At 45.6% G+C, this 115,267-nt stretch overlaps 7 protein-coding genes and 1 long non-coding RNA gene across 13 annotated transcripts; 6 read left to right on the forward strand and 2 right to left on the reverse strand.

The window, feature by feature from the left end:
- Window positions 1–346: 346 nt before the first annotated feature.
- LOC125727454 (heat shock 70 kDa protein 12A-like) lies at window positions 347–8,438 on the reverse strand. Its single transcript, XM_049004159.1, has 4 exons — window positions 7,850–8,438; window positions 7,510–7,734; window positions 4,870–5,041; window positions 347–4,344 (listed from the first exon to the last, which is right to left on the reverse strand). Exons 1-4 carry the CDS (start codon window positions 8,126–8,128, stop codon window positions 3,710–3,712), a joined length of 1,311 nt encoding a protein of 436 aa, XP_048860116.1. The 5' UTR covers window positions 8,129–8,438; the 3' UTR covers window positions 347–3,709.
- A 4,543-nt stretch (window positions 8,439–12,981) lies between these two features.
- Window positions 12,982–22,085, forward strand: si:dkey-61p9.7 (uncharacterized protein LOC559161 homolog). Its single transcript, XM_049004160.1, has 7 exons — window positions 12,982–13,238; window positions 13,510–13,557; window positions 14,972–15,040; window positions 16,022–16,223; window positions 18,136–18,228; window positions 19,943–20,023; window positions 20,507–22,085. The coding sequence occupies exons 2-7, from the start codon at window positions 13,511–13,513 to the stop codon at window positions 20,702–20,704; spliced, it is 690 nt and encodes a 229-aa protein (XP_048860117.1). The 5' UTR covers window positions 12,982–13,238; window position 13,510; the 3' UTR covers window positions 20,705–22,085.
- Window positions 22,086–23,663: 1,578 nt separating this feature from the next.
- Window positions 23,664–27,479, forward strand: LOC125727453 (heat shock 70 kDa protein 12A-like). Its single transcript, XM_049004157.1, has 4 exons — window positions 23,664–24,174; window positions 24,287–24,511; window positions 24,945–25,116; window positions 25,542–27,479. Exons 1-4 carry the CDS (start codon window positions 23,896–23,898, stop codon window positions 26,579–26,581), a joined length of 1,716 nt encoding a protein of 571 aa, XP_048860114.1. The 5' UTR covers window positions 23,664–23,895; the 3' UTR covers window positions 26,582–27,479.
- A 10,740-nt stretch (window positions 27,480–38,219) lies between these two features.
- Window positions 38,220–45,617, forward strand: LOC125727448 (heat shock 70 kDa protein 12A-like). The gene is made up of 5 exons (XM_049004152.1): window positions 38,220–38,598; window positions 38,746–38,970; window positions 40,704–40,875; window positions 42,601–43,372; window positions 45,518–45,617. Exons 1-5 carry the CDS (start codon window positions 38,320–38,322, stop codon window positions 45,615–45,617), a joined length of 1,548 nt encoding a protein of 515 aa, XP_048860109.1. The 5' UTR covers window positions 38,220–38,319.
- Window positions 45,618–47,937: 2,320 nt separating this feature from the next.
- Window positions 47,938–61,754, reverse strand: LOC125727452 (nitric oxide synthase, brain-like). The gene is made up of 23 exons (XM_049004156.1): window positions 61,623–61,754; window positions 61,029–61,120; window positions 60,799–60,940; window positions 59,455–59,594; window positions 58,013–58,187; window positions 57,611–57,712; window positions 56,988–57,182; window positions 56,816–56,892; window positions 56,167–56,311; window positions 55,623–55,727; window positions 55,282–55,343; window positions 54,999–55,115; window positions 54,576–54,750; window positions 53,229–53,358; window positions 52,905–52,983; window positions 52,462–52,646; window positions 51,990–52,156; window positions 51,575–51,785; window positions 51,341–51,428; window positions 51,058–51,179; window positions 49,841–49,977; window positions 49,085–49,315; window positions 47,938–48,427 (listed from the first exon to the last, which is right to left on the reverse strand). Exons 2-23 carry the CDS (start codon window positions 61,082–61,084, stop codon window positions 48,305–48,307), a joined length of 2,964 nt encoding a protein of 987 aa, XP_048860113.1. The 5' UTR covers window positions 61,085–61,120; window positions 61,623–61,754; the 3' UTR covers window positions 47,938–48,304.
- A 7,977-nt stretch (window positions 61,755–69,731) lies between these two features.
- On the forward strand, window positions 69,732–80,969 carry LOC125727468 (SWI/SNF complex subunit SMARCC1-like). 4 transcript variants are annotated; one of them, XM_049004192.1, is made up of 28 exons: window positions 69,732–70,055; window positions 70,823–70,942; window positions 71,031–71,116; window positions 71,224–71,305; window positions 71,456–71,548; window positions 71,688–71,757; window positions 71,998–72,067; window positions 72,211–72,286; window positions 72,731–72,856; window positions 73,256–73,338; window positions 73,584–73,711; window positions 73,942–74,001; window positions 74,086–74,123; window positions 74,292–74,413; window positions 74,543–74,614; window positions 74,735–74,848; window positions 75,001–75,154; window positions 75,247–75,357; window positions 75,821–75,880; window positions 76,169–76,427; window positions 76,534–76,695; window positions 77,233–77,288; window positions 77,368–77,509; window positions 77,613–77,776; window positions 78,007–78,141; window positions 78,615–78,852; window positions 79,153–79,284; window positions 79,798–80,969. In XM_049004192.1, exons 1-28 carry the CDS (start codon window positions 69,858–69,860, stop codon window positions 79,887–79,889), a joined length of 3,243 nt encoding a protein of 1,080 aa, XP_048860149.1. In that variant the 5' UTR covers window positions 69,732–69,857; the 3' UTR covers window positions 79,890–80,969. The 4 variants fall into 4 exon arrangements, with proteins under 4 accessions (XP_048860149.1, XP_048860152.1, XP_048860148.1 ...); XM_049004195.1 differs by having other exon boundaries at window positions 69,733–70,055; window positions 72,731–72,817; XM_049004191.1 differs by having other exon boundaries at window positions 69,734–70,055; window positions 73,232–73,338.
- Window positions 80,970–86,130: 5,161 nt separating this feature from the next.
- LOC125727474 (chondroitin sulfate proteoglycan 5-like) lies at window positions 86,131–105,395 on the forward strand. Of its 3 annotated transcripts, XM_049004219.1 has the most exons (7): window positions 86,131–86,926; window positions 92,324–93,269; window positions 96,972–97,160; window positions 100,025–100,103; window positions 102,247–102,303; window positions 103,639–103,758; window positions 105,205–105,395. In XM_049004219.1, the coding sequence occupies exons 1-7, from the start codon at window positions 86,818–86,820 to the stop codon at window positions 105,373–105,375; spliced, it is 1,671 nt and encodes a 556-aa protein (XP_048860176.1). In that variant the 5' UTR covers window positions 86,131–86,817; the 3' UTR covers window positions 105,376–105,395. The 3 variants fall into 3 exon arrangements, with proteins under 3 accessions (XP_048860176.1, XP_048860177.1, XP_048860178.1); XM_049004220.1 differs by lacking the exons at window positions 102,247–102,303; window positions 103,639–103,758 and having other exon boundaries at window positions 86,134–86,926; window positions 100,025–100,181; XM_049004221.1 differs by lacking the exons at window positions 102,247–102,303; window positions 103,639–103,758 and having other exon boundaries at window positions 86,135–86,926.
- Window positions 100,311–101,303, forward strand: LOC125727475 (uncharacterized). The gene is made up of 3 exons (XR_007388766.1): window positions 100,311–100,417; window positions 100,549–100,675; window positions 100,721–101,303. It is a non-coding gene; the product is annotated as an uncharacterized LOC125727475 (long non-coding RNA).
- Window positions 105,396–115,267: the final 9,872 nt, after the last annotated feature.

Raw genomic sequence — 115,267 nt, forward strand, 5'->3', positions numbered from 1 at the left:
GCATGCCTGTAAGAGGCACTGCCTGACAAATGGTACAATTGTTTTTGTGAATGGCTGGAAGTATAGTGTTTGTAGTATATGACCAGAAACTGAAAGATTGACCCTGTTGCCCTTCCAAAACAGACTTGAGTGGCGGCTCATGCAGAGCCATCAAAGTGGCCACTTTGTAACACTCAGCTGCAAGGTCAGCGTAGCCCTCTGGGTATGCAGTGTAGTGCAGTGCAGTGCAGCGCAGTGCCCCATACAGCCTCATCTGCACATACCTACTGAAAAAAGCATCTTTGCCATTTCCCATGAATATCCAGCAGCAAAAGCAAGCTGCAGAAATTGCAGTAAAAAATGACATTTTGCATGTGTGTGTCAGTTTCTGTAAATTAATTCAGTGAGAGAAACTGACAGGCCTGAGTGCATATTCCTGATGGTGGATAGCATGGATGTTCCTGGGAAAATGCAGTGCACGGTGGACATTCAAACAGCAACAACAATAAAGACAGTGAAATTAACTCTGGATACTGGCATCTCAGTGTCTGTTTTACCCTGATGCATCTGCGAGGAGCATATCGGGTAAGCTCCTCTCCATCAGTTTTCTGTCCAGCTGATGACAAATGTACGGACCCCAATTAAGCTGCTGGGCTGCATGCAAGCAACTGTTCACATGGATTGCATTAAAGGCCAATCCAACGTCTGTGTCATGGGCTTTGGGACTTCAGTTATGGAATGAGATTTAATATCTGCTCTCTATCTGAGCATCAAGGGTAACACTGTATACCTGCCACCTGCATCAGCTCCTTCCCCGTCTCTGCAGCACCAGTGGAGTATCTCACCACACAGCCGGGCTCACCTGCAACCGTCCCATAGGTTTCACGCATCAGGTGAAAGTTTTGCTGACAGCTGTTCCTGTGCATCAGAAGTTGAGATGCCTTCCCCTATCAAGGCAAACTGGTGGTACAGATTCCCCTAGAGCCTTGCATCAGCCCCTGCAGCATTCCAAAAGACGACGGCAACAGTATTGAGGGGTGTGTCTAATGTGCAGAACTACCTGGATGACATTATCTGTCTGTTACAGCAGCAACTCAAAGTGGCAGGTTTGCAGTTGGATGAGTGTCATTCAGCTAAGCCAGCTGAAGGTTCCCAGGACACCTGGTGACCGCAAACAGCATTACACCTGACACAGAACACTTGCATACCATTTCACAGGCCCCTTCTCTTAAAGGTGTTGCCAGCCTTTGCTTTTTTATAGGTATGCTATCATGGAACACACACCTAACCGTGGTACAGTACTAGAGTTTCTCTTTGCCTGCTTGCATCAAGAAGTCACATTTGAGTGGACTGATGAAGCTCAAAAGAACTTCCTTACTATGAAACAGCTACTTGATGAAAGAGGGGCCCAAAGGTTTCCCACAGAAATGAAGGGTTTTATTTTTCTGTTTTATTTTCCTTTTCTTAAAAACCATGCAGGCAACAACAGTGTAATGACAATAATCAAAAACCCCAAAGAAAAACTGAGCAAAACAAACAGGCACAAGTCTACCAAACTATGTCCTACTCGAACCCGGTTCAAACTAGCCAGTACACACCAGCAACCACACATTAACTCCATTACCAAAAATCCCCTCAAAAACTAGAGATGGCAATTTTGGCACCCAGGATCAATCCGTTCCGAAGACGTCCGAAACTTCCAGTCTCGATACGGAGTTTACGAAATGTTTCGAAACATCAAACTCCTATATAAATGATATAAAATCCAATTTAGGTTTTGATTGACTATTGACTGGGGGAAATTCTGGTGCATACAAACATGCAAATAATGCAGATAATGCCAACCCGACAAGGTACAAAGACTGTACACATGGTGCGAGCAAAGTAAACATACTGCAGCAGATTTAAAAAGTACATAGTACACAAATGGATGTAAAAACTCGAGGAGCAGAATGTGAGACCAAATGTGAATATTTAAAGATGAGAATAATCATCTGCAAATAAATTATGTACAGTTAGAACACAAGACACCGGATTGTATTATAACAAGACAGGATGTTTCCTGACGTATTATAGCTATGGATGGGGAGTGTAACGTCTGGAGAAAGTGTGATGTCGGTCACCAGTTGTCTGGCGGCTTCGGGGAGCGATAATCCCCAGTAGCATTTTTAGCACAGCACAGTGGAATGAGCCGGTGGCTAAATATGCTCCATTATAGAGGCCGCTGAAGTGGACGTGCAGACTTGTTCATAATATTGCTATTCTGTTTTCTCTGCTTCTGATATTAGTGCAAGAGAGGTTTCGCGACCATACACGAGACATTAATAATGTAACGTTTTTATGATTCGTACTAGTTATCACACGTTAATTGCAGATATAGGATATCTATGACAGAATATAAAAATACTCAAAAAGAGACTATATTGTATTATGGACATTTTTGACAGTTCGAGCTTCGTGACATTCGAAACTTGCAGCAATGTTTTTATTCTGTCGTATTTGCTATAGCTGCAGTTCCGGTTCTTGCCAGTAGGCTGTGCACAACTAGTGTTTCGAAACCTATCGAACCGTTTCGAAACATTGGTTTTCCTTTGAAAAATGACTTTCTGACACAGCTGTAAATTCTACACAAATTGTGTAATATGGTTATGCTATACAATACTGTTTATTTTGGCGATTAGTGTACAGTGATTAAACGTTAGATAAACGTATATTCCGGTTTATTGCACAAAAACACGACGAGCCATTGCAGTTATGTGGAGTCAACTGTACACACAAAACAGGGCAAATAATACAATATTAACAATATTTACTCATGTTGGTCTGTATTCCACTGGTGAAACACATATTATTAAAAATTGCATGTGATTATCATATTTTAATACTGAAAAAACATAACTAATTAAACATTAATTTCACAATTATCCAAAGAATATGGAAAGAATTTTCAATTTTTGTCAATAAGATGATTGATTCCCAAAAGTAAAGAGTCCTAAAACCAATATAATCTGGTTATATTCTTACGTACTAATTTCATCTAAAGCAAATGTCACCTCATTCTCCCAGAAAGCCAAGCCTGGTTGATTTTGTTTATTAGATGTAAGGTGAGTGGCTGTGGCCTCAATCTCTGAAATTTCTATTATTCTTTTCTGATGTCTGGCAATGGGACTGAGAAGGAGCCAATTTTTTTTTTCATACCCGGTTCATCTACAGTGTCATGACAAAGTATTTGCCCCCTTCCGGATTCCCTGATTTTGTTTCTTATTCATAACACAAATTTAGGATAAGAAAAAGATAACCTAAGTAAATGTGATATGCAGTTTCTTTAAATGACAATTTGATTCACTGAAAGAAAAAAAAATTCCAACACCCATATCACCCTTGTACCCAAGTAAATTTAATAGTTGGTTGTGCCACCTTTAGCAGCAACAACTGCAATCAAATGCTTGTAGTAAAAGGAGAACTGTCTTTGGCATTTGGTCTATTCTTCTCTGCTGAATTGTTTTAGTTCAGCCACATACATAGCTGAATTACACAGTACTGTACAAACATGAAATTTAGTTTCTCTGTGGTGTAGAAGTGGAATCTCATGTCAGAGCACCAGGGGCGCCGCTAGCAATTTTGGGCCCTATGACAAAATATGAGGTTGGGCCCCCCTACCACACCCATTCAGATCTCTGGGGGCCCCTAAAGGGCGTGGGCCCTTAGAATTGTCCCAACTTTCCCCCCCTTAGCGGCGCCCCTGCAGAGCACTGACTCGTGATGCCACGATCTTTGGGTTATGTCCAAACAGCACGGCCCCCTTGGCAACAGCCATATTGGCATCTATGGGGCACAGAACTTTACACCTTCGACCAAATTCCATTCTGATTTCTTTCTGCAGGTACTTGCAGGAAGCATAGCCTCCAACTAAGAGAATGTAGTCTATGCTAATCTCTGGAGTAGAAACAATGGCTCGAATTTCACTCACAATCCTACCTACACTTTCTGCAAAGAATGACTGTAGTTTGTTGTAAGTGATTTTGATGGATCCATCGAACCAGAGAATACCCTCAATATTTTCAAAGTAACTGGACAGTTGTTTTTCCCCAGGTAACCGTGACAAGTTATAGGGGCACGAAATATATATGTCTTTGTCCTCTCCAACAGATTTTTGCACATTAAAATCATACATCATCTTCTGCAGTTCAGCTGGGTGCTCTCTCACATACTTGTCCCATGTTTGAAAGTGAAAAATGTCTCTGAGGAAGGATTTAAATTTCTTATTGGCAGTTTCACCCCCCATGTCCCCTCCTGAAGCCTTGTGCAGCTCCTTCAAGTATCCACCGTCTAGAACTTCATGTACAGTGATGTCAATGGTACCGCCTGAAAACAAGATGATTTATTTGAGCTAATTTATTCACTCCACAGCTTGTATTAAGCCATATGTATCGTCCTTACTCAACAGCTAGTGAGGCTAATGTATTTGATTTGGAGCCATAAAACATGATTTACTGGCAAACAATTAAAATTAAAAGGAAAGGCACAGCTGGTATGAATACGGTTATCTTAGTTATCATGTATGTATCTAAGCTACTTAACTATAGAACCACAAAGGAGGAGTTGCTGTGGAATGGTACTGTATTTACTACATTCCTCCCTCTTATTCATCAGTCCCAGATGATGCTAATGAAAGAAAGTAAGAGATCAGAATAAAACTGGATCATTGTCATTAGAGTACAGCAGTGCACCAGAGATATTAATTAATGTGGGTTCCCTCTAAAATTCACAATGATACTTTAAACTTTAAAGCATACTGATAATTATAATACTATAGAAGAGGAATCTGTGATGGCTGTTAAAAAGCTGACTAAATCTATAAATGTTCAAAAACTTGTGACGCTCCCTTACCCCCACAGTCAACAACCATGTACTGAATTCCAGGCCTCTCTTCCAATTTGTCTTTGGAAATCCCCTCAGCCACGAAGCCCTCACTGGGCAGCTGCTTACACCACACTGATGCCGCCTCCGGCTCCAGGGCCAGGATCAGCTGGTCAGAGTTCAATTCTGACACCAGACCAGCCTGAGAAAGAAACCAAATGCAGAGACTTTTTTATTATTGGAATAAGTAGTCAGGGCACCGATTTCAGGTTTAAAATGATCAATGATCGGTGCTCAGTAACGGATACAGTTCCTTCCACAATTATTGGCATCCCTGGTAGAAATGAGTAATAAGGGTTATGAGAAATTAACCTTTTAACAAATGATCTAAATTTCATGCTGAAAAAATAATTTAAATAAATTTATTCAGAGAGAAAAATGGGTCAGTCTGTGCCAAATCAACCAATGTCCAGAAAAGTTCCATAGGCATCATTCCTGATTTTGATGAAAACTTGGTATTTTGATCCGTATAGAGAACACTGAAAATTCCCCAAGTTTTATTGAAAAATTCTGATGCAGTCCAAATTTGGGTGCCACGCCCCTTTTTTACACTCGTGAATCGCTCATATAATTTGTAAGGGTTTTCAGGAAACCATATCTTCATTTCTAAGTATACTAGAGAGCTGCTCTCCTGGTCTACTTTTCCCTGCTCTTTCAGAATCTGGCATTAAGATTAAGCTCAGCGGAAGCACTTCAAATTTATGGACCTGCAAAAGTCAGTTTTTGGTTCAACCTCAGACACTTTTTTCCGATTCTGACCCCAAGCTGTGGGGTCACCACCACTCCTACATCCAATATTCTTCTATATATTTGTTATTTGAGGAAGATACTGTAAGCAGATGCGAATTCATTCTAAATAACCATTTATTCTTTGATATATTGCCATCTGAAAATGGTCACAGGTGAGAAACCCCCACAGGACCCCCTACATCGGGGGCGTGGTTGACTGTGTAGATAGTTAGTGAAGGGAATGAAACTTATACAGATTCTGAAAGAGCAGGGAAAAGTAGGCCAGGAGAGCAATTTTCAACTCTCTAGCATGCTTAGAAATGAAGATATGGTCTCCTGAAAACCCTTACGAATGCGTGGTTTACGAGTGCAAAAAAGGGGCGTGGCACCCAAATTTGAAAGGGGTATAACTTTGGACTGCATCAGAATTTTTCAATAGAACTTGGGGAAATTTCAATGTTCTCTATAAGGATCAAAATACCAAGTTTTCATCAAAAACAGGAATGATGCCTATGGAGCCCCTGGTTGATTTGGCATGGACTGACCCAAAAACCCTTCATGAAATAATTATTTTTAATCAAACCAAATGTGCCACAATTATTGGCACCCCTGCATCTAATAATATGTACAACCTAACTTTGCCAGTAAAACAAGACACTGATCCTTGGCCTATTACATCTAATAAGGCTGAAGCAGGGAATCTGAGAACATTCATCCTAACAGATTCTCTCCAGATTATGCAGGGTCCTAAATATTTTCCTGTGGACTCTCCTCTTCAGTTCAACAACCCCTTAGATTTAGGTAACGGGACTAAATTAGCCATGGCAGAAGCTTGATTACATGTTAACCATTTTTGTGTTGACTTGGACATACATATTGGATCATTGTCCCACTGGAAAATCCAATGACAACCCAGTTTCAGTTTCTTGGCAGAGGCAGCCAGATTTTGATTTATTGGTATTTCATTGAGTCTATGATGTACCCTAAAAAGGTCCTAAGGCCTTTATTTGGAAGAAATACAGCCCCACAACATCACAGAACCCCTACCATTCTCAACAGTGGGGTCAGATTCTTTTCAGTATGGCCATTCCTTCTTTTAATGCCAAATACACCTTTAATGTTTGATCCCAAAAAGCTAATTTTTCGTTTCAACTGACCATTGAGTTTGGTTCCAGTCAAAGATCCAGTAGCATTTAGCAAACTACGGGGTGCTTACGTTTGTGGTTAAATGACAGGAAAGGCAATTTTTTCAGCATGCCTTCCAAACAACCTTTTAGCATGGAGGTGATTTTGGAGACTTGGTGACCCCAAGATGCTACTTTTCCCTGTAATTCTCTGACAGTGATCCTTGGGGATGGTCATGCCTCTCTCACCATACTCCTCAATGTGTGGGGGTAAAATAAATTTGGGTTTTCTTCCAAGTGAGTTTATAATAGTTCCAATTGATTTGAACTTTTTAAATATTGGCGTAACGAGACAGTCAGAAAATAAAGAACCCATTTGTACCTTTGATGGTATAATTACTTGTCACTGGGGCTGTACACTTAAGGGTCTGCCAACTGAAGCCTAGCTGTATGTAAATGTACCTTTTAAGGTACAGAAATAGATTGTGGAGAACATTTTGTACCATTGGAGGTATTGAAACTGAGTACATATTTCACTTGAGTTCAGGTGCAGAAACGACACTTTACTTACACATTTTCCCATTTCTCTATACTCCACCTGAGTAGATATGACACTTTACTACAAGTACAGAAACCTCACTTTACCCACACATTTTACTAATCTCTATACTCCACCTGAGTAAACATTACAATTTACTACATTACAGGTAGAGAAACCAAACTTTACTCACACATTTTACCCATCTCTATACTCCACCTGAGTTGCTGCCTCTCTCATGAACTGCTTGGCTGCAGCGTCCCAGATAGCAGGTACAGTGAGCACCCAGGTCACATCTGAGGAGATGAACTTCTTTCCAGAAGTGTGTTCCTTGATGGTGTTCAGGGCATGGTCCTTCAAGCACCGCAGGCTCTCAGAGAAAACCTTCAGGGCCCTTAAAGGTTTCCCATTTGCTGCAGTAATCATCAGATTCCTACTGATAGTCTAAGACATGCGATATTTCTTAAGTTAATTTCCCTCTCATTGATGATGTCTTTTTAAAATAAATTACACATTAAAATCTGTTCATTTCGAAAACAATATTTCAGTTTTTTTTTACCTTGCGGTAGAGCTTCATTTTGAAATTCTCAAAAAAAGAGTACTTTTTAGCTTCATCCTTTGATAACCTGATGTAAGTCATCATTGCTTCATATCCAAACTTCTGGAATTGTTCGTGCTCGTCAAATAAGATACAGGTCGGTGTTTTCGGAGACCCGAACCCCAACTCCTGTCCCCAGAACACAGATCTAACGTTATCGAGACTATTGCGGACACAGAAGCAGTAGCCGCTGTAAGACGTCCCGAAGTCTATAGCCACTATGAACATCGAGTCAGCCATCGGCCAAAGTGCTGTCTAACGCTACTCGGGACGATATTCTAGTAATTCCGGAAAACGAATAAACGTTTAAATAAACGAATAAAAACAGCAGTTTAAATAAGTAAACGGTAAAAATTGAACGGCTGAGTTTAAATCAAGTCCGGCGGCTAGTGTCTGACTAGCAACAAAAATTAAACAAGAAGCTTCTCGTTGTACTTAAGCTTCTGGCTGTTTTGGTTTCACATCAGGTTGTTTCCGAGAAAACACTTGACTTCATAAAAGCCTACCAGAACATGTACAGACGCAGACGCAGTAGCACGTTCTCACCCTGGATTCGATCATTTGTCTGCTGCTGTCATTTTCTATGTTAAATACAGATTTTTTTACATTAAAAAAACGCTTAACGTGAAAAAGCAAAATGTGGTTTAATGTATCAAAACAGCAACCAAAAAAAAAATTCTTACAGACATATCTGCTCTGGTGATTGTTTATATTTGTAAATCACCCTGAGTTTGTGAAGAAAGTCGTTGCATTTTTGAGAAAGTGTTAAAATAATCTTTTATTTCATAAAACCCATGAAGAACAGTTCCGTTACTGGCAAAACTATTCTTTATACTGCTACTGTGGACGATATTCTAGTAAATCGTGATTCTGCTATAAAAACAGGAGTTTAATAAGTAAACGTAAAGCACCAGACTGTATATCACATCTGTCAGCTAGGTCTATTGTCTGACTAGCAAGAAACATTGAACAAGGAAGTTATTGTGTAATTTCAGCATTTTGGTTTCGTTTTACAATAATTCATATCAGGTTTCCGAGAAAACGCCTGACTTTATAAAAGCCTACGGGAACACATAAATACAGGGGAGAGAACGACGCTTCCAGGTTTTAAAATCACCGCGGCAGTGGAAGGTGCTTAACTGTAGACAAATTCACAATGAGTCCTACGAAGAATGATATATATGAGCTTTGTCTTCAAATTCTGGAAAAGGTCACAGAGTCAAATACTCATAATTCTGAAACTCATAAAACTGTCGCCGCTTTAAAAGATCACCTTGAAAAGTGTATGCATCCCAGGTAAGAATGCTCCTTCCATTTGTCCTCATTCTTCCAAACCAGATAACATACGTACTATTCGAAGAAGTTAAAGGAAACATAGCTTATAGTAATTTATGGCTAACCTCACATTATTGGGTGAGACCGTGGATGTCTTATTTTAAGATGTTTTGCATTACAGTCGTGCAGTTTTGATATTTAAGTGCTACTTTGCGGTATTGACAGTCGGCTTCTTTTCCATTTTCGCTGTGAAGCGCTCTTACACTACGGAAGTCTGTGGAGGACATGCAATAAGTCGAGATCACGACTTCTTTTTTTCTTATTTTTTTAAGCCGACATCTTTCAAACATCACCCGGTAACCATGGAGACGTCCCGGACTCTCCAGTTAGTTGGTAATGAAACTGACTACTTGTTCATGCTCGCTATAATTTCTCCGACGGTTTAGCTGCAAATTTCTGAGCCTCCTTCTCAAATTACGAACACTAATATGACAATTTTCTAGCACCAATGGACACACTGTTATTTCCTTGTATCCATGATTTGGTGCAATATACCTCGACTTTTCCCCACAGTTTGAAGTCTAACTTGGTTTTACAAACAAGTGCAATATAACCACTTATGATACTGGTGCAATATACTTTTACTTTACTGTGCAATATACTCCTATACACTTTTACTTTTGCTGTAACCTTTGGACAAAGGTACTTTAGATTCCTGTGCAAAGATTTTCTATCTTATATTATTTTTTATTTTATTTATTAGAATGTTTAACAGCGCTGTAATTTGTTTTACACTTCATTCATATTGAAATACTTATGCTGAAGCCCCAAGGTTATCTTCGTGGTGCAGTAAAAAGTTAGTAGATCTAACACAAAAATTTTGATAAAAACGACCATTTTCAACTAATGGTTAGGCTTGCAGCAGTGTCAGGTGGTACAACCCATGGAAAAACACAACAACATTGTAATATGATAAATCTCTTATTCGTGAAAAAGTCATAAATTACCAAAGACATTTGCACGTAAAAGGCAATTTTACTAAAATCGTACCCCACATTGACAAACCATGAGTAAAACCTCAATTTTTTTTTTGCGATCTCCTGCGTAGATTCATAAATACCAATCAATCATAAATTGTCAGGCATGGGCACATTGACGGTTCATGACCATAATCCACATGCATCACTACCCCAAATATTACCATATGAGGTGCTGCCGCACATGCCCAGGATCTGTCAGAATGTCAAAAGCGAAAAAAGTAAGGAAAAAACTTCAAAGACGTGGAGATCGAGGTAATTTTAACAGAAATTAACAAAAGAAAAAAATATTATTTTCTAGTGTGAGTACTTGTGTCGGGGGCAGCATGGTGGTGCAGTGGTTAGCACTGTTGCCTCACACCTCTGGGACCCAGGTTCAAGTCTCCGCCTGGGTCACATGTGTGCAGAGTTTGCATGTTCTCCCCATGTCGTCGTGGGGTTTCCTCCGGGTACTCTGGTTTCCCCCCACAGTCCAAAGACATGCTGAGGCTAATTGGAGTTGCTAAATTGCCCATAGGTGTGCCTGAGTGAGTGAGTGAATGGTGTGTGAGTGTGCCCTGCGATGGGCTGGCCCCTCATCCTGGGTTTAAATTTAAATGTTCCCTGCCTCGTGCCCATTGCTTCTGGGATAGGCTCCGGACCCCCCGCGACCCAGTAGGATAAGCAGTTTGGAAAATGGATGAATGGAGTACTTTTGTCACTGGGTCAGGCAATGGAGTTGCTTGGAAAGAGGTGATGAATGTGGTTAATTCAGTGTCATTTGTAGAGCGAAGTGTTTAAGAAATAAAATGGAAATGGTTTGATTTGATGCAATGGATGCAAAGAAACGCATGGCTCCTCACCGAAAAAGTTCCTCCACAACGGCAGGGGGTCCTGTACTTCTCAACTCTCTGTTTCTGATGAGCACATTACATCCATTATTCATTACTGTACTTATTAAGATGAACAGGGAGATTCCGCTTGCTATGCGGAGACTTAATGTGAGCCGCCCAACACACCACATGCTCAGGAACCTGCATGCCAGAGAAGAGGCCCAGTTCTCAAAGGAGAATTTATCGCGATTCAAAAGCAACTTAACCAAGCGATTGAAGAAATATATTCCATTCCAGTATTCCCTGTATTTTCATTTTATAGGAAAATACACTCAGTTAGGTACAGACCTATGTGATTTTCCACAATGTCAATATTAATACTGCAGGATTATGCTGTTTTATTAAGCAAGGACATAGATTTACGTATGGATGGTGGGGACATGTCCCTACCGATATTATGTGAGATCTGATTTGGTCCCTACCAATGTTGAAACCAAACCTATGCAAAAAAAAACACACAAAGCAAACAAAGAAAAACAAAAAGAAATAATGATAATAATAGTATGAAAATAAAACAACAAGTGGCAACAACTACCACAGTAACAGCATTAACAACATTGATAACAACTGCAGCTGCAACCATGATACAACAGTAACAATAGCAACATCAACCACAACATAATACAAATTTACAACTTATTATCATTAAAACAAGCATGTGTGAATGCTTCTGCCTTTGTATGTGTGTAATATTGGTTATGTGTGTATGACGTGTAGAGATAAGTGTGGATGTATACATGTATGTATTTATGCATGTGTGTGAGTGTAATGATTTGTCCATGGATGTACTATTAGTTGATGTGGGGGGCAGCAGCGACAACCATGTGCCGAAACTGCTGAGGAGCATGTGAGGGAGCACTGGGTCAGCAGCCACCAACACAAGGGGCCCCACCAGAGGACTCCGGACAGGAAGCCACCGACCCAGAACACAACCTCTAGCCCTGGCGCGAGCCAGGTCCCCAACCAAAGAAGCCCAGAAGCCATACATCAATGCACATCCCTGGCAGGAGGCCTAGCAAGCTCTGGAGAGTCCTGAGTCCCCAAGGCGGGCGGGGCGGACCACAGCCTGCCACAGTCAGCAGGCATGCTGCCACTGGTAGTGCTGAGGGGAAGCGGGGATTGGAGGGGGGGGCGGGGGGGGGCGGAGGAAAGGACCCACTCCACCTGCCAGGAAGCTGACCTCAGCACCACAGAAGAAGGCAGGCCCTCCCACCCAGCCCGAGACCAAACCCCCAAGACCACCACGCTCCACCCCCCACACTGTGAGGGCCCAGAGAGAGGGGTTCAAAGGCCCCCCCTCAAGCCCCCATCGCTCCCCCGCTTTAATGTGTGTGTATAAGGTGTATACATGTGGGTGTGTGTCAATGAGTATGTGAACTGAAGTGTGTGCAACTAAAATATGTGGTGCATTAAAACTGGGGGGGGTGGTCAAGGCATAGGCTTTCCACTGCTGGCAAACAACGGAATCCTGCGTGCCCCCCCCCCCCCCCACGCTGGCAGATGGTAGATCCCCATATGCCCCGCCCACCCTCAAGACCCTAATGTTGTAGGATGACTATTGTGAAAATAAGACTGACGGGCAGCACACTGGCTAATGGTAGGACCTGTGGGCCAGGGCTCGTGGCGTAACCCAGCCCTTTGGCCTCCATGGCCCCGCACTGCCCCGCAGACCGTAGTGTATTGTGGTGTGTACAGGAGACAGGGGCGCAACCAGGGCATGTGAGGCATAGACCCCTTCTGAGGGGCCGGGTCTCCAACTGACCCCACATTAATTCCCGTTCCAGCCCCCCTCTCCCCAGCGAGCAGGAAGCTGACCCAGACTGCCCTGGTATGCTGAGAGATAGCCCAAGTGGCGGGGCCACCAACCCCCCCCAGCAGCAGGCCGAAGGGATGAAGACCGACCACGTACGACGGGGCGCTAATCAGACCCCCAGGACCAAGACATCCGACCAACCAGGAAGGCAGTCTGGTCGGGCAAGGAACCCGCTACCCCCCCGCCCCCCCGGGCATCCCACCCCCAGGCGAGAAAGCAGAGTTCCAGCCCCAGTCCCCCATCACAGTCCCCCCCAGCCAACACATTCCCAACTCCGGACCACCCCAACAGATACCAGCCTACCCCAACTGTGCCCAGGCCCTGGACCCACCCACATCAGTGTCAGGGCACAGGTACATTGTCTATTTATTTTGTACAATATCAGGATTGTTCCAGATGGATGTAAATCTACATGGATCAGTATAGATCTTTTTAATTTAAGAAATTCCCACCAGGCTGATGAGCTAATATTGATGTTCTTAAAGCAGCAATGAATTTTATTGGTGGGGCTGATAAAGGGCAGATCCTGGATTTGGACGTCATTACAGAATGTTTGTTCAATATCCAACCAGATGTCATTGTTTCTTTGATATTCATTTTATCTGCCCTTTTATATCTACAAAGAATGAATGATATGGAAAAGGAATTCATTAAAGAGCTTGAGCAGACAAGGTGGGTCATATTTCCATGTTTTTGCTTTTTTCATATTGTAGATACAGATAAGTTACAGAAGGCTTTATTAATGCTGCAGCATGGAAACAGGCACCTACTATCCTTAAAAACTTTCCCAGACACATTAATAGCTGTATCACTAACACTTTACCTGAGGAGCCACAAATGATGCAGCGGTACACTCATACTTAATGTTCATTCATCATCAATGTCATAACAGGCAGATACTATATTTGTTCACAATTTGTACTTGAGCGTTAACTAAGTAACTAACTTATTTGTGCGTTCCAATGTAAGTGTCTTCCAGCCCCCGTACCCCCTGCAAACAAAAAAGTAGCTTTTGGCATTATGATTTTTTGTAAGAAGTTTGGAAGTCACAGAAGCCTTTATTAACAGTGCAGTATGGAATCAGACTCATGCTACCCCCCCCCCCCCGTGCTTCACAGTTGGTATGAGGTTCTTTGTTCTTTTGCTCAAAATCTGTCTTTAGTTTACACCAAACATGTCCCCTATTGCTGTGTCCAAATAATTTAATTTTAGATTGATCTGTCCAAACCAAAAATTGTTCCAAAAGTCTCGGACTTTGTCTAGGTGGTCTGTGGCATACTCCAGTCTTCCCCTGATATTTTTTTTTGACAGCAACAGTTTCCTCCTTGCACAGCTCCCATGTAAATCAAACTTGTGTTGTCTCTTTCTGATAGTAGATGGTAGGCATGTACCTTGACATCAACTATGGCAACAGCTTCCTGTATGACCCGTGAAAACCTTTTAGGATTTTTGGAGATCTTTCAGCACCTTGTGGTCTGCCCTTGGGCTGTTCTTGCTAGGACAACCTGCCCTGGCCATGCTGGCAGTTGTTTTAAATGTTCTCCACTTGAAAATTATTTTCCAGACAGTGGGATGGCTGATTCCAAACTCTCTTGAGATCTTTTTATATCCTTCCCAGACTCATATGCATCTATAATATTCTTTCTCAAGGCCTCAGAGAACTCTTTGAATCTCACCATGTCGATACCGCTCACTTCAACAATCAAGAGCAAACCAAACTAAATGTCTGTGGTTTAAATAAGACAGGCTCCACTAAAAAGCTCTGTAGTGATATTCTAATCATTTTCACTTGATATGCTGCACCTTGATATTCTCGGAATTTTAAATAGTGATAAATGTGAGGGTGTCCTAACTTTTTTCTCAGTGGAAATTGACATTATAGTTAGTTTCTTCTGTTAAATAAGTTAATTTGTTTCTTGTTTTTGCATAGGTGATACAGTTACATCACCTTTACTGTATCTACAGATATGATTTGAAAGAAGATTTAATATTGATAAGTTGATTTTTCTTAAAGAACTAAATATTTAACGAGGTGTCCTAATTTTTTCACATGACTGTAAAATGTATTTATACTTTCTCCCCTCAGGAAAGAACGCGATCAAATGAAAGAAGATGCTGAAAACTGCAGGAAGACTCTTGCAGATTTCAAAAAAAGGTAACATCACACATTTACTAAGTCTGTGATCAGATTGAACCTGGTTAATGATCTCTTTTCTTCAAATTATGGAAAAATTTACTGATGGACTGCAAATTAACAATAGTAGACATGAGCTGCTTCAGTTTTGAGATTTTGTTACTCACGTGTTTTCCTCAGGACCATGACCGGAAGAGTACCCTGTTTTAGCAGTAATTACTACTTACTACACACCATGGATTAGGCTTTCATGTGATACAGGAGTCTGGGGGTGGTGCAGTGGTTAGCACTGTTGCCTCGCACCTTTGGTTCCATGTGTGAAGAGTTTGCATGTTATCCCTGTGTCATCATGGGGTTTCCTTTAGATACTCCAGTTCTCCCCCTCCTCACACACACACAGTCCAAAAACATGCTGAGGCTAATTGGACTTGCTAAATTGTCGATAGGAGTGCATGTGTGAGTGAATGGTGTGTGAGTGGATGATGTGTGAGTGTGCCCTGCGATGGGTTGGCCCCCCATCCTGAGTTGTTCCCTGCCTTGTGCCCATAGGCCCTGGATCTCCCACGATCCTGAATAGGATAAGCGGTTATGGAAAATGGATGGACAGGAGTCTGGTATCAGTTATGTTAATGGGGAGTTTCATGCTTATGCTTTGCTATGGACTGGTATCCCTTCAAGGTTGTTCCCTGGTTTTGTGCCCTGTGCTGCCTGAATTAGGCTCCAAGTTCCCCTTGACCTTATACTGGATAAATGGCTGGACTACATACATTACAAAGAATTTAAAGATATCAATTAGTGTAACAGTATGATTGTAGACTGTGTGTGGAAGCCAGAGTATCTAGAGGAAACCTCGACATAACAAGAAGTACATGCAAAATCCATACACACAGAGAGGGGGTGGGATTTGTACCACCAACCCCCAACTCATAGAAATGACAGATACTAGTATAATGCCCATCACCGTTGATTGTTTAAATATTATTCTTTGAAATTTTTGTTTAGGATGCAGAATCAGTTGTCAAATGAACTGGATTACAGTGGAGCTTGTTCTGAAAATATTATGGACCCCTGCAGAGAATCAGAAGTCGTACGTATGTATGACAACATGAAAACTCAATCCTGGGGAGAAACTAAGGAAAAACTTTGGAAAAGTTATAGTTTACAAAGCACAGATTTGCGTGAACATGCTGCAATGCTGATAAAGGTAAATTCTTTAGTTTTCTATGTGTACTGCTGTTTTTACAAATTAATTTTCTTCATTTTGAATTGGATGCTATAGAATAAGATCGCTAAGTGTGTTGGTGTTCATAACTTCTCTCCCTTAGTTGATTGGCTGATGCTTAGATGGAATTTGTCAAAGAATCTTTCAGAATCAAAATTTTTATTGCTACACAACCGAGGCCATTGGAAATTTGTGGTGGTTGCTACAAGTTTGCTACAATTGGAGACACCATGACAATAGACAATTAACGATTAGGGCATAAACGGTCAGAGAATACAGTCATGGCCGAAATTATCGGCACCCTTGGAATTTTTCCAGAAAATGCACCATTTCTCCAAGAAAATTGTTGCAATTAGAAATGTTTTGGTATACACACGTTTATTTCCTTTATGTGCATTGGATAAACACAAAAAACAGAGGGAAAAAAAGCTAAATCATTTTCACATATAACATATTTACACCTTTTCAAAATTGTGGGTAAATTGTTTTATCTCAAGCATATGATGCTCGTTTGAACTCACCTGTGGCAAGAAGCAGGTGCTGGCAATATAGCAATCACACCTGAAGACAGTTAAAATGGAGAACAGTTTACTCAACTTTCTGTTGTGTGTCTGTGTGCCACACTAAGCATGGAGAACAGAAAGAAGAGCAGAGAATTGTCTGAGGACTTGAGAACAAAAACTGTGGAAAAATATCAACAATCTCAAGACTACATTCCATCTCTAGAGTTCTTCATGTTCCTTTGTCCACTGTGCGCAACATAATCAAGAAGTTCACAACACATGGCACTGTAGTTAATCCCCCTGGACGTGGACGGAAGAGAAAAATTGATAAAAGACTGCAACGAAGGACAGTCCTAATGGTGGATGAACAGCCTCAATCAACTTCTAAACAAATTCAAACTCAGGGTGCAACAGTGAATGAAATGAAATGCTATGGCAGGAGACCCAGGGGGACCCCACTGCTGACACAGAAACATAAAAAGCCAGACTGGAGTTTGCCAAAATGTACTTGAGGAAGCCAAAATCCTTCTGGGAGAACGTCTTGTGGACAGATGAGACCAAGGTAGAGCTGTTTGGTAAAGCTCATCATTCTACTGTTTACTGAAAACTGAATGAGGCCTATGAAGAAAAAGACACAGTATCTACAGTCAAACATGGTGGAGGTCCTAAGATGTTTTGGGGATGTTTTGCTGCCTCTGACACTGGGTGCCTTGACTGTGTGCAAGGCATCATGAAATCTGAAGACTACCAAAAGATTTTGGGACGCAATGTAGGGCCCAGCGTCAGAAAGCTGGGTCTGCGTCAGAGGTCATGGGTGTTCCAGCAGGACAATGACCCTAAGCATACCTCTAAAAGGACCCAGAAATGATTGAAGGATGAGGCAGGTAGGTGGAATACGGGCAAACAAGGGTTTAATTGGGAAGACTGGAGAACAGCGACGCACATTACAAGAATGACCTACATGAGACAGGGCAAGACGTGGACTGACATACAAGAGACAAGTCGAAATAACAGGGACAATCGGGGCACAATCGATGGGAAGCAGATGTGGATGATGAGGGTGCGAGGCACACATGAGGACTGGATGGGCTGGGCGTGACACCAAAACATTTGTAATTGTAACAATTCTGTGGGAGAAATGGTGCATTTTCTGGAAAAATTCCGTTGTGTAAAAAAGATACACAACGGAGAAGTAGGTGATAAATACATAAATCTTTCATGCAAATTGAAATAGTATAATGTTGAAGGCTGACAAAGGTAAAATTGGACAACATATATATATACACACACACACACACAATGCACATGCAATATTCAATAAAAAATTAAATTATCATTTATTATTAAAGAAATTAAACTTCATTGGTTTTACATATGATATATATACATAGATGGTGTTTGACCTCGCAGTGCAGAATGTGAAGCGGATAAGATACTTCATAGATAATACATGCAGAGTTCAACCTGCAACCTCCCAAAAGACGGTAAGCCATCATCTTTACTAAGATGCAGAAAACGAGCAGGTATGAAAGTTACTGTGATGATTTTATAGGCACAAATATGACAACAGGAACCTCATTACTAGGGGTGCAAAGATTCACCAATACAGATTAGAAACTGGTTTTAATGCTAAAGATGTGACTAGAATGATCTACAGTACTATGTACCATGAACCGATCAATAGCACACACATCCCCACAATATGATTAAAAATCTGTTATTTTGACCTTCTGGTGACATTTCTCCAGTGAGTTGGATCCAAAAGTGGGGGAAGATGACGGATAGACCTGGTAGACCCAAGTGCATACTGAGGTTATGCTTGGAGTATCTGGCGGACACCCCTCTCTGGGAGATCTTACATTCAAACCTCCAGCAGAACTTCTCTTGCATCCCAGGGGACATTGAACCTGATGGGCTGAGACTCCATTGCTGAAGCAGCACAGCAGAGCTGTGGCTGTAAGGATGTTAGTACCTACTGTGGTGGCAATCCCTGAACCCGGTGGTGGACACCCGTAGTAAAGGGAGCCATCAGGCTGAGGAAGCAAGCTGTCCAAGCTTGATTAGCTTGTCAGACTTCTGAAGCAGCTGATGGGTACCAGCAGGCCAAGTGGAAGGTGATTTTAGCAATTGCTAAAGCAAAAACTAGGTGTGTGGGAGGAGTCTGGTGAGGCCATGGAGAAGGACTTTTGGTTGGCCTCAAAAAGGTTCTGGGAAACCATCAGATGACTCAGGAGGGTGAAACAGAGCTTTAGCCATGCTGTTTATAGCAGGGGTGGAGAACTGTTGACCTCAAATGGGGATGTAGTCATGCAGTGGAGTATTTTGAGGTCCACCTAAATGGACCTCCATCCTGGTCGTGGAATGCTAGACCAGCGCTTTACCCTCACAAGGATACTGGAAGGTTCATGGGAGTTTGCCCAACCAGTCTACATGTGCTTTGTGAACTTGAAAAAGGCATACGACTGTGTCCCTTGGGGGGTCCAGTAGGGGCTGCTTCAGGAGTATAGGGTATGGGGTCTGTTGTTGTGGGCCATCAGGTCTCTGTATAAATTGAGCGAAAGTTTGGTTTGCATTGCCAACCTTGTTCCCAGTGAGTGTTGGGCTCTGTCAGGGCTACCCTTTGTCTCAGACTCTGTTCATAACTTTGAATTTGTTTTGAATTTCTGAGTTACAAGTTCAAATGGAATGCAGCATAAATTCTCTGGGGCCCTATGCTGAAATGGATGGTGGTGGTGGGGGGGGGGGGCTAAGTGGGCCATATGAGTTATTTTTGGAGCCAAAATAATAAATGATAAAATGATAATGGAAAGTGAGATAAAACACTTCTTGAGCTCATGTTAAATCCGTGATGCTCTTTTAATTAAGGCTGTGTCCAACTTTAATACATTTTGTGAGAAGAGTACAATTAGGCTGTTGCAAGCTTTATACAGAATTAACTGTGAGTCATTTTCCCAATTTCAGGAAATGCCAAAAATAGTCTTAACACAAGCAGTGGTTCATCTGGGCTTCTGCTAGGAAACCTGACTTGTTTTGTTGATTTCCTACATAACAAATGCTTGGAATAATGATACACTCACTCTGACTGCATTTTCTCCTCTTAGTTCTGCATACGAAACAAATCTGCTGATGTTGATTAAACATGATTCTATTTTGATAATTGTACTTAAAAGTCAACCTGACTGATCTTTTTATTTATAGGTTTGCCTGAACAAAATTACGCATGACTTTCAATTGTTTTTTTATTACTGTGATCTTGACTACTTCAAGTCAGTTGTAAAGGTAAGTTGAACTGACGTTGACTTGTGTCTGATTTATGAAATATGAAATAAGTCTTAAAGGTGATATTAATTACTCAAATATTTAATTGTGCTCCAGTTTACTTCCACAGTCCAAAAGTGTGCAGGATAGGCTGACTGGTGTGTCTAAATTGACCCTGTAGTTGTGTGCATGTGGTTGTGGTTGTGTGAGTGTGTGCACCCTGCAGTGTGTTGGCGCCTACCCAGGGTTGGTTCCCGCCTGTGCCCGTTGTTCTCGGGATAGGCTCCAGGCCCCCCCACCCCAGTGGCCATTAAGCGGTTATGATAATGGATGGATGGATATTTCATTGTTTTTCTATGCTTTATCAAACACTAGTTTGTTGCATCTATTTAGTAATAATCTCCACATATTTTCAGTTAATATAAAGTGTAAATTTAAATCAAACAATAATAGTAATCTGTCAGTAGTTTAGTTTGTTAACGTTAAGGTTGAATTTCTTTTAAGGAATATGTTTGCACTGGACATGGAGGAGTCTGCATTGACCTTGCAGCTGAGTGTTACAAAGTGGCGACTTTGATGGCTCTGCATGAGCCACAGCTCACGCCTGTTTGGGAAGTGGGAAGTTGGCCTTTCGGTTACGCAAGTCAAAAAGTGTTTCCAGTAATTTACAAAAACAATGTTGTCATTTGTAAGTCGGAATAAATGTAATTAAATACCTTGATTTGCTACAGAAAAACAAAGTATATCCTGTGGGGCAAAATTGGATATTTTAATGAAAAATGCATCCGTTGGCTTAAAAGGCAGTAGTAGTAACTTTCTATTTTCTATTTTTAATCAAATGTGTGTTATTTGATCTTGGAACCCTGTACACCAGATTACAGATAATATACTAAGCAATCATTGTTTTGTTAAATAAAATGAGCATAAGCAGTTGTCACGGGCGTGCAGGACGGAAGATCGCTCCGGCAGCGCAAGCGATCATAAACAGGCAGGCAGACGGGAAACGGGGCAAAACGAGGGTTTAATCAGGAACACGAGTCGACAAACACCAGGTAACATCAATGACAGGCACGGAAATAGGGGAGACCAGGACTTAAATACAATAAAGCTGGGCAACGTAATCGGACAGGGCTGGAAACAATCGGGGAAGCACACGTGGTAATCAGGGGGCGTGGCACACATGAGGAGCGGACGGGTCAGGCATCACAGCAGTGGCACATGATTTTATTAATACTATAAAAATGGGTTGACATTAATGGAATCACCATCCACTGTCTCAATAGACAAATAGAAGAACCAACTTTTAAATCTCTTACTACATGCAAATTTATTCAGAATAAAGTGCTTTATTGTAAATTGTGATGGGAGAAACCCCATTTCTCAGTGACTGTATAGTTAGTTGGTAAAATACTGGGTAGGGTTAGGTTCATAGGGACGATGTTTGTGGATAATATTTTCGGTTGGTGTTTGTGTTCATGAGTATTTCTAATAATGTTAATTGAGTGTATTAATACGAACATAATACCAAGGATATTCTTAGTCATAAGTATTTTTATGCATTTATTCATTGTCTCTCTATAGGGTGACCACCCAATCCATGTCAGGGGGACATGGAGCTAGAACAGGATTTGTGAACTACCTTCTATTAAAAGGACCTGGATTTCACATAAGCATAGAGTTCCTGCTGTGTGCTGATTGGTCAGTCTCCTATAATCATGCATGTGCTACTAATGTGAAACAGCCGGATGAGCATTTCAATCAAGGAAATTAACCAGTCAAAGCAGAAGGCAAACAATTATTTAGCCAAATACAGGAGCCTTTCAGTTTTAAAATAGTTTGCAAAACCTGAAGTAGCTTAGTGTCCTTCCTGACATGGATTACACAGTCACCTGATCTTTATAATAGTTAAAGGTACAGTATTTTCATGGCCTTCATTATAGGTGAGTGGTAACTCAGTTTTTGCAGTCCAGCTGACTTCCATGTCAGATGTGTGACAGTGTCAGTCTATGTACAACATTGTAATACACACTTTTAATAAAGATGGATAAATTCAAATTGTTTGCTGTGTATTATGCCATCAGTGGGCAAGATGGACGACACTCCTCACTGTGGTCTATTAACAAAGGGGTCTTTATTATAAGGTCAATTGAACAAGAAAAGGGACCACACAGGGTCAAAACACAGGCAGGCAGATGAAACAAGGACTTGACCCCAGGCTAAACTAAATAATGATCCATTGGGGAAAACCATGCAAGCAATATATTTACCTACATAATATACTCATAACAACCTACAGAGAAACAAGACATGTAAAGGCACATATATACAAAGATGAGGTTTCAACAAGGGACATGTGTATTGTTTGCTGGCTTTTGCAAAACTACCAAAAATATCCTGTTCAATTTCTTATAACAACCCCACAATATACAGGCAGCCCCTAGGTTAACAATGTCCCAGTTACAGACAGCTCCCACATACAAACGGACTGCCATAAAGCCCATTACATAAAAATTTTTGGGTTAAATACAAACTGCTCGTAATGCTAAACACACGCATTCTTTGATGTTCGTGAAAACATTGCAGGGCTTCCGTGGTTCATAGGCTCAAAGTAAAGGACCACAGTTACATTCAGTATTACTGTATTGTGTTATTGTGTATTGTATTATTGTTCCAACTTATATACAAATTCGATTTAGACTTTGAGAATGAATCTCATTCGTCACCTGGAAATTGCCTGTATTGAAATCATGACAAGGAAAGTCGCGAGCGACGCGTAGCAGTGACCGATAACCGCAATGGATTATGATGATGATGATGATTATCCTCATAGTTCCTGCGATTGGACCTGCCGTTTTGCAAGCGACTTCTTGCCATTTCCGAACAAAACGTTCAGCAACAGCATCTTACGAACTGCCGCCACCAACGAAAGTATGGTGGGAAATATTCAAGGCCAATTTATATGATACTACTGATCCCCCTCCCGCCCCAAAATACATTCATAACTTCCCGAAGTCACAGTGGAAGGTGTACATGATGTTGCTCCCGGCTGTGTAGCAATACTATGTAACGCAGCGCGAACACCTGCCAAAACTGCACGTTCAACGGCCTCTAAGTGAGCGGAATTTCTATGCAGATAGCGTGGCTAATCTGCATACGTCCTCAACATTTATTGTCTACATTTAACATTTATATTTAACATTTATATCTACATTTAAGTTTTATATTTAATATTTATATTTACATTTAACATTTATATTTAACATTTACATTTAATATTTATATATAGACATACCATTTATATTTACATATGATAAACAATTTCGAACATAATCTACACAGTAAAAAAACCTGATGATCCACAACACCATTGACTTCTAGCTAAATGTCAGAAAATTGCACTAAATGTTGAAAAAGTGGCAAATATAAAAATTTTTACTACCTTTACAAACTGCGCCCCATAATAGGCGTTTTTGCAACCTGTTTATATGTACGATCTGTTTGTAAGTCAGTCGTTCTTAACCTGGGGCACCCAGTACATGGGTACACTGTTAAGCACCTTCCATCCCTGCAGTGATTCTACGTCTGCAAGTTTCACTCCGTATTTATACCTTCTGTTAGGTTATTACAGTCATATGTTTTCTCGGAAACTTACCGGCTATGAATTCTGGTAAAACGAAACCGAAACATTCCTTCATGAAGTACACCATAAATTACAAGAACTTCCTTATTTCGTTTTTGTTTAGAGTCAGAGCAGCTAACCTGCCGGAACTGATTTACCTTTTAATTTTACCTTTAATTGTTACCTTTTACCTAAACTATATTTGCTATTTATATAGCAGGATCACGAATTAGTAGAATATCGTCCCGAGTAGCGTTAGACAGCACTTTGGCCGATGGCGGACTCGATGTTCATAGTGGCTATAGACTTCGGGACGGCTTACAGCGGCTACTGCTTCTGTGTCCGCAATAGTCTCGATAACATTAGATCTGTGTTCTGGGGACAGGAGTTGGGGTTCGGGTCTCCGAAAACACCGACCTGTATCTTATTTGACGAGCACGAACAATTCCAGAAGTTTGGATATGAAGCAATGATGACTTACACCAGGTTAAAAAAGGACGGAGCCAAAGAGTACCTTTTTCTAGAGAATTTCAAAATGAACCTCTATGGCAAGGTAAAAACAAAAAATATTGTTTTCGAAATGAACAGATTTTAATATGTAATTTATTTTAAAAAGACATCATCAATGAGAGGGAAATTAACTTAAGAAATATCGCATGTCTTAGACTATCAGTAGGAATCTGATGATTACTGCAGCAAATGGGAAACCTTTAAGGGCCCTGAAGGTTTTCTCTGAGAGCCTGCGGTACCTGAAGGACCATGCCCTGAACACCATCCAGGGGCACACTTCTGGAAAGAAGTTCATCTCCTCAGATGTGACCTGGGTGCTCACTGTACCTGCTATCTGGGACGCTGCAGCCAAGCAGTTCATGAGAGAGGCAGCAACTCAGGTGGAGTATAGAGATGGGTAAAATGTGTGAGTAAAATGGGGTTACTGTACCTGTAATGTAGTAAATTGTAATGTCTACCTCAGGTGGATTATAGATAAATGGTAAAATGTGTGAGTAAAGTGAGGTTTCTGTACCTGTAATGTAGTAAAGTGTAATGTCTACTCAGGTGGAGTATAGAGAACTCTATGGTGATAAGTGAGAGTAACATGGTGTTTCTGTACCCACAATGTTCTAAAGTGTAATATCTACTCGGGTGAAGTATAGATACGGGTGAAACAGGCAGGATCGAATATCTCATTTAATGTGCTAAAGGTTTATCATTTTAAAATGATCACTTATATGTCTGACATTGGTGCAATGGCTACCAATCCAAATTTTAATACTCCTCTTATTCCATTAATAAAAAAGTCTCTGCATTTGGTTCCTGTCTCAGGCTGGTCTGGTGTCAGAATTGAACTCTGACCAGCTGATCCTGGCTCTGGAGCCGGAGGCGGCATCAGTGTGGTGTAAACAGCTGCCCAGTGAGGGCTTTGTGGCTGAGGGAGGATCTGAAGATACCCTGGAACAGAAGTCTGGAACTCAGTACATCGTTGTTGACTGTGGGGGTAAGACAGCCTCACCAGCTTTTCAAACATGCACTCTCACAGATTACTGTTCTGTAGCATTATATATAAATTAATGTCGACACTGATTTTTAGTGGGAACCAAAATGAATACAAGTTCATTCAGCTTTATTCAGCTCCTCTTATTGACATATTTTGGGATTGATGAATAAGGGGGCAAGGACTTAAGGGAGCACGCACTGTCTGAGACAAAGTGAAATTGGGCAGTGACATTTTCCAGGGTGGGGGCACCAGCAGTAAAGCTTGCCTTGGATGCCACATGGGCTTTGAATGGCACTGTTAGCCCCACCTGGTAATAGCAATTTCATACTACTGTAGATCTTTTTCGGTAAGGAAAATTCATGCTGTTTAATAACAGCTTCATGGTATGAATAAATCAGTTTGAAGTGTCACCTTTTTGTCTTTAGGTGGTACCATTGACATCACTGTGCATGAAGTTCTAGAAGGTGGATACTTGAAGGAGCTGCAAAAGGCTTCAGGAGGGGACATGGGGGGAGAAACTGTCAAGGAGAAGTTCAAATCCTTCCTCAGAGACATTTTTCTTCAAATATGGGATGAGTATGTGAGAGAGTATCCAGCTGAACTGCAGAAGATGATGTATGATTTTTCTGTGCAAAAGTCTGTTGGAGAGGACAAAGACATATATATTTCATGCCCCTACTACTTGTCATGTTTAGCTCAGAAAGAACAAGAACTGTCCAGTTACTTTGAAAATGTTGAGGGTGTTCTCTGGTTCGATGGATCCATCAAAATCACTTACAAAAAACTACAGTCATTCTTTGAAGAAAGTGTAAATAGCATTGTAAGTGAAATTCGAGCCATTGTTTCTACTCCAGAAATTAGCATAGACTACATTCTCTTAGTTGGAGGCTATGCTTCCTGCAAGTACCTGCAGAAAGAAATCAGAATGGAATTTGGTCGAAGGTGTAGAATCCTGTGCCCCATAGATGCCCAGATGGCCGTCGCCAAGGGGGCCGTGCTGTTTGGAAACAACCTCAAGATAGTGGCATCACGAGTCAGTGCTCTGACATATGGGATTGCTATGGGTGAAACTTTTGATAACACAAAACACAAGATGGAGAAGCGCAGAGTAAATAAGAAAGGAGATTATGTTTATTGTGATGATATCTTCAAGAGGATGGTTCAGAAAGGTCAGTCAGTCAAGTGTGACGAAGTGTCACATCATTACTTTTATCCAGTAGATGATGATCAGACTTCAATGAGATTCCGCTTTTACAGCACAGAGAAACTAGATACCATGTATGTAGATGAACCAGGCATGAAGAATATTGGCTCCTTCTCAGTTCCAATGCCAGACATCAGTCAGGGAAGAGACAGAAGCACCAGGTTTGATATTAAATTTGGTTTAACTGAGATCCAGGCCACAGCCACTGACCTGACATCGAAACAATCTCGTTCAATCAGACTTGACTTCTTGACAAAATGAGGAATTATGTGCTTTGGATGGAAGAAATACATTATAAATTGATAATATTGGCTTTAGGACAGTCATGTTCTTGACAGAAAACTGAAATTTTTATCGTCTGTCTGGGGGTGGCATGCTGGTACAATGGTTAGCGCTGTCGCCTCACACCACTGGAACCTGCGTTTAAGTTCTGCCACGGTTGCATGTGTGCGGAATTTGCATATTCTCATTTTGTCGTCATGGGGTTTCCTCCCTGTACTCCAGTTTCTCACCCCCCACAGTCCAAAGACATGCTGAGGTTAATTGGAGTTACCAAATTCTCCATAGATGTTCATGTGTGAGTGAATGTGTGTGAGTGAATGGCGTGTGAGTGAATGGCGTGTGAGTGACTGGTGTGTGAGTGAATGGTGTGTGAGTGAATGGTGTGTGAGTGACTGGTGTGTGAGTGAATGGTGTGTGAGTGAATGGTGTGTGAGTGAATGGCGTGTGAGTGACTGGTGTGTGAGTGAATGGTGTGTGAGTGAATGGTGTGTGAGTGAATGGCGTGTGAGTGAATGGTGTGTGAGTGAATGATGTGTGAGTGACTGGTGTGTGAGTGAATGGTGTGTGAGTGTGCCCTGTCAGGGGCTGGCACTGCATCCTGGGTTGTTTCTTGTCTCGCACCCATAGCCTACAGGAAAGGCACCATACCTCCTGTGACCCTGAGTAGAACAAATCGCTATACAGAAAATGGATGGATAGATTATCTATCTTTGTGTTCATTGTATGCATGTTATTTATGGCTGTCACGATCATGACATTTTAGTTGACGATTAATTGTTATATAAATAATTCCCATTAACGATTTGCTTTTAAGCTTTGTAAACAAAAATTGTACAGGCCTGATATGACATTAACAAATAAATGCCTCAAAATAAAAAGTTTTTTCCCAATCCATACCGCCTGCCTGATATTACCTCGCACAATTGCTCCCCACAATCCGCTCATCCTGCCATTTTACTACAAATCATATTGTCTACATTTACGGCAAACTAAGCCGGTTAACGTATCGGAATTAAGGTAGTCCAGGGTAAATATAAGTGAACGAAAGTAAAATCCATTTAAACTGGGGTACTTTGCATCTGACAAGTTATCTGACTAGAAAAGAAATCCGGCTTTACGGACTCCTGGATACAGACTCCTGGTGTTAATGATTCTGTTAATTTAAAAAATATATATCCATTTTATTTGCTTGTCATTTTAGGTGTTCACTCCCAGTTGTCGGCTTAACACTATTACATAAATGTTAGATCCATCAAAACTGCTGCTAATCAACGATATGATATTTTGGTATACATATAGCTTCGATCCACTCTAAACTGAAACATGATGTTTGGGCGTATTTTGTGTTTGTTTCAGCCATTTATATCCAGGGAGGCACATAACTGGTATGCATGTATGCATTCGGCATATATGCAAATACGCAGGCATATTTGATTTATGTGCATTTTAGACTGCGAAAGAAGTACAAATTAGCCACATAAAGGTTAAAATGCACGGTAATTATATGGTGCTAATGCCCATAAAATACGTGCGCATTTTAGCTGCCACAACAAGAAATTGTCATCTGTATCGTTTTATGGCGATTGTAAAAAGGTAAAACCGGGAGGAGGAAGTGAGTGAATGTTCATGTGGGAGGCATGTGGACAGCACAACCAGAACATTCCTGAAACGTTTGTGCCTTGGAACGCCTTTGTTTGTGATTGTTTATAAAGAAAACATGTCTACAAGATGTATTGTTTAATTAAGTTAAGAGCAGCGTGTTGAAAGGTCAAAACGTCCACCGTGATCCCCACAGTGACAGTGAAGGGGCACTTATCTACAGGACACGTGTTCACATCGTCCCCCCACTGGCCCACCACGCGCACACACGCACACACACACACCATGGAGGATACACACAGGAAACTGGCATTCCCAGCACCGGTACAGTATGACTGGAGGAAGGAAATAGGAAGAGGCACTGAGCGGGCTGGGGGGGCCAATCAGCGCCTCTCCCAAGCTAGCTTATGTGACCGAGAGGGTCTGCACCAAGCAGGAAATGACGCTCACAAACTCACATTTCAGGGAAGAACAGGACAAACACATCTCTGACAGCCCAACTGTCATAGCCGTGCTCTCTACTGCCCCCTGTATCCCTTCACTGGGACAACAGGAGAACAGCCAGTGTCAGTACTAAATGGGATGGGGACACAGTTTCCTGCATGACCTCCATGCTTATCCAAATGCCATGGGGGGGGGGGGGGGGTTAAGTGTGGAGGATTAGTGGACAGCACAAGCCCACACACAGGGCACTAGACGTCAGGCACTGGAGGGATGGGGGGTGTATGGCGGGTCATTTTAAGAAGGTCCTTGGGGTTTAGAACAGGTACAAGGGTTCTTGCATGAGGAAACGTGAGGTTTAGTTCTCAATTGGGCGGGACGCAGAACCCACTGGTGGTCCCACTGGGCCTGGGGGCATCCCATCGGGCTGGGAGGGAGGCGGGCCAGGGTCTGGAATAAAAAGAAAAAAGTAAGTCAACTGAATCGTGACCCTCAAGCAGGGAACCAAGTTGTAGACCAAGCATGACAGGAAAGGATGCAAAGGAACAGTCAAGTGACAGCTCAGGGGGGTGGGGGGGGGAGTGTGACTATTCAGGATTATCTGTGAGGAGGCTGCTGACTGGTCTTATTATGGTGGCTGCACACTTCAAACGATGTCCAGACAAAACAAAATTGAACACATCAGTGCAAGCAATCAGGTACAAGCTTAAAACGACACCACCATCTTGTTTGTGGCAGATTCATATGAACACCACAAATAAACGCAGAGTCATTTTAATAAAGAAATAATAATACTAAAGAAAGAGCAATCACCGCAGTGATCAGCGCATACTAATACTGCATCACCTTAAGGGCGATGCCCTTGTTCTTAAACTCCCCCAGTCGGCCTGGAAAGCTCACCTCACTCAGCTACTTAAGCATTTTACCAGCACAATGAATCGATACCGTGGTACATGTTGGGAAGCCATAAAATGGTTCAACTGGCACAAAGAGAGACTCACACATGCCATTGGGGGCTGCAGGGTGCCTTGGCCCCATCATAGGGGGCATGCCGGGCTGGGGAGGGGCACCAGGAGGAGGCCCGGGCATCATGCGGCCTGGCATGCCTTGACCTGGCACCCCCATAGGACCTACTGGTGACAGAAAAAGAGGAGAGATGCAGCTGTAAATGGGGGGGGGGGGGCAAGCAAGCGATAATAATGAATTTAACTGCACTGACAGTTACAGTCTGCTGGGAAGTGAAAGGACAAGATCCAAAGGTCACTTATCGTTAGCATATTACTGATCAGTAGGGTTAGGGTGGTACTACAGTAATACAATATTCCGCGGTATTTAGAATACAACAGTGTTTTTTTGGTGAATTTTATTGCCAGGACACCAGAATAGTGCTGCTTGGGCCAGGTGATATATCAGAGTATCGTATCGTGATTATGAACATTCATATCGTCATCAGTTTTAAGGTTGTGTGTATTGTGATGCAGCCTAAACACTATTACTGTTGCAGTTCTTTTGCAGCACAGACCTTTTTCAGGGCTCACAAAGGGGGAAATCGAACGGATTGTGGAAAGAGATTGTTTGGGTGTTATACGATGTCCCATGATGTACCATTCAGAGCTAATAGGCTTCTAATTTATTATTTCTACTTTGTGTTAGATACCGATAATGCGTTATTTGACCATATATTTGCACTCTGGCTAAACTGTTACTGTACCGGCCCAGTGGGTCACAACTGCAGTGTCATCTGTAAAGACCGTCCCATCACCCGCCCTGACTGTAAGTCTCTGAGGAACAGATTCAGATGTGCGTAATGCTTCGATGCCTCTGTAAGCAGGATGCGGGTCACAGATCACAGGTGGTGTGTCACCTGCTCACAAATTTGTCTAAGAAACGCCTCCTTATCTGCCCTTAGACCCCTCATAGCCGTCCTTCTCATTTCCTGATACAGACTGGAGTTGCCACCAAGTCGTGTGCTGCGACTCCGATATATTCCTCTCGATAATATCCAGGTTGTCCTGCGAGATGTTACACCTCCTTCTGGGAATACTAGCAACAGCAGCACTGTTCATTTGACGAGTAATGTACTAGTAGTTATTAGAAATAATCCATAGTTAGTAGATAATTCCTAATGAGACCTGCAATACTTAATAGTTCCTAATGAAGTACTACCAAACTACTATAATAATTAGTTCACTATTACTTATTAAGTAATTAAGCATAACTCCTTAGTAGTGAATAGTACTAATTTAAGCGTTAATGAAGCACTACTCCTTTGTTGCTGCTTACTTCCTGCGTATTTGCCTGTTAACTGCGGCAATTATAAAGTCTTACCGTTAACAGTATAAAAGATGCTTTTGAAAATTAAGCTGCATCACAATATTGACCACTTTGGTGAAAGAGGCCATCTGCTCAGTGACCAGCCAGAACAAAACCAGGTTCCAAGCAGGTAAAGATAAAAAATATCCATCATTATCATGTTCTATCAGTGCTGACTTCCGCGTCCTGATTTACGATACTGTCATCTACGTGGCTGCACTTGTGCACGAGCAGCCCCATCCGCCAGGGAGACAGATCAACTGCGAGTCACAGTGCTTGGCAGCATCTGTAATTATGAATGTAATGATGATCATTTAAATCAGGTTAAAATAGGTACCATTAAAGTGAAACTTTATTGCTGACAAAGCTCATTATTTTGGCACAACTACACACAAACACGGTGCATGAAACTGTGTGTGTGTGTGTATGTGTGTGTGTGTGTATGTGTGTGTCTGTGTATGTGCATGTGTGTGTGGATTAGGTTTATATTACATTGTGGGGACCAAATGTCCTTCACAATGTAATAAAAACCTGTTTTTTGATGTTGTGGGGACTATGTTTCAGGTCCCCACAAAGATTTGTGAATTCAAAAATAATAAAAAAAAAAACTTGGTTACTTACCGGTAAGGTTATGGCTGGGTTAGGGTTAAGGTCAACACGTTAGGATTAGAGTTTTCCCCTTAGAAATGAATGGAGTCCTCACTAAGACCTAATTACAAACCTGTGTATGTATAGTATATAATCTGTAATAACATGAATTTGCAGCAATCGGTAGGATGGTGGGTGACGCAGTGGAGCGGTGATTAGTGCTGTTCGGCCAAATGGTTATTTCAATATTAGTTTAAATAACAGAATTCGTGGCCATAAGTAGAAATTATCGGGAGAACATTTTAAACTGAATTTGACAATGCACTTTACACAGTGTGTAGTTAGAATATGGAATAGTCTTCCTGCTAGTGTAGCACAAGCTAAAACCCTGGGTTCCTTTAAATCAGAGCTAGATAAGATTTTAACAACTCTGAGTTATTAGTTAACTTCTCCCCAAACAAGCTTTATGGGCCGAAGGGCTTCCTCTCGTTGTAAATTTCTTGTTCTTATGTTCTGATTAGCACTGTTGCCACATACCTCTGCACCCACAGCTTCTAGGTCAGGCCACAGACCCCCCTGTTTTATGGTCCCTCAAACAGCCTTCTGTTATAAACAGCCACCTGTCATGATGAATGGCTGTTCTGCAGAGCTCTCCCATTGTCCCAAATATCCAAACATGAAACTACACAGGACCTACACTGATCAAAGACCAGCTGACACCATAAACACATGAGAAGATTATGATGATCTCGGCAGTCAGCTGATATCCTGGTTGAGTGTCACCGGTCTGCCAAGGTCATGTTCCACAGTAGCTCAGCATTTGAGTTTCTCAGGGTTCTATCTTGAGTCTGGTGCTCTTCTCCTTACACATGCTTCTTCTTGGGATTCTAATTCCATAACTGCTATGCTACTGTAAGTATGGCAGATACACTATATGGACAAAAGTATTGGCATAGTAATTGAATTCAGGTGTTTCATTCAGACCCATTGCCACAGGTGCATAAAATCAAGCACAGGACTTGATAAACTGTGTCTGCAGTCTGCTGACTACAGAGTGGAGAGAGTCACGGGCTGCCTCTGCATGGGCTGAGGGGGGGACCATATGCCGTTATCGCGATAACATGCGAAAATTCCCTGGGGAGACAGAACTGAGATAGATTGAGGTGTAATATATCAATATACTGTGCATTGTAGGTGCAATTTAATGAATGTGAGTACCTAAGTATGAGTTTCACCAAAACAACCCCCCCTTGCCTTTATCACAGCAGCACAGATTCATAGCATCCTTTCCAGCCATTTTTGGAAGTAACTTGTGTCCAAACCCTCTCAGCACATTTTCAAGCATGCAAATATTTCTATCTCATTTGATAGATTCAAACTTGTTAGTCTAAGTCTTCCTGCTCCCAGTCTTGAATACTCCAGTGTTTGTATTGTTTAACCTGTAGTAGTCTCTCTTTCTTGTTAACACCACAAAGTACAGGTTTTCTGGCAGCAATTCGACCACGCAGTCCAGCCGCTCTCAGTCTTTGCTTGACTGTATTAAGAAATGCCGGGTTCCCTCTGTTCACATTAATCGCAGCCCTCAGACCTCTACAGTCATCTTCCAATTTCTTTTGCACGTTACAACTAAGTGTTGATCATTAGCCATTCACGTTACTTTCCTTGCCCCAAACTGTTTCCAATCACTGTTGCTTCCTGTCAGCCTTTTTCTCTAGTAGGTCACTTCTTGCATAGAAACATGTCTTCCTCACTCGAAATTTGAATTTGAGCCTTTAATTCAATTGTTAGCTGTGCCTTTCTAGCCATTACAAGCATAAAAATAAATGTTTATCAAAATTTCTGACATAAGTTGTGATACAGTACAACAGAAGATTGAAACAAGGCGTAGGCAGTGCATTATACCTCTCACAAACTGATCTCACTTAAGGCAAACAAGTGACTATCGTGAGGTTTATTCAGACCCAATCAAGAGAGGCCAAGAACAAATCAAGTTCTGACATTAGTAAATAGAATTCCAAAACAAAGTGAATGTCAATGCACCATAGACAGACCTGATACGTCTTCTTCAAAACCAATAGTTTCAGCCTTTGCGACTAAATAATGTATTACTACAAGCTATATAATACTAAAAACTAGTCAGTTACATTTGTTTTAAGTATTTCTAATATTTTCTTGTAATAAAAATTTGACAAAGCAGTGTATCATTAAGAAAAAAAAAATCTGTAGGTAGGCCCAAATTTCTGGCCTGTAGCGTGTGTGTGTGTGTGTGTGGTTTATAAGGTCAGGGTTTGGATTATGGTTATACATAGTTTACTTAATCTGTCCAGAAGGACAAAAAAAAATCTGAAGTGTTAAATTGGTGTGATAGTGCCAAAATTAAACTTAGGTGTGCCATAATATCTAGACTCACATGTTCATGGTGGGCTGACATATTTCACAATGGCGTAAAAGAAAAACAGTTTACTGCAAGTACCAAGAAGTACCGTGATTCATAGAGACTGAAACTAAAGTGAAATTAAATGGGCCCCCAGTAAAAAAAAACCCAGTAAAACCAGCACGTCTGTGTTGCCCTGTTCTGGAACCACTTTCCCTCCACCAAACCTCCAGCTATCTGATAGAGGTAGGTTCTTTAGTAAGACTGACACAGTACAGCCACAAAGGCCTTCATGGTAAGTTTTATTGTCAGACATGTTCTGAGCAGTACAGTGAAATTCTTATGCTAGAGTTGCAGGGTTAGGCATTGGGGGATAGAAAAAACAGTAGTGCAAAACAAAACAGTGCAGGACAAACATTTCACTATAAGAAAGAGTAAGCAAATCAGTAATAAATAACAGCCTGTTTGTCCGAGTCTTTCGTGTCTTCTCCCTGTTTGTCCAGCAGCTGTCACTGGCCATCCTGTCCTCCCTGTTACCAGTCTTCAGTGTGTTTCATTGTCTCACCAGATGGCTGCATAGTTCAATGAGCTGAGCATGTGGCTACCTATAATCCCCTTTGTTGTGTGTTCAAATCCCACCTCCTCTGTTTTTGTATTTTGTAGATTTTGTTCCCTAGTGTTTCATTTGTATCAGTTTTTCCTAGTTCCTCTGTTTTGTGATTTGTATTTGGTAGGGCTGTCAAAGTTAACGCGATAATAGCACGTCAACGGGAATTCATTATAACGTGACAAATTGTTTGATGCCATTAACATGTGTTGAGTCGGATGGTAGCTTGGGAAAAATAACAAAGAAGAAGATATTTTAAATAGCAGGTTTAGCTTTGAAACTCTGTCAGATGGATCCATCGACAAGACCATAGCTATTTGCAGTTACTGTCGATGTGAAATAAGTTACCACCGAAGTACATTTAGTCTTATATCATACCAGGCTGCGGCTCTTTTCAGAATGATAGACACATTCGTATTTTCATGTCTTAACATATTATGATAATACTTTAGTAAACATAAGTAATTTATTTATGGGTTAATATAATTATTTTTCATTTAGGTATTTCTTTAGCTATATGTGAATGATGCTTCTGTGATGTCTTAACTCCGTAATTTACATCTTTCTCAAAGTCATTCTCTACGAGAGTATGTCTCCGGTGAAATGATATGCTTTCTAAAGTTTTCTTCAGTGTCCGAGATTGGATGTAGGCTTATTAAGTTTATTGGGTTTCGTAATTCTTTCATATACTTTTCATAGTAAATCCTCGTAAAATTGTTTTATTTTCTCCGATTTACATATTATAGCCACCTGAGTTCGGAGTGGTGAGGACATTTTGCACTGCTCGGTCAGCACAGTTACAAGTAGTGAAGTGGAGAGTGAAGGGCAGACAACTGCAAAGCCAAACAAACTTGGGTGAGGGTGAAGACTATCGCTATAGAAATGAACAATATTGTGATATTAGTCACCTTTGCTCTGTTACGCGTCCAAGTGATTTAAATCCCCCCCAAAATTGTATTTCTTTATTTTTTGAAGTTTTGTTTTTGTGTTGGGGCGGCATGGTGGTGCAGTGGTTAGCACTGTTGCCTCACACCTCTGGGACCCGGGTTCGAGTCTCCGCCTGGGTCACATGTGTGTGGAGTTTGCATGTTTTCCCCATGTTGTCGTGGGGTTTCCTCTGGGTACTCTGGTTTCCCCCCACAGTCCAAAAACATGCTGAGGCTAATTTGAGTCGCTAAATTGCCTGTAGGTATGCATGTGTGAGTGAATGTTGTGTGAGTGTGCCCTGCGATGGGCTGGCCCCCCATCCTGGGTTGTTCCCTGCCTCGTGCCCGTTGCTTCTGGGATAGGCTCCGGACCCCCCGTGACCCAATAGGATAAGCGGTTTGGAAAATGGATGGATGGATGGAAGTTTTTGTGTTAAATGCATATATACTGATATTGCATTAAAATCATATCTCAAACTCCCTTCTCTATCCATTGGGGTTCTTCATAAATCTTGGGTCAGACATTTAGGATAAAATAGCTTTTTGCTTTAAAAAGGTTGCTGACCTCTGATCTATACTTAGTTATATGACTAAGTAATACGTGATATTTAGCAGGTCAATGAGCCGATCTGTTGTTGGGCTTGAGTTTCTCTTAAACTCTTTTACACTATTGGTTCTCCTTCTCTACTCATCCTCCTTGACCTGACAGCTGCTTTTGACACAATAGACCATAACATTGTTCTTCACCGCCTGCAATGCACCATTGGACTCTCAGGAACTGTTCATAACTGGTTCATACCTAACTGGCAGAACCGAACATGTCGCCCTTGGCAGCGCAAAATCTCACATCCACAACGTCACCTGTGGTGTCCCACAGGGCTCTATGCTAGGCCCCATCCTTTTTACCATCTACATGCTCCCCCTTGGAAATGTCATTAGCAGGCATGGTTTATCTTTCCACTGCTATGCCGATGACACTCAGCTTTATCTCAGGACTACCCCCACCTCCTCTACTGCTCCTCTGCCAACATCCACACTAACTACCTGCCTGGAGGAGATAGAGGCGTGGATGAGGCTCAACTTCCTTCAGCTGAACAAATCCAAAACAGAAGCCATCGTAATAGGCACGACACACCATCTCCGCTCTTCTACCATCACCAGTATCACTTTCTCTGGCCAAAACATCCACCTTTCCACATCTGTCACCAATTTGTGTGTTAAAATGGATTCTCAACTCACCTTTGACACCCACATCAAACACCTCTGTAAGTCATCATTTTACCACCTCAAGAACATTGCTAAACTCCACCTCAGTATATTCAGAACAGCGCTGCCAGGATCCTGATGAGGGTGCGAAAGCATGATCACATCACCCCCATCCTGAAAACCCTTCACTGGCTCCCTGTCCCACTCAGGATAGAGTACAAGGTCTCCCTCCTCACCCATCAGTGCATCTATGGACATGCCCCCCTTTACTTACAAGAACTCCTCACCCCCCATACCTCCTCACGCACACTCCACTCTGTACACACTATCATCCTCCAAGTCCCCAGAACCAAGCTCCGCAGCATAGGTGATAGGGCCTTCTCATCTGTGGTGCTGAGGCTGTGGGACGCCCTCCCTGACTTCCTGAGAGCCCCACAGTCGACTAATGCTTTTAAACAAAATCTAAAAATCTATCTTTTTAGAAAGACATTTAGTTATTTCATAGTATAGTCTAGTATTTCTATTCTATAGTATTTTGTTACACTATTTTTTACTTTGTAGCTCTTTGCGATTGCTAAAATATAAAGTGCAATACATCCATCCATCCATCCATCCATTTTCCAAACTGCTTATCCTATTGGGTCGCGGGGGGTCCGGAGCCTATCCCGGAAGCAATGGGCACAACCCAGGATGGGGGGCCAGCCCATCACAGGGCACACTCACACACCATTCACTCTCACATGCATTCCTATGGGCAATTTAGCAAGTCCAATTAGCCTCAGCATGTTTTTGGACTGTGGGGGGAAACCGGAGTACCCGGAGGAAACCCCACGACGACATGGGGAGAACATGCAAACTCCACACACATGTGACCCAGGCAGAGATTCGAACCTGGGTCCCAGAGGTGTGAGGCAACAGTGCTAACCACTGCACCACCATGCCACCCCCAAGTGCAATACAAATATAATTTATTATTATTATTATTATTATTATTATTATTATTATTATTATTATTATTATTATTATTATTATTATTATTAAAAGTGATGAAGGGTTTCTTATAACCTTTGGACAATCTTTGTTGTTGTTTATTGTTGGTAATTGATTTCCAATAATTAATGCATACATTTGCAAAAAGCAATCATGCCTTGCCAACTCTAATATTGATAAGACTATTAACACTTGAAAAAATCCCTAAATGGTAAATGCTGAATAAATTCATGAGCCTGGTTGGACCTGTTTATATGGTTAATTATTATTATTCAATCGTGGAAATAAAAAGGCATCATATAATTATCGTCAGATTCCGGGAAATAGCGAGTAACAAAATTCCACTAGTGCACATGTAAATGCACTGTAGAGATCAATTTAAAGGAATTCCGAATTGCTGCATACTATCTTTACCATGGCGACAAAAATGAAATAAGGAAGTTCCTTAGATTTTAATTTAGGTTTTACTAGAAGTCATCTGTTGAAAATAGTTTCTGAGAAAACACCTGACAACCACCTACCAGAACATATAAATGCAGGGTGAGTGGAAGCTTCCAGGCTTTTAAAATAGCTGCAAGGAATAGCTGCCGGTGGCAACTTACAGTCAGACATTTATTTTTTACTGTTTGCTTCTTTAAAGTCATTTTTTTAACAGAATCGCTAAGTTTTGCCAATGGCGGACTCGATGTTTACAGTGGCTATAGACTTCGGGACGGCTTACAGCGGCTACTGCTTCTGTGTCCGCAATTGTCTCGATAACATTAGATCTGTGTTCTGGGGACAGGAGTTGGGGTTCGGGTCTCCAAAAACGCCGACCTGTATCTTATTTGACGAGCACGAACAATTCCAGAAGTTTGGATATGAAGCAATGATGACTTACATCAGGTTATCAAAGGAGGAAGCTAAAAAGTACTTTTTTTTTGAGAATTTCAAAATGGAATTGTACAACAAGGTAAAACAATAATATTGCTTCTGAATTTCCACTTAACTACAGACACTATATTTTAACATAATGTGTTAAAATGTTTGTTTTAAAATGTTTTAATAAGAATGTCTTTAATGAGTGGTAGATTAACCTAACAAATATTGCATCTTTTAGACTATACATAGGAATCTAATGATTCCTGCAGCAAGTGGGAAAACTTTAAGAGCCCTGAAGGTTTTCTCCGAGAGCCTGCGGTACCTGAAGGACCATGTCCTGAAGAACATTCAGGAACACACTTCTGGAAAGAAGTTCATCCCCTCAGATGTGACCTGGGTGCTCACTGTACCTGCTATCTGGGACGCTGCAGCCAAGCAGTTCATGAGAGAGGCAGCAACTCAGGTGGAGTATTGAGATGGGTAAAATGTGTGAGTAAAGTGAGGTTTCTGTACTTGTACTAAAGTTAAACATCTACACATATGTAATGTAGCGAGGGGTGGAGATGTGTGAATAATGAGAGTAAAGTGCGCTTTCTGTAACCACCCTGCCCATATTTCACATGATGGTGCACATTTACCATGGGATTGTTTCCACAAGCTTATGCAACAGCGCATTTATTTTCATCCAGATTTGCATTCATTTTTCATGAGATCTTGTACTGATGTAGTAAGTTGATGAACTCCATAAAGTTATCTTTGGCTCATCCCAGACATTGCTAAATGGTTTTCCCACTAGAACACGGTTTACTCGGGTCTGACATCTGAAATGGAATGCAGCCTCATCTGACTGCCTGGGTGCCGCCAGGTAGCCGTAGTATTAGTGTTGGAGTGCCCCCAAAATGCCAGTTTTTATTATGGCACTCTTGGTAAACGAACACCGCACACACAATGCATGCATCAGCGTCAGCTTGAGTGTTAATTTACGCATATTATAGACATACTATATACTAAGACAAACATTTGAATAACTAAAGCTAAATAAGAACTAGGGCGGTACGATTTATCGAGTTCAAATCAAAATTGTGATTTGCTGAAATTTAGGACAGGGATTACCCAGGGTTTAAAACTAATGAGAATAGTTTTACAAATTCATGACATCCTCCTTGTGTGAGTCATTTTCACCAATCATAAGTGGCCCAAGGGGACTGTGTTATACATCCACAAAGAGCAAACTCATGAAACTCAACAAAACCTTACATTCGTGGTGTGAAGAAATATTGATTCTGTTGCTGAGCTGTAAGTGAATTACCTACATGTTTCATGGTTGGAGAATGTTTACGGAAGGGTCCTATTATTAGGGGTCCAAGCAGCATTTGCCGCAGGATGCCTATTGTTTGTTTTTCTTACTGGAATTGTTTTATTTTCCTAACTATTAGTTTATTTATGTTTGATTGTTCTCTGGTAGGAGTGGCACGGTGCTGCAGTGGTTAGCACTATTGCTTCACACCTCTGAAATCAGGGCTTGAGCCTCTCCCATGACTCCATGTATAATATGTGGCGTTTGCATGTTCTCCAGGTGCTGTTGTGGGGTTTCCTCAGGGTACTCTAGTTTCTCCTCCACAGTCCAAAAACACGCTGAGGTTAACTGGAGTTGCCAAGTTTCCAGTAGGTGTGCGTATGTGAGTGAATGGTGTGTGTGTGCCCTGCGATGGGTTGTTCCCATCCTCCATGTTCCGGACCCCCTACAACCCTGAACAAGATAAGTGGTTTCAGAAACTGCATGGATGGATGGTATCTCATCTGGTAATGTGGTGTCATATGTTTTAGATCTATTACACACTGTATATCGAATTGAAGCAGGACTTTGCAATATTGCAAATCAAAGCATAGTTGCAATATTGGTCAGAATAAAATCGCAATTAGATATTTTCCCCAAATCATTCAGCTCTAAGGACTGTGTATTCCTGTTGCGACTTACCAGTACATTTAATTTAAAGAGACTTGGGGAAAGGATCTCATTAGAAACCTGGAGGACTGCCTGTATAGACAGGGGTCAAGACAGCAGTATTAATTTAATGAGCTACAGGTTTATCAGTTATTATTTATAGGAGTGACACTGGTGCATTGGACACCAATCTGAAATTTATAAATGAAATAAAAGGAGTATTAAAGTCAATGCATTGCTACATTTCTCAGGCTGGTCTGGTGACAGAATCGAATCCTAACCAGCTGATCCTGGCCCTGGAGCCGGAGGCGGCATCAGTGTGGTGTAAGCAGCTGCCCCGTGAGGGCTTTGTGGCTGAGGGAAGATCTGAAGATACCCTGGAACAGACGTCAGGAACTCAGTACATCGTCGTTGACTGTGGGGGTAAGGGAGCCTCAGGAGCTTCAAACACATTTCTTAAATACATATCTAATCTTTTGAACAGCCATCAGAAATACTACATTTTAGTATTATACAGTCGTATGCAAAAGTATTGGCACCTCTAGCCAAATTATATATTTATTGAAAAGTAAACGTAGCCGCGCTACTAATAAGCTACTGAAAAAGTTAAGTTAGTAACATTGCTAATTGTACTTAGCTCCTCCCCAACACTGGCAAGGGCAATGTTTGGTCAACTTTAACCACGCCAGCTCTAGTTAACCCAGTCTGCAAATCAAATGAAGAAAACGTATATAAAAAAGGTATAAAGAGCACTTTACCCGTGTTTAATTGTAGTTTTTTCTGTTTAATTCCCTTCCTGGTTTTGTATCCAAAGTTTTAAATGTTGCTGAGTGGCCACCTATCCCCGCCGTGACAGTGACCAGCACCATAAAGCTGTTGTGCTGCGTGACTTTAAAATATGGTGGGGCTTCTCATATGTCGTTGAACTTGTCTTTTTAATTGATACAGTCAGACCTCAGACATTCGCCAGGTTTGGTTCCAGAACCCATTGCGAATGAGGAGGATTCGCGGATGTTTGGTAGAGTCACTAAAAATGGCAATATCTGCTTATTTCTATAGTTTAAACCATAAATATGACCCCAGGCATGCTCCCAAAAGACTTTAATTTAAAAGTTAGAGTAATGCATAACCTTTTAAAAAAAAAAAGAATACCAAGCCAAATAAGCAACAGGACGGCTCCTATGCTGCGCACTCAATTGTCAAATCCCTCAGGACCCTAGCTGCCTTTCCTATGCCTGCTCCTTTTATGCCTACCCTATCATCAGCGCATGCACAGCCATCCTGCCCTGTATCCAGTCCTAATCACAGTCCTCACACCCTGGCTATAAATCGACCGGCTACAACAAGGAGAAACAGCTGATAACAATAGGATTCCACTAGACGTCCACTAGGCGTGGCACACAGGAGGATCAGAACGATCGGGACGTGACAAGTATATTATGCAGTATGTATTCATATTGCATCGAATCACACTTCTGCTTTATTAATAAAATCATATTGGATTGATTGATTTTTTTAAAAAATTGGAAGAACACTGATTTGTGTCACGATCGCGCCGGAGATACGCTGCGATCGTGCGGGCAAGCAGGCAAGCAAGAAGCAGGAATACGGGGCAAACGGGAGTTTAATACGAGGACAGGGACCGGGAAACAGCTCACGCTTACAAACATCAATGACAGACAACGGGTTAGTACAAAACAGGAACTTAAATACATGGAACAAGGCAGCAGGAAACAAGACACGACTGGGCACGATCAGGAAATCACACGTGGGTAATTAGGGGGCGTGGCACACACGAGGAGCGGACGAGCCGGGCATGACAGAACCGCGAAGCTCATGACAATTTGCAGCTAACCCAAAGTTTCACACCCCTAATATACAGACAAATATTTTGTTATGTGTTCAGTCAGTATGGACAGTGCGCTATCAAAGTATTTTCATCACAAATGGGAACCCCATATGCATGTTCACATCTTTTTGGCACAAACAGAATCCCATATAAATATATAATTTAGCCATGGGTGACCCAGCTTTTGAATACAACCATAACAGTGGCAATTGATACATTTTTTTGGTATAGAAAATCCATGCTGCTTTTTTCCAGCTTAATGTAGTGATTACATTGAGGTGTTACCTTATTGTCTTCAGGTGGTACCATTGACATCACTGTGCATGAAGTTCTAGAAGATGGGTTCCTGAAGGAGCTGCACAAGGCTTCAGGAGGGGATATGGGGGGTGAAACTGTCAACAAGAAGTTTAAATCCTTCCTTACAGATATATTTCACTCTCCAACATGGGACAAGTATGTGAGAGATCACCCAGCTGAACTGCAGAAGATGATGTATGAATTTTCTGTGCAAAAGTCTGTTGGAGAGGACAAAGACATATATATTTCATGCCCCTATAACTTGTCACACTTAGCTGGGGAAAAACAAGACATGTCCAGTTACTTCTGTAATGCTGAGGGTGTTTTCTGGTCAGATGGATCCATCAAAATCACTTACAAAAAACTACAGTCATTCTTTGCAGAAAGTGTAGGGAGGATTGTAAGTGAAATTCAAACTATTATTTCAGCACTAGAGATTAGCATAGACTACATTCTCTTAGTCGGAGGCTATGCTTCCTGCAAGTACCTGCAGAAAGAAATCAGAATGGAATTTGGGCGAAGGTGTAGAATCCTGTGCCCCATAGATGCCAATATGGCTGTTGCCAAGGGGGCCGTGCTGTTTGGACATAACCCCAAGATAGTGGCATCACGAGTCAGTGCTCTGACATATGGGATTGCTGTGGGTGAAACTTTTGATAGCAGAAAACACAAGATGGAGAAGCAGACAGTAAATGACAAAGGAGATTATGTTTATTGTGATGATATCTTCAAGAGGATGGTTCAGAAAGGTCAGTCAGTCAAGTGTGATGAAGAGTCGCATCATTACTTTTATCCAGTAGATGATGATCAGACTTCCATGACATTCAGTTTTTACAGCACAGAGCTATTAGACGCCATGTACATAGATGAGTGGCACATGAAACAAATTGGCTCCTTCACAGTTCCAATGCCTGACATCCGTCAGGGAAGAAACCGGAGTGTCAGGTTTGATATCAAGTTTGGTTTAACTGAGATGCAGGCTACAGCCACTGATCTGACAACTAATCAGACTCAGTCAATCAGGCTTAACTTTCTGACAAAATGAGGTAATATTTGCTTTAGATTAAACAGATACACAAGAATATAAACCAAACTTGATATCAATAAACATAATAGTTTTAGGACACTTTACTGTTGGAGATTAATAAGCTTATTCACAGAAAATGTAAAATATCACTCTGTGGATGAAAATTTCCAGTAGGGCCGGGGAGGGATGTATAGTGGAGGGATGTACCATGGCACCAGATCATGATTACTGCCTCACTCGTACAACAGCAAGGTTCTGTGAAGGGACAGGTCCAGCAACTCTCCACTGATGGTTTTGTACAGTGTGGACCTATTTGAAACAAATTGAGAAACATCAGTAAAATTCATCACTTCATGACAACAAGTAACAAAACTACTGTTTTCTTGATTTGATTGAGAAAAGTAGGCCTAACAAATTTTTAAGGGAACAAAAGTAATGGGACAAATTGATTTATGATTGTTAATTTGTCCCATTACTTTTGGTCCCTTAAAAAATGAGAGGCACATATACAAACTGTTGTAATTCCTACACCGTTCACCTGATTTGTATGTAAATACCCTCAAATTAAAGCTGAAAGTTTGCAGTTAAAGCACATCTTGTTCGTTTCATTTGAAATCCATTGTGGTGGTGTATAGAGCCAAAACGATTAGAATTGAGTCGATGTCTCATTATTTAAGGACCTCAGTGTATGCTACTAACTACAAGCCAAATACTCACCTTACTCCCACGACCATGGTCCTCTGCTTTGTTTTGCCGGCAGACATCACAGCCATCTTCTTGATGGGACCCGGTTTAACACCCTGTGAATATAAGCCATAAGCAGTGATGAGCGTATGTGATGTGTGTGTAGATATAGTATTGAATTTATTGTTATATTATTCCACCTGTGGACTTGGCCTGGATCTCCATGGCAGAGGGTCCATGTCGATTTTGCTGGTCCTTTCCAAGGCCACATGTTCATGGTAGTCGTAGACGCGCACTCAAAATGGCCTGAAGTATACCTCATGAGTTCCATCACGGCTTCTAAGATAATTCAGGTGCTAAGAGGGTTGTTCAGCCGCTATGGGCTTCCTGAAGTCTTAGTGAGCGATAACGCCCCCCAGTTCACATCGAGCAAGTTTGAGTCGTTCATGAAAAGCAATGGTGTGAAACACATTCGCTCTGCACCATTCCATCCATCTACAAATGGCCTTGGAGAACGTTTCGTGCAAATCTTCAAGCATTCACTGAAACAATCCACTGGAACCGCTTCAGTTCAACACAGGTTGGACTCATTCCTCATTCTACTAGCAGAATGAGGCTGGACATGTATAGACTCCAAGATCAAGTTGTTTCTTATGACTTTACATGCAGTTTATATGAGAAACTTGCAGACTTCCGCAACTGCCGATTCTACTGTGATGTGGGAGACCTTCCGTCACAAGACCCTGAAGATTGCTGAGGGTTGTGTTGGTGTTGGCAGTGCACCCAGGAGGTGTTTCATCCCACAGGGCACCCTGGATATTATTAAGACACTTGATGGCAACTCCAGTCTTTACTTGAAACAGAGAAGGATGACTGTGAGGGCCCTGAGGACAGATAAGATGACATTTGTTAAAGGAATCTTTGAGCAACTGACACACCGTCTGTAGTCTAGCAGTCCACATCCTGCTTACAGTGCAATCCAAGCATTTTGCACATATGAATCTGTTCCTCAGAGAGCTGCAGTCAGGGTGGGTGATAGAATGGTCCAACAGATGACCCTGCAGTTGTGATCAGCTGGGCCATCTACTTTGAGAAGCTGTTTAAAGCTAATCAATCGGTTGCTCAGGGAGTCCCGAATGAGCCACATTCCTTGCACTATGGCACTATGGCCATGTGGCATGATTCCCTGAGGATGATCTTGCTTGCAGGATCGTCATTGCTGATGACACCAGCGGCTGGACCAAGCTAAAGAGACACCCACGTAACGCCTGGCTGAGGCAGATAGACAGTCATTTCCAGGTGGTATGAATGGACCGTGTGTTGGCCTGGGAAATTGCCAACCAGGTTCCCGAGTTGTTTTGTCGTGTGGTGGGAACGGCAACACACTGTACCAGTGCATGTATCAAGTGCCTCGAACATAAAATCCAAGACAATCGCACGATATCATTTGACAACATAGCAGAAACCTATGGCATTGAGAAAAAGAAAAATATTTAGAAGAAAAGAAATACTTCCTCTAGATTCCGTGATCACGTCAGCAGATGCCAGTCACGCCTTTACTCCTCTCTGTCCTCCTTCCTCTAGATTCCATGACCATGAGGGTGCTGGTCATATCTCTGCTGCTGTGGAGCAGCTTCACTCTTGGTGGAACCACAGGTGAGCTGGGTGTTTGTCTGAGACAAGCTGTTGTTCAGGAAACTATTGTACCTAGCTTTCTTCAATGCAGAACAGAGTCATTTACCAAACGTTTTCTGCAGAGAACAGATTTATTTACCTAACTTGTTTCAATACAGTTCATATTCATTATCCTGGCTTTGAATAAATGAAAACAATCTATGTTCATTGACTGATATGAAATGCATTTAGACTCTTCTATGACTTTTTAGCAGAAGAACCTTACAGTGTCTTACACATCTTACACATTTTGAAGTAAAATTATTTTGTTTCTAACCAGCTCAATTCTAAACTTGTCAAATTATTTTGTGTCTGACCAGCACAACAGCTAACCCCGACTCTCCTGATTGGCCACTCTGGCACTGGTGGGTGGGAGTGGTGATCACTGAATCTCAATTTTTTTGTAAACCTAAACTGCAGCAGGTGCATCGGTCACAAAAACTGCAAAACTATGTATCATGTCAAAGGGAACAGTCTCATAACAGCATGTATCAATCAGGGACAAACAGCATCAGCAAAAAAGGAAGAAGGAGCTTAGCTCACTGACAGGGAAAACTGCTCAATGCCACAAAAGTGTGGCTAGTAATGGCCCACAATTAAATCAGCAACTCAATTACAAACATACATCCATTTTCTGAAACTGCTTATTCTGTTCAGGGTCACAGGAGGTCTGGAGTCTATCCCAGAAACTACAGGCACAAGGCAGGAAACAACCCAGGATGGGGCTCCAACCCATCACAGGGCACAAAGCAGGGAACAACCCAGGATGGGGGCCAACCCATCACAGGGCACAAGGCAGGGAACAACCCAGGATGGGGCCAACCCATCACAGGGCACAAGGCAGGAACAACCCAGGCTGGGGCGCCAACCCATCACAGGGCACAAGGCAGGGAACAACCCAGGATGGGGCGCCAACCCATCACAGGGCACAAGGCAGGGAACAACCCAGGATGGGGCACCAACCCATCACAGGGCACAAGGCAGGGAAACAACCCAGGATGGGGCACCAACCCATCACAGGGCACAAGGCAGGGAACAACCCAGGATGGGGCGCCAACCCATCACAGGGCACAAGGCAGGGAACAACCCAGGATGGGGCCAACCCATCACAGGGCACAAGGCAGGAACAACCCAGGCTGGGGCGCCAACCCATCACAGGGCACAAGGCAGGGAACAACCCAGGATGGGGCGCCAACCCATCACAGGGCACAAGGCAGGGAACAACCCAGGATGGGGCGCCAACCCATCACAGGGCACAAGGCAGGGAAACAACCCAGGATGGGGCACCAACCCATCACAGGGCACAAGGCAGGGAACAACCCAGGATGGGGCGCCAACCCATCACAGGGCACAAGGCAGGGAACAACCCAGGATGGGGCACCAACCCATCACAGGGCACAAGGCAGGGAACAACCCAGGATGGGGCGCCAACCCATCACAGGGCACAAGGCAGGGAACAACCCAGGATGGGGCGCCAACCCATCACAGGGCACAAGGCAGGGAAACAACCCAGGATGGGGCACCAACCCATCACAGGGCACAAGGCAGGGAACAACCCAGGATGGGGCGCCAACCCATCACAGGGCACAAGGCAGGGAACAACCCAGGATGGGGCGCCAACCCATCACAGGGCACAAGGCAGGGAACAACCCAGGATGGGGCGCCCCACGATGACACTGGGAAAACATGCAAACTCCACATATATGAACCCTAGTGGAGACTGGAATCCAGGTCCCAGAGGTATGAGGTGACAGTGCTGACCACCACACCACTGTGCTCCCCCTGCAAATATACAGTATAGGGCAAATATCTAATGTAGAGAATGTACACGGTACACAGACAGAACAAAGATGCAGAACCTGGTGTCAGAAGCATGAAAACCAAACCCCTGAATGCTAGAAAAAACAATGTGTGTTTCATGTCTATTTATTGTCATAAAAAACATTATCTGCATTATGTTAATGATAGTATGCAGAGTATATCACACACAGCAAACAATGTATTATGAACACAGAGTTATCAGACAGTATTTATCTAGAATTTATAAAGCATTGCGAAGAGACCCAAGGAAAACACGTCTGTTTGATTTATTGAAATACGTGTTTTATCTAGAATGTAGCTAGTTAGACCCCTGAAACTGTCAGCCATGTTAAAATCAAAGATATCCACTGTAACCGCTCCTTCCCTCCATCAGTGCTGGGGGGCTTAAGTTAGAGTCTCTGCCCCCCAGGTTTTCATGACCGACATCTTCTGCCCGCCACCCAATCCTACAAAGCTTCACATAAGCTAGAAAATTAGTGGGTCTTGTGAGCCAAAGTATCTCATTTGAGGGGCTTCCTTTCGGGCTTCTCCTGCTGGACACGAAGCTGCCCACGGAGCATTGAGGTAACCTCATGTGTGCGCAGCGTAACCCCAAAAATATCTTCGTGGTAGCGACCGTGGTCCTGCAAGACAAAAGGCATGCATATAAAAACCGAACAATTCATAGTAGATTGTTTAGTAAGTCTGAACAAAGAATAGCCTCTTTAAAAGGGAAGAGAATGATGGACACTGTGGACTTGACGCATATGAATTATACTAGAATTATGCATGCAGGTTTGCCATGACTGAAGTCCTCCAGGTCGTCAGTGAATCAGAAATTATGTCTGGCCAGTTTTTAGCTCTACGCAGCTGATGCAGTTGGTGTACAGTTCCAGCCTCCTAGAGTTACAGGGTGCACTGGTTGTGGCTCAGCCTTTCAGGTTCCACCAATCAGTAGTGAGAGGACTGGTACAATGTTCACTACAGCCTACAAACTATGCTTTGATGCAGTGTTTTCCAGTGCTAATCCTGTGCTGATAAAGGTTTCTGCAGGATAGCACTCTGTGTCCATAATCGGAATGTCACAGGTTCAAATCCCCTGGCCAGCAGAGTGATTTCACCAAATAGGAGCAAGGCCCTTAAACCCAATCGCTGCAGGACCTGCGGACCCTGCTTTGTGAACTGCATATCACTTTGGATTTAAGTATCTGCTAAAAATAAGTGTTACATGCTTTATCAGTGAACTCCTAATTTGCTAATTAGCGTGTATTATCAGATCTACGGGTTCTGCAAAAGTCAACCTTCAGATTGGTGAGGAAGTCTGCTGTCTCATCTTTGGTCATCCCCTCTCGCTCCATCAGGATCTCCTGGAGTGTTGCCAGGACATCCGTCGCCATGGTAACATCCCCGCAGACATAAATGTGGCCCGTATCCCGGCACAGAGTCTGGCACACCTCCTGCCCAATTCGCTGCCGGAGAATATGCTGGACGTAGCGAAGTGGAGGATCCCTGTCGCTTAAAGGCTCCATGTCCTGTTGTGGGCAGCCAGAAGATGCTGGTGATGAGGGAGCTAGACTTGTGACTATGACATGAATGTCATTCGTCAATTTATCAAGAAAGTTATCCCGAAGTTATTTTGTAAATGTGTGAAAGCCAAGAAACTGGAACCACTTGTGTAAATATCAGTCAGATTATGAATTATATTAAAATTTACCCCAATATTTTTAAATATTGTCAGCTATTTGATTTCATTCTAATCCACAAAAACTTTGGACATTTTGACAGCAAAAAGGGTGAATTTATTTTCTTTAAAGCCTGTACACTGGGACTGTTCCCTCAAGGGTCTGCCAATTGTACCCTTACCTGTAGCTTATCGTACCTCCGAGGAACATTTCTGTACCATTTATGGTACATTAATGCTGTTTGTACCTTTGGTATGTTCCTTAGAATCAATTCAGTACCTTAAAAGGTACATGGGTACAGCCTCAGTGACAAGCATAGGTACAAATTTTTACCCTTTTTTCTGAGAGTGTAGCATTGAAGGGCTGCTGCTATACCTTTTCCCGGGAATAAGCCGTGTGGACGGCTCTGAAGGCCCCCCTCATCCTGGCATCCTCCACCTCCTCCCGGTAGATGTGGTCAAACTTGGAATTACGGCAGCCAAAGACCAGCGTCAATCCCTGCGGAGTCCTCCCTGAGTACAGTGTGGTTTGTTAGGCGTGGCTGCGCACCATTGTCTGGTTATTGTATCATAACCAAAAGCCAAACGTTTCTGCCTTAACCTTAGCATGTCATTCCTCACAGTGAAGGTCATTCTATCTTAGCCTTGGCTAATTGTGGGTCTGGTGTGTTAACACTAATTAAACAGTTTTTTTTAATTTGCCTGTATCATATTCCATAGTTCAGGGACTAGAATTCTTGTAGATAACAGTAGGTACTACAGTGAGTAAGGGCTCATAATATTGGGTTTTTTCCTCAACACCACATATTTAACTTGTTTGGTATAAGAACTTTTTAGTGGCATGAATGAAGAAGGAGGCAGAGGCTAATTAAGTATAAATACACATAATTTACCAGTCATTTGTAACTGACTGATATCTAACTGATATCTTCAACTGCCAGGATTGCACTGACCTGCCTAACTGGTATCTCCGACTGCCAGGATTCCACTGACCTGCCTAACTGGTATCTCCGGCTCCCATGATTGCACTGACCTGCCTAACTGGTATCTCTGACTCCCATGATTGCACTGACCTGCCTAACTGGTATCTCTGACTCCCATGATTGCACTGACCTGCCTAACTGGTATCTCTGACTCCCATGATTGCACTGACCTGCCTAACTGGTATCTCTGACTCCCAGGATTCCACTGACCTGCCTAACTGGTATCTCTGACTCCCATGATTGCACTGACCTGCCTAACTGGTATCTCAGACTCCCAGGATTCCACTGACCTGCCTAACTGGTATCTCCGACTCCCATGATTGCACTGACCTGCCTAACTGGTATCTCCGACTCCCATGATTGCACTGACCTGCCTAACTGGTATCTCCGACTCCCATGATTGCACTGACCTGACTAACTGGTATCTCCGACTCCCATGATTGCACTGACCTGCCTAACTGGTATCTCCGACTCCCATGATTGCACTGACCTGCCTAACTGGTATCTCCGACTCCCATGATTGCACTGACCTGCCTAACTGATATCTCTGACTCCCAGGATTCCACTGACCTGCCTAACTGGTATCTCTGACTCCCATGATTGCACTGACCTGCCTCCTCAATCTCATACAGCCTCTGTTGCCAAAAGCTTCGGAAGGGGGCAATGCCTGTCCCAGGTCCCACTAGGATGCAGGGGACAGAATCATCCGAGGGCAAATGGAACGAGGGTGCCCTGTAAGGGGGAAACAGGGTGATAGAGAAATAGATGTTTTTGCCTGGTGCACTTGGTAATAGCTGCAGCATCATCGAAATAGCTTCACAATATTACAGAAGAGGAATCTGCCAACCAAACCCCAAAGAGACGCTCTTCCAGCCACATTCGACCATCCTTACCTTCTGACGAAACAGGGAATGGTCTGTCCAGGGGAGATGTGGAGAAGCCAATCAGAGCAAAGCCCCAGACGCAGGGGGCCTCGGTCACCTGTCAGAACACGGTACTGCGCTAATATACGTACTTATTATGGGAACGGCTGCATATTGCTGTCGGAACACATGAAGAATGTGAACATGCCAGGACTAGGCAATATTCTTCATGTGGTTCTGAAATGGTGGCGTCTCCACACTCACCCTGTGTGTGGTACCGGACCACGGCGACTGTGGTGTGTATTTGGCCTGGACAGGCATGTGGGGAGGAGCTGATGGAATAGTAGCGGGGCTGCAGCAGAGGCAGCCGGCTGAGAAGCAGGGAGCACGGCAGTCGGACCGACGGGAACTCCTCCAGCACCTCCTCGAGGGTGGGCATGAGCCCCCAGCGCCAGACTTCGTACTCCACGCCCCCCTCCACATACACACACAACACATGTCATGCTAATGTAACCGGCCCCAAGTACATGTCATTATTACTATGCAGTCACCACTGATCCACACTGCATCCCACCTCATACATACATGTTACATACATGTACATACATGTAACCCCTGACAATCCCGTAGACTCCCTGCTGCCATCATGTGATCAGTGCTGGCTCCTCTTCCTCATTACCTGTCCGAGGACATACAGTCTCTGTCGTTCATCTTCTACAGTGGCCTGCTGAGAGAGGAGCTGCAGGAAGTGTGGGCTGGGGGGGCTGCTGAGGTCCAGAAGGTTGGACAGGGCCTGGTGGAGGGTGCAAGGGGGGAGTCTATCCTCTGGGACCCACACACTGTGGCCTGTGGGACAGGCATTTTAGTGCATGAACAAGACACACTTCCTTCTATACATTATATTCAGTCTATTTATTCATCCATAAAATTTGTTCCATTGCATTCTCGCCAAGTGAGAACAATCTCATGATCCATTGCATCCCTAATTTGTACTTGCAGGGCGAGTTCGCAAGACTGACTATACCAAGACCACAAGTACAATCTTTGCAATCTCAGTATTGGGAAAAACCTAAAGTTAATGTGTACATCTCCAGGACGGGAGCGAGGGAGTTTGGAATCAGCTAGGCTCCCTACCCCAAAAGTGTACCTACCATTCCTGCCCTTCAGTATCTCAGTGGCAACACTGCTGTGGAGGGGAGGCAGGTCAGGAATACGGCCTAACACGGCCTGCACCAGAGAGGATGGGTTGGTGGGGTAGATGCCCAGGTGGTCGCCAGGCTGGTACTGCAACTGCTGCTGCCCATCAGTTTTCAACTTCACCAGCAGGGTGATACGGCTGGCATAGAGGAAGGTATGAATCAGCACACTGTATATCACTGCAAGTCAATTAACTCATCAGTTTATCATCAATAAATGAGTCAGATAATCAGTCAACCAGTTAATCACATGATCAGTCCCTGAATATGTTATGTGTGGTACGTTAATATTGTGAATGCACCACTAACTATGGCACACCATGGACCCTCAAAGTGAAGGGAGGGTTAGGGTTAGGCTTAGGGTTAGGCTTAGGGTTAAGCATCACAGGAGCACACACCTGGACTGCTCACTCTGCAGGTTCTGTGTGGAGATGATTGTTGCCACTGACACCTGCTTCTTGTGAAGCTTTGACAAGGCTGAGAAATATGAAACATTCTTCAAATTTTATGAAGATCAGTGCACCTCAGTGATGCATGAACGAAGAGCTACGTGGACTACAGGAATATTTATCACTCCATTATATTTTTTTCCATAGACATCCCATCTGAACACTCCTGTTATACTTGTTCACAGTTATAGCAATTCAATTCAATTCAATTGATTTATATAGCGCTTTTAACAACAGTTATTGTCACAGAGCACTTTCCATGAGCAGAATTACCTGTCGAGACATCAGTGTGAGTGGACTTGACAGAAACCCGATACATGTCAGCCTCCCATTGGCAGGAAAAGATGTCATCCTCCTTATCCAGCTGAGAGTCATCAGCGATGCAGAAAGTGTCACAGGCCACCTGGAAGCCGCCAAATGACATGAATGCCAACCTGAGTACCTGGTGCCTTATCCTGATGCTTATCCTGCTGCTTATCCCGGTGCTTATCCTGCTGCTTATCCTGATGCTTATCCTGGTGCTTATCCCGGTGCTTATCCCGGTGCTTACCTCGCTGCTTATCCTGGTGCTTATCTCGATGTCTATCCTGGTGCCTATCCTGATGCTTATCCCAGTGCTTACCTCGCTGCTTATCCTGGTGCTTATCCCGGTGCCTATCCTGGTGCTTATCCTGGTTCCTATCCCGGTTCTTATTCTGGTGCCTAACCTGGTGCTTATCCTGGTGCCTATCCTGGTACCTATCCTGGTGCTTATCCTGGTACCTATCCTGGTGATTATCCTGGTGCCTATCCTGGTGCCTATCCTGGTACCTATCCTGGTGATTATCCTGGTATCTATCCTGGTACCTATCCTGGTGCTTATCCTGGTGCCTATCCCGGTTCTTATTCTGGTGCCTAACCTGGTGCTTATCCTGGTGCTTGTCCTGGTACCTATCCTGGTGATTATCCTGGCACCTATCCTGGTGCTTATCCTGGTTCCTATCCCGGTTCTTATTCTGGTGCCTAACCTGGTACCTATCCTGGTGATTATCCTGGTACCTATCCTGGTGCTTATCCTGGTGCCTATCCTGGTGATTATCCTGGTGCTTATCCTGGTGCTTATCCTGGTACCTATCCTGGTGCTTATCCTGGTACCTATCCTGGTACCTATCCTGGTGCTTATCCTGGTGTCTATCCTGGTGTCTATCCTGGTGATTATCCTGGTGCCTATCCTGGTGATTATCCCGGTGCTTATCCAAATGCTGACCTGGGCATTAACCTGTGCTTTAAGGTCAATTCTATGCCAGCTGTGCTACATCATGCAGCAAGTGCTTTTCCTATTCTGGTCCTGAAATCTATAGCAAAATTTTTCATTTAATTTAAGGTACAAATTAATTCCGTGACTAGTCTGATCAGTAATGATCACATCTGTTACATACTAAAAATAAATTAAAGGTATCCGCCAATCATTTGCTTCTTTACAGTTCATTTACAAATTCATAAATTCATCATTCCTTAGTTCAGAAAAATGCCAAATTTTGGACATATTGTTTTATCCTCATAAGGTCTGTGACATGACACTCCACTCCATCTCCCCTTGCAAATGCAGCTGCCTGATATCACTGTCTGAGGCCAACTCACCCTGAAGACATCCTTGGCCCAGGTCCGGAAAGCCTCCTCCTGGCCGCTCAGCTCATCACCCACGCCCACCTCCAGGATTCGCTCCCCACCTAGCTCCTCTAGACGTGTGTCCACAGCATGAGCAAATGCACAAAAGTGTTGGTAGGCCCGTGAGCCCAGACCAAACACAGAGAACCTGCCAGAATCACATACATAGAGTGAATGTATGAAACCACGGATCACAGAGGGCACTGGGGATACAAGCAGAACACAGCATATGTATAACACCTAACTAAGATGTAAAAACAGATAGAACCCATTTACAGAACAGGCAGAAGCCACAAACCAAAGCCAGAACCTCATGTGAGCCCTTACTCTCATCCAACATCATGTGATTCATGTGATAAACTGAAGCCACAAACATGTTCCCCCAAACTGGAATACCTGAGAGTTCCTAGTGGGCCAACACTGTCTGTCGTACTGGGCGCACTTGGGGGTCTCTTCAGCCTGACAGGATTGTCATCCAACTTAGGTAAGCTGTTGTAGCGGATCTTGTAGCTCCTTCGGTGGACAGTATGACAGTCAATAATAAGAGAAGTACTCTGGATCTTTGATGCTAATGATATTCTGGTGAGTTAACATAGAAACCCTCTCGCATGATAAAATGTTTATACAACTATAATGTTCTTAATGACCACCGGGGACGCTTTTGCAAGAAGACACTGACCTCTTGTGGTGCTCTTGCTCCAGTGCAGGGTGCATCATCTCCATCAGTGCTTTGGCAAATTTCTGTGTGTAAAACATATGCATGTAAGGGGCTCACACTACACTCGGTGCATGGGCATGCGTGTGAGGAGCTCACACTATACTCGGCGCATGGGCATGCGTGTGAGGGGCTCACACTACACTCGGTGCATGGGCATGCGTGTGAGGGCCTCACACTATACTCGGTGCATGGGCATGCGTGTGAGGGGCTCACACTACACTCGGTGCATGGGCCGCTTTGGAGACCTGCCCAGCCGTCTGACCCATCACTGAGCCCCCATTGTCTGACATCCCCAGTCATACCTCTCCATTCTCTGGGGGGTCCCCATTCCCAAATGTGCTTGTCACCACCAGGACTAGGTTCTCGTGTGTCAGGTTCACCACGTCGTAGTCGTCCATGCAGACCACCTGCCCATAACAGTATAAGGCCCAGTGTTTGAGGTCTTTTATTGTTGTGTATACTGGACAATACGACTCTTACTAGCGTGACCATAGTGCCAGAGAAATGCAAGACAAAAAATACAAAATGGAATACAAAATTAATTAATGCTTAATTGCATGGTAGTAAAAATTGTATTTTGTGCGTTAATGGTCCTGTACTGTTGGCAAAAAGGGGAATAGGGGAAAACTCACAGATAAGTTCAACCATTCCACTTGTTAGTTTTTTATTTATGTACTATATATATATATGTTCTTTATACTACCTTGCTAATAAAATGATGGTCCTTCCGATACTGCCACCCTCTTTGCCAATTCAGGGCCTCCGTCTGTCTGGCCATATTAAAATGAACTGCTAAATATCATTGAGACATATACTGCAGTCTTAAGCTGACGTCTCTCAGGTTACCTGGGGGTTAAAGGCCCGCTTGAAGATGTCTCTCAGGATGTTGGCATAGCTTTGAGAACGTCCCGTCTCTGAGGCATAGAGGATCTGGGCCTTCACGCGCTTCCCCATAGCCTTCACCATCATCACAGCAGAGAACTTCACTGCTCTGCAGGAGCACAGAAGATGGCAAAAAATATATACAAAGATGCATTGGTAAAAAAATAGACAGACATAAAGACACACACACACACACCCATAAACAAGAGAAAGACACAAAGACCCACATTCACACACAGCAGGCAGACACAAGAGCGAACAATCATAAATAGAAGAGAGAGGTAAGGAGCATGCACTGCATGCAGTGCGGTGCCGCACCCCCCATACGACAAACCACTTCAGCCATGAGAACTTGAGTGCAGCCATGCAGTGGTTAATACTTCAGCACCACAATAGTCCGAATGGACCAGTGTGAGGTTTTTTTCTGGTTGCTGGACAAGAACGAATTATCAAATTACATTATCAAAAATAAGAGACAGACACAGTCAGAGAAACAGGCACATATGTGTGTACACAATACGCAGACTGACAAGCACCCAGTCATAGAAATACCACAAACGGATGGGATCAGTCTCTTTTTTGTAAGTAATGAAATTGTTTCCCCAGCTCTTACTCAGCCACATTTCTGAAGCTTATCTTTCTCCGAACGCCTTGTGTTATACTGAAGCCGGGAAGCTTCCAGGGGTCGACCTAAAATGACATTGAGAGATGAAGACATGACAAACGATCCCTCCAGGGCCAGTACCGTTAGCCAGCCAGCCTGCAGCTTTCTGGGAGAAATGCACCTGGTATAGGAAGGAGGGAGTGAGGGCGTAGTTTAACATCTCTTGATGGAAAACAGGTGTAAGGCTGCCTGAGATGGGAGGCACGATCCACACCCAATCTGCTGGGCAGCCTCCCCGAGTGTGGTACTCGTTACTCAGGTGCTTCATGAATGACTCAGTGGCTGCATGGTGGTCCATGATTGTCACATTTTCCTGCTGCAGGTACAGACAGAAAATTGCATTTAAAATTAAAGTACACTACACGGGTTGCAAAGGGTAAGCTGGCAGTGTGTTAATCAGCTATTCTGTCAGGAGCACAATAGCAAGGAGCACAAAGGCAAGGAACACAATGGCAAGGAGCACAATGGCAAGGAGCACAATGGCAAGGTCCATTGTATTCAAAGAATAATTGTCAACAGGTGAAGATTGATCACATGGTCAGTTGTAATTCAGTCCTGATGGAGATAGATGTAGATACAACAAAAGGGGGGGGGGTTACATAAACAACCTTTTTAATACATATATGTGGCCATGGTGGGTCAAAATCCCATGTCCCTGAACTGGATAAGGGTTCAAAAGTCGGATGGATGGACAGAAAGAGGTATGTGTGGGATGATGGACGATAACGGTGCCCACAGTGTCACCTGGAAGCTGCGCAGCACTGCGAGGTTGATCTCTACGGCAGCTTTGTCCTTCCAGAGGGATGATGTCCTGCCGACATCCAGCCCCATGCGACGCCCCACCTCCTGCAAAATCAGCACAGAGCATCACTGAAGCATTTCTGAGCATCGGTGTACTGTAGCATCTCTGAGCATCAGTGAAGCATCACTGAGCATCACTGAAGCATTATCCTGAGTCATGTATCCTAGGTTACACTCACTGTCACTTAGAGGAGGGATGTCTGCTAGCTGGTAGCCTAAAGGCAGGCTTTTAAACTCAAAAATAGAAGTTAAAAATAGAAATCACAAAATTTTGTTTCTACTCATTATTTTATTTAAGTTACTTTCGGGGTTTGTCGTTTTAATTTCAGTTTAACTGAGACTCACCTCCAGCAGGTTATATCTGCAGGGATCGCAGAAGTTGCGTGTTCCGATCTCTGTTCCCATGTACCAGCCGTTGAACGGCACGGCTGTGAATTCCAGCCCCCCTACGTCCAGCATCATATTGGCCACGGCAGGGAGGCCATACCAGCGGAGGCCCAGGTCCGCGAACCAGGGCAGCCTTGGTCATGTGGGTCCGTGGACACACACACACACACACACACACACACACACACACACACACACACACACACACACACAGACACAGACAGACAGATGGACACACACACAGACAGACAAACATAGAAGAGAACAGAAGAGAAACATGAACACACACAGAAAGAATACAAACGCAGAGAGTCTATATGCCCTGTGGTGGGCCGGCATCTTGTCTGGTGTGTCCCCGTCCTCATGTCCTATGCTGTCTGGGGTGTCCCCGTCCTCATGTCCTATGCTGTCTGGGGTGTCCCCGTCCTCATGTCCTATGCTGTCTGGTGTGTCCCCATCCTCATGTCCTATGCTGTCTGGGGTGTCCCCGTCCTCATGCCCTATGCTGTCTGGGGTATCCCTGTCCTCATGTTCTATGCTGTCTGAGATGTCCCCGTCCTCATGTCCTATGCTGTCTGGGGTGTCCCCGTCCTCATGCCCTATGCTGTCTGGGGTGTCCCCGTCCTCATGCCCTATGCTGTCTGGGGTGTCCCCGTCCTCATGTCTTATGCTGTCTGGTGTGTCCCTGTCCTCATGTCTTATGCTGTCTGGTGTGTCCCTGTCCTCATGCCTTATGCTGTCTGGGGTGTCCCCTTCCTCATGTCCTATGCTGTCTGAGATGTCCCCGTCCTCATGTCCTATGCTGTCTGGGGTGTCCCCGTCCTCATGTCCTATGCTGTCTGGGGTGTCCCCATCCTCGTGCCCTATGCTGTCTGGTGTGTCCCCGTCCTCATGCCCTATGCTGTCTGGGGTGTCCCCGTCCTCATGTCTTATGCTGTCTGGTGTGTCCCCGTCCTCATGCCCTATGCTGTCTGGGGTGTCCCCGTCCTCATGTCTTATGCTGTCTGGGGTGTCCCCGTCCTCATGTCCTATGCTGTCTGGGGTGTCCCCATCCTCGTGCCCTATGCTGTCTGGTGTGTCCCCGTCCTCATGCCCTATGCTGTCTGGGGTGTCCCCGTCCTCATGTCTTATGCTGTCTGGTGTGTCCCCGTCCTCATGCCCTATGCTGTCTGGGGTGTCCCCGTCCTCATGTCTTATGCTGTCTGGTGTGTCCCTGTCCTCATGCCTTATGCTGTCTGGGGTGTCCCCTTCCTCATGTCCTATGCTGTCTGAGATGTCCCCGTCCTCATGTCCTATGCTTCCTGTGACCCTGCTTTCTGGAAAATGGACTGGCTGACAGAACAATAAGGCCAACAGGAAAACAAAATGAGGTGGGGCTCTGGATGGGCGGGGTCACTCACGTCGGGTGTGTTATGGCAACTTCCAGGACCAGCTCAGAAGGCAGTGGGAACATCTGTGGGGGCTCTCCCCGGGCCTGGAGGATGAGGGGCAGGACGTCAAAACGCCCCCCTAGGGGTGTCCAGCCCATCTGAATGCAAATCTGTGAGAGAAAATTAGCAAAGATATTTACTATTCAGGCTATTCAGGTTTTTAAATCAAATTCAAATTTTATTTGTCACATTCGTACCAAACATACACAGCATGACCTGCAGTGAAATGTTATTTTACGAGACTCCATGAGATAAAACAACAGTGGGATAGAAACGTAGCAGCGTTAGACAGGGTTGGATAACCTAATGTACACTAAAGCAAAGCATGGGATAAAAAAATTAGGAATTTACATACAAGTTTTAAAGAGATATATATACAATGTGGGTAGCGATGTCATGAGGTACAGATGTGCAGTTATAGTTGCAAATAACGTGTAAATAATAAGGCAGTGCAACTGCAAGCAGAGATAGTTGCATAAGTAAGTTACGCAGTTGTACTGGTTGGTAGTGATGGGCAAGAATGTTTTTCCTTAAGCTGTGCTGCACTGCCACCTTAAGGTAAGGAAAAGCACTTTTCTTCAGGGGGCAGAAATACTTAGTAGTAACTTACTACCAAAGTACAAATTCATTGCTTGTTCCGTCACTAGTGCCTTCAGTAGTTCACAAAGGTTTACTAAATTAGCAGATATAGTAACATATATATATATATATATATATATATATATATATATATATATATATATATATATATATATAAACAAAGTGTTTTACAACGATGAACAAAAGGCATTAAATCAGACACACAAATGAGACAACAAACCAAAACATAGAGACAATGAGCAGCTGCCTGAGCACGATGCCTCCAGTCACTTCTCAGACTGCCTCATAGATAACTCAGGCAGCATAGTAAAAGGAGTAACAGCAGAGTAAGTACGACTGATTTCCATTATAAGCTTGCTTGAACAAAAATGTCTTATGTTGCTTTTTAAAAGACTCCACACTGTCCACACTTCTCAAAGACAGTGGCAGTGCATTCCACAAGGTAGGAGCTAAAAATCCGAAAGCTCACTCATCACGAGTTTTCAGGTGAGTACAGGGGACAGTGAGCAAGCTTAGAGCACAGACAGGACGGTGCAGAGAGAGTATATCACGAAAACAACCCGGGGCCTGACCATGAAAAACTTCAAAAGGAATATTTAGTGTTACAATCAGCCAACAGTTATTATTCATTGCAAATACATCAAGAAAGCACGCCAGAGAAGAGCAAAATAGCATGACACATGGCTGGGATTTCATGGAGGTAGGACGGCTGACCTCTGTGAATTCCACGTTGGCGGGGTCCCCGACCACAGAGCCATCCGGCTGGATGTACCCTGCATAGCGGATTAGCTGGGAGTTCCACACACGGAAGTCCTCTGCCCCCGGTATCCTCTGAGGGAACACCGTGATGGCAGACCTGCATTTGAAGGATGCGTAGGAAGGAACACAGTGGAGCAGCACTCATGGACTATTCTCACATGCATGAGAAGGTGTTACTCACTTACCTGATGTTGCCTTTGTTTGTAGCATAAATCATGTGGTTGCAGATGTGGGAGAACATCTCAGTTACAGAACTGCAATCCCGGGCATCAAACACCTTTAGTCAGGGAAAATACAGGGCATACGGGTTATACTCCTGACAGTAACACAGCACAGGGAAAATACAGGGCATACGGGTTATACTCCTGACAGTAACACAGCACAGGGAAAACACAGGACACAGTACAGGACAAATGAAGAACCCGTGGCAGTGTGCGAGTGTGCACGGGTTAGTGTGGTGGGCAGAGACAACAAGAGTTTACTGCCATGATCTAAACAGGACACTGGCCCAGCAGACACAAAGGCCTCAGCTGGGGAGCTTCAGGAACATCCATTGGAGGTGATCAATGCCAAGTGGCCAGCAGCATGTTCTGTGGAGGTGGAGCGTGGTGGTTGCAGTCAGTCATTACTGTCATAAAAGCACACCTAGGGGGCTTGTGGGTCAGGAGTATAACCCCCCTTCACTTGGGGACGTGAGTGAGTAAGATGGCTACCAAACGCCATCCTGAAGCACTGAGCCAACCATCTCCTCGACAAAGACCCGTCTCCTCACCCCTCACCTGCAGCTTGGACCACTGGATGCGACCCACACATCGGGCCGCGTTTCTCCATGCCTGCTTGGCCCCGAAGATCAGCTCTGTCTTATGGAGTTGGTAGGTTCCCGTAGATTCGATCTAATGCCGCACAGCGGACAAGCGCTGGAAATGAGCTTCCATGTGGGTCCTGGTGTGGGACACACACATACACACTTACACACATACACATTTACACACATACACACTTACACACATACACACTTACACATTTACACACTTACACACATACACACTTACACACATACACACTTACACACATACACACATACACACTTACACACATACACACTTACACATTTACACACTTACACACATACACACTTACACACATACACACTTACACATTTACACACATACACACTTACACACATACACACTTACACACATACACACTTACACATTTACACACATACACACTTACACACATACACACTTACACATTTACACACATACACACTTACACACATACACACTTACACACTATCCGTAATGCATGCTCTCTCCTTATTTGATCAAAAAAACATATTTTTAATTATTTTCAAACCATTCATACATGCATTCTTTCACAATGTGACAATGTGATTCATGGCAACCCCCCCAACCCATCACCGGGGCAGATTTGGTCCCTCCCCCCAATGTCAAACTCCCTCGGACATCACAGCTAACACAACCCTTTTGGGTGCTCACCTCCCGATGGCCGTGTAGTACTGGTTGATGAAGTCCGTGGCCTGCTCTAGGAGTCTCTGTGTGCTGTCTTCAAGCTCAGGGGGCTTGGAGCTCAGGTGGGGTGGAAACATGATGGAACCCAGACAGTGTCCCCCATTGCAGGACTTTCCCTAAATGAAGACAGAGAGAGATGGAAACTGAGACACAGAGACAATGACAGAGAAAGAGGGGTAGAGACATTGGACAGAGAGAGAGAGAGAGAGAGAGAGACAGAGAGAGAGACAGAGACAGGGAGACAATGGGACAGGGACACAATGAAACAGAGAGACAATGGGACAGGGAGACAATGAGACAGAGAGACAATGGGACAGGGAGACAATGAAACAGAGAGACAATGGGACAGGGAGACAATGAGACAGAGAGACAATGGGACAGGGAGACAATGAGACAGAGAGACAATGGGACAGGGCCTAGCTCCACCGATTTACTGGGTATTTCACAATATTGCTCCTTGAAGTCGAGGGTGGTGCAGTGATTAGTAGACTATTAGTAGTCTCTCTGTTTCATTGTGTCCCTGTCCCATTGTCTCCCTGTCTCTGTCTCTCTCTCTGTCTCTCTCTCTCTCTCTCTCTCTCTGTCCAATGTCTCTACCCCTCTTTCTCTGTCATTGTCTCTGTGTCTCAGTTTCCATCTCTTCCACCTCTCACCTATGAGACCAGGGTTTGAGTCTCGCCTATGGCTTCATGTGTGGAGTTTGCATGTTCTCCCCATGTTGTCATGGGGTTTCTTCAGGATACTCTGGTTCCCCTCCCCAGACATGTTGAAGTTAATTGGAGTTAACAAGTTGCCCATAGGTGTGCATGTGTGAATGGATAGTGTATGAGTGGATGGTGTGTGAGCGGATGGTGTGTGAGTGGATGGTGGGTGAGCGGATGGTGTGAGTGGATGGTGGGTGAATGGATGGTGTGTGAGTGGATGGTGGGTGAGCGGATGGTGTGAGTGGATGGTGGGTGAATGGATGGTGTGTGAGTGGATGGTGTGTACCTGTGCCCTGTGATGGGTTGGTGCCCCATGCGGGGTTGTTCCCTGCCTTATACCTGTAGGTTCTGGACCCCCTGTGATCCTTACTAGGATAAGCGAATACAGAAAATGGATGGATGGATGGATCTGAAGGCTATTTAGCTACAAGCCTGCAGGTTGGTTTTCCACGTTACCTTCTGAGCCTGCCTATGCAGTATGTCATGCAGAAACTCGCCAGTTAACCAGTTTCTGATGCCAACATACTTCTGTGCCTTTGCCTGAGGTCCAGTGGCACCAGGAAGTGAGGAAGCAGGAGACCTGTTTGGGAGAGGTCAGATGGATGATGATTCTGAAGAGATAACACGGCAACATTTCATACTCAGTGGTCAGTATATTATCTACACCTGCTTGCTCATGCAGGCTGATCCTGAAAATACCAAACCAAGGATCTGCAACTGAACAGATCGAGCACAAACAACCTCATTTGCAAAAACTCTGGGACACTGTAAAGCAAAATAAAAAAACTGGATCCAATGATTTACAAATCATATAAACCCACAATTATTTTTTAAAATACAAGAAAGACAACATATTAAATGCTGAAACTGAGAAATGTTATTGTTTTATGACAAATATATGCTCAATTTCAATTTGATGCCAGCAACACATTTCATAAAATTTGGGACAGGGGCATGTTTACCACTGTTTTACATCACCTCTTCATTCTGTAATTGTTCAGGCACTGAAGAGACCAGTTGCTGGAGTTTTGAAAGTGAAAAATTGTCCCATTCTTGAGTGATATAGGATTTCAACTGTTCAACAGTCAACTGCAGGCAGGTCAGTCTAGCACTCGGACTCCTGTACTATGGAGCCATGCTGTTGTGATACACGCAGAATGCGGTTTGGCATTGTTTTGCTGAAATATCCAAGGCCTTCTCTGAAAAAGACACTGTCTGGATGGCAGCAAATGTTGCTCCCAGTTCTGTATATATCATTCAGCATTAAAGGTGTTTGCCCAGACCTCCAAGCTACCTAAGCCATGGGCACTAATGCACTCCCACACCATCACGGATGCTGGCTTTTAAACTATCGTCTGATAACTAGCTGTATGGTCCTTCTCCTCTTTAGCCCCGAGTATTTGGTATCCATCATTTCCGAAAAGAATCTGAAATTGTGATTCTTCAGACCACAGTCCATCTTAAATGAGCTCGGGCCCAGAGCAGTCGGTGATGTTCCTGGATCATGATTAGATGTGGTTTCTGCTTTGCATGGCAGAGTTTCATGCTGCATTTGAGGGTGCAGCGATGAACCCTGTTCACAGACAGTGATTTTAGGGAAATGTTCCTAAGCCCATGCAGTGATTTCCACTGTAGAATCACTGTCTGTTTTTAATGCCTGAGGACCCGAAGATCACGGCTATTGCGTTCATCTTGTTGTCTTCTAATTTAAAAAAAAAATATTTCATCTTCTTGCAACAAGACAAATTAATACAGTAGATCTTTTGATGCATGTCTGTAAATATTTGATGTGTTGTAAAATGTACAAAGCTCTCTTTTATGCTTCTGACACGTCTACAGAAACTGTGAACCTGATATAAAGGCCTTTGTATTAATAAAAAATATCCCATTTTACCTACTTTTGCGAATCTGAGAACCAAATGTTGTTTTCTTGAAGAAAAGAAAACACCATGAAGACTTCTGGACCAAACTCCAATGCTTCATTGGTGGATTCAATTTACCTGCCACTGTAACTCTACTTGTTAGTTAAATCTGTATGAGACCTTTCAGCTATGTTTATCCCTAAATGTGAAATATCCTCAAACTCCAGTTCTGTTAACTTACCCTTTTGGGTCCAAGGTCTCTTGAGTCTCCAGTGGAAGCAGGACTCTGTTGGGAACGTCCTTCTCAGTCTGAGTACTCATCTCCACAGACATTCTCTCCCTCTTCTGCGATTTCTACGCTTCTTTAGTCACCGTCGTTAAACATGTATGCCTCTGGCTCCTGTCCCCCGTACTTATATTACATCTGGTATGACGAAACTCCTCATGGGTAAGACCCACTGACAACTTGGATTCCCTCTCGGAATTTGGCAGCAGCCACGTAAATCTACCACTGAACCTCAACTGGGCACATTTGGCCTTTTTTGGTTATTAGGACAATGCAGAGCCCTCAGGTTAGGTTTAGGGGTTAGGGTTAGGGTTAGGGGTTAGGGTTAGATTAGAGATCTTTGCTTCTGGGATGCTTGTACGGCCATAGCCCACATGATGGGGGTCTGACTGTCTCGGTGTGAGCCCGCTTCCTCATTCCAGGATTTCTTGATAACAGATCTTTTACATTCTCAGTCAGCCCTGATCCCAATACAGCAGAAAACGACACAATATTTCATACAATTGTGTTTGAGTAGCTCTTTATGAACTTCAGTATCACTACAGTGCTCTTGGTTTACAGTAGATGTTTTATCCCAGTACAACATTAATTTGGTCACAATATGAATTTAGTCATTCAGACCCTATTCCGTCTCCATTGTAATGCACGTTTCAGAATTTCTGAATGTTTAGCAATGGCTGAGGTAATCTCCTTATTTAAGTTTAGATTAATAACTAAATATTACAGGCAGAATTTTGAAACAACCATACCTTAAATAAGTATTTTCAAACTTGCGTTCCCAAAGGGAGAAACCTTCCCCATTTCTGAGAACTCTTAGTCGTAATATACTAGAAGTGATAAAGCACATTGTAAATTCCATAAACGACGGCTCTGTGTTTTTATAAGCATTTACCTTAAAAAGCAAAGAACAACTCTCCAATAATCTCACTTACAGCTGACTGTAAGCTCACTTACGGCTAACCCTAACCCTAACCCTGCATCTCTATAGCATAAGAATTTCACTGTACTGCTCAGAACACGTCTGAGTCTTACTAATAAACTTACCTCTATCAGATAGCTGGAGGTCTGGTGGAGCAAAACTGGTTCCAGAACAGGGCGAAACAGATGTGTTGGTTTTACTGGGGTTTTTTTTTACTGGGGCCCATTTCATTTCATTTTAGTTTCAGTCTCTCATTAGCTATTTTTCTTTTACAACGTTGTGAAATATGTCAGCCCACCATGAACACATGAGTCTCGATATTATCACACACCTGAAACTGAGTTCAATTTTGCTACTATCGTCCCAATCTTTATGTCTGGGGCCTCCAACTCTGGTCCTGTTCAGAAGGTTTTTTATCCTGCCTGGTTTCTGAAGAGCCACAGCTGTCCTTGATATTTACCTGAGAACAGACAAGAACAGGCATGTCCTTGTCAGCAAGGAGTTCCCATGAGTTCCCTATAAGACCAAAATATGTAGATATATCCGTTGTTTGCAAGATACAGATAGTCATTAAAATATGTGTTTATGTCTCTTAATGCCCTTTACAAAGAAAGGATAAATTATGTCTTCACACCCATACACAAAATTTGATCTGACACTCGTATGAAGGAGGGTTGGTAGTCGGTTGTGGGGGTGGGGGCTTGTTTACGCCATGTCTGGGGAAACACAAGAAGTATCTTTGTGTCGTCTTCCTGAAAGCAGCATCTGACACAGTTTCTCAGCGGGTTCCTCTTCACGATCCTCTCTGTTGTCTGTCTCATCACTCTTGCGAAATGAACGCCATCATCGCTGGAAAAACCTTCCTGCTATTTTCCAACCCACAGGGCAAAATCTGCAGCATCTTGAAAAAAAAAAACAGGTTTCAGGCTCAATTTATCACGTGCTAATTGTAGTGCCCGTAAGCAATGCATGCCTGTAACTGAAGATCCACATTCCATCACCAGTTTTGCTCACGGTGACATAGGCTTCGTCTCCCCAAAACCTTAAGCGTTAGGAATCTCTGAAATAAATAATGAGATCAGTAAATGGCATTAATCAAGCACCATGTTACAGGCATTACATCATAAATAAACATCAGTAATCAGCAGGTCATTCTTATGTTGACCTAAGATCAGAAATCAGATCAGCTGGAAATATATTTCAGAGTGAAATATAAACTTTTCAAACATAAGCAACATTGTAGCAACCAGAACCATGAACAAGAGAGGCCAATATGTAAAAAAAACCCTATTGTTGGGTAAAAAAAGTCAAATTCCTACAATGTGACTGTAGAGAGGGAGCTTGTTAGGTGACTTTGCTCAGCTTCTTCTGATGATTTCACTTCTTGGGTATCTGCTGAGGCAGGGGTCTTCTCCATTGCCACATATGAAAAGATCAGAAAGATGATTATCATTTAATTTATATAGAATTAGGTGATCAGTGGTCATTGTTGACACACCACAGCACACAACAATGAACTGTGTCCTCTGCATTTAACCCACATGTGACAACGTGACATAGTAGCGTTTGGGTTTGTCCTGTTGCGCTGACAAACCTTCTTCGCACCTCCACCATTACAGGCTGTTTAGCTATACAGTGCCCTGTGAAAGTATTCCTCCCCTTTCCCGTTTTTCCTATTTTGTTACATAACCTGGAATGGAAATGGATTATTAGTTGGATTTTATGTAACTGACCATATAGTCAAGACTGTTGAAGTGGGATCAAGTGAAATGTGTGTGTGTGTGTGTGGTCCAGGTATTCCTTACCTTGTTGGGACCAAATGTCCCCACAATGTGATGAATACCCGGTTTTTTACCTTATGGAAACCAGTGTCTTGGTATTTTGTTTGGTTACTTATGGTTATGGTTAGGGCTGGGTAGGGGTTTAGCATTAGCATTTTTCCCATAGAAATGAATACACGGTTTAAACGACTGTGTGTGTATGTGAAAAAAAATAAATAAATATATATATATATATATATATATATATATATATATATATATATCCATCCCCTTTGCTATAAACCCCTATATATGTCCACCCAATTAACTTTAGAAATCACCTGATATTTTAAGGGTCATCTATGTGCAAAGTGTCACATGATCTGTCACATGACATCTGTATAAAGAGATTAGATTAGAACAGAGCTGTTCTGAAAGGCCCCTGACTCTGCAACACCATTAAGAAAGCAGAATGTGAAAATCAGAAACAAAGTTGTGGAGACGTATAGTTCACAATTAGGTTAAAAAAAAATTCCAAACTTTGCAAATCCCACGGAGCACCAATAAATCCATTATAACAAAATGGAAAGAATATGGCACCACTACAAACCTGACAAGACAAGGCCGCTAGTGATGCCGACACGAAGCTTTCTTATGCAATGAAGTTTGTATTCTACATCTCGGAAAAGGGTTAATTATTCGAACCTTGGCGCACAGTAGCGGCACCTAGTGGCCGAAGGAGAGTAGCCATTAACTTGCAATGCATTTGAGTGTTTTCAGTCTTTACGCCTGGGTGGTGTAGTGGTTTGCACTGTTGCCTCACACCTCTGGGACCCGGGTTATGTATGAAGTGGGTTACGTATGTTCTCCCCATGTCGTCGTGGGGTACTCCCGGTCCGAAGACATGCTGAGGCTAATCGGACTTGATAAATTGCCCGTGAATGGTGTGTGAATGTGCCCTGCGATGGGCTGCCCCCCCATCCTGGGTTGTTCCCTGCCGGACCCCCCGATAAGCGGTTTGGAAAATGGATGGATGGATTTATTAGATTCTTGGAATGTTGTCAAACCTTGGAGGAGTTTCACTCACTTTTAAAGTGTGATAACAATATTTTTGACAATAATGAAAAAGATGAAAAGGAAGTGAAAATGCGTGTTGATTCGGACAATAAATACTTGGTGTGATGGTGCACAGTACCCAGTATCACCACTCAAAGAATTTTCAAGAAACATTTGTTCCATAACAACACGGTCAGATGACACTTCGGGACGACATGAGGACACATCAACATGCAATACGACAGTCAAACGACAGGGGGCGCTAAGAAGACAGAAGAACAGTTTAAAATTGAAATGACAGGCAAATGGTTTCTCAGGTGAGCGATCGACATAGACAATCTTATTGTCAAAATAGTTTTGTCACAGAGGAATGTTTTGTTACTAGTTCAGTCGACATAGACAATGTGTCACTGATATATTTTTGGTACAAATGGAAACCTCATACACATATCGACAAATTTTTGCCACAAATGCAACCCCATAGTTTATGAAGAACTTGTATAACAACACGTTTGAAGCTGTGTAGATTTTTCATGGAAAATTACTTTTCCATTTTCAGTTTTTCTTACAGTATATGGAATTATTTTATACAATAATACACTGTTATACACTACAATTAATCTGTTAGGTGAGTATGTGTTAGTAAAAAATAGTTCTAAGATATGTTCTAAAAACAAGTAATTATTTCAGTGTTACAGATTCCGAAGGATAATCAACGCCGTCTTGGAGCAATATTTACAATGCACTTCATTCAGACCTCGCATGGTCGCCACGTATCATCGCGAGAACTCGCCTTTCGTTATTTTGGAAGTCGCGCCTGCGCAGTGCCGCACTTGGCCTCGGGGTGAACGCTGTGCTTGAGGGAAGAATAATAACGGACAACGAGCTAACAATGGCGACGGCGGCGACTTCAACAGGAACAGCGGGTTCAGGAGGACCAGCGGTCGGCCAGGGGGGTGGCAGCACTAATAGCAATCTCTCGGTCGGCAGAAAGAAAGATGGCGGTCCCTCCGCGAAGTTCTGGGAAAGCGGAGAGACGGTGTCTCAGTTGGAGTCGGTTCGCCTGTGGATAGGGAAACACTATAAGAAGGTTAGCGCGCTCGGTCCGGCTCGGGCGGCTTTCCGGTACCGCTCTGGCCCTTCTGCCAAATCAGTGTATGGTCAATGGTGAAATTTGGAGGTTATGTTGTTCTGAGAAATTTCTGAAGGCTACTCCACTCTGCAGTCCAGAAGCGCTAATTCGCATTTGAGCTGTTAGCATTTAGCTTTAAGCAGAGAGGCGCTTGTGAGGAGGGAGTCGGGAATCTAGTTTATCAGCCAGGGGAGATACAGAAATGCATGGATGGATGGCGGGTCGTCCAGTATGTTTGCATAATCAAAAGTACTCTGGAAAACACGCCTTCTTTAAGTACGATGTCGGTCGAGTTCGGCTTGTCGCATCATTGTAGTTCTGGTACCAGGGGGATTTTTAACTGGTAATCAGTTTAAGACTATGTTTATTTACTGGGTGAACTGGTTAGGTCTGGTGATCAAGCCAATCTCCGTAGTTGCAATCGATATGTCTTCTGAGCGACTTGGTCCACCTCGATAACCAAATTCAAGGAAACACTTTTCTGCTCCAAACACGCATTAATACATGTGTCCACTGACGAGGCTTACTGTGCGTTTTACTTAAAAATAGAGCTTAAAAATGAGACTTTCCCGCTTGGCCTCTATGTTTATGTGAATTTAGTCACGTTTTTGTTTACCTTAATCCGGACATGTTCATTGTCTTCACCTTTCACATGTTCACTCATTTGTGTTGAAGTTCTTTTAAGTGAAATGTTCCTGCGTTCACTGCCATTCCCTGCTTCACAGCATGTCCAGACAGACTCTCCATCCAGCAAGTCCCTGGCTGGCCTGGTTGTGCAGCTGCTACAGTTCCAAGAAGATGCCTTTGGCCGGAGGGTCAACAATCCCGCCCTCACCAAGCTGCCTGTGAGTGCTTGTGGTCCATTTTCACAGACAGAGTGGCCCTCTGTGCATTCACCCTCTTATGCAGTTCTCATGTCTTTCTTATTATCAGGCAAAGAGCTTCCTGGATTTCAAGCCAGGGGGCGCCCTGTGCCACATTCTGGGTTCTGTTTACAAATTCAAGAGCGAACTGGGATGGTGGGTATTTCTTGAATGATGGTGGGTGTCACCTTGTGCCCCGACAGCCAAAATCCAAGAATGCGGCCCTTCAGAAATGCACTCTTTCCATCTGCTCCCCCACCCAGGCGACGCTTCGACCTGCAGAACCCGTCCAGGATGGACCGAAACGTAGAGATGTTCATGAACGTGGAGAAGACGCTTGTGCAGGTGTCACCTTGTCGGTCTTGCTTTTACAGCATTGCTCTTTTGTAAGGCATTAATTGCAGAAGTATTTGGAAAACACTGTAATGTGTTTTCCCATTTAGTGTTAATTTTATTGCCTGTGTCTAAGAAACAGACTTCCATGTTCTCCTCCAGAATAACTGCTTGACACGGCCCATTGTGTTCCTGGTACCGGACATGGAGCAGAAGCTAGCTGCCAAGCTAAAGGACATTGTTAAAAGACACCAGGTGGGCGATACCTGTCCTCATCAAATGTAGTGGAGAGACTGGGGGGGGGGGGGAGTGATTGGTTCATCTGCCGATTTTTAATTATGGAGACGTGGGCTTGTTGGCCGTATGGCACACTAACCCGCTCTCCCTTTCTCAGGGCTCCATCACTGAAGATAAGTCCAAGGCTACCCACCACATCTACCCATCCCCTCCTCAGCAGGAGGAAGGTCAGTATGCCCCCCCCCCCCAGTACCCGTGGAAGTCCGTGGGGCCTGATGGTCACACCTACATTGGTCAGCATTGCTTAGTGCATTTTTCTTTAAATCCACGTAATAATCGGTCAGAGTCCTGCACTGATCACCCATCTTGTTCATATTCAGTATGGCAGATGGTTTAGTGATTTACTCTATAAAGTGCCTGGCTAAGCAGGCGTTGTGTGTAAATAATGGAATCTGCCCTCCCCCCAGAGGAGTGGCTGCGTCCCGTTATGAGAAAGGACAAGCAAGTGCTGGTGCACTGGGGCATGTACCCTGACAGGTAAGCTGGCCGTGCTCTTGCTACAGAATCTCTCTGTCATTGCTGGTGGGTTTTTCTTCCTGGCATTTCTCTCCTGTTTCTGACCTCCTGAACCTGCCCGTGTCCTACTTGCTCTCATGACACTCTGTCTCTCTGCCCTCCAGCTATGACACATGGGTGTCAGCCAGTGATGTGGAAGGTGATGTAGAAGATCCACCCAGCCCAGACAAGCCCTGGAAGGTGAGTGGTCAGCCCCAAATCAGAAGAATGGCTAATTCAGACCCAGGAACCCTGTCTACACTTGGTTGTGTTACTCTTGGCACCCAGTATGCATTTGTATTTGTACTGCAAACGATATGAGGTCAAATGTGTCCCAGACTGCCTTGGCAAGTGGTTAGAGCAGGGGTCTCCAACTCCAGTCCTGGAGAGCTACTATCCAGTAGGTTTTCTATCCAGTAGGTTTTCTATCCTACCTGGCTTCTGATGAGCCACACCTGTGCTCAGGTAAATACCAGGAGCAGGTGTGGCTAATCAGAAGCTGGGTAGGGTAGAAAACCTACTGGATAGTAGCTCTCCAGGACTGGAGTTAGAGACCCCTGGGTTAGAGACCCATTGAGGAGGAGTGTTGTGTCTTAATCCTCATCTCTTTTCTGACCCGGCCCACCCTACCCTACCGGCACCCAGATCCATGCCAAGTGGGTTCTGGACACGGACGCTTTTAATGAGTGGATGAATGAAGAGGACTACGAGGTGGATGAGACCCGGAAGCCTGTGAGTTACCGTCAGCGCGTCTTTCCACGGGAGGAAGAGGTAGGGCTCCCCCTGGGGGTGTGCCAGTGGAATACTGGGGCTGTTGCAACTCTGTTTCCGTGCTGCCCAGTGCTATTGGAGTGGGTTTTTTTTTTTTTTTTTTTTGGGTGGGGGGGGGGTGGGGCAGTGGCGAGCTTTTGTGAATCCGCCTGTGGTTTGTGTGTAATGTGCAGCTGCTTATGACCGTAGCTTCACGCTTCACTGTGGTGTGATTTCTGTCCTCAGTCTATCACCCATCCCGCCACACTCTTCTTCCTCGAGCTCTTCCTCACCCTCACCCCAGTCCCCTGTGTCCTCTGCCCCTGCCCCGTGTGACACCACCCATCTCTCATTCTCTGGCTCTGTCTCTCATCCTCCACGCCCATGTCTGATCAGTCTTCCCGTACACCTGATCGCAAGGAGCGCAAAGCCGCCACTGCCAAGAAGAGAAGGCGTTCCCCGTCCCCTCCTGCTGAGTCCCGCAAGAAGGGGGGCAAAAAGGGGTAAGAGCTGTGCCTGCAAGTGTGACATTAACCTACCTCCCACGTGAGTTTTTCTTTGCATTGTAAGTGACGCTGGAAAACACACCTGCATTTACAAACCTGCTGTCGCAAACCTTTACTGCCCAACAACTGATTTCCATGCGGTTCCTGGCTGTTTTAGTGAAGCTCTTCTTGGTGAGTAATATCTGGCTTGTGCTGTCCTTAATGGCTTGGTTTCCCTGTGGATCGTCACTGCGCACTCTCAGAAACTCGGGGCCGTACTGGAAGAGACGTGGCCATCGTGAAGAGGAAGAGCAAGAGGAAGACCTCACAAAGGACCTGGAGGAGCCCACTCCAGTCCCCAATATGGAGGAGGTCACCCTCCCCAAAAACGGTGAGCCTTTAAAACGGACATGACACCCTACTGCTAGCCAGTGGGCACTTCATGTTTATTGGTGGATAACATGGGTTTTGTTTCCTAGAATGAAAAACACGAGGGCTATTTGCACAAGCTTGTCTGCATTTTGTAAAACTTTTTTTTGTATTCTGATCATTTATGTATTTTATTTTTATTCCAACATTTTTGTTTTGATTTCCTCAATTCCTGTGGCTGGATGCCTGCAGTGAACCCCAAGAGGGACAGTGAGAACACTCCAGTGAAGGGTGGCACAGTGACAGACCTGGGTGAGCATTATTCTGACACACATACATGACCAGCTCTCAGTCTAGGCCTCGGTGACTCAGCTCCACTTTCCCTCTCGTTTGCAGACGACCAGGAAGATGATTCCATGGTTTCCGGGGGCAAGGTGGGATCACCGTAGCCATAGTGCTGTTCTGCTTGGTTCAGTGTCATTACAGCAGAGTTCTTTATTTCCAAAGGAATCGCTGCAAAGATCGAGTACCATCCCACGAACTGTGTAGTCAGTGCATGTAATCTGACATTGAGCGCTTTGTGTCTTTGCTGCCCCCTGCAGGATGAGGATGAGCAGGGCAAGACAGAGGTGAATCGCTTGCTGGACCCTGGGGAAGACAATGTGACAGAGCAAACTCACCATATTATCATCCCCAGCTATGCTGCCTGGTTCGACTACAACTGGTAAGCTTTGTGTTTGCTTGTTAGTTACCTTTTTTAAATCTGTGGCCTTAAAGGCCACGAACATGAGGGTACGAGTCTTGGCCGCCGAACAGTGTTAATTGTTTACACCTCCTCTTGTCTTCCCTGTAGTATCCATGAAATTGAGAGGAGGGCCCTCCCAGAGTTCTTTAACGGCAAGAACAAATCCAAATCTCCAGAGATGTGAGTGCCTGGCTCCCAGCTGCCACTCTCATGCATGGTTGGTTAGAGGCGCGGTTAAAAGCGTCCTGACATTTAGACGTTGGTATTGAACTTAGTGCTCCGTTTGTTTGATCCCCTCAGATATCTGGCCTATAGGAACTTCATGATAGACACATACCGCCTCAACCCCCAGGAGTACCTCACCTCTACCTCCTGCCGCCGGAACCTCACGGGGGACGTCTGTGCCATCATGAGGTCGGTGGGGGGTGTGCGCTGATCGCCCCGTGTTTCGGGTGCTCTGCCCTGCGTTTAGGGATAGTATGGTGCAGGTGTGAGTTTGTAAGCAGGCTTAGGCTTAGCTATGGTCCTCCTGATGGTTATCCTGTGGTCCCCCCCCCTTCCCACAGGGTACACGCCTTTCTTGAGCAGTGGGGGCTGATTAACTACCAGGTTGATGCAGACAGCCGCCCTTTGCCGATGGGCCCCCCACCCACCCCGCACTTCAACGTGCTGGCAGATACTCCTTCAGGCCTGATGCCATTGCATCACCGCCCCCCTCAGGTGCCACCGAGCCCCCATTCTAGCAGCCTTCTGGCCCCATTTGATGCTTTACAGCTGCCAGTGTGTGACGCTGCCCTGCCCCCTCCTTCCAGGTGCCAGCTGCTCAGCAGATGCTCAGCTTTCCCGAGAAGAGCAAGGACAAGCCCATTGACCTGCAGAACTTTGGCCTTCGTACAGATGTCTATGCAAAGAAGAATCCCAAGGTCGGTCTGCCCGTAGTGCGTCTGTCACACCTATATTAGGCTGCCCTAGGTCTGCCCGTGGTCTATATTAGGCTGTAGGGGTGGGTATTGAGAACTGGTTCCGATTAGGCTTGAATATGTAGTTAACCAGGTCTAATTACCTTTCCAGAAAATTATAATCAGTGATAAATTTAATATTTGATTATTTTACAGTGATTAGGAATTGATAAGGGAATCGATATAGAACCAGATCGATAAGAAGAATTTATGGTGGTACCAACATCAATTATTGATGATTCCCATCCCTATTAGGCTTCTGTAGGCCTGACTGTTTTACTAGGCCAAGAGTGCAGTTAGTGTTCTAGTGTAGTTACACATTTATTTGGGATCAGGCTTTTCCTTTGTCTGAGGTCCTGTGGTTGCTGGTGAATCTTAAACATTTTTTATTCTCCCTCAATTCCGACATCATCTGTTTGCTCCTCAGAGTAAAGGAGCCAGTGCGGGCAGGGAGTGGACTGAACAGGAAACCCTCTTGCTGCTGGAGGTGAGACCAATCATTGGGCTGCACTCATTAGAGTACCCCCCCCCCATCCCCCCCGGTCTGATGTCACTTGTGCTTTCTTAGCCGTGGGGTGGTTCATCCTATAATCGCTGTTGTTAGGCAGCTTCCACTGGGTGCGGTTCCCATGGTACTTTCGTCCTTGGGTGTAATTCTGTACAAAATTGTTTTCTTCAAAATTGTGTGTCTATTTTTATGTTGAATGTTAGATAAATGTAAAGAAATGGCACGTTAGAGATGCCCTCTACTGGTGTGAAACTCCCTGTCCCACAGGGCCTGGAGATGTACAAGGACGACTGGAACAAGGTGTCGGAGCACGTGGGGAGCCGCACGCAGGACGAGTGCATCCTGCATTTCCTGCGGCTGCCCATCGAGGACCCGTACCTGGAGAACTCGGACGCCTCCCTCGGGCCGCTGGCCTACCAGCCTGTGCCCTTCAGCCAGTCGGGGAATCCCGTCATGAGCACCGTGGCCTTCCTGGCGTCCGTGGTGGACCCGCGCGTGGCGGCTGCCGCGGCCAGGGCCGCCTTGGGTGAGGGACGACGGGAGAAGTAGAACTCGGACGTGTCACACGTCTGTCTGGGCTCCCTCTGTGTGTGTGTATGTTCTCACCCCTCTGCCGTGTGTCCCCCCCCCAGAGGAGTTCTCCCGTGTCCGGGAAGAAGTGCCGACTGAGCTGGTGGAAGCGCACGTGAAGAAGGTGCGGGATGCCGCCCGCAGCACGGGCAAGCTGGACCCCGCCTTCGGCCTGGAGAGCAGCGGCATCGCTGGCACGGCGCCCGACGAGCCCGAGAAGACCGGTAACCCCACTGCTGTCTGTCACCCAGGCATTCGGCACATTTAGATTTGACTGCTCAGCCCTCATGGCTTATGCTGGCTCGGCCCAAGGCTTTGTGTTGGTTAAACACTGTTAGTAGTTTGCCTCCAGAAAGGAATGTCCTCCTTGATCGTCCCATGTGGAACGAACTGTGATGTTGATGTGTTTGGGTGCCTGTCAGCCGGGTGTGTGGCTGCTGCTTTTATAGATGGACCGTGGAGCTGGTTCTGATGGCGGTTTTTGGATCTCTGCTTGTATGCTGAAGGAGCTGTTGGCTTTAAATTTTTTGTGAAATGTGTCTTCTGGCATTTCATTGAAACACAGCTGTCAGGGCTTCTCTCTCAAAGCTGTGCCAGATCTAGGCCACAGGACCCCAGGGATCACGCTAAGTTCCCGGTCTGGTGCCACAGTCTTGTAAGGATTCACTGGAGGTCTTGTAGATGATCCGCTGTCCCTGATGCTGATCCTTGGAAATGCTCTATTAAAGATATTAATTTTATCGTCTCTCCACTTTTTTAAGAGTCTTCTGACCCTGAGAAGACGGAAACAGACTCTGAATCTCAGCCAGCTGACAAGGTGCGAGTCCTGGTTCAGTTTGCACAAACCCCACCCCCCACATCCCAGTCCACCTTAGCTGACATCCGCTTTGCACCAGGCCGAGGCAGAGAAACCGGCAGAATCTGCAGAGGGAGAAAGGATGAAGAGTGAGGCACCGGAGCCACCAGCTGAGCGAGAGGAAGAAAGTGAAGGGGGAGAGGAGGGAGAGAGTGAGAGAACAGAGGAAGGCAAGGCTTCGGGTGAGAGCCCCTACAAGGGCCTTGAACTGATAATCTTCTGATTTAACTTTACTGATGTGGGCTGCTGTGCTGCTGAGAATAACTTGGACTTTCACTGTAATAGTTGGCACTTTAGATAAAGATAAGGAAGACGCCATGGATACGTCAGAAGGCCCCAAAGAGGTGGAGGAGGAGGAAAGCCAGAAGAAGTTAGTGCATGATGTCGGAGAGGGGAACATTTCCACGGCTGCGGCTGCCGCTCTGGCTTCCGCGGCCACCAAGGCCAAGGTAGGCGCACCTGTTAGCTTGGCTGTCATCTTCAACCCCCTCGCGTCCTGCTGCTCGGCATACGCTGACCCGGGCCTGTCGTGTTGTGGAGGACGCAGCCTGTGTTTGAAGGGGATGCACTGCTAGTCTCACCGTTGATCGTTACTGAGTGTCATTACCTATAAATGAGGGAGTAATGAGCCTCACGGGGATTCTCCTGCTCTGCCACCCCCCGCCCTTCTACACTGAAGCATTTGGCTGCGGTGGAGGAGCGAAAGATCAAGTCTCTGGTCGCGCTGCTGGTGGAGACGCAAATGAAGAAACTGGAGATCAAGCTGAGGCACTTTGAAGAGCTGGAGACCATCATGGACAGAGAGAAGGAAGCGGTGCGTATGCGAATACCAGCAGGCCTCTGGTACATGTCAGGCCAGCCGTGCAGCTTCTGCAGCACCCCCCAGCCCCGCTCCCCCATCAGCGCTATGGGTACGTTTGTGTCCACTGTGTACCCCAACTGGGCCCTGTGCCCTGGTCTTCCAGGGCATGTGATCCTAGGCCGCTTGCATGACATGTGAATGAGCCATGTCATTGCTGGAGTTCCTCTGGGGTGTGCCACTGTTCAGCAGTGACCTCGGTGCTTTGTGATACTGAGTGGCACTGGGCACTCACCACATGAGTGGCTGCTCTCCCTCACTGTCCCCTGGATGGGAGACCCAAACGCTTGAGCTTCCCTTATCGCCATTTCAATGCCTGCCTGTTTACTGAGCAGGTCCGTTCAAGCGAGATGCTCGGCCTGCTGGGATTTGACCCTATAACTGTCAGTCATCTAGTTCCGCCCAGTCTAACCCTCCTTACCCCACAGCTGGAGCTACAGAGACAGCAGCTACTGACTGAGCGCCAAGCCTTTCACATGGAACAGCTCAGGTACGCAGAGATGAAGGCTCGTCAGCAGCATGAGCAACAGGGCATTGCCCACAACCATGGTGGCCCCCCTGGCCCTCCTATGCCCCCTGGGCCCCCACCCGGCATGCATGGGCATCCGGCCCCAGGATACCACTCCATGCATCATCCCATGGGCCCCCACCACCCCATGCAGACAGGTAAGCCTCTTCTATCCATATGCTCCCCCCAGCCTCATGAGCAACCAAGCCTGAAGTCATTGGACGTAGTGGACTGTGATACCAACATCGCATGTTATCCACATAGTATTCTTACATCGCTAGTCAGCTAGTTATATTAAAATAAGGCTTTGCCTTACTTTACGGACATGGCGTGGGAGTTAAAGATGTTGGTATTAATATTGCACATCGCCAAGGCATACAATATACTATATCCATTTTTATCGCCTGCTTGCCCCCCCCCCATTTACAGCTGCATCTCTCCTCTTTTTCTGTCACCAGTAGGTCCTATGGGGGTGCCAGGTCAAGGCATGCCAGGCCGCATGATGCCCGGGCCTCCTCCTGGTGCCCCTCCCCAGCCCGGAATGCCCCCTATGATGGGGCCAAGGCACCCTGCAGCCCCCAATGGCATGTGTGAGTCTCTCTTTGTGCCAGTTGAACCATTTCGTGGCTTCCCAACATGTACCACGGTATTGATTCATTGTGCTGGTAAAATGCTTAAGCGTAGCTGAGTGAGGTGAGCTTTCCACGCCCACTGGTCATCGCCCCTAAGGTGATGCAGTATTAGTATGCGCTGATCACCGCGGTCATTGCTGTTTCTTTATTATTATTATTATTATTATTATTATTATTTCTTTATTAAAATACCTCGTTCACCACTCTACGTTTATTTGTGGTGTTCATATGAATCTGCCACAAACAGGGTGGTGGTGTCGTTTTAAGCTTGCACCTGATTACTTGCACTATAAGACCAGTCAGCAGCCTCCTCACAGATAATCCTGAATAGTCACACTCCCCCCCCCCCCACCCCCCTGAGCTGTCACTTGACTGCTCCTTTGCGTCCTTTCCTGTCTTGCTTGGTCTACAACTTGGTTCCCTACTTGAGGGTCACGATTCAGTTGACTGACTTTTTTCTTTTTATTCCAGACCCAGGCCCGCCTCCCTCCCAGCCCGATGGGATGCCCCCAGGCCCAGTGGGACCACCAGTGGGTTCTGCGTCCCGCCCAATTGAGAACTAAACCTCACGCTTTTTCATGCAAGAACCCTTGCACCTGTCCTAAACCCCAAGGACCTTCTTAAAATGACCCGCCATACACCCCCCATCCCTCCAGTGCCTGACGTCTAGTGCCCTGTGTGTGGGCTTGTGCTGTCCACTGATCCTCCACACTTAACCCCCCCCCCCCCATGGCATTTGGATAAGCATGGAGGTCATGCAGGAAACTGTGTCCCCATCCCATTTAGTACTGACACTGGCTGTTCTCCTGTTGTCCCAGTGAAGGGATACAGGGGGCAGTAGAGAGCACGGCTATGACAGTTGAGCTGTCAGAGATGTGTTTGTCCTGTTCTTCCCTGAAATGTGAGTTTGTGAGCGTCATTTCCTGCTTGGTGCAGACCCTCTCGGTCACATAAGCTAGCTTGGGAGAGGCGCTGATTGGCCCCCCCAGCCCGCTCAGTGCCTCTTCCTATTTCCTTCCTCCAGTAATACTGTACCGGTGCTGGGAATGCCAGTTTCCTGTGTGTATCCTCCATGCTGTGTGTGTGTGTGTGTGTGTGTGTGGGTGGGTGGGGCTGGGGGACGATGTGAACACGTGTCCTCTGCCTTCAGGGGTGGGTGATTGGTCTTCACGCCCCGTCACTCACTGTGGGGATCACGGTGGACCTTTTGACCTTTACTGTTATGGTCTGCCTGGGTATAAGGTTTGACTTCCCCATGGAGTGTAGGAGGATTTATGTCAGCCTCTCTTGCCCCCCCCCCTCCAATTTTCTAGTATTGATACTGTACCTCAAATGCTCCCCCCCACATCTGTAGTCTTCTGCTTTATACTGGTGTGGTTGAGGGCAACAGTCAGACCCTGTAGCATCCCCCCCCATCCCACATATACCTACCCTCCTCTTACCTTGAACGTTTCTAACGTTTTATCATGGGGTGGGAACCACTGATCTGCCCTGTAAATCTTCTACCCTTTAATTTTATGGGATTGTGTTTTTTAAATAAACTTTGCAAAGGCTCTCTTCTCTTCTTGGAGTTTGTAGTTTTTTTTGGTAAGTTGGTACTGAGACCTAAACAGTGTCAAATAAATGATTTTGTATTAAAGATACTTGTGATTCCTTGTACTTTACTGCAGTTGAGGTGTTGTTGAGGGCCTGCCTGATTGTAAAAGGCTTGATCGATGCTGACTGCTTTGCTCTTGAGTGTTAAATAGATACTTTGAGTCTAAGGAATGTTAATGTAAGGTTTCTTGGAGAAAGAATCTGCACAATTAACCATGTCCAGGTACTCGGAAGCGTAGTTCACATGCTGCCGAATTCTTTGCTCTTAGATGTCACCTCTAGTCTTGATCTGGTGGTGGGTGCAGGTCATCTCCAGATAAATCAGCTAGCCAAGTTTGTTCTTTTTGATAATCCAGAGTGTGCTGAATGTTGTCTGGCCCATGTGTTCCAAGCAGACGTGAGCCTTGTGCTACTCTGTAAACATGGCCTGATCCAAGAATGAGCTGATTTCATTGGGCTTTGCGTGCTTGAATAAAGGATTTTTTCCCCTAAGTGAACATACTTAACTTTCCCTGTCTTTACTGGGAATTTGCTGCCAGTTAACAGAACGTTCCCATACACTGTGTTCTGAAGATCCTATTCCAATGCTTGTATCTTCTCAGCTAGGCCATGACAGTAAGGTACTGAACAGGAGCATCCAAGCGGCAGACAAAAGGTCATGGGGGTTAGGCCATGCGTCAATGGTGTCTTGTTCTGGTGCTGGTGCCTGAATGGGGTGGGGGTGGAAAGAAGTGAGGTTTATTCAGGGTTGGTTGTGTTGTTCATCTCAGAAGCCCAGGGGCTAGTCCAGCAAACTGGGGTAGAACTCTGATGCCAGTTTTCAATTAAGCCCCAAGCCCCCTCACTCCCATATCAGGCCAGACAGTGGAAGGTAAGGTCAGCCTACCCACAATTCCCTGAGGCAGGTCACATGCTCTGCTATTTTGCTGCTTTTGGCTAAGCCTGCCAATTAGCAAAGGCTGCATGATTGAATGCCAAGGTCACATGCAGAGCTATTCCCAGAAGCCCCTGGTGATTTGAAATCTCCAGTCTCAGCCTTTTTCTAGTAGCACATAATGGGAAATGCACACTTTGTAGAGATTGTCTGAATATCTTATGTCTGAGTGATTAAAACAAAAATATGATCCTCAGCTAAGACGTTTGTGATTTGGTGTGGTTCTTTTAGTCAAATTTACAGGCGCTGTGGCTTGACAGGAATGTTGCATCCTCTAGTTCAGTAGGTGTAGAGGTGCTACCCCTTCTCACGGAAGAGTTGCTTTTTTCTTTGTTTTCTGGTCTGTGAGTCCATATCTCTGTTGGCCATATAAGGAGTGTGTGTGTGCTTTGGGTGACCAGGATCCTTTCATGCCAGTTTTAGGGAGGCATTTAGTACATGAATGAATGAATGTGTTTGTGTATGTATGTGTGTTTGTTCCGACTTCATCCCACAACTCATGATGTCATACTGTCAGCTGTGAGGGTGCCGCTTCAGTTCTGTGATCATGCACTGTTCCATAGACACTGTCCAGCCTTCCCTAGTCTGACGCCAGGCAGGGCAAATGAAGGGGAATGATCTTCCAACTAGCAGCAGGGAGCATGCGAGACCTGAGATGCAGGGCAACGCTGACGCGATTAAGAGAAAATTCCTTTTTGTTTCTTTGTTTTGGTGATGTAAGCTGAACACAGAGACAAATCATCCCAGTTTACCCAGGCTAGCTGCAGTTTCACAACGTCTGCCCCATGTCTGCAGTACTCCCAAAAATATGTAAATATGCCCCAGTTTCTAGCTCTTCCAGTCTATTTCTTATTGTTTTAAATTTGATGCTACAGTAAAGGTAAATACTGCGGCAAGCGGATTTGCTGAATGCCTGAAGTCTGGCTTGCATTTTAGCAAATCAGCTTGAGCTTTTAATAACGGCTCATTATGATTGCCATGACAGTAATTTGCAGCACACCCACACATCCCCCACCCCCCGGGTTAGCTGGTTAGCTAGAATGCCCAAAAGAAAATGCACTATGAGAATCTCCAGGAAATGTACCAATTCCTTTGGACTACAAAACAAAAGGGAGATATTTTGCAGTTGTGTAAGTCTACATTTTCTGTTGCTCATGGGTAGGTTGACCAGATGTCCCCATAGTGTTGCCAGCTATGAGTTAGGGTTAGACATTCAGCTTTAAGATTTTAAAAGCGGCTGGTGATTCTGCAGTTTCAAGTTTGTTTTTCACATAAACACAAAGACGAATGTGTTATTCTTAAATTAGAAACGATTCAGTTCTATTAGATGAAAACATCTGACAAGCGTGATTTCAGTTAAACTGAGGAAGTAATAGCCATCTTATGTTCGCACAGCTGAATGAGGGCTGTGATGTGCTCACTGTGAAGCAAATAAAATCTTTGAATTGTTTAGCTTCATATTGCATGTGTGGTTTAAATGTGGCATTAGACAAATAAATAATTAGCAGGCTTATTAAGATATGCCCTGGACAGGATGCCAGTCCATCACAGGGCACAGGGCTGGAGTATACCCTGGATGGGATCCCAGTCGATATAAGGGTACACAGTCATGCACTAAATGCCCGCTATATGCCATCTTGACTATGGTGCGTGAGAGGCTGAGACTGATAGAAAAAAAACAACCAAAGTGATGCAGAGAACCTGGATTAAAGAATTTAATGGGTATATTTAAATGGTAAATGGAATGCATTTACATAGCGCTTTTTTACTCCTAGAAGTACTCAAAACACCTCACATTTCATGCCTCACATTCACCCATCCACACACCACATTCATACTCCGCTCGAAGGCCAAGCGGCATCCTAGGCAAGCTGTGCTAGGGGCACACAGTGTAAGCTAGCATCCCCACAGAAGATTGGTTGACCGGCACTGCAGTCACTAGATAAATTACAGGGGGTCACTATGCATGTCAACCTTCTCAGTAGCCCTGGGATATTTTTGAGAGGATCTACATTTTACTGGAAAAAATGTGAAATTCCACTTATTTCCACTAGGAGTCTCTAGTTCCCCATCCATCTCCCTTCTACCGTTCCAAAGAAACGAATATCTCTGCACACCCACACTTCTGTGCTCTAAATGATTAGGAGGAAGCTGCTGTCAGGGTCTGCCTTGTCTAACCTGTTGGGTACAGTGCTCATTATCTGCTCTGTAGTGTCACTGCACCTGAAACTGCACCAAATGAGTCTGATGTCACTAGCTGGTCAAACCATACCCTATAGAAAAGAATTACCCTATGTATTCTGTAATCTTTGTAGTAGCGGCATCGATATATACCTAAAGTGAAGCTTATGGGCGCGCTGTCCAAAAATGGGCAGGATGAATGCTACAATAATACTGTTCGCTGTTGGGAAGGAGTGTCTTCCAGGTTATGAGCTGAATCCTGTAGGTAAGTGAATGTCTTTCACACTGACCATTTTGTGGGGGTCTACTTTTGCAGCCATTTACAACATTGGTTCATTTTAGGAATGATAAATACAAGATTTGAGCCATTGCTCTTGCAGAGCAGTGACCAGGTCACTACGTGATGCTGCTGGAGGAAAACCTTTCCTGACTCGCTTCTCCAAAACACCCCAAAGTAGATCAGATTGTGTGATTGTGCAAGCCATGGAAGATGTTCAACCTCACTTTCATGGTCATCAAATCACTCTGTCACCAGTCTTGCTGTGTGTGTTGGTGCATTATCATCCTGACACATGGCACCACCTTCAAGGTACAGCGTTTGAACCACTTGGTGAATATGGTCCTCCAGAATGATTCGGTAGTTCTTGGTAGTGACGCGTCCATCTAGAACAGGTAGTAGACCTAGGGAGAGCCATGATATTGTGGCACAAACCATCACTGATCCACCACTGTGCTGCACTCTGCGTTCCCCACAGTACAGGTTGTAAACCTCTTTGGGGCGTCTCCACACTGCAACTCTCCAGGATGTGGGAAAGCCAGTGAAGGTGGACTCATCATGTTTCACACAAACTTCTCCAGGCTTGGCACTGGAGGTCTCTGCCTTTGATGAATGATTCAGTGATCATGCCTCACTGCAGGTATCTGTAGGTCCACCTGTAGGGGGCATCTGGGGCGTCTCCACACGGCAACTCTCCAGGATGAGGGAAAGCCAGTGAAGGTGGACTCATCATGTTTCACATTGTCTACAGCCCAAGATCTGAGCTGCTGGCACCATTGAAACTGATGCTTGGCATTGGCACGAGTGACCAAAGGTTTGGCTACAGCAGACTGACCATGAATACTGACCCTGTGAAGCTCCTGATGAGCAGTATTAGTGGAAATAAGACAATCTAGGTGCGAATTTGATTTTGCACCGAGTTTGGCGGCTGTGGCGTAATATTTTTTGGATACAATCTGGGTTAGTGCCCAGACATGCCTTCGGAGAGCTTCCTCTTGCATCCAGTCACTCCTGGTGGATGTGGTGGCATGCTGACATTACCCAGGGTACCGTGGCTCTCAGTGCATCACAAAGACTTCCTGTCCTGGTCACAGATGCACCAGTGAGACGCACACTAGCAGTTTGCCCTTTTTTGAACTCTGATATGTCTCCCATTATGCGGTGTGAATTGCAATATATTATGTACAGCTGTGCTGTTGCTCAGTTATTCAACCTTCACACTCTGCTGTTACTGATGTAATGTTCAATCAGTGAAGATTGGCCACCAGGCCACCCATATATGGGTGTGAAACCTCTAAGGCTATTTTAGCCAGTGTTTCAGTTTCAACCCCTGTCTATCTCTGTGTGTGAGCTGTGGGCCCTCGAGATTTATTTATTTATTTATTTTGCTCAAATGGTTAAGCCACTTGTGCCCCCCACCCCCACCGTAGCCGACTCCTTTTCTCTCTTTCTGAAGTTCTTAGTGAAGAGAAAAGTGGGCAACCCACCCCCTAAGCCTACTTGTGCATTCATCACGGCATCCCGGGGGGGGGGGGGGGGGGGGGGGGGGGTTCAAAAGACCCGCCGTCTTTCCTTTTTCCTATTGTTAGTTTGTCGGTCTTTTTTAAATCGTCGCTGGACCTACTCCTCCGTCTTGCGCTGTTGGCTGGATATGATAGAGCAGCAGCCCCCACCCTGCGATTCACACACGGTGTAGAAATGATGATTTCAGAAGATGATAAACTGTCTCTCACGTTTTACTCTATAGATATCTTTGGTTATATGGGAAAACTGCTTTATATATAAAGGATGGGTGTTAGTCTCTCATCGTGTTCTCGTTTTTCAACTCTACAGTCTCACATAACTCAAGGATTATGAACGGAAAAACTACAATTCCATCAGAAATGCGTTAAAGACCGCCTACTCTCTAAACCAGGTTCCCAGCATTGCGTTTAAAGACCACCAAAACTACCTTCCCCCCAGAACTTGCGTTATAAATTCATCTTCAACTCGGACCATCCTCCCAAATAAATGCGTTAAAAGCGTCCGAGCGTGCGCACAAGACGCGATAGAGTCGGATGAATAGCAATTTATTGAAAGGAAAAAAAAACCTGGGTGGGGATAGAGGAGTGGGGGTGAGAGAGACGGTGGGAAGCAGAATTCATTTTCTTTCCTTGGACTGTGGGAACTGAGCAGATCGCATCATAACTGGGGGGTCATTTACTATTGTAAAGTATAGGAGCAGCTTTTCTAATCTAAGCCGCGGCGCTTATGCACCTTGACAAGTCGCCTGACAGCAGCAATGGAACCGTAGAAAGCCGTTATAAAAATAAATAAAATCAGACTAAATACACTAACGGACAGAGAGCGACACATCAGCGCGGAATAAACATGGAAAATCTGTGACCAGGAGCAAACACGAAAAGGATTTAACACTTCATAAAGCCCCTTAGGCTTGATTTTAAAACACCCGGTTTCCATTCGAAAGGGATTTATCTTTTTTCCTGAGCTTTTTGATACACCGATGAAGTCAAGCATGGATGGCAGACAGACGTGGGTCTTCTCCGGGTACCGCGGCTTGCTGATGCTGTCAGCCTCCTTGGTTCTGCACTTGATGGCATTTTGCGCACATGGTAAGGAAAATGCGCCTTATTTACCGCCCACACCGAGCAATCCCACGGGCGGCGTTAACAGCCGGCATGGGGGCTCCTATATAAACGCTCTTAGCACGGATGTAGGTTAGGCGACGTTTAAGTATTTTACTCCACTGATTGCACCTTTTGTGTGGATCACTCGTTTCGGGCGCAGCTGAAAATATTATTTTATCCGGCATACATAAATCCCATTCAGTTATCAATTATAATGATTGAATGGTGGCTTAAAAACTTGCTTTGACCCCCCCCCCTTTCCATAAAGCGAGAGCTATAATTTCCTGGGGGTGGCACGGTGGCGGTTTTGAAGCACCGGACGCATTCCGACACAGGCGGGCAAAGAGGTGAAACACAAAGCCGGGCTCCCTGGAGCAGCCGCGGCTCCCTGGAGGAATGACGGCTCCGCACAAAAGCGGGATTAAGGTCGCCGTCCTGATCTGAATAATTCATGCTTTTCTCGCATAGTCGTCTGGGGATGTCGAAAGCGTTGCGTGTCTTTTCCAAGGATCCGAGGTGCGTTTGCTTTACCTGCACCTCCGTGCAGCAGGTGCGTGTCTCCACAGAGGGTGTATATGCGCTTATGGACGCCCACAAGGTTCTCATATAATACTCGTAGCCCGGGTGCGAGAAAACGGCATATCGAAGTCTCCCAGATAGTCGTCCCTGTGGGTTGGGCTCAGCATTGTTAATTGGGTGGATATCTCGGTGGATAACATTTTTCAGCCCTCCATGATGGAGAACGGACGGATGCAACGAAGCGACGGACCGATTCGATGACACACAAAAAAACGCCAATATTACTGGGCTCTGTCCGCCCCCTAATAAGTAAGAGTATCAGGTTCGCAAAGTAGTATTTCATTACTTATAGCCTTTGAGACTGACCGACTGACCGACTAGACGAAGGTCCTCTGTGATCGGCTCCTCGCCGAAGCCCTAGGGAGTCCGGACCTGCAGCGCCTATTTCGGTAATCCATCTGTCTCGGAGCCCCGTTTCCTGCGCATTGACGCCCAGAAACAGGAGAGCCGGGCGTGATGAAGTCACCGAATCATTATATGTGAGCTTAGAAATACTGAAATATGTAAGCTGTTCATTTATGCGATATACATGGATTATATTAGAAATGTAGGCAGTGTAGCCAAAGGTTCTCGGTGCACGGTGTGAATGCTTGGTTGTGATTTATGGCAGTAAAAATGCAGGGTGACGTTCTAAAGAGCACTGCAACACTTATCCAGGGTGTGACTGTCACCATTTGGTCACGGTTCATGTGTGGGTCTTCTCCATGCCCCTCGTTTGTTCTCAGTCAGGTGTGAAAAGCAGAATGTGAAAACCGCATGCAAGGTGCAGGCTCAGCCTGGGTGTAGCTCCATGGTTGCAGAAATCCCTGCTGCCCCAGCGGTTGTTGTGCCACAGTAACCCCGTAATGAGCCGCTGGACGCCGTACAGCCGTACTGTTCTACCCTCAACCTTGTGAGACACGTGTGAGCAGAAAAGCCTGCAGTGGCCCCTCCTACCCTTTCCCTCTTTTCCCCTCTTCAGACCCTGATAGGTCAAAGTCTTTGCCTAGCTTACAGATTTAATACTTACGTAGCTCAGTATTTCATGACATGCTGCAGGTTACAGTGTGGGGGAGGGGCAATTGATTTGCATTGGCTGCAGAGCCCCCCGTCAGTCCTATCTGTCTGAGCCTCAAATGGGCTGTTGGAACTTGTCCCCTGACGTCCCACAGTCCCGTCAGTAATGTCACTGAACCTGACAGCTTCTCAGCCATTCACTGCCTAGTGAAATGGCAGCAATTAAGGGCCCAGGGGCCCCGGGGTTATAGGCCAATGGCTCTGAGTGCCTTTCCACACAGATGTTTCAGAAATCAAGCAATGATTTTAATATAAGCCCATCCTTACAAGGCGGAGTGAGGCCAGGAGATGCATGAAGAGGCTGTGAGTGAGGGCACTGGCACTGCACATCAGCAGTGACATCTGGCTGTTGTACCATTTATTGATTCGATGGGAGTCAATCCAGGGAAAATCACATAGGAATCAATGACAACAGAATGCACCTCATAAGCCATGCGATCGGCTTGGTTTGCCGAGTCCCTACAGCTAACAACGAACATCGCGGATCCCACCGTCAGTCTGGTTTGTGTCTCAGTAGAATACTGAGCAGGCAAACATTTCCATGGCCTGAGCGTCACCCGTTAAATCCTCTCTCTTGGTCTCTTTGTACAGTTACTGTCGCTGTGTAGGATTCAGTTGCTTGGGAGACATTCATACAGAAGGTGGGTTTCACTGGTGGTCTGCAGGGTGGACTGCAGTTTGATCTGCCTCAGCTTCCAGTGGCTTGGTTGTAGTTATTCTTTAGCTGGATAGCAAATCACCTGTTTGGTGTTTCAGGTCTGACTAATATAAATCTGCTGAACTCCAGTCTTTTAGAACTGGGTCAGGATCCACTGCCCTGCTCCGTGGAAGATTTATTAAAGGTTACGCTGCTGACGTGGCCCTACTTCCAAGCCGAGTCGGAAGTGTGAGTAACCCAAACTGGTGGGGTCACCGTCACCTGATTGGTCAAAATGCAGGGAGATTCCGGGGACCTGCGTTATCATGCATAGAGTATCTGATAGGAAAAGGGCATATTCTACATTTTATTAATTCTTAGTAGTTTTGCACATGTATGGATACATTCCTGATGACTCAGAACTTGAAAATTTCCAACCCCCTACTTAAAGAAAGTACTAGAAAACAGCTGAACGGAATGTATTCGTAATGTGAATTTACGCGTGAGAATGCTAATTCCACTAGCGTTTGATGCTAACATAAGACGGCGATTCTCTCAGACTTGCTACCGGATAGTAGCACATCGTAAATCAGTACATTAGAGGAATTACTTTCCCAAACAGCGGTTATCTTGAGGTCTTCCTCCTTAACTAATACTCTTCCTGCTTGTCCAAACTTGCAGTTTCGACTTGATCCAGCCCTATCCAGACAGGTCCATTTCAGTCCAACTGATTGTGTCCATGCAGGGAGGCTGTATCAATACCTACACTGCAAGAGCCTCTGCTCGTTACCATGGCCACACTTCCCGCCTCCATCCTGCCACCTGTTGAGCAGAGAAATGAAAGCGTTTACTGCCAGAGAGTGAACGTGTTGAGTACAAATGAAGGCAGAAGGCATCAGAATGAATCTGAATGCAAAACGGTGGAAGAATTATCAAAACACTGTGTGCAGTCAACCAGGAGGTTAATCTTTGTATGCAGCGGTTATGTTGTGTGTGTGTGTGTGTGTGTGTGTGTGTGTGTGTGTGTGTGTCCATGCGTGTGTCCATGTGTGTGTCTGAATGTGTGTGCATTTCATGTATCTAAATCTACATCTCTGCATTTAGTTCCATCGATTTGAAGTATTTTATTGGTAGGTGGTCTTAGATGAAGGTGGTCTTGATTTTCAGTTTTGACTATAAAAGAGGTTAATTTCTGTCCCTTTTGTTGGTCCATCCTGTGCCTATTCCTGCTTCTTTCAGCGCTTCCTCCATTTTCCATTTTCTTTGCATCATGAACAGTTCATAATGCTACCAAGGACTAAGCTGCATTGCACATTCACTCAGAGGTACCTTCTGCTTAAGGGGTTGTAAAGTGAGATCACCACCCCAGCATGGTCAACTGACAAGCATCTGTCTCAGGAAGGAGAGCAGTTATCTGTTGGTAGATACTTGGGTGCCCTCCTCTGACTGTCATTACATATCCTCACACTCTGTCCTCTTCTCCTCTTCCTTCTCTGCCTTTATTTTTCCCCTTAACCCCCCTATCTCTCATGCCTCGTTTCCACCAACCCGATGCCAGACTGGAACTAATTCGGTGCGTTTCCACCACAAAAACATTGGCGCTGAGCCAGAAAAAATGGCACTATCTCGTCACTACATTAAAGTTGGTCTCAGAATTTGGAACCAGCACCAGCTTTGTGCTTGTGGAAATGAGGCATCAGTCATTCCCTCTCCTTTCCCCCGTGCTACTCAGGCTAGGTTTATCTGAGCTTGTTGGACTTGAGGTTCAGACTCCCCCTGGTGACTGAGCGGCCCCTAACTTCTCCTCGACTTTCCTACAGAGTCTTTGAGGCTCCAGCTCAAATGGCTCCTTTGTTTGTCTCTGTCTAACATTTTATGGAGTGGATGTCAGTACTTAGAACTTAAAAGCTGCTGGTTTAACCTGCTGCTCTGTCCGTACCGCACGTCTGTGTTCCTGTGTTTTCAGGGCAATGATCTCGTTCCACAGAAGCATTGCGGGCAGCTGCCTGTGCCACTGAGAAAAATGCTGAAATAATTCTCACTTCGGCATGTGGTAGCATGACCAGTCGGGGTACTGTGAGCACGGTGGGCGCTGTGGGCGCTGTGAATGGAGGAGCCGATGTCGCCTCCGCATGCGAGCAGACTGAGGTGTGGAATCCCATGTCATGTGATGTGCTTTCCCCTAACTTCATTATCCCGAATCCCCAGACATGCATTAAAGTGAAATTTTGGCTTGTAATTTCTGTAATTGCTGGTGGTTGACATTATTACAATTTTATTGATCCCATGGGCACATTTTTGGTTATTCAACAGCATTAGCGAAATAAATAACAGCACTATAACTGAAATAAATAACAGCACTATAACTGAAATAAATAACAGCATTATAACTGAAAATCTTTGCACATCTGTCTGTGATTCAACTTTTCACGTCTTTGATTGTACCCACATGCCATCTCTATAGTTAATGAAATGCGAGACGTCTGATGCTGACTGCCTTCCTGATGAAAGGTGAAGGAAGTGAACAGCTCTTTTCTAATGATTTATTTCTTTATTCTACTGATAAGCTGGTTCCTTGTGCTTAAGGATGGAGCCACAGCCCAAAACACAACTCAGCCGGTAAAATAAAATGCTCCGATTTCTGCTGAACTCTGAAATGAAGGGCTGCTTGCTTGCAGGCCAGTTCCCCAGTTATGAACATGCTCCGGTGAGAACTGAAGTCGTCTTCACACACGGTCTCACCGTCCTCTCCCAGGTCACCAAACATGCGCCGAAGATGCAGCACTGCCCAGATTTTATAACACACATCCATGGCAGCTGGGAAGAAAATGGGATTGAAAACGGCCAAATGAGTGAAGCATGTTATTTCATGATGTTAAAAGGGGGCTGATGTCTCCTGCTCGCAAGTGTCGCATGTGTGTTGTAACTAGAAAATAATGTGCCATAGAAGATGCAGTAAATGCAACACGTGCATTAAATTTATATTAATATATTAATAATTTATATTTATTTATTATTAAATTGCAGTGTCTTTGTGGTTTTCTGCGATGTGGTTCTGCATGAGTTACTGGGAGAGACTTTTCTGATCGTATGTGTTTCTATGACCACAGGGAGCTCCATAAGGACCAATGACACCGAGGCTCCCAACAGGTTGAACTCGTCCTCAGCTTCGCCCCCTAGTGGGCAGCAGATGGACTTGACCCTGGGGGTCGCAGGCTCTGCCCCTCCCATCGCCCCATTGCACAAGCCACAAGGTAGCAGCGACCTGGGCAGTGGCATCAGCCAGGATTCAGCAGAGCTGGACCAAGTTCTGGATGCAGGAGTCAACACTCTATTCCTCCCTCCGCCGCGCCCTGGTATTGGTACCAAGGTCAAGCTGGACTTCCAGGACATGGACGAGCACCAGCACCAGCAGCACACGGACCCTCCCTGGCTCGCGGCCCGGCCCGGCCCAGTCGTGACTGCCACTGTGACCCCGACGACAGCAGCCACCTCTGCCATGTTGGACCTGGATCTCCAGCCTGTCACCACCGCAGTGACCGAGCCTCCAGGTCAGTCCCCCACGCAGCCGGACGTGGTCACCGTGGAATTCTGGGACCTCGGCTCACATCACCGGCACCTGGAGACTGATTCCATCACCGAATCTGCAGCCAATCAGCTACAGGCAGGCGGCACCACCTCCTGGGCCATGTTTGACAACTACGACTACCTCACACCCAGTGACCTCCTGGATGAGAAGAACGAAGTGCTCACAGATACAAGCGATAGTACCACCGTGGAAGATCAAGACATCATGATCTCCACCACCACCAGTAGTTCCTTCGACTACCATGCCGTGAGCTCCACCGTACCCGATGACGCAATGATCAGCGGGCCTCATGAAGATGAACAGCCGCCTCCAGCCCCAGGATTGGTTGACTCTGTCAACGGGTCAGGCTGCGGGCCCGGGTACACGCGCCACAATGCCACCTGCCGCTCGCTCTGCGACTTCCTTCCCAGCTACTGCTTCAACGGGGGGCAGTGTTACCTAGTGGAAGGGACGGGGGCTTTCTGCAGGTGAGAGCGCTGCAGCAGGCCCTGCCTGCTGAAAACGGTCCAACGGTCCAACAGCATGATCCGCATTAGATTTCCGGTCATCATGATTAAAAATCCAGCTCCGAGAACCTGACTGTATGTCTTCACTGAAAACACGCCAGCATTGTATAGGGACTATTCCAAAAACCTACTGTCACAGAACCCAGAAAAAGAACACTGCCAAAAAGGGTGTTGCAGTGTGTAGAGGAGACCGTGGGGGAGGGTGTATACAGGCACCTGTGCTCTGGCACCAGTGGCGGAGCCAGAAAATTGCCAGTGGGGTGGCCAGGGTGGGACCAGAGGTCATTCTGTGGCGGCACATAAATCTAAACATGAATATAAGGCATATAGAAAATAAAGGGATGTTTAAGGTACCTAAACACTATAACTCCACATTGTTTATAGTCCAGGCAGTGGTGGAATGATCAAATACACATTTAATTTGTCAGTTTCTAGCAGTTAAGGTAACAACCTTACAATAAGTACAGGATTCCCAGCCTCCTGCATGCCTCCTGTTCTCAGAGCACATGTTTAGCTCAGCAGCGCCGTGAGCTTATTCTATATCAGTTTATCATCAGGGACACAGAGAAACAGTTACAGGATAAAAGTCTGATTTAATCAAAATGTAAATACAATGGGGGTGGCAAATGGGGTGGTCAGGTTTCAGTCTGGGGGGCCACGGTCAACCCATAACACCCCCCAGATCCACGTATGCCTGCCACACTGGTGACATCATCCAATCCTGCCACACTAGTGACGTAATCCAATCCTGCCACTTTTGAACATGGAAATAAGAAAGCTGCATCATTCCTGCTTCCGAATGAGGCTGAATGGCATAGAGATGGTTATGGAGAGGGTCGGAAAGTGCAGCCTGCCTAACAGACCCCTGCAGATTCTGAGATTCATGATAATACACAAACCCTAGCAATAACCTGTCTGGCTTTAAGAGGCTGACTCTCTGCAGTTCAGTGTGGAACAGTTTGGCTGAGGAAGTTGTCATATCAGTCTAACGTATGGCACCTTTAAAGCTTGCACTGTGATGTCGTGCCAGATATGTCAGCATCAGGCCATCCGCAGCACCTACCTCCCTGCAGCGTTAAATGTCGCACCTGCATCATTACAGCCTCTTTCAATGCACCCAGTTCACACCAGAAAAAAGACATGAATGTCTAATTCGACATGCAAATGCTTGCCTTGATTCACCAGCTAACTGATGCTCCCATACTTGTCAGGCAGTCTTGGGTTGCATTGGTAGTTTGAAGATGCATCCAGCTGCCAAAATTTGTGGAGGTATAGAACTGACAGTCATATATTGGTAGACCAGGGGAAGATAGAGACCGAATGTCATAACTCCCACCATCGTCTTTGCCTCGTGTTGATTAACAGCCACGTAGTGTGAGTAACTAACACACATGGTCATGTGCCCTGAGTAACTGACACGCATGATCCTGTGCCCTGAGTAACTGACACACATAGTCCTGTGCCCTGAGTAACTGACACACATGGTCCTATGCCTTGAGTAACTGACACTCACGATCCTGTGCCTTGAGTAACTGACACACACGATCCTGTGCCCTGAGTAACAGGTTGCGTGTTTCCTAGTGCCCTAGAATCTTTGTTCGATGTCCTGTGATTCCACTGAGAACTCGTGTCTCACCTGTATTTCATTGTCTTTAAATTAGAGGAGTTAGTTTTCAATGTTCTCCCTAAATGTAGTCATGTTCTCTCTCAGATCCTTCCCCTGCTCCTGAACCATGATCATTAATTTTCTCTTTCTTTTTTACTCTCCACCTTTTTCTGTTATTGGTGAGTCATATTTGTTCCCAGCAGAACCTGTAGTAGATACACACACAGCATTTAGGACAGAAAAGAACAACTTGAATATCTAGAAATTTCGAATATCTAGAGAATTCTGAAAGGTAAGGCTGAAGTGCAGGGCTCTGTCCCACCTGTCCGTTAGGTGTGTGTGTGCATGAGCTGCTGAGCTGCACAGAAACATCAGTGCAGCCAAGAACAGAGAGGAAATACTGCTGTAAAAAAAAAAGGTCTTTAAAATTCCTGGCTGTTTTTCTTTCCATAATCTGATAGCGATAGCACGTCGCATATGGGGGTGAGGTGAGCGCAGGCAACCGGGACTGAGCCGCCTCCAGCTTGGCACAGAGCTTCTGCCTGCTAATCTGCTCCCGTCTGCTTTGCAGGGGTGAAGGATTGGGGGGGGGCGGGGGGGGGGGATGGGGGGGGGAGAGAACGCAAAGCTCCCGAGCTGTTCTCTTTTTGAAAAGAAAGGAGCTGAATTTGAGCGAGAGAGAAAGTGTAAGGAAATGGCATAAAAATGATTCAGACCAGCCTGTATTTGCCAGCATGGAAAGGCATGTAGAGAAGCCAAACTGGAGTCCCTGCTGAGGGCACTGGCTGGAGGGGGCGTAGCACGCTGGCGCTGCCATAACGAAGATGGGTTTGGGCCTTGGTAGCTTTCACTGAGTGCTACGTCATTAACTTCTCCATCAGATGTAGCCTCAGTCACATCAACACTGTCCTTATTACTGTTGCAGTCTTGGGCAGCTGCAACAGACAGTCATAGACACTGAATGCAGTCTAGCACAAAGCACATAGAACCCACTGTACACAAAACGCCAGGTTCTGTAGTCTTCAATATAATGCAAACCATCAAGTTCTTTGGAACACTACAATAAATAAATACAAGTTTCTATAGAACACTGTAAGACATGAACCTATGGGTTCCATTGAACACATAAACACAGAGGTTCTATGGAATGTTGTAACACATATGCACCTGGTTCCGTAGAACACTGTAAGACATAAACACAGGGTTCCCTAGCACATCATAACATATAACTGAAGTTCTACTGAAAACTACGAAATAAGTTACATAGGATTATGTAACAAATAAATACTACATTCTATAGAACTGCAAGAAATAAACAAGGCGTTCAAAGCCATGGATGCAATACAGGGATATGCCAGGTGTATCTCCGTTTTAAATGGTATTTGTTCCAAATGCAGGAATTACAGTAAATTAGCGTTTCATCGTTTTATGTCTTATGTCTTTCTGTGTATGTGATTCAGCAGGACCCTGAATGTACACATTGCAGGACGGATGTGACTCTTTTCTGTCCCATGTGACACACAGCAGTCAGAGCTTTGCCTTAGGACCTTGCATGTGCTGCACAATGCGTGTGACCAGAGGTACAATATGTGGGGGAGGGCAGCCATGTCTGTCCTGTGTCACAGTCTCAGTCAGTGAAACACTCCATCTGTTCCTTGGTTTGACCTTCTGCAGCTCCTGCGCTGCAGTCCGCATCCCCTCTGCACCATCCTAGGCTGCTCATTCTCCCCACAGACAGATGTAAGATGAAATGGCTAATAAGGAGGTAGCAAGTCAGGGCGATGCCTCGTCAAGCCTGTTTTCATTTCCCCTGTGTCTGATACTGGGTGACTGACATCAGAACATCACCGGGGAATTTAGTGTGTCATGGCATAATGTAGAGCAGGCAGGATGGAGTTGGTTGTGATACTGTGTCTGAATTAACCAGCTCCTCCTGCCCGCTGTGGTCTTCTCGTCTCTCTCTCACATTCCTTCTGGGGGCTCTCCATTCCGGACCCGTCTTCGCTTCCTCCCAATAAAGCTCTTTATTCCTTCCCCCTGAAATCTCCCGCCCGCAGGTGCAGTGTACAGGACTACATCTGGCACAAAGGCTCCCGGTGCGAGTCGGTGGTGACAGAGTTCCAGGTGATGTGCATGGCAGTGGGTGTGGCTGCGCTCACGGTGCTCCTCCTCTTCATGGTCACCGTGTGCTTTGCCAAGAAGCTACACCTGCTTAAGATGGAGAACCGCAAGCTGCGGAGGCGCAGGTCAGTGGGAGGGCGGAGTGGGGTAGCGGGGTGAGGTAAGAGGGGGGGAGGAGGAGAGAAGTGCTGGTTGGTGTACTTGAATGTTGCTGATTTTGATTTAGATCCATGGATCCACGTGTTTGTGTGTTGCGACTGCCTGCGTGTCTGCTTGCATGTCTGTCTGCGTGTCTGCTTGCATGTCTGTCTGCGTGTCTTCCTGCGTGTCTGCCTGCGTGTCTGCATCTGTGCTTTCATGCATCGTTGCGCACATATGTATATTTACAGAGATGAAGGTGGTATACAGGACACTTAGTGGCTACCATGCTATCCACCCTTACCCTGAGAGCCCACAGAGTGTGTCTCAGCAATGTGATGTCATCATCTCCAAATGAAAGTAGGACATTCTGATGGGAGAGGAGGAGGAGGGGCTGACCTACATACAGATGTGCTGCTTGGGGGGGGGGGGGGAGACTGAAACAGGCAGGACAAAAAATCCAGACAGAGTACAACTGAGGCGAAAGAAGGAGGAAAACGTGTGTGTGTGTGCGTGTGTATGTGTGCATGCGTGCGGGTGCTTGTGTGCTCGGCCGATAAGGCTGCTGAACACATCACTGTCCCACTGCTAGCCTCCCACCAAGGAAGGGAGAGACGGCAGCGACAAAGACGAAAAAGGACAAAGGAAAAGAGAAGGAAAGATGTCAGCTTTACTGCAGTCTTCTAAAATTACCGTTTGAAACCTGTGCTAGCTGCACTTTGGACAGGAACATGGCACCGACAAGTAAAAACAGATGGCTTGTGTGCGGGTTTGTGTGTGTGTGTGCCTGTGTGTGTGTGTGTGTGTGTGTGTGTGAGAGAGAGAGAGAGAGAGAGACAGAGAGAGAGAAAGAAAGGGAGACAGAGAGAAAGAGGGACAGAGAGTGTGTGTGGATGCCTTTAACTGTGTCACCCCTGAGTCATGCAACGTAGTTTAGGAAACAGCAGCATGTGGCCAGGAGGGAGAGCGATTCCAGGCCCAGTGGGTTACTATTATGTTTGTAAATGCGTGCAAGCACACACCCATCGCACGCACACACCCATCGCACGTACACACCCATCGCACGTACACATCCACACGTACACACCCATCGCACGTACACATCCACACGTACACACCCATCGCACGCACACACCCATCGCACGTACACACACATCGCACGCACACACCCATCGCACGTACACATCCACACGTACACACCCATCGCACGTACACATCCACACGTACACACCCATCGCACGCACACACCCATCGCACGCACACACCCATCGCACGTACACACCCATCGCACGCACACACCCATCGCACGCACACACCCATCGCACGTACACACCCATCGCACGCACACACCCATCGCACGCACACACCCATCGCACGTACACACCCATCGCACGCACACACCCATCGCACGTACACACCCATCGCACGTACACACCCATCGCACGCACACACCCATCGCACGCACACACCCATCGCACGCACACACCCATCGCACGCACACACCCATCGCACGTACACATCCACACGTACACACCCATCGCATGTACACACCCATCGCACGCACACACCCATCGCACGCACACACCCATCGCACGCACACACCCATCGCACGTACACACCCATCGCACGTACACACCCATCGCACGTACACACCCATCGCACGCACACACCCATCGCACGTACACACCCATCGCACGCACACACCCATCGCACGCACACACCCATCGCACGCACACACCCATCGCACGCACACACCCACACGTACACACCCACCCACGCACACACACACACACATGCAGGATGCCGGTCACAAGAAGCTGACAAACATGCATAGCAGCACACATACATAGGTAGGCAGGCAAAGTCACACACCAAACACAGATGCTTACACAGCATTGTGGATTAAAATCAAACTAAAGGTGATCAGCCAATCAGACCAAACTTGTCATAAACCGTTGCTTTGCCTCAAATTGTCAGGGCATGATGGTATGCAAATGTGTTGAACTCTGGACCATCCATCCATCCATTTTCCAAACCGCTTATCCTACTGGGTCGTGGGGACTCTATAATGTAAAATGTACCAGTTCCTCCTAGACAGCCCTCGCCACTTAACTATCTGTATGTATCTGTCTGAATGATCTCTTTCTGTCTATTGGTGCTTGTGTGTATGTGCTTTACTGTGTCTGTGTATGAGTGTCTGTCTTTGTCTCCGAGTTATTTTCCTGTATACATGCCTGTCTGTCTGTGTGTGCCTGTTCTTCTCTGCCTGTCTGTCTGTCTGTCTGTGTGCTGTCTGTCTGTGTGTGCCTGTGTGCTTCTCTTTCTGTCTGTCTGCCTGTCTGCCTGCCTGTCTGTCTGTGTGTGCCTGTGTGCTTCTCTTTCTGTCTGTCTGTGTGTGCCTGTGTGCTTCTCTTTCTGTCTGTCTGTGTGTGCCTGTGTGCTTCTCTTTCTGTCTGTCTGTGTGTGCCTGTGTGCTTCTCTTTCTGTCTGTCTTTTGGAGTGTGTGCCTGTGTACTTCTTTGTCTGTCTGTCTGTCTGCCTGTCTGTCTTTTGCAGTGTGTCTCTGTGCTTCTCTGCCTGCCTGTCTGTCTGTCTGTCTGTCTGTGTGCTGTCTGTCTGGGTTATTTTCGCACTAATGCTTGCCTTTCTTGCCTTCCCCCCTGCTTCTGTCATCTCGGACACCCCTTGACCACCCACACACCTCCTCTCGTCTCACTTTGTCCTCTTTTCTCTCACCTCCTTATGATTCCATTCTTCCCTCTTCCCACTCTCTCTTCTCACATACATGATTCGTCTTGAAACACCTCCCCCTCTCTCCCTTCTCCTTTCTTTTTCTTGTCTCCTCCAACAGCAGTAAGTATCGTCCTGCCTCGGAGCAGCACAATGATAATTTCTCATTGTCCACCATTGCTGAGGGCTCCCACCCAAATGTAAGGAAACTTTGTGACACGCCCCCCAACCCTCCTAATGTCCGTGCTTTGGCTTACTATGATAACATTATCTGTCAGGTAACGTGTTTCACTCTCTCTATCCTTCTCCCCTCTTCCCTTGGTCTGCATGCACCTGAATATTACCCCGGGGGAGGGGGGGGGGGGGGGTGGTGGGGTGATGGAGACTGGGGGGGATTCTCTTCCTAGGAATAGCTGTACCATTGCATAGCAACAGCAGCGAAGAGCTGCACTGAGGACAGACCCACGTAATAGAGCAATTTGCACAGATGTGTCTGCCTATGGACATGGAGTAGGTGCACGCCTGACTGTTTGTGTGTCTGCCTATGGACATGGAGTAGGTGCACGCCTGACTGTTTGTGTGTCTGCCTATGGACATGGAGTAGGTGCACGCCTGACTGTGTGTCTGCCTATGGACATGGAGTAGGTGCACGCCTGACTGTGTGTCTGCCTATGGACATGGAGTAGGTGCACGCCTGACTGTGTGTCTGCCTATGGACATGGAGTAGGTGCACGCCTGACTGTTTGTGTGTCTGCCTATGGACATGGAGTAGGTGCACGCCTGACTGTGTGTGTGTCTGCCTATGGACATGGAGTAGGTGCACGCCTGACTGTTTGTGTGTCTGGATCCTCTACTCCTCACATTCACTACAGGGGCACCAAACCATCAGGTAACACAACGTGGCACCAGTTACACACACGAGCACCGAGGAGCCGAGTGCTGTGTTCCTGTAGATCCTTACTTCACTGCTCCTGCCTAAAGAGGAGAGACCAGCCGTACTTAGCAGGGTGTCGTGTTCAAACCCTGGCTTGTGTCCTTTTTCCGCTCTTACTGTCGGTGTCTCCGGGGAGCATTCGGGGGGGTTGCTGAGCCTTATAAAGCCCTGTGCTGCCCATGAGCTCCCGATTCCCGGGGTTAAAGCGGCGGATGTGGTTTGGTGGTTTCCTGCATCAGGCAGTTTTTGTACTCTGGGTCACTGTCTAAATCTACAACTACAGCCCCTTCCTGATGCTGTTGGTCACAGTTCTACTCCAACACTTGATGCTACTTACTTTTTGGATTATCGAATGTTCAAAACTCGTGCTTTTTGACACAGACAGTAGTAATAATGTAGCACAGCAGGAGCTAAATGACGTCAAAGGGGTAAAGCAGGCCTAAGAGAATCCCACCCTGCCCCCCTCCCCCCCATACCCCCTCCCCCCTTTTCCTTTTCCTGTATGCTCTAGATCGTGTGCATATAAGGCATTGCAACTTGCTTCATGCTTTGTATATTTTTTGCATTATTTTGCACGTTTATCCTGTTAAGTTTGGGTTTAAGGGAGGGAATATTGGGTGGGGGGAAATTGCATATGGGGGGGGGGGTAATGGGATGAGTAATGGATAAATCTCAGGATAAACATCTGAGATGCAATACCTCTCCACTGTCAGTGGGGGTGCCAGAGAAGCGCCTGGCATTCAAAACACTGGTAAGCATTATGAAGCTACTTTAGCAGCACTAACAAGGGAAGCAGTACATTGTGCTCGGTCTGGTACCTTCAGTGCAGATGATCGGGTCCATAAGCCTCCTGAGTCCATTCACTTATTTGTTCTGCTTATTTGGGGTCCCACAGTTCCAGATGTGCCCAACTGCTTGTGAATCAAGATTTATGACACATTTAATACACAGTGTGATGCTGTTCGTCAGCCTGGGCTCAGAAAGCACACGGGTATTATGACGCTGATGCTCACCCACGCTAACCGGCGCTACGCAGCACTAACCTCAGCTGTAGGGCAAATGCCAAAAGATATGGCTGCATAAACTCTCCAAACCCTAAACTATTTCACCAGGCTGTGGTAAGGAACTCAGTGAACCTACGGGCCTCTTGCCCTTGTCCTTTTTCTGAAGGTCACCATCTTATAGGTGATGACATGTTGGGTACAGTAAGCCGCCTCTAACCTGATTCTCCTACCACCCCCCCCTAACTGGCTCACACCTATTCTTGCTCCAGGCCCCAGCCCCACATTGCTTCCTCCCTCCGTCTCGCTGAACCTTATCTCTATCTCCTGCTCTTAATCTCAACAAGAAGATTTTTTTTTCTGAGGTCTATAATCCTCTCCCCAACCCCCCCCCCCCCCACCACCCAGAAAACCATGAACAGATACACCTGGGAGTGTAAGACCAAAGAGGAGCCCGACGGCGAGGTAAGCAGTACCACCGACGGGAAGCCGTAGCCCAGCAGGTGTCTGCGAGACAGATGCCGAGAGAAGGTCAACCTAGTGCAGGACTATGTAGGTGATGTTGCTAGGCAACCATCGTGTGTAGCGAGATTCTGAGTTCTGCATCCCAGTAGTTTTGCAGTATTGATTATGAGAAAGTGGAGCTTCAGCATGGAAGACAAACGGATGCACAGAGTACTGGAAAAATACCTCGGCAATCCTACATTAGCGTGACGCCACATTTATTAATGACAGATTAAGCTCAATCGTGTCGAGTAACAGTGACAAAGGTAAAGAAAGTAGAGTCAGCTCTTCCAAAGAAAGAGAAGCATGGAACCAGCTTTATCAGAGGAGATGCCTAATTCCCAAAAACCTTCTCAGAAGGTCTAAGCAGGCATGCAGCTTTGAGTAACAGAGTGTCAGACCAATCAATAGATTTCCATTCAAGTGATTATTCTCCACAACCAGCACTTTGGGACTGAATGGAAGACTTGTGTCCTTCTGGTGCTGAAATCAGTCATACCAGCCGTTCAAAGGATGCTGTGAACATGACCAGAAAAAGCATGTAATGGCCGGCTCTTCCCGTCGGGCTTCTGCTTCTGGGTTTGTTTGGGTCACAGTTACTGGCGCTAATTGCCAGAGATGGATGCGATGACCTCTTTTCGCTTCCCGTGTCCTTCACACTCTGCGTTCAGCCCGGGTTCGGTGGCAGTAACTGCCATGTGTGCCGGCTCAGGTTCATCTCTCTCACGGCTGTCCTGAGCTCTTCCGTCGCTCTCGTCTCTTTTTTCCGTCACAGGATCAAACAGGAAAGGACACAGTGCCTTGTAGTCTGGAGTGGGGGCGTCTCTGGCCGCTGCAGCTCTCCCATACGAGCCGCCCACTCAGATCAGTCCAGGGAGCGTTCAGTTACAGTGTGCAGGAGGAATATGTTCAGTTATCCGTGCTAATAAAGTCGACGTATTGTGTTGCAGGGCACTTAATGCTGTAATGAGAGCTAAACGGCGTTTTCGATTCACCTCCCCGGTCCGGAATTAGATGTCCCTGGTCTGGCTGATATTCCCAGGATACCATCACTAATGGCGAAGGCAGAACGTGCGGGCGAGGATCATTTGCCCTTTTCGGCGTTATCCCCAGTCGTTAGACTCACTGCGCTATGCTGCAAGAAGCTCAAATCTGCTTCTCTGCAGCTCGTACTAAAAAAAATGCACTGAAGCATGTACTTCCGTTAGGAGCCAGATATCCCAGGCCACAAGATGTGTTTATGCTGTTTGACCTGTAAATGGAGACTGTGCCAGTTACCCTCGTCCTTCTGTCCAGCCATATGGCGTGCTGCTGCCGTCAGTACAGAGCCCTGCCCAGTGTCTCCATGGCGACCATATGAAGTACAGTCACCTGGGAGACGTACACACAGAGACACAAGCGATCCTCACCTCCACGGTAACTCTCCATGTCTTCCTGTCAACTGGGTAACCCAGCCCTGCTCGGGTAAACCAGCATCATGGCTGATTTGGACAGGTGTCACCTTTGCTGCATTTGGTACCATGACAGATGAAGCAGATTGCGCTCCATTTTATTCCAACACATTAGATATATACATATAGACATTGTCCAGTTTCCATGGATACCATGTGAGTGTGGAAGTTGGTGTCGTGCACATCCCGCTCAGTGGAGGCGGATGTAAGCTGACTCCATCTGCCCTGGGCTTCATGCTGGTGTTGGGGGGGTGGGGGGGGGGTGCTGTGACAGTGTGCTGTGCCACCCAACCCCCTCTTTTTTATGAGCTTGACAGAGCTGTCAGCCTGTCACCTCGGTGTCACGTCTATTAGCCATGACGACCTTTTGAGAAAACTGTGACACTTGTACTAACACCTTTCCTTAAAGCGAGGGATTCTGAATTTCAGAAATGATGTCACTCGTGGTACAGACACTGAAGCGGAGTTTGGTACGAGAGCGCATGGCGAGCTGCCGCGGCGCGGGGATGCTGCTGGGGGCAGGACAATGACATGTAGGCCTTTTGAATACAACACAGGAGGCGTTTAATTCACACAAAGCCTGCCCCCCCCAGTCTCAGCCAATTCACTGGGCACAGAAAGGCTTCATGCTGTTTATCTGACCATCGCAGCTGCAGGCAGAATCCGAAGCATTATTACGCTCCTCTGCAAAATGGCCCAAACACTGGAACACAAGGATGGCTGCAGTGTGGGAGTGTGTGGTGGGTTTGGGATCATGGGGGGGCTGCCTGAGCGTCACAGTGTAGGTCAAAGGTCATGAATCTGCAGTTTTCGAATAGGCTGAGAGCGTCGTGTCCAAAAGACCCTGATAGAAGCGGGGGCAGCGTTTCCCAGGGTGACTCAGTCTGGGAGCCTGAGTCAGTTTTCGTGTTGAGACACAGTCTTGAGGACAGAGCGGTTAATGTGTGAGCGATATGCAGCAGCCCTGCTTACCAGGGCTCTGAGTCCGGCCCGAGTCGGACCCCCTTTCGACATGAATTCAGCATGAGAGTCATCACAAGCATTTTGGGGCCAGTGTTCATCCAGGGACAGAAATCACCCCAAAAACAGCAAACAAATGTGAAATTCTGGGATGTACTGCTTATGCCGTCCTTCACAAACAGTAATGCAGACATTCTTATGGTCACGAAAATATAAGTGTGTATCAGACCTTGTTAGTGCTGCAGCTGCTGTTGCATTTTGCTTTTTCAGCTCTATTATGCAAAGGAGCTTTTTTTTTTACTCATTTATGTAGATTAAGATGTTTTGCCTCAGTGATTTAGGTTAATGGTACAACAGCAAGCCCCTAGCGGGGATTTCAGTTTGCTTATCCATCACACTGGTGGGTGAGCAGAACCGCCGGCCATTAGACACTAATGCTGTTACTTTGCAGGATGACCCGAATGCCCAGAACAAGCTGGAGGACCCCGTGAAGGTGCCTCCGCCTAAGGAGGATGAGTCTCTCAATATCCAGAACTCGCTCACCCCCAAGCACGAGAATAACAAGGTGGTGGGTGAGGAGGATTCGGCGGAGGTGAACTCCCTGCAGAACAATATGATGTAGTGCCAGCGGTGCTGTCCCTCTAGCTCCACCCACATCCTGCCTATGCCCCACCTACACCCCACCCATGCCCTGCCCACACCCCACCCATGCCCCACCCACACCCATGCCCCACCCACACCCCATCCATGCCCCACCCATGCCCTGCCCACACCCCACCCATGCCCCACCCACACCCCACCCATGCCCTGCCCACACCCCATCCATGCCCCACCCATGCCCTGCCCACACCCTATCCATGCCCCACCCATGCCCTGCCCACACCCTATCCATGCCCCACCCATGCCCTGCCCACACCCCATCCATGCCCTGCCCACACCCCACCCATACCCTGCCCACACCCCATCCATGCCCCACCCATGCCCTGCCCAAAGCCCATCCATGGCCCACCCATGCCCTGCCCACACCCCATCCATGCCCTGCCCACACCCCACCCATACCCTGCCCACACCCCATCCATGCCCCACCCATGCCCTGCCCACACCCCATCCATGCCCTGCCCACACCCCACCCATACCCTGCCCACACCCCATCCATGCCCCACCCATGCCCTGCCCAAAGCCCATCCATGCCCCACCCATGCCCTGCCCACACCCCACCCATGCCCTGCCCACACCCACACCTTTCAACTCGTTGCTCCGCCTTTGTAGTCGGGCCCTTACGCCTCTGGCATGCGTTGGTGTACTCTGTAAAAAAAAAAGAAAAGGATTTATGAAAAAATATATATGTTATGACCACATGAAAAGCTACTGAACGGTTTTGATGTTTAACTAATTCAGTGAGTATAAATATTGGGAAAAAGTGTCTCTGTTTTCATTGATGTGATTTCTAATCCTTTGCTGTATTCATATTTTTTTTGTACTTTTTGGGTATAAAGACCACAAACAGAAAAATATCATACAGTTGTTGAAATAAAATTTTTAACATTAAAGACCGAGCTGCATGTGCCTGGTTCGCTCTCTTCCTCGCTGTCCTCACACGGGTTTGCTGGGTGTTACCGCTCAAAATGGGGATTTCTTTCTCTCATTAGAGTGCATTGCTGATACACATAGAGAGCAGGTGAGGTGTAATGACTTATGCTGCTCCGGTTTGTGACACCACCAAGCGTGTTATACTCAGTACCCACTTCAGTCTATGGCATTATTCTGTACTGCTGTGCAGGGCCGTCAGAAGCATTTTCAATGTGGGGGTGGGGGGCACACTGGCATAAAACTAATATTTTATGTTAAATGTGGGAAGGATTATGAATGATTATGAAATGTGAGGGGGACACGCCCCCCTCAGATCTGACGGCGGTGACGCCCGTGCTGCTGTGACCCTGCACAGTCTACCTTCCTGGAATGACACAGGCCTGACGCAAAGACGAAGGAGAAGAAATTAACTTCAGAATGGGCTCTATCTGTCCATATACGGCACTTCTGTGCAAGTCTGCATGTCCAAGGAAGAACCTCGGATGCGCTGACTGTTCAGAGAGGGTGATGTCATTGAAATCCAGCTGTCTGGAGAAGCCCCTCCTCCTTTTCTCTGATTGGCCCAACAGCCCCTCCACGAGTCTCACTCACAGATAAGTGGTAATTAAGGGCAGTGAGGGCAGGATACAAGGAAGCAGTGGCAACCGTGTCAATTAGCACCTCGCTGACTGCTCTCCATCCCTCCTCCTCGTCTCTCCTCCGGGATGCTCCAAGGACTCCTGGGAAGTATCTGACTATGTGTGCAGTCAAACAGATTCCCCCTACCCCCCCAAGAGCTCGGTCGAGCTCCCACCATGGCGAAGGTTTCCTCCTACGTCCCTCTGCCGAAAACCACGTACCCATACAAGAAGCACAAAAGCTAACAGTCAGCACCTCCCTGATCATCATCAGACTCCCAGGCACTTTCCTGCTACCACACAGGCTCAGTCTGCTGGATTTTGCGCTCCTCCATGACGGCGGTGTCGAGCGTCTGGGAGAACCACTGCGTGTAAGGCGGAGGTGTCCATGTTACAGTAAGGCTATATTTTTCCGAAGCGAATTTCCAAGGACATGCGGTGCCATGGCAACAAGGCCAGTGAAACTCAGTGGCGAATCAGACAGCTGACAGTAAAAAAAACCACTGGCATTTGACCGACAGCATTAACAACCCCGCTTGTTGTTGCTATTACCACGATCGTAAACAAATGGTCAATTCTTGGCATTCCTGTATTACCAACATTTCCCTATCTCAGACTTTTTCTCAACTTCCATCACGCCTTTGCAGGTGACGGTTTGACCTCAGATTCAGACCCAACCCTTTTAGGCACAAGTTCAGTTTGTTAGTCACTACAGCACCTGCTGCTTCAGAGTGGGTGTGACCTGCCCGTCCCCCCCCCCCTCAGAGAACACACAGGCATACCCACTACCTTCTCTCCTTACCTCCATCTCCACTCTCCACCCCCCCAGCTCTCATCTCCACTCCGCTCTCCTGCCTCAACCACTCTCTGTCTCTCCCCTTCATCTACACATGGTGACAGTGGAGCTGGTTGCCATGGTAACGTCCTCCCCACCGGCTGCCACTGCAGAGTAAGAGCTGAGATGGAAAATGCCTCTGGTTTCTGGATGCGAGGCGTCCTCCTGTCAGTGTATCACGTGGCCGTCATCCGCACAGTGTCAGGCCACATGTGCACGCGTGTGTCTGCAGTGTGTCTGCAGTGTACTGCAGGGGGCGCCCCGCAGAGCGTCATATACTCAAACGACGCCTGAGCTCTCCTATTCCTCCCTCTCGTACTCCTCCTTAAACACATTCACCCACATTTATAATAAGCTGAAACTCCTGTTCTGCGCAGAGTGACATCCTAGTACCATTCGGGCGGGAGAGATCTGCCCTGCCCTGCCCTCCGCAAAGAGAGGCTGCCCATGTGGCAGGTGGGGGCCCTGCCAACCAGAACTGCCATCCTCCCTGTTAATTAACAGAGATCGCTGGCGATTAGCATGGGCCTCGCTGTCTTTGCACAGTCAAGTGCCGCACATTGTCATTTCAGCGTGATGCCAGTGACGCTCAGAGCGGAACTGGGGGCAGACCCCCGGGGGTGTGATGTCGCTACCTTCCACACCGAAAACGTCCTGGAACGCTGGCATCTGGGCGCTGAAGCTGCGCTCAGTGTTTGGACGGCACACGCACAGGAGGCTCTCGGTGACACCATCACAACAGTATCCAGGGAAACCAGGGCTGGGGGAGGGAGGGCCAGTGTAGCTGCACTGGAAGCTATGCGAGGGGGGGGGGGGTCGCTCTTTCACATTGTGTGCTAGTGTATGTGCGTGTTGATGGGGGCAATCACTTTGGGGCTGACAGTGGGAAACCCTTAATATTCTGCCTTCCATTACTTTGGGAATCATTGTATGGCACCAAAACGTCCAGGATGGGTGTGTGTGTGGTTCTGTGATGCGAGTTCTGCCTTTCTGCGTCTTTAACCCACTTCAGTGGCCAGAGCGAAGGGGGCGTGGCAAGGGCCAAAGTGAACCAACGTGGGAGCATGACCACTCACAGTCAATGTCCTTCAGCACTGCGGTGAGCATGACCACTCACAGTCAATGTCCTTCAGCACTGTGGTGAGCAATGACCACTCACAGTCAATGTCCTTCAGCACTGCGGTGAGCATGACCACTCACAGTCAATGACCTTCAGCACTGCGGTGAGCATGACCACTCACAGTCAATGTCCTTCAGCACTGCGGTGAGCATGACCACTCACAGTCAATGTCCTTCAGCACTGTGGTGAGCAATGACCACTCACAGTCAATGTCCTTCAGCACTGTGGTGAGCAATGACCACTCACAGTCAATGTCCTTCAGCACTGTGGTGAGCAATGACCACTCACAGTCAATGACCTTCAGCACTGTGGTGAGCAATGACCACTCACAGTCAATGACCTTCAGCACTGTGGTGAGCAATGACCACTCACAGTCAATGACCTTCAGCACTGTGGTGAGCAATGACCACTCATAGTCAATGACTTTCAGCACTGTGGTGAGCATGACCACTCACAGTTAATGACCTTCAGCACTGTGGTGAGCAATGACCACTCACAGTCAATGACCTTCAGCACTGTGGTGAGCAATGACCACTCACAGTCAATGTCCTTCAGTACTGTGGTGAGCATGACCACTCACAGTCAATGTCCTTCAGCACTGCGGTGAGCATGACCACTCACAGTCAATGTCCTTTAGCACTGTGGTGAGCAATGACCACTCACAGTCAATGTCCTTCAGTACTGTGGTGAGCATGACCACTCACAGTCAATGTCCTTCAGCACTGCGGTGAGCATGACCACTCACAGTCAATGACCTTCAGCACTGTGGTGAGCAATGACCACTCACAGTCAATGACTTTCAGCACTGTGGTGAGCATGACCACTCACAGTCAATGACCTTCAGCACTGTGGTGAGCAATGACCACTCACAGTCAATGACCTTCAGCACTGTGGTGAGCAATGACCACTCACAGTCAATGTCCTTCAGTACTGTGGTGAGCATGACCACTCACAGTCAATGTCCTTCAGCACTGCGGTGAGCATGACCACTCACAGTCAATGTCCTTTAGCACTGTGGTGAGCAATGACCACTCACAGTCAATGACCTTCAGCACTGTGGTGAGCATGACCACTCACAGTCAATGACCTTCAGCACTGTGGTGAGCAATGACCACTCACAGTCAATGACCTTCAGCACTGTGGTGAGCAATGACCACTCACAGTCAATGTCCTTCAGCACTGTGGTGAGCAATGACGACTCACAGTCAATGTCCTTCAGCACTGTGGTGAGCATGACCACTCACAGTCAATGTCCTTCAGTACTGTGGTGAGCATGACCACTCACAGTCAATGTCCTTCAGCACTGTGGTGAGCAATGACCACTCACAGTCAATGTCCTTCAGTACTGTGGTGAGCATGACCACTCACAGTCAATGTCCTTCAGTACTGTGGTGAGCATGACCACTCACAGTCAATGACCTTCAGCACTGTGGTGAGCATGACCACTCACAGTCAATGTCCTTCAGCACTGTGGTGAGCAATGACCACTCACAGTCAATGACCTTCAGCACTGTGGTGAGCAATGACCACTCACAGTCAATGTCCTTCAGCACTGTGGTGAGCAATGACCACTCACAGTCAATGTCCTTCAGCACTGTGGTGAGCAATGACCACTCACAGTCAATGTCCTTCAGCACAGTGGTGAGCATGACCACTCACAGTCAATGTCCTTCAGCACTGTGGTGAGCATGACCACTCACAGTCAATGTCCTTCAGCACAGTGGTGAGCATGACCACTCACAGTGCTCCCCACTAACGCTCTTCAATGCTGAACTGAGCATGACCACTGCAAAGTCCTTCAAAGCTGAGGTAAGTGTGACCATGTCGTTAATTAGGGAATAGCTATGCGATTTTGAGAAGTGCAGAATTTTTGTGGAAGAACAAACAGGTAGAGCAAGCAGTGGGTGTGAAAACAGGGAGAGAGAGAGCATCACGGGCACAAATACACGGGGTGGGGGGTATTTAGTGCTAAGCCAGGTCTGATGTATCTGCCTAGGGGGCTGTTGGCATAGAGAAGAGGCTGGGGAGGCCAAGGAAGGACACTCAGATGTACCATTTCACTCACACACAGCCTCTCTCACTGGAGTGATTCCTTATGGTGCAGTGAGTGCAGTGCAATGGGGCTGCAGCACACACACAGACACGGACACACACACAGGTTTGTAATTATATCTTTGTTGGGACCATTTCTATGGGCAAAACTCTATTCTCATCAAGACACAGTAACCCCTACCCAGCCTTGAACTTAACCATAAGTAACCAAAGAAAATACGAGTTTTGGCATGTTTAGATTTTTGATTGCAGTAATAGATTTTTATAAAAATGAATTTCCACTTGTGAGGAAAATGGTCCAGACAATGTTGAATTGGCAGGTTTTATGTGATTTTATCACATTGTGTGGTGTTTGCCCCCCCCCCCCCCCCCCACAATGTCATGTATGTGAGAGGTTGATGGGAAGAGGAAGAGGAATGTCTGATGCAAGAGTCACTATTAAAAATTACTATTAATCATGTATAGCAATATGATAAGCTGTGCTAATGCAGGCGATTTTGTGTCCATGAGGGACATACTATTATCTTAAGCTTATGCAGTAACAGCAACAGTATTGTTATTACTGAGTGATATTGGGGTATAGGGGTGGGTTTTGTTACAAACCTTGAGTGAGGAAACGGGGCAGGTCAGGCAGTGCAGCAGATGCTGCTGTAGGAATCACACGTTGAATGTGTGTCTCTGAATATGTATCTCTGTGTTTGACTGGCTGGCTCGGCCCAGGGCCGAATATGCGTCTCTGTGTTTGGCTGGCTGGCTCGGCCCAGGACCGACTATGCGTCTCTGTGTTTGGCTGGCTGGCTCGGCCCAGGGCTGACTATGCGTCTCTGTGTTTGGCTGGCTGGCTCGGCCCAGGGCCGAATATGCGGCTCTGTGTTTGGCTGGCTGGCTCGGCCCAGGGCCGAATATGCGGCTCTGTGTTTGGCTGGCTGGCTCGGCCCAGGGCCGACTATGCGTCTCTGTGTTTGGCTGGCTGGCTCGGCCCAGGGCCGAATATGCGGCTCTGTGTTTGGCTGGCTCGGCCCAGGGCTAACTTTGTGTCTCTGTGTTTGGCTGGGTGGCTCGGCCCAGGGTCGACTATGCGTCTCTGTGTTTGGCTGGGTGGCTCGGCCCAGGGCCGACTATGCGTCTCTGTGTTTGGCTGGCTGGCTCGGCTCAGGGCCGAATATGCGGCTCTGTGTTTGGCTGGCTGGCTCGGCCCAGGGCTAACTTTGTGTCTCTGTGTTTGTAAGGCAGCATGATGGCTCATTTGATAACACTGTTGCCTCATACCTGCAGTGTTGGTGGTTTGACTTCTTCTTCCTCTGTCTGTGAGTGACTCTGCATGTTCTAGTTGTATTGCTTGGTTTTTCTATTACAGTCCTTCAACATGCAATTAATGCTAAATGGCATTGCAGAACGGCCCATATTGCATAACTGTGTGTGTTTGTCTTCTAGCAGCTGACATCCTGTCTGGGATGTACCCCAGCCTTGTGTCCTGTGCTCCAGGTCCCTCTTTCACCTGGACCGGGATGAATGGCTAGTAGATGGAAACATTTTGTGTGCACTTTCAGTATGTATGTCTGCTGTCCTGTTGTTCTGTTTTTAATTCTGCTGTTATTAACATTAAATACCTCCTAGTATTTGTTTTAATCATTTATTGCTGTTACTAGGTATCTTTATGCATATTTGCTTGCTTGTCTGAAAGAACTGGTGGATTTAGAAAAAAACATTCAAATATTTGCAAATTCACAAACATTTACAGAAATACACAACTCTTCAGGGCAGTGGTAGGATGTTACAAATTTTATGGTCTACTTGTAACTGAATTGACATTCAACTGTTTCTAGTATGTTATGCATGCTATGTTATCCTATGCCATCTGTGATAAATCATCTGCAGTATATTATTGGTGCTGTGTCATCTGTGATCAATTGCTGTTCATCTGCAATAAATGTCATCTGTCAACTTGGCTGTGTTGTATTGCGAGCTGCAGTATGTTGTCTGTGCTCTTTCATCTGTCACCTTGGCTGTGTTGTATTGCGAGCTGCAGTATTTTGTCTGTGCTTTTTCATCTGTATCACCTTGGCTGTGTTGTATTGCGAGCTGCAGTATGTTGTCTGTCCTCTTTCATCTGTATCACCTTGGCTGTGTTGTATTGCGAGCTGCAGTATGTTGTCTGTCCTCTTTCATCTGTCACCTTGGCTGTGTTGTATTGCGAGCTGCAGTATGTTGTCTGTGCTCTTTCATCTGTATCACCTTGGCTGTGTTGTATTGCGAGCTGCAGTATGTTGTCTGTGCTCTTTCATCTGTCACCTTGGCTGTGTTGTATTGCGAGCTGCAGTATGTTGTCTGTGCTCTTTCATCTGTCACCTTGGCTGTGTTGTATTGCGAGCTGCAGTATGTTGTCTGTGCTCTTTCATCTGTATCACCTTGGCTGTGTTGTATTGCGAGCTGCAGTATGTTGTCTGTGCTCTTTCATCTGTATCACCTTGGCTGTGTTGTATTGCGAGCTGCAGTATGTTGTCTGTGCTCTTTCATCTGCATCACCTTGGCTGTGTTGTATTGCGAGCTGCAGTATATTGTCTGTCCTCTTTCATCTGTATCACCTTGGCTGTGTTGTATTTAGAGCTGCAGTATGTTGTCTGTCCTCTTTCATCTGTATCACCTTGGCTGTGTTGTATTTAGAGCTGCAGTATGTTGTCTGTGCTCTTTCATCTGTCACCTTGGCTGTGTTGTATTTCGAGCTGCAGTATGTTGTCTGTGCTCAGTTGTCTGTGTCATGTGATCCATATGGGCACCTCCTTCTGCTGCTTCAAAATCAGACAACTGTCAAATAGTGATGGAAGCAGAAAGAATCACCCCTCCACACACACCCAACCAAAAAGCACCCCAGTGAGCAGAGCTCTTCCCCCCCTCCCCGTGCCTGGGGGTTTCGTGAATGGTGGCATGCAGCCCACGGGTCTCTTTGTAAAACAGAGATTAAATTAACACGCTCCATTAGCACCTCTTGAACACAAAGACACAGACCAGCCAGTGGAACTCTCTCTCTCTCTCTCTCTCTCTCTCTCTCTCACACACACACACACACACAGGTTTGTAACTGTATCTTTGTGGGGACTCTCCATTCATTTGTATGGGGAACACTCAAATCAACTCTATTCAGCCGTAACCTTAACCATAAGTAACAAAACAAAATATCAGACTTTTGAACCAGTGTAACTAAAACAGCTTTTTATTACATTGTGGGAGACATTTGGTCCCCACAATGTGATGTAAACCTAATCCCCACACTCATTCACAGACACACACACACACACACACACACACACACACACACACACACACACACACACACACACACACACACAGAGGTCCGGAGGAGAGACGACACCTCACTTTACAGTTGCTGCCAAGTCTGTAAGTATCCTTCTGAAGCTGAAGCCTGGCCGGATGCGGGTGATTTCCTAAATGAAACAGCTGTCACAGCCACTGAGTGCAAGGGACTGAAGTCCTAAATACACTCACAGAGTGTGAACAAATTCACATGGGCCGGCAGTTTTCACAGGGAAATGGAGGATCAGAAAGTGACTGTCAATCGACCTTAGTGTGTTAAAACAAGAGTGATTGGAGGAGACTCAGGCAACCTCAGGAGAAGAAAAACTCAGTTTGTATGTCAAACAGAGATAGGAGACACCTTGAGCGCCCCCTTGTGGCTCCATAGTGCATTGTTCCTCTACAGGTTTTCAAGGGCAACTGGAGCCATTTTTTTGCACTGCACAGATTCTGCACTATTGGATTACAACAGATCGCTTGATTAAAAAAAAAAAACTTTCAATATTAAATCAAATAAACCCTAATGTTAATATATAATGTTAATGTTAATATAATATAGATCTCTTTTTTAGCCTTAGGCTGTTTTTCTGGATGTCTAAATCTAAATGAAGTTAATGTTTCAAATGTTCTGTGTAAAACTGTGCATGTTGATGTGCTTGTGACTGCCTGATTGTGTGTGTGTATGCTTTGGGTGATACGTTTATGAGACATCTTTTCTTTTAGTGGGTTTTTCCTATGCAAATATTGTCCCAGAGTGTGCGACCGCGAAAGGGGAGCAGATGCTTCACTTGCATTATTTGGGAGCGGCGTGGGGGTTGGGTGGGGGTGAGCAAGGGCAGGAAAATGGGCCATTGCGACGAGATGATTCAGGGTGACCGAGGTCTTGTTTGTCCGCTGCCTGACAGAGCCGTCTTTGTGAATGCCCGCCCTCTTCTCAGGGCCCCTACCCTCCCAGCCATAATTCACACACCCCTTAATACCCCCAGTT

Source organism: Brienomyrus brachyistius, unplaced genomic scaffold (genome assembly GCF_023856365.1).
Source record: "Brienomyrus brachyistius isolate T26 unplaced genomic scaffold, BBRACH_0.4 scaffold98, whole genome shotgun sequence".
In the NCBI taxonomy this organism is placed as follows: domain Eukaryota; kingdom Metazoa; phylum Chordata; class Actinopteri; order Osteoglossiformes; family Mormyridae; genus Brienomyrus; species Brienomyrus brachyistius.

Bases quoted from the DNA above. Each gene is read 5' to 3' on its own strand.
- LOC125727468 (XM_049004191.1), top strand. From the start codon at position 69,858: ATGGCGACGGCGGCGACTTCAACAGGAACAGCGGGTTCAGGAGGACCA. The intron at 74,414-74,542 runs GTAAGCTTTGTG...TCTTCCCTGTAG, and splicing joins GCCTGGTTCGACTACAACTG to TATCCATGAAATTGAGAGGA. The intron at 76,696-77,232 runs GTAACCCCACTG...CACTTTTTTAAG, and splicing joins CGACGAGCCCGAGAAGACCG to AGTCTTCTGACCCTGAGAAG.
- LOC125727474 (XM_049004219.1), top strand. From the start codon at position 86,818: ATGAAGTCAAGCATGGATGGCAGACAGACGTGGGTCTTCTCCGGGTAC. The intron at 86,927-92,323 runs GTAAGGAAAATG...CTATGACCACAG, and splicing joins GATGGCATTTTGCGCACATG to GGAGCTCCATAAGGACCAAT. The intron at 97,161-100,024 runs GTCAGTGGGAGG...CTCCTCCAACAG, and splicing joins CGCAAGCTGCGGAGGCGCAG to CAGTAAGTATCGTCCTGCCT.
- LOC125727454 (XM_049004159.1), bottom strand. From the start codon at position 8,128: ATGGCTGACTCGATGTTCATAGTGGCTATAGACTTCGGGACGTCTTAC. The intron at 7,735-7,849 runs GTAAAAAAAAAC...CGCATGTCTTAG, and splicing joins AAATGAAGCTCTACCGCAAG to ACTATCAGTAGGAATCTGAT. The intron at 5,042-7,509 runs GTGGAGTATAGA...TTTCTTTCTCAG, and splicing joins TGAGAGAGGCAGCAACTCAG to GCTGGTCTGGTGTCAGAATT.
- LOC125727448 (XM_049004152.1), top strand. From the start codon at position 38,320: ATGGCGGACTCGATGTTTACAGTGGCTATAGACTTCGGGACGGCTTAC. The intron at 38,971-40,703 runs GTGGAGTATTGA...TACATTTCTCAG, and splicing joins TGAGAGAGGCAGCAACTCAG to GCTGGTCTGGTGACAGAATC. The intron at 43,373-45,517 runs GTCGCATCATTA...TCTTGCTTGCAG, and splicing joins TCAGTCAAGTGTGATGAAGA to GATCGTCATTGCTGATGACA.
- LOC125727452 (XM_049004156.1), bottom strand. From the start codon at position 61,084: ATGTTCTCCCACATCTGCAACCACATGATTTATGCTACAAACAAAGGC. The intron at 52,984-53,228 runs GTAATTCTGCTC...CATATTTCTCAG, and splicing joins TCACACTGATGTCTCGACAG to CCTTGTCAAAGCTTCACAAG. The intron at 52,157-52,461 runs GTAGGTACACTT...CCTGTCCCACAG, and splicing joins GATACTGAAGGGCAGGAATG to GCCACAGTGTGTGGGTCCCA.
- LOC125727453 (XM_049004157.1), top strand. From the start codon at position 23,896: ATGGCGGACTCGATGTTCATAGTGGCTATAGACTTCGGGACGGCTTAC. The intron at 24,512-24,944 runs GTGGAGTATAGA...TTCCTGTCTCAG, and splicing joins TGAGAGAGGCAGCAACTCAG to GCTGGTCTGGTGTCAGAATT. The intron at 25,117-25,541 runs GTAAGACAGCCT...TTTTGTCTTTAG, and splicing joins CATCGTTGTTGACTGTGGGG to GTGGTACCATTGACATCACT.
- si:dkey-61p9.7 (XM_049004160.1), top strand. From the start codon at position 13,511: ATGAATGATATGGAAAAGGAATTCATTAAAGAGCTTGAGCAGACAAG. The intron at 13,558-14,971 runs GTGGGTCATATT...TTCTCCCCTCAG, and splicing joins AAAGAGCTTGAGCAGACAAG to GAAAGAACGCGATCAAATGA. The intron at 20,024-20,506 runs GTAAGTTGAACT...ATTTCTTTTAAG, and splicing joins ACTTCAAGTCAGTTGTAAAG to GAATATGTTTGCACTGGACA.